This window comes from Lepidochelys kempii, chromosome 1, assembly GCF_965140285.1.
Source record: "Lepidochelys kempii isolate rLepKem1 chromosome 1, rLepKem1.hap1, whole genome shotgun sequence".
In the NCBI taxonomy this organism is placed as follows: domain Eukaryota; kingdom Metazoa; phylum Chordata; order Testudines; family Cheloniidae; genus Lepidochelys; species Lepidochelys kempii.
Window position 1 is genome coordinate 11,147,320 of NC_136380.1, and position 144,179 is coordinate 11,291,498.

At 44.7% G+C, this 144,179-nt stretch overlaps 1 protein-coding gene across 3 annotated transcripts; it reads left to right on the top strand.

Annotated features, from left to right (window-relative positions):
- Window positions 1-9,181: 9,181 nt before the first annotated feature.
- On the top strand, window positions 9,182-119,171 carry SLCO2B1 (solute carrier organic anion transporter family member 2B1). 3 transcript variants are annotated; one of them, XM_073333933.2, is made up of 16 exons: window positions 9,182-9,267; window positions 9,725-9,931; window positions 32,574-32,677; window positions 50,804-50,941; window positions 51,074-51,236; window positions 53,519-53,740; window positions 54,850-54,948; window positions 66,335-66,465; window positions 74,078-74,186; window positions 85,663-85,827; window positions 88,951-89,143; window positions 89,967-90,126; window positions 110,323-110,492; window positions 112,979-113,043; window positions 116,661-116,781; window positions 118,572-119,171. In XM_073333933.2, the coding sequence occupies exons 3-16, from the start codon at window positions 32,597-32,599 to the stop codon at window positions 118,744-118,746; spliced, it is 1,992 nt and encodes a 663-aa protein (XP_073190034.2). In that variant the 5' UTR covers window positions 9,182-9,267; window positions 9,725-9,931; window positions 32,574-32,596; the 3' UTR covers window positions 118,747-119,171. The 3 variants fall into 3 exon arrangements, with proteins under 3 accessions (XP_073190034.2, XP_073190024.2, XP_073190044.2); XM_073333923.2 differs by lacking the exon at window positions 9,725-9,931; XM_073333943.2 differs by lacking the exons at window positions 9,725-9,931; window positions 116,661-116,781.
- Window positions 119,172-144,179: the final 25,008 nt, after the last annotated feature.

Here is a 144,179-nt window from a genome sequence, read left to right on the forward strand (position 1 = left end):
TAAATGCTGTAAAATTAAGATCCCAATCCTGGTGTCCCATCTCTGACTGCAAATGGAAGCTGTTTACACTATTCGCTAATTGAAAGACTTGAGCATATATGAGTTTTATACACAGATCTGGGAATGAGTTCTTTTGATAACTGAAAATAAAGTTAGTCTCATTCAAATAGACCATATGGTCCACTGTTAAATATACAGTCATATAATGTAACTCACACACTTCCTGGGTGTGGTGTTCTGTCCCATCTAGTGGCACCAAGACCCCTTAGAGATATAAAATGAGTCTGCTCTCCAGCCTTAGCTAACAGGCACTTGGCTTTTAGCTCATGCAGTAGAGGCTCATGCACTAAGCTCCAGAGGCCCCAGGTTCAATCCTGCCCACTGACAACTAGAGTCTGTCAGCGTTACTGTCAGCGTTACAATAACACATTTTGTGGATATGCTGACATACTGTCCTTGTGAAACAAGTGGAAATTTTCAAACCTCATTAAGTCCCTGGTCAATGTAGCCCATATGCATTGTCTGCTTCTGTGATATTAGTATGGGCTTAAGTTTTCAAGGCGTACCCTTATGTTCATTGTGTCTTTTCGGATTGGGAGAGGATAATCCTCTCCTCACATATGTTTGCAAAAGATATACTCCGAGCTCTTGCATTTTTTACTGAAGAGTACATTTACTGAAGCACTGGAAAGTGAAAGAATCTGACAGGAAAGTTACTGGTAGAAAATAAATGGGATCCCACAGCATGGTATTACATCTGCAGTCTCTCTTCAAACCCTATATAATTCTTGGAAAGAGATCATAGCAAAAGAGACATTTGAGTTGAGAGAGACACCCCCAACTCTCCACCCTAAGCAATGGTGGATCGTTCTCTGCCAGATAGTGTTTTCTAGACTGTGAGCATCACAATTCAGGACAATTGCAGCTGTATTCCCCCTCTATGGTCCCTTGAAGACACCTAATCTAGGCTCCCGGGTCCTTAGTAGTCATCTCTCTTGGGCTGAGCCCCACATCTCTCTCACTCCTGACCACAGTTTTTTCAGGCTGCACAGTTCCCTGCCTATAGTGTGGTATCCCCAGCAAGCCAGACTGCCTAAACAAACAAGCATCTATGCTTTGCTTTCTTTCAAAAGGTTATGAACAGCTATAATTGCCAACCGTCACAAGTTACCACAAACAACTCTTTATAAGCAAGCATATTTATTCTTAAGGTGAAAGCATTACAGAGAAAAACTATAAAATGAATACAAGAATCTATAAAAAGAAAAGGAGTACTTGTGGCACCTTAGAGACTAACCAATTTATTTGAGCATGAGCTTTCATGAGCTACAGCTCACTTCATCGGATGCATACTGTGGAAACTGCAGAAGACATTATATACACACAGAGACCATGAAACAATACCTCCTCCCATCCCACTCTCCTGCTGGTAATAGCTTATCTAAAGTGATCATCAAGTTGGGCCATTTCCAGCACAAATCCAGGTTTTCTCACCCCCCCACCCCCATACACACACAAACTCACTCTCCTGCTGGTAATAGCTTATCTAAAGTGATCATCAAGTTGGGCCATTTCCAGCACAAATCCAGGTTTTCTCACCCTCCACCCCCCCCCCCCCACACACAAACTCACTCTCCTGCTGGTAACAGCCCATCCAAAGTGATCACTCTCCTCACAATGTGTATGATAATCAAGGTGGGCCATTTCCTGCACAAATCCAGGTTTTCTCACCCCCTCACCCCCCTCCAAAAACCACATACACAAACTCACTCTCCTGCTGGTAATAGCTTATCCAAAGTGACCACTCTCCCTACAAAGCTTATGCTCAAATAAATTGGTTAGTCTCTAAGGTGCCACAAGTACTCCTTTTCTTTTTGCGAATACAGACTAACACGGCTGCTACTCTGAAACAAGAATCTATGTGTACGCTAAAAAACTTACCAGGGTCACCCCAGCTCTAACCTTGGGCTCTGATAGGTGATCAGTCCTTCAAGCTCATTACTGTCTCATATTTAGAACCAGAGCCACCGTGAATAGCTAAGTCTTTCCTTTACACAGACTGGGCCTTTGATTTTGGCCTCATGTAACAGGTGATCAGCAGACAATGGCCCCCTCCTCAGGACATAACTTCAAAAGTTTTTGGATAAATAGAAGCGGGGAATTTGCATTTACTTTCCCATAGATATTCTCTAGGAAAAACACTGACCATGTTTTGTTCAAAGAGTACACTCTTGTCTGGCACACTGTTCAGTATAATCCTTTGAACCCTCAGGCTCTCACATCTGTCATATCTCCCACCTCAAGAGGTTACATACAATCCCAGCCCACAATAATACATAAACCATTAATTTATTACTATGGATCCCAAAGGTATTTAAACTTAATTCAATAAGGTCTCCTAAAGATATTGCAGGAAATTTCCAAATCTGTCACAGTGAGACCCTTGGGGCAGGACCCATTTCTTCTATATTTTGTACAGACTCTGGCAGACTGGTGCCACTCAGCACATAATAAATACTAGTAGTCTTTTGTCCCGTCTAGTTTTAAAGGTTCGAATGGATGCCTTCAAGAGCTCCTTGAGTCTATCTGTTTAGCTTAACAAGGAGACGGTTGAGGGGTGACAGTCTATAAATACCTATATGAAGAACAAAAACTTGATAATAGTGGGCTCTTCAATCTAGCAGACAAAGCTATAGCAAGATACAATGGCTGAAAGTTGAAATTAAGCAAATTTGACTGGAAATAAGGTGCAAACAATGAGGGTAATTAACCATTGGAACAGCTCACCAGGAGTTGTGGTAGATTCTCCACCACTGGAAATTTTTACATCAAATTGGATATTTTTTCCAAAAGATCTCATAGATTTTAAGGCCAGAAGGGACCATCATGATCATCTAGTCTGGTATCCTGCACTTTGCAGGCCACAGAACCTCACCCACCCACTCCTGTAATAGACCCATAACCTCTAGATGAGTTCCTGAAATCCTCAAATCATGATTTAAATACTTCAGGTTACAGAGAATCCATCATTTACTCTAATTTAGTTAGTACTCTAATTTAGTTAGTTAGTGCTCAGTTAGACCCTGAGCACATGGGCAAGTTTCACAAACCAGACATGTTGGAAAGAATTCCATGCAGTAACTCAGAGCCCTCCCCATTTGTCTTATCTCCTGCCATTGGGAATATCTGCTACTAGTGTTCTCAGATGGGCCACATCCCATTGTAGGCAATCTCATCATACCATCCTCTCCATAAATGTATCAAGATCAGTCTCGAAACTCCTCTGATGGTTAGAAACCTTTGTCTAATTCAAGCCTAAACATGTTGATGGACAGTTTATATCTATATATTCTTGTGCCAACAATGATGTTTAACTTAAATAACTCCTCTCCCTTGCTGACATATTTACAGAAAACAATCAGAGCTCCCCCAGCCTTCATTTTGTTAGGCTAAACAAGCCAAGCTCCTTGAGTCTCCTCTTGTAAGGTAGGTTTTCCATTCCTCAGATCATCCTAGCAGCCCTTCTCTGCACCAATTCCTGTTTGGATTCATCTTTCTTAAACATGGGAAACGAGAACTGCACACAGCATTCCAGATGAGGTCTCACCAGTGCCTTGTATCATGGTAATGACCCTTCCCCATCTCTTGGAAATATCGCTCCTGATGCATCCTAGGATTGCATTAGCCTTTTTTCATGGTTGCATCACATTGGCAGCTAATAGTCATCCTGTGATCAACCAATACACCTAGGTCTTTCTCCTTCTCTGTTGCTTCCAACTGATAAGTCCCCAGGTTATAGCAAAAATTCTTGCTGTTAGTCCCTAAATTCATGACCTTGTACTTTGCACTATTAAATTTCATCCCATTTCTATAACTCCAGTTTTCAAGGTCATTCAGCTCTTCTTATATGCTATTCTGATCCTCCTTTGTATTGTGAATACCTCCCAACTTTATGTCATCTGCAAATTTTATCTGCACACTCCCACTTTTTGTGCCAAGGTCAATAATGAAAATGTTAAATAAGATTGGTCCCAGGACCAGTCCCTGAGGAACTCCATTAGTAACCTCCCTCCAGCCTGACAGTTCACCTTTCAGTGTGACCAGTTGTCCCCCTTAAACAATTCCTTATCCACCTTTCAATTTTCAGATTAATCCCCATCTTCTCCAATTTAACTAATAATTTCCCATGTGGGACTATACCCAATACCATACTGAAATCCAGGTAGACTAGATCTACTGCATTTTATTTATCTAAAAAACCCCAGTTATCTTCTCAAAGAGATTAGGCTGGTGTGGCATGACCTACCTTTTCTAACACCATGTTGTATTTTATCCCAATTACCATTTACCTCTGTGGCCTTGACTACTTTCTCTTTTTCTTTCAAAATTTATTCCATAAACTTCCATAGAATTGAGGTCAAACTAATGGGCCTATAGTTTCCTGGATCACTTTTTTCTTTCCTTTCTTAAAAATGGGCACTATATTAGCAATTCTCCAGTCATAGGGTACAACCCCTGAGTTTACAGATTCATTAAAAATCCTTGCTAGTGGATTTACCAGTTTCTTTAATATTCTTGGATGGAAATTATCCAGGCTCCAGATTTGGTCCCATTATGCTGTTTGAGTCTGACTTCCACTTCGGATGTGGTCATTTCTACTTCCATATCCTAATTTTCATTGTCCACCCTGCCACTATTCTTAAAATCCTCATTACCCTCATTACAAATTTAGGCATAGTATTCTAGTAGGTGTTGGGCCGTGTCTAGATTATTTTTAATCTCCACCCCATCCTCAGTGTTTAGTGGTCCCACTTCTTCTTTCCTTGTTTTCTTTTTATTTATATGGCTAAAGAATCTGCTGTAATTCAAACAGGAATTAATTCAGGGAAGTCCAATGGGATGTATTACACAGGAGATCAGACAAGACGATCGCTTTGGCTTTATAATCTCTTCTGAAGCAATGGTGCTTCCACCTCTTCTTTTGGAAGACTCAACACTAGAAAACTCCCTATAAGGAACAATCGCACTGTTATGAAATAAATATGAATACTTTTTATTAAAAGCATTTCATGTCCATAAACATTAACTTAAAGCTCTCAAGACTCAGGTATTTCAGACTTCCCACATTCATCAGTCTTTATTAGCTCCCCTCGGCTATTTTTAAAAAATTAAGCATTTTTTAAAAGGAGTTATTTCTGTTTATGTCAATGAGACTAACTCATGGTATGTAAAGTCAATCACACACATATATTCTATGAACTAACAACACACACACATATGTCTTTGCAGGATCAAGGCCTGTTATATTGGTCAGAGAAGGTCACCAATATAAACAGCAAGTTGGGCCATTTCCAGCACAAATCCAGGTTTTCTCACCCTCCGCCCCCCTCCCCCCCCAAACTCACTCTCCTGCTGGTAATAGCCCATCCAAAGTGACCACTCTCCTTACAATGTGTATGAAAATCAAGGTGGGCCATTTCCAGCACAAATCCAGGTTTTCTCACCCCCCCCCCAAAAAACACACACACACAAACTCACTCTCCTGCTGGTAATAGCCCATCCAAAGTGACCACTCTCTTTACAATGTGTATGATAATCAAGGTGGGCCATTTCCAGCACAAATCCAGGTTTTCTCACCCCCCCCCCCTCCAAAAACCACACACACAAACTCACTCTCCTGCTGGTAATAGCTCATCCAAAGTGACCACTCTCCCTACAATGTGCATGATAATCAAGGTGGGCCATTTCCAGCATAAATCCAGGTTTTCTCACCCCCCCCCACACAAACTCACTCTCCTGCTTGTTTCATGGTCTCTGTGTATATAATGTCTTCTGCAGTTTCCACAGTATGCACCCGATGAAGTGAGCTGTAGCTCACGAAAGCTCATGCTCAAATAAATTGGTTAGTCTCTAAGGTGCCTCAAGTCCTCCTGTTCTTTGTCCCTAGGTGGCAGCATTGCTGAAGGAATAAAGCACCAGACTGTGGGCCTTCAGTATGCTTCCTTCCTTGAAGATTGTACTTACAGTCAAAGTAGAACAGTTCCACGTATTTGCACTTTTTACTGAGTCTGTTACCCTCTCTCTTCTCAAGTATCATTTCTAAATTATTAATACTATTTTTTATAAACCAACAGCATGCTGGGTACTGTACAAAACAATGGACTCTGCTCCAAGGAACTTACAGTCAGACAGCATGATCCTAAATAGGTCACGTTTTAGAGTAGTAGCCATGTTAGTCTGTATCCGCAAAAAGAAAAGGAGGACTTGTGGCACCTTAGAGACTAACCAATTTATTAGAGCATAAGCTTTCATGAGCTACAGCTCACTTCATCGGATGCATTCAGTGGAAAATACAGTGGGGAGATTTATATACGCAGAGAACATGAAACAATGGGTGTTACCATACACACTGTAATGAAAGTGATCGGGTAAGGTGAGCTATTACCAGCAGGAGAGTGGGGGGGTGGGGGGAAACCTTTTGTCGTGAAAATCAAGGTGGGCCATTTCCATCAGTTGACAAAAACGTCTGAGGAACAGTGGGCGGGGGGGGGGGGAATAGTTTTACTTTGTGTAATGACCCATCCACTTCCAGTCTTTATACAAGCCTAAGTTAATTGTAGTGTATCCTGTGGACTCCTTAAGAATATATGTGGAAGAAGCAGTGTGTCAATAGGTTTTGATGTCCTAGAATGAAAGTCAGGAAACTCAGGGGGTGTCTAGTGAACTGTATTGAGAAAATGTCTCTGAGATCATCCACTGAGATCCTCATTTTATGCTAAAAGGAGGCAGAGACAAATAAAAGAATCTTGAATACATTAATATGGAAAACGGGATGGTTTGGATTTCGTAGAATCAAAACTCGGGCTTGCTCAGCTGTGGGTCTTATTTTACCTGATCCACCAAATATGAGGATTTGATAACAAGGTTCTGACTTTGACCCATTTCAAAATGACAACCAATATTTTAATTCTGTAGCTTCCAAAACAACTGGGCCCCAGTTGTTCCAAACAGAAATAAAAATTACGCACCAGGAAAAGATAAGCAGAAAAAGCAGCATGTACTGTGTATCTGATCTCTTCCTCCCTCCCAAGGAACCTAATTAGCACGGTACATAGTAAATCAGGGGCAACTACTGCTCATATTGCCATTGTCTGTTGACATTTACACCCAGTTTAGCAGAAGGGACTAGGATAAGCATCCATATGTCTGGGTGCTTATCTGAACCAAATCTCCAAACCTGTCAAAGGCCACCTCAGCTATGTCTCAGGACCAAAATACATAGGGCCATGCCCAATCCTGGTGTAAGCAGGTGCAGCCACTTGGGGCTAAATTCACCACTGGCATAACCAAGTGTAATTATATTGAATGCAGTGGGTGAACTTGTCCCACTAACTTCAGTGGAGTTGTTCCCATTCATACTAGGTCTGCATTTGACATTTAAGGTCAATATTAATATGCTGCATTTCTGTAGTGCTTTTCATCTAAACTTTCCAAGCACTTTCCTGACATTAAAAAGTTAAACTTTACCTTACTCTGGGAAGTGTTACCTCCATTTTACAGATGAGGTTAAGTGACTTGGCCAAGGCCAAGCAACGAGTCAGTGGCAGAGTAGGGAGTAGAAACCAGAATTCCTGAATCCCAGGTTGTGTTTTAACTATCAGAATAGGTTTTCTTCTTGTCTAAAAGGTAAAACAAGGCATGGGAGTAGTGCACTCTCCCTATTTAAGAGGGTCCAGCCGTCCTTATTTTTAGGAAAATATTTTCCATTCTGCACATATTTTCCTTCCAAAAAAGGCCAGCTAGCCTCTGTACTTCAGTGGAGTTGGAAGGTGTGTCTTTTTCCTCCCCATTCCTAAATGTCCCTATTTATAGCTCTCAAAAGTTATTTCTTATTACCTCTATTATAGTAGCACCTAGAGGACCTGATTAGGGATCAGGACCCTGTGGTGCTATGATGTACACACCCTGTCCCAATTGAAAAGCATGATGAAATAAAAACAGATGGATAAAACAAATAGATGGAGGAGGAGGACAGAGTATATATGAAACAATCCTGATTAGCTTGATAAATACAGGTGTCAGCACAACCGCTGCCAGATATCTAATCTAATCTAATCTATTAGATCTAATCTATAATCTGCAGTGAACGATTGTGCTGGTAACTCAGTACTGATGAACATTTGACACCAAAGTTCAGATACAGGCCCCGCTAAAGTCAAGGAAAGTTTGGGTCAGCCTATTAAAGATATAGGTGCAGGCTACTAAATTTGGATTCCAATTTGAAATGACCTCCCCACCCCTTGTAAAGTTAGAGGCTGCTTAGATTGGGAGTCGTGGTTAGAGACCATCTCTACATGGAAAAATATAAAATACTGCATGAAGTGTGTGTGTCCTTGATATATAAGCAAATAAAAGTGAGAAGACCACTAATTCCAGTGGATCAGTGTGTACTCAATGAACACTGTAAACAATTTTTTAAAATGACAAGCTTGAAGAGAGAAATCCCTGTTCTCCCTTGACAGATTTAGCTGGTGGTGTCTGTACTTTATTTTCTCTTGTTCTTATCTGAAAATGTTATAGTGATTAGTTATAGAAACAAATGCTCTAAATCACAAATGCATAACCAACACTGCATCTTAGAAAGCCACAAGTAACAAATTAGAATAAGTCAAATATGATGAACTAAGCACATCAGATTAGGGTTGCCAATTTTGGTTAGACATATTCCTGGAGGTTTCATCACATGACATAATCTTTAATGAAAGATTAATTTTTAATTCCTGGAGACTCCAGGGCAATCCTGGAGTGTTGATAATCCAACATGAGGTGGATCCTAGCAATATATGAGGGGAAGGGGTGAGAAACAGGAATTTTGCAATATGGATAGAATAAGAGCAAAGATTGCTGTTTTTGTTGGGATTTCTTTTTTAAATCAAGAGCTATTACATTTTCAAAGTTATTGGCTAAAAATTCAAACAAACAAACAGCCTCTGAAATTTTTGGCTCCAAAAATGTGTAAATAAAAGGCTTAAAACCAACACAAATCACAGAAAATCCGAGTGCAGACAGACAGATTGCAAAATTGAAAGTTAGAAAAAAAACTTTTGGCAATTTCAAATCAGAAGCATACGCTAAGTCCCTCCCCTCCACACAAACACCCCGCCCCACGCTGAAAACTAAAGTAGTCTATGGCTAGAAAACACATGGGCTGAGGAATGTTGTTTGCTACAGCAGCACTGAGACTATGAAAAGGGGTGTCTAGAAATTGTGAGTATCCCGAGTGCTTTGTTATAAGAAAGAAGGTAATTGAGCTGCTTGTTGCTTAACTTGTTTTGGTTTTTCCTCCAGATTCAGACCTCAGCACAGCTCATATGTCTATAAATCCGTAGCTGCCTGAGCTGCTTTCCCCAGTGGGTTACTTTTATACAACTTCTTAGACTGTGCAGGACTTGGATTTCTTAGCAGCTCAAAAAGAGGGAGTGGGCACAAATGTTCTGTACTGTTTGTTCCATGAGGAGTTCTCTGTCCTTGTTTTATTTCTTTGAGTCTCTTGTTCTAACAAAACAACCATACTTTTACACTGCAGCCTTAGGCATAACCCACTTGGAGTGAAATAATCTAGTGAAATAGAACAAAAGTTCCAGTGTTGTTCAAGAAAGTCATTTCACTGTAGGAGATTTCACTAACCCAGACTCACTTTTCTGATGTCTTGCATTTATTTTAGGGCAGGGTGGATTTCTAGGGAGACATAAGCCGTTTCCTATGTCTGAGTATATTTAACCCCTGAAGTTGGTGACATGGAAATAGTGCTCTGTATTGCAAGGAGAGGGACTTGGACTGGATTCCTGACCAGAGACTCATCTCATCAATTAAGGAGCATGTTGCGGCTTCATCTCCTTGGCCAGATGACAAAGACTGTGACAAGGAGCTGGTAGGTGTTAGGGTGACAGAAAAATCAAGCATTAATCTAGCGGAGCTGCATCTCTACACAGACTGTATGGTGACAGGTTTCAGAGTAACAGCCGTGTTAGTCTGTATTCGCAAAAAGAAAAGGAGTACTTGTGGCACCTTAGAGACTAACCAATTTATTAGAGCATAAGCTTTCGTGAGCTACAGCTCACTTCCTCAGATGCATATCGTGGAAACTGCAGCAGGCTTTATATATACACAGAGAATATGAAACAATACCTCCTCCCACCCCACTGTCCTGCTGGTAATAGCTTATCTAAAGTGATCATCAGGTGGGCCATTTCCAGCACAAATCCAGGTTTTCTCACCCTCCACCCCGCCACACAAATTCACTTTCCTGCTGGTGATAGCCCATCCAAAGTGACAACTCTTTACACAATGTGCATGACAATCAAGTTGGGCTATTTCCTGCACAAATCCAGGTTTTCTCACATCCCCCCCACCCCCATACACACACAAACTCACTCTCCTGCTGGTAATAGCTCACCCAAACTGACCACTCTTCAAGTTTAAATCCAAGTTAAACCAGAACATCTGGGGGAGAGGGTAGGAAAAAACAAGAGGAAACAGGCTACCTTGCATAATGACTTAGCCACTCCCAGTCTCTATTTAAGCCTAAATTAATAGTATCCAATTTGCAAATGAATTCCAATTCAGCAGTTTCTCGCTGGAGTCTGGATTTGAAGTTTTTTTGTTTTAAGATAGCGACCTTCATGTCTGTGATTGCGTGACCAGAGAGATTGAAGTGTTCTCCGACTGGTTTACGAATGTTATAATTCTTGACATCTGATTTGTGTCCATTTATTCTTTTACGTAGAGACTGTCCAGTTTGACCAATGTATATGGCAGAGGAGCATTGCTGGCACATGATGGCATATATCACATTGGTGGATGTGCAGGTGAACGAGCCTCTGATAGTGTGGCTGATGTTATTAGGCCCTGTGATGGTGTCCCCTGAATAGATATGTGGGCACAATTGGCAACGGGCTTTGTTGCAAGGATAAGTTCTTGGGTTAGTGGTTCTGTTGTGTGGTATGTGGTTGTTGGTGAGTATTTGCTTCAGGTTGCGGGGCTATCTGTAGGCAAGGACTGGCCTGTCTCCCAAGATTTGTGAGAGTGTTGGGTCATCCTTTAGGATAGGTTGTAGATCCTTAATAATGCGTTGGAGGGGTTTTAGTTGGGGGCTGAAGGTGACGGCTAGTGGCGTTCTGTTATTTTCTTTGTTAGGCCTGTCCTGTAGTAGGTAACTTCTGGGAACTCTTCTGGCTCTATCAATCTGTTTCTTTACTTCTGCAGGTGGGTATTGTAGTTGTAAGAAAGCTTGACAGAGATCTTGTAGGTGTTTGTCTCTGTCTGAGGGGTTGGAGCAAATGCGGTTGTATCGCAGAGCTTGGCTGTAGACGATGGATCGTGTGGTGTGGTCAGGGTGAAAGCTGGAGGCATGCAGGTAGGAATAGCGGTCAGTAGGTTTCCGGTATAGGGTGGTGTTTATGTGACCATTGTTTATTAGCACTGTAGTGTCCAGGAAGTGGATCTCTTGTGTGGACTGGACCAGGCTGAGGTTGGTGGTGGGATGGAAATTGTTGAAATCATGGTGGAATTCCTCAAGGGCTTCTTTTCCATGGGTCCAGATGATGAAGATGTCATCAATATAGCGCAAGTAGAGTAGGGGCTTTAGGGGACGAGAGCTGAGGAAGCGTTGTTCTAAATCAGCCATAAAAATGTTGGCATACTGTGGGGCCATGTGGGTACCCATAGCAGTGCCGCTGATCTGAAGGTATACATTGTCCCCAAATGTGAAGTAGTTATGGGTAAGGACAAAGTCACAAAGTTCAGCTACCAGGTTAGCCGTGACATTATCGGGGATAGTGTTCTTGACGGCTTGTAGTCACCAGCAGGAGAGTGAATTTGTGTGGGGGGGTGGAGGGTGAGAAAACCTGGATTTGTGCTGGAAATGGCCCACCTGATGATCACTTTAGATAAGCTATTACCAGCAGGACAGTGGGGTGGGAGGAGGTATTGTTTCATATTCTCTGTGTATATATAAAGCCTGCTGCAGTTTCCACGATATGCATCTGAGGAAGTGAGCTGTAGCTCACGAAAGCTTATGCTCAAATAAATTGGTTAGTCTCTAAGGTGCCACAAGTACTCCTTTTCTCTTTGTATGGTGACAGTGATGCCAGCAGCTCTAGTGGCTGCATGACAGGTGTACAGAGTGAACATCATGCTATGTTGCAGCACGTTTATTTATTATGTGAACAGCCTGCCGGCGAATGGGGTGGAATTATTAGCTTTGGAGAGCCGAGTCTTCAAGTCACAGAACAAGCAGTTTAGCAGTATAGCAGTTTCAGTGCAGGTTCCCCTGCATTGTCCCAGCAATCTTTCTCAGCCTTGACTTAGTTGGCTCAACTCTAGGGTGGAGAGAGTGCTTTGCTCTCCACAACTCGTCCAGTCCTTGGTCACAGAAATATAGAATTGCCATGCTGGTTCAGACCAGAGCCCCAGCTATGTAGTCCAGTACCCTGTCTCTGACAGTTGCCAGCATGTGATGCCTCAAAGGGAAAATAAGAGCCTCACAATAGCCAGATGTGGGATAAACTGCTTCCCATGAAGGTTTTCCCCTGTCCTTAATAATTCGAGATAATTTAAACCCAGAAACATGACGTTGTATCTCCTGTGCTATTTTCCTTTGCTACCATTAACTGTTAGAACTTTAGATATTCTTCTTCTCCATATAAATGTTTCAGCTGAAATTTTCTTTCAGGGCCAGGGAGACAACGATACCAGTTGTGATGGTAGTTTTTATGAGGGGGATGTCTGTCCCCTAGGGACTGGACTAAGAGTCATCCAACTCTTTTCACAAAGGACACTGAATAGTCATCAGTTGGTAATGACTTTCAGTCACTGCTAAACTTGGCTGCCTTTGATCTGTTGAGCTTTAGGGGAAAGGCTCTGAACTACAGCACTACTGTAAAACATTTTACAGATGCCACTGTTCCATTTTCACCTAGCATTATCAAGGGAGACAAACGGTGACCCTCGTGTTTTGGAAATGGGAGATGAAGGTTTAATCCCCTGTCTTCCGCAGACTGCCTGTGTGACTTAGGCTTAAGATCCACAACGGTTCTTAGGCACCTGATTCCCAGTTTTAGGCATCACTGCAACCCACAAAATAGCCTTTTAGATGTCTCCCAATCCTGTAGGTGCCTCAACTGTGTATAAATGATTAAAGAGTCTTTGGAGGAGAGGGACTGGATCTCCCGCCTCTTAAGTGGATGCCCTAACTACCAGGCTACCTTGTCTCACTCTGGTCAATGACTCTAAGTATTTATCCACAGTGGAACAGCTTCACCAGGAGAGATTGAGGGACACTCCCCATCAGAACATCCCATAGTTAGAGCACTCCGAGAGGTGTGGGAGATCCTGTTCAAATTCTCTCCCCCTCAGGCAGAGTGAGGAATTGAAAGTGAGGGTCCTGCACTTAGGACGGAAGAACCCAATGCACAGCTACAGACTAGGGACCGAATGGCTAGGCAGCAGTTCTGCGGAAAAGGACCTAGGGGTGACAGTGGACGAGAAGCTGGATATGAGTCAGCAGTGTGCCCTTGTTGCCAAGAAGGCCAATGGCATTTTGGGATGTATAAGTAGGGGCATAGCGAGCAGATCGAGGGACGTGATCGTTCCCCTCTATTCGACATTGGTGAGGCCTCATCTGGAGTACTGTGTCCAGTTTTGGGCCCCACACTTCAAGAAGGATGTGGATAAATTGGAGAGAGTCCAGCGAAGGGCAACAAAAATGATTAGGGGACTGGAACACATGAGTTATGAGGAGAGGCTGAGGGAGCTGGGATTGTTTAGCCTGCAGAAGAGAAGAATGAGGGGGGATTTGATAGCTGCTTTCAACTACCTGAAAGGGGGTTCCAAAGAGGATGGCTCTAGACTGTTCTCAATGGTAGCAGATGACAGAACGAGGAGTAATGGTCTCAAGTTGCAGTGGGGGAGGTTTAGATTGGATATTAGGAAAAACTTTTTCACTAAGAGGGTGGTGAAACACTGGAATGCGTTACCTAGGGAGGTGGTAGAATCTCCTTCCTTAGAGGTTTTTAAGGTCAGGCTTGACAAAGCCCTGGCTGGGATGATTTAACTGGGAATTGGTCCTGCTTCGAGCAGGGGGTTGGACTAGATGACCTTCAGGGGTCCCTTCCAACCCTGATATTCTATGATTCTATGATTCTATGAATCTGACCTTTCACATCCTAGGTGAGCTCTCTAACCACTGAGTTAAATGTTATATGGTGGGTGATGGCATCACCTCCTCATCTGACAAGTTTGCAGGGATTTAGGTGCCTGCCTCACTACTTCTCACAAGAAATAACTTAGGCACCTAAGCCGTGTCACTTCAGTGCAGGGGTTCCTGGCTGTGGATTGCAAGCAGCGATAGGTGCCTCCCTATAGCCTTGATTTAAGTGCCTATCTCTATGAGATGGGTGTGGCTTAGGACAGCCTCCTCTCCTTGGCATCTCCTATTGGATGGCTCAGGCAGCTCCATGCTTAGCATGCTGGCTTTTGTGGATTGTATAGTTAAGCACTTAACTCTCCCCATCCATTGTATAGGGGGCTTAAGCACCTAACTCAGTGGCTGGTGCTGTTAGTCCTGTGATTTTCTAGGCACCTAAAACTTAGGTGTTGTGATGCTGAGCATTGTAATGCACAAATCTCTTTTTGGATCTGAGCTGTCACTTTTCTGTGCCTCAGATTCCTGCATCTGTAAAATTGCCTACTGTACACGGGAGCTGTGAGACTCAATGAGCAAATGTTTGAGCCCCTCAGACAGAAGATGCCATAGCCATAAAAAGTATTAACAGAGAACCCTCTTCCGGCAGTTCCTAGCTCTTCAGGATTGTTGTTGATATACAACTACCGTACAGTGAGCAGAAAATCATAACCAGTCCCTTCTATTTGTAACCTCTCCCAAACATGATAATACCCATTCAGTGTCAGTCTACAAGGGAGAGAATCTGAGTGACAGCCTGGACTTTCCTTTAGACTGTGAATGAAGGAAAGTACTTCTTAAAATCTTTATAAAACTAGGTTTTGCTTCTCTCACTCTCCCAATATGTGGGCAGGTAGGCATATGCACAACTGCCCTCAGCTGGATGGCATCAGAATTGCTAAAAGGTTTTGTATCTCTGTGGCTATCTATTTTTTGTATCTATATTTTGTATCTAGTGGCAGCAAACTAGAGAGGCTAGAAAGCCTAATATTACTGCAACTAAAGAAGATTCTCCTTTAGCCAAAGCGGGAGTAGAGTTTGGTTTGGGGAACTAAAAATCCTTGGTTCTGCCCACAATGCATGTGCATCCAAAAATCCAAACTGACCCAGGCGGTGGGTGTGAAACAAGTGCACAAACTGTTCATTGACTTACACCTTGTGCAACCCCATTGACTTCCTTCAGCCCAGGAACACAAACAGGTCAGATATTAATTAAAACCTGATTCTTGCCTCCTTCTTTAGCAGAGCACTGGAGCAGGGCTATAGTGAGGCACAGCAGGGCATCTTTGGAGCAGGATGGTAAATATAGTAAGGCAGGCTGAGGACCCTCGCAGAGACCTAACATAAGAAATAGTCAGAATTAAAGCCATGAGGGAGTGATACAAAGAGTTACTGCAGTAATTGCTCATATCTGGGGACCTGGGTCGAAATGCTGTCTTAAGGTTGCTGAAATAATTTGGTAGCTGTCATTGGGTATGGCTGCCCTATAACACAGTATGATGGAGCTCGCACTCCCTTCCTCAGTTTCCATCCTTGATGTTGGTCTCCTCAGCTTTCCAGACACTGGTCTGTGTTGGAGATATGGTTCAGCCCTTACAACCAAGTGATAAACTTAACCCTTTCCAAGGTAGCGAAAGTCCAACAAAAAAGTCCCAAACAAAAATAGTCCTTTGTTCTTCAGAACTTTTCTTCAGCCTGCCCTCTGGGCCCTTTTCCTAGTCCCTTCTGTACTACCTTTCAGAGTATTTCCCCTGATCTGGTATAGAGCACTTGTTCCCCAAGTGGGATCCCTTGGAGTACCCAGCCTCCTGCAGACCCTGGCTTGGGGCCTTCTACATGAGCCCTCCCACTCCTTGTGGATCCTCCCAGGCTGATCTCTCTCAGTCTTTTTTATAAGACACAGGGGACCATTAGACTATCATATGATCTTCTGTAGTCCTGTCTTCTCAGGCTGGGAAGCAGCTAATTAAATATAGCACAGTGTAGGTGACCCCTTCTCCCCTTAAAGGGGCCAATCACCCTATGACAGTAGCCTTAGCCTAGAATACAGTCTGTCATCTGTCAGCACTGCAAATGCTAATACACCACAGAATTTGGACTTGAGGGAAAGACTATACTTGAGAGAAACCTAGGACTGAAATAGGCAGTTTGTCTGGTTTCTGCCTGTCCTGGGGCTGACTTCAGCTAGTACTAGTTATGCAATATGACCCTCACAAAAACAAAACAAAAACCAGACAACCACTAACTCATCAACACTCATCAAAGTGGATTGAACTTCAGAACAAACATCAGCTAGCAAAAACCACTAGTCCTGGTTACGTCCTGAGGCTGTAATGGGAATGCTGTGTGTCAGCACAAGGCATCCTGCTTCTGGAGGTTGTCAAAATACTGACTCTACATATCCCTTTGTTAGAGCCAACCTTTAGACACGCTCCTTTGAAAATTTTGTAAAGTAAACATGGTCATGAAGACAGGACTATCAGCGGGATAGCCGTGTTAGTCTGTATCCACAAAAACAATGAGGAGTCCGGTGGCACCTTAAAGACTAACAGATTTATTTGGGCATAAGCTTTTGTGGGTAAAAACCCCACTTTTTCAGATGCATGAAGACAGGAGTGTAAAATCTGCTACAGAATAATCAACACAATGGGGAAGCTTTGTCTTGAGAAATTATTCAAACAGGTTGATATTGCATAATACCCATCTTCTCCATTTATGTAACATGCTGAGATTTCAAGTGTCAGCAAAAGGATTTCTCTTCTGCCTTGTGTGTAACCTCCTCATTTCCTTCTCTCTGCTATTTTTAATTGTTTATCTTTGGACATGACTGGTGGATTCAACTCCATGAGCTTTGGGGGATTGAGGTTGTATGAAAGACACAAAACAAAACTGTAGTGTGTTGAGCTGCCCATGTATGTATGTGTACCACTGCCCTCTGCTAGATGAAATCAAAAGTGCTCAGCTGTGAGTCGGAGTCCTATACTACTGTAAACAACAGGTGATTCTCCCTGAGCCCACATAACAGGAGCGTTAGCAGCAGGAGTTTTATTCCCTGGAGTCTCCATGAAGTTGTGAGTGGCTTCCGTGTAGAGTGACAACCACAAATTACCTTGAATGTGAACTGTCTGTGCAATTTACTGTGGCTATGTTGCTCAGATCAGCACTGCCTGAGGTGCCCAGTGCTTAGGACTATTCTCTATACTAATTACCAGTTACAAAACCAGCCCCTCCTTCTTTCCTTAATCTGTTTCCTCCAAGGTGAGCTTTAGGCGTTGAGTAAGTGGCCACATGGGATACCATGTTGCAAGGAGAGTTCCATGGCTCCTGTATGAATTCTATTGCAGAACCACGCAATGGGCCGGAAGAACGTCATGGGTCAGAAGCCTATCTCCAGAATGCTGTTTGGGGCAGAGGCTGTCTCTCTGAGTTTGTCTACATGGTGCTTTAGTCTGCAGTAGCCTATTGTGTTCTATAACGGGCCAGTGTGGCCCCTCCTGGTGCACACTCAAAGTTCCCAAGTGCCTCTCAATGTAATAGTGTTTGAAAGCAGAGTTCACATGGGCATATTAGTGTGCAACACATTAGTGCATATTAGAATTTACATTCCTCTAGTGCAGATTAAACCACCATGTAGAGAGTTAGATCGATATTATATGTTTGCAAAATACATGCATAAAGATCATCTGTGCAGGAGACAGAGCTTTCTTGGAGGCTGGTGCCAGACTGTGAAATGAACAGCTCATGTTACTAAGGACCATTACAAATCTCACCACCTTCCGCTCCAAGTGCGAGGCAGTTTTTGACCTGCCTTCACTTGTACAAGCATATAGCAACGTGTACATAGAATCATAGCAGATCAGGGTTGGAAGAGACCTCAGGAGGTCACCTCAAAGCAGGACCAACACCAACTAAATCATCCCAGCCAGGGCATTATCAAGCCAGGCCTTAAAAACCTCTAAGGATGGAGATTACACCACCTCTCTAGGTAACCCATTCCAGTGCTTCACCACCCGCCTAGTGAAATAGTGTTTACTAATATCCAACCTAGACCTCCCCAACTGCAACTTGAGACCATTGCTCCTTGTCCTGTCATTTGCCACCACTGAGAACAGCCTAGTTCCATTCTCTTTGGAACCCCCCCTTCAGATAGTTGAAGGCTGCTATCAAATCCCCCCTCACTCTTCTCTTCTTCAGACTAACTAAGCCCAGTTCCCTCAGCCTGTCCTTGTAAGTCATGTACCCCAGCCCCCTGATCATTTTCATTGCCCTCCGCTGGACTCTCTCCAACTTGTCCACATCCCTTCTGTAGTGGGGGGACCAAAACTGGACACAATACTCCAGGTGTGGCCTAACCAGTGCCAAATAGAGGGGAATAATCACTTGCCTCAATCTGCTGGCAATGCTCCTACTAACACAGCCCAATATGCTGTTGACCTTCTTGGCAACAAAGACACACTTCTGACTCGTATCTGGCTTCTTGTCCACTGTAATCCCCAGGTCCTTTTCTGCAGAACTGCTGCCGAGCCAGTCGGTCCCCAGCCTGTAGTGTTGCAAAGGTTTCTTCCATCCAAAGTGCAGGACTCTGCACTTGTCCTTGTTGAACTTCATCAGATTTCTTTTGGCCCAATCCTCCAATTTGTCTAGGTCGCTCTGGACCCTATCCCTACCCTCCAGCATATCTACTTCTCCCCACAGCTCAGTGTCATCTGCGAACTTGCTGAGGGTGCAATTAATCCCATCATCCAGATCATTAATAAAGATGTTGAACAAAACTGGCCCCAGGACTGACCCCTGGGGCACTCCGCTTGATACCGGCTGCCAACTAGACATTGAGCCGTTGATCACTACCTGTTGAGCCCGACAATCTAGCCAGCTTTCTATCCACCTTATAGTCCATTCATCCAATCCATACTTCTTTAACTTGCTGGCAAGAATACTGTGGGAGACCGAATCAAAAGCTTTGCTAAAGTCAAGATATATCAAATCCACCGATTTCCCCATATCCACAGAGCCAGTTATCTCATCATAGAAGGCAATTTTGTTAGTCAGGCATGACATGCCCTTGGTGAATCCATGTTGACTGTCACCTTCCTTTCCTCCAAGTGCTTCAAAATGGATTCCTGGAGGACCTGTTCCATGATTTTGCCAAGGACGGAAGTGAGGCTGACCGGTCTGCAGTTCCTCGGGTTCTCTTTCTTCCCTTTTTTCAATATGGGCACTATATTTTCTTTTTTCCAATCGTCTAGGACCTCCCCTGATCACCATGAATTTTCAAAGAAATTTCCTCCTTAGTCACCTGTACAAATTTCCATGTCTTGTAAGCTTCCTTTCTGAGTTTAAGCTCACCGAAGATTTCACTGTTAAGCCAAGCTGGTCTCCTGCCACATTTGCTGTTTTTTCTGCACATCGGGATGGTTTGTTCCTGCACCCTCAATAAGGCTTCTTTAAAATATAGCCAACTCTCCTGGACTCCTTTTCCCCTCATATTAGCCTCCCAGGGGATCCTGCCCATCAGTTCCCTAAGGGAGTCTAAGGCTGCTTTTCTGAAGTGATGACAGATGACAGAACGAGGAGTAATGGTCTCAAGTTGCAGTGGGGGAGGTTTAGATTGGATATTAGGAAAAACTTTTTCACTAAGAGGGTGGTGAAACACTGGAATGCGTTACCTAGGGAGGTGGTAGAATCTCCTTCCTTAGAGGTTTTTAAGGTCAGGCTTGACAAAGCCCTGGCTGGGATGATTTAACTGGGAATTGGTCCTGCTTCGAGCAGGGGGTTGGACTAGATGACCTTCAGGGGTCCCTTCCAACCCTGATATTCTATGATTCTAAGTCCAGGATCCGTATATTGCTACACTTCTTTCTTCCTTTTGTCAGGATCCTGACCTCAACCATCTCATGGTTGCTGTTACCTAGGTTGCCATCCACTTCTACTTCCCCTACCAATTCTTCCCGTTTGTAAGAAGCAGGTCAAGAGGAGCACGGCCCCTACTTGGTTCCTCCAGCACTTGTACCAGGAAGTTGTCCCCAACACTCTCCAAAAACTTCCTGGATTGTCTGTGCATTGCATAACAACAACCACCCCTACTAAAACTAAACACTTCATTGAACACACAGTTCTTCACATGGGAAGAGGATGAAAGAACAAGCCACATGTCACATCACTTAACACACTACTGGAAAATGCTCACATACTACAACAATGAGCATGATATAAGAACCTATATACAATACAATAGAACAGGTACAGTCCCTAGCACAATGGGGTCCTGGCCTCTAGGCACAACCAGAGTACACATAATGAATAATAATCACAGGAGGAGACCAGATGGCCAGAAGATAAGTACCCTGCCCTAAAGAGTGGTATTTAAGGATAGATAGAGATGCTGAGGGGAGGGGATGGAAAACTGGATCAAGAACAACCCAGGAAACATCAAGAAAACAGGAACTGCCTTTGTTATTGTTGTTTATTCATTGTATCCATCTTACAAACACAGACTCACTCCCTGTCCTGAAGAGCGCACATTCTAATGCCTGGCATGGCACCGTCTGCCACAGTTACAGACCAACAGGTAGGAAAGCAGGAAGGTGAGCAGATGAGGATCCTGAACATAAATTCACTTCAGCTCCTTTCATTTTGTGCACACGTCTTTTCCAAATACATTCCATGTGATGTACAAAAGTCCCTCACTATCCAGTACCCCCTACACCAGCCACTACACTCCCTCAGGAACCAACCTGGAACTCAGGCCTGCAATCACTCCACACCTGCTCCTGACAATCAGCCTCCCAGTACAGAGGCATTACCTAAAGCACCAATGAACTTAGAGCTGGTCCTAATTTCCTCAATCTTCTTTCCTCTGACTAGTATGCAATCCACTCTCTCTCCTGTTCACTTCTCATTCCCAGTACTCACCTGGCTCAGACACCTCTAGCTGAAATGTGGCTTATTAAGCCCTGGTCTACACTACAGAGTTAGATCAACGCAAGGCAGCTTATGTCCATCAAACTATGGAAGTGTCTACTCTAAAATTTAGCTCCCACTGACATAACTTACCTGCTGCACCTACTTAATAACTCCACCTCCACAAGACACGTAGAGTCAATGTCGATGCAGTTAGGTCGACGCAGTGTCAGCGGAGACACTGCATTGCTTACATCGACTGTTGCTGGCTTTCAGAAGCCATCCCATAATGCCCCACACAGACAGTTCAATTGGTGCAAGCGCTTCTGGTGGGGACCAAGCACAAGCGATGTAACTACGGCAGCAGCTGTATGCCAACATAAGTTAGGTTGACTTCATTTTGCAGTGCAGACATGCCCTAAGTTAATATTGTGTCTGTAAACTAGTGATTTACATTGATTTGTACATAAATCTATAACTAACTAATACAGTGATACTCAGCCAATGGCTTTTTCCACATACTCTTCCTACATACCTTTATCTTCTTGGGGTTAAGAACCCCATTGTGTGGTGCCTTAACATGCACACAATGTAGAGGAATAATTGCACAGCTATTCTTCTGCTAGGATTAGATGTAAGGAAAAGTTTGGCAGGGCAGGCAGAACTGATAGGCAGAGTGGGCAGCAGGTGAGAGGGTACCATGGGAAGATTTGTGTATATTTTCAGTTTATAATTGTCTTAACCGCAACCAAATTATTTTAAATTGGTGTTTCTGGTGCATTCATATCACTTCAGGCTGTGACCTAGTTAAATCTCATTAGCTAACCTACTGTAGGTCCAGGAGTATTTGGATAGGAGACTGCCAAAGAAAATCAAAAGGTGCTGCAGGATATGATGGCTCATTATAACAATAGAGCTCAATTGTTAAATGTGGCTTTGTTAAATCTCCTGAACCAAGAGTATTATTTTCGGTCCATATTTATTAACAACACAAGTTTACAGCAGAGGATGCTTTCCTCTTTCTTTTAAATAACTTCTTATGTCTCATGATGGCTTAAAAAAATCCAAAAATAGTTTCTTTCATTTTTATTTTCATTTCTATGGGATTTCTCCAATAGCCTTGTAATAATTTCCATTATAAAGAGTTATAAAGTTAGTCTTAGCTAGCGTTCACTCCCTTGCTGTCTGTTGGGTACTGTTTGGGTACCAGTCTTTGGATACATGTTTAAATCCATTTTCTTTCTTATTCCAAGGAGAAGATGTCGTGTATAGTATGTCATCTATATTTATTGGTAAGGTAGCTTGTCCTCTTCACTGAAAATTTTCACTTAATACACACAAATTTAAGTATTTCAGTTTTATAGCTAGTAAATTGTAAATGATCCACAAATTTAGTAAAAGGAAGCTAGCTAACTCGATATTTCTAAGCTGTGTGTGTGTCCCTTGCTGAGCTTTAATTTGCTGCGTTTATTTCTCCATTTACGCAAGCTCCACTAAGCTCAAGTACTAACAGGAGTGTTTCCTTTTTCAAGTCCCCAGCTAATAAGACCTGTGCTGCTATTAATAAAAGTGTTATTAATAAATGAGAATGGTGCACTTGGATCAAGACTAGTATATTAGAAGTTATAGATGGAAAAGATGTATTAGACTAGGTAATCTATCTCACTACCACTAAAGAATTGTTCCCTACAGTACCTTTGCTGGGTGTTTCTTCAGGGTTCGCTGCACCCATTCCCCCCAAGTGCAGCAATCCAGAGTACAATGATAAGAGCTTTAGGCAAGGAAAACATCAGAATCCCTGGTAGTCATACTTTACATTAGTAAGATTTTGTAATTTAAAAATAACTATAGCAGGCTGGCCTTGTTCGAGATCTTAGTTCAAATTCTAGGCTCAGTACCTTGCCCCCGCCCCCACCTCAAAAGGTTTGGAGTACTGCTCCCAAGCAACGCATGCATGATAGATTCAAGGATCTGCATTGATGGACTTAGGACGGAACCACATCCTCCCAGGCCAGAGGAGGGGGTTATTGAGGCTCAGGGCCTCTGAGAACACAGAAATAAAAGGAGAAAATGGCATCTAAGAGAAGTTCTCATCCCCAAAGTTAATGGGGCAGATTCTCTGCTGGCATCCATTGGAGCTGTTACAATTTACAGTAGCTGAAGGTCTGCCCCAGTACCTCTAAAATCCTAAAATGGCTAAGAGAGGCCCATGTGCATAATATGCTGACTCCCCCTCAATATTGTTGGTACAGGAAAGTGAGCCAACCTTCAGCACCTTGACTAGCGGCTGGTGGACCATTTCCACAGCTCTCTATGGTTTGGCTGAGTTAGATGAAGCATACAAAATGGGTGCTTATCTCAGTGCTTTATATCTGTTCGTCTTAGACACCAAACAAGAGGGACCTTTGTCCGAGTCCCCTGCAATGTAAATATCAGTTCATGAAACTTTGACCTAGATTGCGTGAACTGAAATCTGGTTGCCCTTGCATCTGGCTGTGCTCTGTTAACGCCTGTCAGAAACGTGGAAAGTCCCTGCAAGTTTTATGGGAGCAGCACTTTCTCCTTGAGAGCTTAAGAATTTACTTTCAAGCATATAATAAGTAAACAGTTTTCTGCTCCCCTAGGAGAAATGCTGCTTTGTAAAGAGCTTTGTGCTAGGGTCAATGACACTATTTAAAATGATCGATCTGCCACCTTTGCCTGCTGCCCTTGAAATACTGCCCGGTGCAGCCGTTTTTCACTGATTCTGATTTTCGGAGCAAATGAATAGGGAAATGAATTCGTGGTGGCTCTTATTTGGGGCGGAGGGGGGAGGGGCAGAGAGTAGGAGGAAGAGACCGCATATTTGAAAGCTACAAGATTACAGTAGGGGGTAATAAACAAAATGCTGGAAATAGCTGCTAGAATAAGATAACAGCTCTCTGGACAAGTGATGCGTATAAAGATTAAATCTGAAACCCACCAATATAAGCCAAGAAAGCTCATGCAATTGTTAATCCTTTAGGGAATTTCCATTGATATAGCACCTGTCAGTCCCAAGTGCTTTGCAGTCTTAATGTGATATGTCAGCTGTGCACATAGGGCTCATTTAACCCATTGCAGGGATGCAGCCACCTTGGGTAGACCTTAGGAGCTGGATAACAGCAAAAGTTTCCACTATACAACAATTTAGGACAGGAAGAGAAGGCTAAGGCTATGTCTACACTACAGAGCTTACAGCAGCGCAGCTGTCCTGCTGTACAATCTCTTGTATAGCCACTTTATGCCAATGTCTCCCGTCGACATAATTAATCCACCCCCAACGAACGGCGGTAGCGATGTCCGCAATAGAAGCTCTCCCACCGACACAGTGCTGTGTACACCAGTGCTTATGCCGGCAAAACTTATGTTGCCTGGGGAGGTGGAATATTCACACCCCTGAGAGACATAAGTTTCTCCCACATAAGTAATAGTGTAGACATAGCCTAATTCTGTTGTATATTCAAGTTAAATTGAAGGGAGGAATTTAGTGAAGCAGAACATTATAGTTTGGTCGCAACTCCAGCACTAATGCACTCTTGGCTTTTGAAATCAATAATGTTAGGGTGTAATAGGGAGCAGAATTGAGCCCCTCCCTACAAACTCCCCACACACACTCCACCAACCATCCCCATCCCTTGTAAAAAGTGCCATGGTATCTTTAATAACGATGAGTGGTCAGGACCTCAGAGTTAGGGCTTGTCTACACTACCGCGCGGGGTCGATCTAAGATACGCAACTTCAGCTACGTGAATAGTGTAGCTGAAGTCGACGTACTTAGACCTACTCACCGCGATGTCTTCACTGCGGTAAGTCGACAGCTGATGCTCTCCCGTCGACTCTGCTTGCGCTTCTCGTTCTGGTGGAGTACCGGAGTCAAAGGGAGAGCGCTTAGCAGTTGATTTATCACGTCTATACTAGACACGATAAATCGACCCCCCCCTGGATCGATCGCTGCCCGCCGACCTGGCGGATAGTGTAGACAAGCCCTTACTTCTCATATGAAAGACAGAATCTCTGATAACACAGTGCCCATTAAAAGCACAGGAAGACAGTTGTTCAGAAGTAAGAATGCCACCTACTGAATCGGGAAAACCACATGCTACAGCACCTGGGGATTCCTCAGAAGTCTCCCATCACTGTCCTGACCTAGCTCAACCCCTAGCTTGTGCACTGAGATGGGATCTTAGCCCAAAGTGGGATGGCTACCAATAATCCAGTTTATAAAATCAGGGCTTGAAAACTGCTGCAATATTATAGTCAACATCTCAGCAGGAGCAAAGGAAAGTACCCAACTCAGACTGAGCTTTTTCCTGTCTTCCCCAGCTATTGCAGTACTAGTGGGCACCTGAAAAATAGCACTCACTGCATAGAAACAAGCCCATCTGCACCATGAAGAGTCTCAGGTATAGACTAAAGTGCAGAAAAGGGAAGAAAACATTTGATCAGCGATAATCTGGAGAAGGCTGTTGGGGTCTCTTGTGAGCCCATTGTTAAAATACTACCATCAAACTCTTGGGAGGGCTGGGGAAGTTTCCCTGTCTCTAACAGAGCTCATCTACCCCATTTGGAAAATACTGCTCGATCATCCCTACCAGAGACTATAAAGAGTTTGCCTTTCTATTGTGCCAGGTGTCAGGTATGTCCTAAGGAAGGATTCTACATTAACTAGTTAAGCTAATTAAACAGAGTACAAACATGTACAGTTCTACAAACATTATCTAAATTACTCCTGTTCAGCTAATTAAAGCTGGTGGACGTTTCCTCAGGAGTTGCAATGCTTATTTGCTTTGTGTTTGTAAATCACACTGAGAGCCTCACAAGGAGGCTGCTGTGTGTCACTGGAACTGCAAAGCATTCTTATTTGGAAAGTGATCTTTGAGATCTCCCACAGAACCCTGAATGCAAACCTGAATTGTATTTACACAGTGTGAGTAAGAACCTCTTCTTAAACAGCTAGGGCTATGTCCAGTGAGCTAATGGATCCTGTAAACACAGTATTATTGCCTGGGAAAAGATCTTGCAAAATTCCATTGTAGTGGGAATACACGGCAGCTTGTGTAACTCTGGGTGGTATTTAAACAATTGCTGGTCCTATTTGGCATTCTTGGAGATGGCACAAAATAGTTTCCAGCTCCCCTGCCCTGGTTAGAACTGTACTTGTCTACAACATCTCCTGGTCCAATATATGAAGCAGAATTCATGGCTGTGCTCTTTCAAATGAAGTTTTACAGTAGAGTCAAATTTCCATGAAGTGGAGGCCTGCTTGGTGAATTGTGAGTATTCCGTTGTAATGTTATCAGAGAGGAGATGGGACAGGTCAGGCTGTATATTGCAGCAGCTCTTATTTTGGTCTTCCTAGCGTATGCGCAATGTGCTTCAGGTGGCATGTGACCAGGATTCATCACCGAACTTGGTCCGCTGGGTGGATCATTAACTTCCCTGGCTTGGGCCGGGTACTGCCGGGGAGTGCGACGTGAACACTGATCCATGTCCCCCTGTATTTTGGTTATTGCTTATGACAAAGTACCTCTATAGTTCAGAGCTGACTCTAGAATGCAGGCATTTAGTGAAACAATAAACAACTCCCTTTGTTTTAAGTGTTCCAGTGTTTCTTACAATGAAAGAATATGGAATAATGGGCCCAATCCATCCCTGTGCAATAACACCTAGCTCTTATATAATGCTTTTCATCTGTAGATCCCAAAGCATTTTACAAAGTAAGTACCATTACTTTCAATTTACAGTGGGGAAACTGAGGCATGGAGCAGTGCCATGACTTGCCCAAGATGACCCAGCAGGCCAATGGTAGAACCAGAAAGAGAACCTAGACCTCCTAGTCTAGTGCTATATCCACTGGGCCACAGTCGAAATGAATTAGGCCCTACTTCTGTTGGCTTTCAAATTAAGTTAAAGAAAACCACTCCAGTATTTTACATCTCCCCCTTAGTGGCAGGTGGGTGCATGAATAGGTTAAAGTACAGCCTTGTGGCATGGGAACACATTGCTGGGCATAAGGAGGTCAGGAACATAGTCCTGGGAATGCAGGCCTCTTCTGGGATAGTGGGACCTGCAATTTGTTTAGCTCCAGCCTTGACCCAGCTAAGCAGGCGTGTAGTCCCATCCAAAGCAGGGGGAAAGGATTTTTCCCCCCTCTGGTTTTCTTTCCCTCCCTTCTTCTCCATTATTTTAATTAGGGAGAAGGCAGGTTGGACACACTGTTCCAGTATTTGCCATCTCTTTCCTCTACTGGCATGAACTGCAAACTCAAAATCAGCCTCCATTTCAGGAAAGAATAAATTTCCTCTTCTTCTCGTTCCTTAGAGGTGCAGATTCACTGAGGAATCCTCACCTGGAAAACCCATTATTTTAAATGGATGCTTTTGTACTTCGGGATCTATTTGTAAAGAGAAAGGGTTCAAAATGGAGGACAGTGCTTTTGTACAGCAAGCCCAGCCCCCGGGAGGGGTTTTGATAAACTGGGGGAGCATTGACTGCGGGTTATATATACAGCTCTGGTGTGAATAACTGGTAGCCTGGTTTGATTTTTGAAGAAGTGAAAAATTAATGAGACTCTGTTGTTTTCATTGCCTGGTTACAACTTGTTTTCCCTTTTAAATGTCTATGTGTTTCTATCTAACCTCGTCTATCCAATTATTTCTTTAAGTTGAAAGAAAAGGAGTACTTGTGGCACCTTAGAGACTAACCAATTTATTTGAGCATGAGCTTTCGAAAGCTCATGCTCAAATAAATTGGTTAGTCTCTAAGGTGCCACAAGTCCTCCTTTTCTTTTTGCGAATACAGACTAACACGGCTGTTACTCTGAAACCATTCTTTAAGTTGGTTATTTGTCTTGCCTGGTTTATAAAAATATTTTTTCTATTCTTTCATCTGATATTCCCCTCATTCTTGCAAGCACATCTTTGTTAAAATTATTATCATCCACCCACTAAACTTCTTTACTTTTTATGAATTGTGCCTTACATTATTTAAACTGACAGAATTCTGAAAATCTACTTTATGTTTCACTATTTATGTGGTTTGTCTACTTTCGTATTTTGATTCTCATGCATTAGCTCATTGATACAATATTGATTTGCAAGCACTGCAAGGAAATTTATAATCCAAATTAAAAAACAAAACAAGATTATTGTAATGAACACACCAGAGTGTACATGAACCAGTGCCCTTGACTGGATGGACTCAAAACTGCTCGATTGAGTGTTATATGCCCTATACTGCTAACAGCGAATGTAGATTCTCCTTTAACTCAAGTGGTAATGGACTCTGTTGGAGGAGGAGGATCTGAGCTCTATCCTTGGTGATGCTATGAAATTCAATGTGGCTATGGTGAACAACAAAAGGACAACCCTGGAGTCCAAGACTCCCATGGATTTCTTACAACATTTTATACCTGTTTTTCATACTGTAATGAAAATATGTCTAGTAGTGATTGGTTTTGTAAAACTTTTTAAAAAAAGAGGTTAGACTAACTCAGAGTCTGACTGCTTTCACAAAACATACTAGAAGATCAACAAGAAATAATTACTAAGGAAGAACTCCCTGTAACATGTAGATGGTGAAGAGCAGTACAGTCCTCAAAGTCTCCTATAGACATTACTATGCAGGTTTAATTTAGCAGTACGGCACTTACATGCTATGGTATTGAGAGCTATTGAAAATTCTAAACCACACAGAGGACATGGGAGAATTTTTACACTGAGACCCTAAAGTACTTAACAGTCACTTTACCCATAAACATGCATAGCACTGCATTTTGCACCATAAAAATATTTGTGCTGGACACTTATTACTCCCCACTCCCATACATTTTGACACCCATCCTGCCCCTAAGCTAAGGGACCATCTCTAAATCCTTATCACACTAAAGAAGTGTGTAGTTGTAATTCATCACCAGTCCAGCTCCACAGGGCTAGCAACACGGGATGCTGTAGTGCACACAAGATCAGGTGTTTATACCACTGTATCATTTAACCTTCCAGAGGTCCAAATAGGCTTTTCTTGGATGCTTTAATTTATTACTGTAGTTACTTTTTAATCCCATACCGTGTTTTAGTATGGCATAACCTGTTCTCTTGGAACAGGACTGAGAGCAGCAACCAAGGCCAGTATGAAACTTGTAGATACCTGTTGTGTAGTTCATGTTTTTAGATTTATGTCTGCTGTGAAATACCTTTAAGAGCTGTATAAACATCACAGTTAAACCAATATTTGAGTTCACTTGAGATTTTGTCAAGCTTTACAGCAAACAATAAAATTGTTCGTTGATGCAGATTGCATCAGCTGATCAATTTTCTGTCCTGGGGGGAAATAGAATTATATGAAAATGAAAAAAGAAAAGGAGTACTTGCGGCACCTTAGAGACTAACCAATTTATTTGAGCATAAGCTTTCGTGAGCTACAGCTCACTTCATCGGATGCATACCGTGGAAACTGCAGCAGACTTTATATATACACAGAGAATATGAAACAATACCTCCTCCCACCCCACTGTCCTGCTGGTAATAATAGAGCCGTGTTGGTCTGTGTTCGCAAAGAGAGGAGGAGTGCTTGTGGCACCTTGGAGACTGGCCAATTTGTTGGAGCGTGAGCTTTCGTGGGCTGCAGCTCACTTCGTCGGATGCGTGCCGTGGAGACTGCAGCGGACTTTGTGTATACACGGAGAATATGAAACAATACCTCCTCACTTTAGATAAGCTATTACCAGCAGGACAGTGGGGTGGGAGGAGGTATTGGTTCATATTCTCTCTGTATATATAAAGTCTGCTGCAGTTTCCACGATATGCATCCGATGAAGTGAGCTGTAGCTCACGAAAGCTCATGCTCAAATAAATTGGTTAGTCTCTAAGGTGCCACAAGTACTCCTTTTCTTTTTGCGAATACAGACTAACACGGCTGTTACTATGAAAATGAAACTATTTAAAGCATCCCCTTCCCTATTTACACTAGAGTTTATGGCAGCTAATCCTCCGAAATATAAATGTTGCCCAGGAATTATGCATAAAAGGAATGGTTTATCAGAAGGAAATGGAGAGAAGAAATGTGTAAGATTCAGAGATTCTAAGGCCAGAAGGGACCACTGTGATCATCTAGTCTGACCTCCTGCTTCCCCAAATTAGTTCTTAGAGCAGATCTTTTAGAAAAACATTCAATCTTGATTTAAAAATTGTCAGTGATGGAGAATCCACAATCCCTTCTTGGTAAACTGTTCTGAGGGTTAATTACTCTCACTGTTAAAAATATACATCTTATTTCCGGTCGGAATTTGCCTAGCTTCAACTTCCAGACATTGGATTGTGTTGTACCTTTCTCTGCTAGATTTCAGAGACCATTATTAAATATTTGTTCCCCATGTAGTTACCTATAGACTGTAATTAAGTAATTAAGACTGTAATCTTCTCTTTGTTCAGCTAAATAGATTGAGCTCCTGGAGTCTGTCACTATAGAGCAGGTTTTCTAATCCTGTAATCATTCTTGTGGCTCTTCTCTGAACCCCTCCAATTTAACAACATCCTTCTTGAATTATGCGTCCCAGGATTGCATTAACTCTTTTGGCCACAGTGTCACACTATGAGCTCATGCTCAGCTAATTATCCACCACGACCCCCCAAATCTTTTTCAGAGTCACTGCTTCCCAGGATAGAGTCCCCGATCCTGTAAATGTGGCCTACTGTCTTTGTTCCTGAATGTATACATTTACATTTAGCTGTATTAAAACACAATGTTTGCTTGCACCAAATTTACAAGTGATCTAGGTTGCTCTGAATTAGTGACGTGTCCTCCTCCTTATTTACCACTCTCCCAATTTCTGTGTCATCTGCAAACTTTATCAGTGATGATATTTTCTCCTTCCAGGTCTTGATAAAGATGTATATAGTGTAGGGCCAAGAACTGATCCCTCTGCAGGACCCCACAGTTTGACATAGAAGAGGTTAATATGTCTCTGAACGCTACAACTTTTGAATCAGGAAGTCTGGGTACTGAAAGCAGAACAAAGACAGCAGTCTTTCTGCACATCATGCAATTTACAGATTTAGCCAAAAGGAAAAATGGAACACAGCACATCAGAGGAGGGCTGTTGTACAATGGGAATCCCTCCAAGGGTTCACTTCAGATAAGTTGTTTACATTAGTATACAACTCCATTTTGCAAAGCATCTTTCATACACCCTGTCCACACTGAGCTTTACAGATTTAAATTCACTTTCACCTTTAAAATAAAAAAAACAAACACAGATGGAGAGAGAAGTGAAGTATGAAAAGATGCTTTCAGGTGAGATTTGAAAATGCTACAAACGGAAATGAGGTGGAGAGGGAACGAGGCTCTTGCACCAGAATTGATAAAACTGTGTGAAGAAAAGAAGAGCTTGCCTCCCTTTACCCCACAGTTAATTCAGGAGCAGGCATCACTTCCTCTGCATCTGCAGCCATCTCCGTGGCTGGAGGGGAGCCATCTCCTTCTCCACATTCAGCCCATCAACTGAAAGGAAAGTAGCTCTGTATCCATTCCCAATTAGTTTAGGGGACGACGTCTCCATGCTCAAGGGAAGGAATCCACTCGGAAGCATCCACCCCAATCTGCTCAGGAGAAATACTTGATCCATGGGAAGGGATCTCCGCACGCACCACTACCTGCCCCAGGGGAACACATTTCCACGTACACCTTTTTCTGGCTTGTCTTAGCTCAGATTTTTGGATCCTGTCCTCTCTGATAAGAAACTGCAAATAGACGAGTACCCTCCAACAAAACTTAGCAGCAGATATGTACGGGGTCACAGATTTCCCCAGGTATCATAAAAAAGCACAGAACAAATACTTGTAGCTGGAATACTTTGTGGGATGGGTGAGGTCTTGGGGAGTGTTTGGCCTGCACTGGGAAGCTGTTCCGGACAGGTGGGTGGTAGTCTATGGAAGAAAGCAGAAAGCCCGAGTGGTTGAAAAAAGGGAGCAATCACGAGTGAAACTTGGGTAGACTTGTGAGAGCAGTAGAGCCTGTAATGAGTGCAGAGTTATGAAATTATTTTTTTATTCATATAGTTGGGAGCTGGGAACTCCAGAATATTGATTCTAGCTCTGCCACTGAGTCACTGTGTGGCCTGGAGCAAGTTACTTAACCTCTTTGAGATTCAGTTTCCCCAACTCTAAAAGAGGGCTAATAGTTCTTAACCTCTCTCTCACCCTGTTGATTAGTGTATTAATGTTTCGTATCATGCTTTGCAGATGTAACATGTTATTTAGTTAATAAATATTGTTAATAATAATTAGTATTGACTTACTATGGCCAGGTACCAGCTGTGTCATTATTTACAAAGCTCTACTGGGTTTTGCAGTGTTGTGCAGAGTTTACCCATCTGCACATTAAGCAATGTGTTGAATAATTTCTTTTCCGGCAGGCATATAAAGTGTAACTCACAGAATGGCAGCCACCGTTACAGAGAGCAGCTCTGAGGATCAATCCAGACGAATATTCTGCAGGAACCCATTTCTCAATATCAAGGTAGATACCTCAAGCATGCTACGATCCCCGCAAGGTCACCGGGCAAGGAAAGAAAAGGAAGTGTTTGGTTTCTGCAGCAGTCATCTGTCCTTATTTCTTTTTATTACATGATTCTTAAAGCTCAGATATGGATTTCCCTACTTGCAGAAATTCAACGAGGCAAAACGTGCTTTTAATCTAAAACGAAATCCTGCAAAAAGGATGTTACAACACAAGTTTTACTTACCATGTTTGTAGTATTTAACCTTTCACTGTTAAACTCTCTGCACCCATTATTGGAGCCAGATTTTCAAAATAATTTCACTCCCCTTTAGGCATCTACCGATGGGCCAGATTTTCAAAAGTGCCCAGCTCCCAAAATCTGGTCATTTTTCTTATCATGTCACAACAAGTGTACAAAAAGTATTATAAGGCATTTGAATTGGAAAAGGATAGCCTAGTGCTGAGAAAAGAGGGGAGGGACTCTGGGTTCAGTGCTCTCTCTCCTGCCATCTGAGGAATCGCTGGGCAAGCTTGGGCAAGTCATTTAGACCCTAATCCTGCAGAGATTTATGTGAGTGCTTAACTGTAAAGCAATGAAGTACACTGCTGAACCCAGTGAAACTACTCATGCACTTACAGTTAAGCATTGGCATAACTCTGCAGGATCAGGATCTTCCTTCTCAGTGTCTTGGAGCTTTTGAGGCTCTTCATCCATCTATCATATGTATCAAGTTCTGGGGTGCAATCCAGCCCAGTGAGGGGTTGTGTCACCCCTGCCCTGCAACCTTGTGTACCTCACAAAGACTTGCTAATGTAACTCCCAAGATGGGCTGCTCACAAACAGCCAAACAGCATGCAGGTCGCACCCTGAGTGTCTGTGTGTAACTATCAAGTATCAGGGGGTAGCTGTGTTAGTCTGTATCCACAAAAACAACAAGGAGTCCAGTGGCACCTTAAAGACTAATAGATTTATTTGAGCATAAGCTTTCGTGGGTAAAAACCTCACTTCTTCACATGCATACACAAATATACTTGTAACCCTTCTGCCTGTCAGAGTTGGCAGCAACAAGGGCCTGGTTCAGTATCTAGGGGATCCATTCCAATAACACAATGCAAAACTGGCTCGAGCCCCCACCCAGTGACCTGGGACAAATATATACCACCCCTCTCCCCTCCCCGGGCGCCTCCAAGAGGCAATACTTCCCCTCTCGCAAGCACATAGTCTGAGTGTAGCAAAAAGCCTTTTAATAACAGAGAGAAACAATGTGGCATTATGTTGTGGAAACACCACCACCAGGATTCATAACACAACCCATGAGCAAAAAACCCACCCCAAGCAAATTGGGACGTGTCCTTTCCCTTTGGTTCTTGAGTCCAGCAACCCCAAATCACCCAAAGTCCCAAAAGCCCAACGACTCAAAAGTCTCTGTCCCTGGTCAGGGCAGCCCCAGAGTTCGAAAGTTTATCTGTGGAGCTTTACCTCCCAACCTGGGTGGAGATGGGGGGGGAGTAAGGGGCACCTTACATGGTCCAAAGCTGATGGCTCCACCTCTCCATGGGGCTCCACTCTGCCAGCCGCCCCATGAACTGCTCTGCTCCACCAGCCGAGGGCTCACCGTCCCACAAACTGCTCCACCATATATCTTCAGGCTCCCCCACTCCTTAACACAGCACTCAGTGATTTCAGCTCTTAGTCAGTTCAGCTCTTTTGTGATTTCAGCTTGTAGTAAGGGAGCCTCAGTCCTGGTGCACCATTGGCCCAAAGTGAATTCAGCTCAGCAGCCTGTAACTAGACTCCCAATGGAACCAAAATTAGCTCTGATATTCCACAGTGGAGAGAGGAGGACGTGCAATTAGCATGTAAAGCCCTCACCAGGGGGCCCATGCCACCAACTATTAATACCTATCCCCAACCTCTCTCAAGTCACAGAGTTTTGGAACCCATGTCCCTTGCCTAGCGAGTGCTACTTAGTTGATGGCGAGTGCCTCCATCATAACAAAAGGCCAAGTACAGTTCCACTGTCCTTGATTCCCGTAATCAGGGTAATAACAATTTATTCTTCCTGCCCCAATAACAGAGACACTGGGGATCCCACAGCAGCCAAAGTGACCATTTGGGCAGCTATGGCCTTATTCTAGGCGGGGTGGGTGTGCCTATGCAAATGAGATCAGCTCCTGAAGTTCTTTTCCACAACTTGTCACACCTCACCGCCAGATGTCAGGGTGGAGCTCATCCTGACTCTGCTTACATCTTGACACATGAAGAGAAGGGAGTGACCTCACAAGTGGAGAACCAGTGTTGACAGGGACAATTCAATCAGGGTGGATGCAGTCCACTCCCAACAATAGATGAGGAGGTGTCAATTCCAGGAGAGGCAAAGCTGCTTCTGTGATGAGCCAGCCACTCCCAGTCCCTATTCAAGCCCAAATTAATGGTGTTAAATTTGCAAATGAATTTTAGTTCTGCTGTTTCTCTTTGAAGTCTGTTTCTGAAGTTTTTTTGTTCAAGTATAGCTACTTTCAAATCTGTTATTGAATGTCCAGGAAGATTGAAGTGTTCCCCCTCTGGCCTTTGTGTGTTACCATTCCTGATGTCCAACCTGCATGTCTACTAATGGGATATATGCCATTATGTGCCAGCAATGCCCCTCTGCCATGTACATTGGCCAAACCGGACAGTCCCTATGTAAAAGAATAAATGGACACAAATCGGACATAAATATACAGGGAACTTCATATTTTATACAAAGTTTATTACAATAGTGTGTAGGGTGTGAATATAGGGGTGCATTCAGTCACAACGTAGTTGTAGTAATACTTATTACCTGATAGGATCAGAGCTGTGAGGTTTGATTCATTAATGTTTGCAAAGTGCTTTGAGATTCTTGGACAAACCATGCTGTATATTTATGGTGTGAAGTTGATCACCTGATACTTTCTTATTAGATAATTTTACTAAGTTATAAAGTTACACGACCAATGCTTTGTTTTAAAGCGCTGGAGTAAAACAGGTATAGCCCTGCCTAATAATAAGACTTTTCAAAGTGTTTTACAAATATTAATGAATTTTGCCTTACAACCCCCTCTGAGGTAGGAGAGCATGATTGTCCCTGTTTTGCAGATGAAGAAGCTGAGGCTCGTAACATACCCACAGTCACACACGGAGTTTGTGGGAGAGTCAAGAATGTAACTCAGATTACCTATTGAGTTAGCCACAAAACCTTTGTTCCCATCAACTTTATTTTGTTCTCACGGGTGTCCAAGTGCAAGTAAAACAAAGCTAATATTTTTTTGTGATGATGCCTACGAAGTGAAACTCAAAGAAACAAGCTGCAATAAGAGTGCTAACGATGTGTGGCACAAGGAAGCTCTGAAATCGGCCATTATTCTGGCCCAATCAGCAGTTATACTCCTGAGTTCTTTCCTGAGATGAGAGAGACACATAAGTCTTCCTCACAAATGTTGCGGGTCAAAGTGCCTGATAATGGACTGTGTTGTTGTGTGGGACTGGAAGGCTTAAGGATTTGATTACTGGTTTCTGAGCCTTTCTTTGCTGGGACGCTGGTCTGAAGCCAGTCCTTGCTGGTGATAGAAAATAGTTATTTTTTTGGTTATGTTCCAGGTCAGAATTGAAGCACATTGGCATGGCAATGTGGGGAATGTTTGCACTGACCGCTATCCATGTTCTGTAGTTGCTAACCCAGCACTTTACCAGCACTAAGCTCACTTCCAAAAGTCTGAGAGAAAATATGAGTGAGAGGCGTTCTGTTTCACATCTCCATCTACAGTATTAACTACCTGCACAACAGTCTGGACCCTTAGACAACTCTCTTGCAAAGAAATCTAGAGTTTGCTTCTAGGAACTTGGCAAGGCTTTAAAGGCATTTGCCACCTGACCTACTTCTTAGAGATTTATCTTTGTTGAAGAGAAAGCTATGAATGTGTCAGGAATCCCACCCAAAATTTAAAGCCCAGGAAAAGGCATCATGGGCTTTGTGTGTGGAAGTGTATTTGGCTGCAGCTCACTGTGAGTTTGAATACTATAAAAATAGATGATCTGAGCTGTCATGTGGATTTGTGCATGTGCTAGGAGAACCGAGACACAAGAATTCACTCCTCATGGACTCATAGACTCATAGATATTAAGGTCAGAAGGGACCATTATGATCATCTCCTAATCCATGTTGAATGCTGTGCAGAGAAGCTTTTCCCCATGCTTTATGTTGCTTTCCTGAAGTTAGGTCACTCAGGTTTCAGAATCAATGTCTGACTTCCTCACATTCTGGGAGACAATTTTAGAAGCAGGATCTGAATGATCCTTACAGGAAAACCAAAAAATTGCTTAACACACTTTGCACGCTTACAACAAGCTCGGTTGATTGCAAATGGAATCATGTCACTGTAGGTTTTCAAACAACTAAGGCACAAAAATGCATCTTAAGAACTTCATGCAAACAGTCCTCCCAGGGAATGCTGTACAGACCAGAAGGACCTTAAAACATTTAGTGACATGTTGCACTAATTCCTTCAATACTACAAAATGGACAAAATAAGGATTTGATGCAGTTTCCAGTGAAGTGCATGTCAAGACTCCATTGAGCTCTGTGGCAGCAAGATCTAGCCTTGACTTAATATAGTGAACATTAGGGGGCAAATTCTTTTCTACGCTACACAAAAGGAACTCCACTGAAGTTGATGGGGTTGCACCAGTATTCATGAGAGGAGAATTTGGCCATTAGACTTTGTAATAGAAGAGCACATCAAGCAAAATACATAAAGACCACTGACAAAGCTTTTTTCATGAATATTGTAATGAACATAAGGAGACAAATCCAGGAAGGAAATATGGGAAGATGGTGCTGGGGCTAAAGCCTAGGACTGAGCACAATGGGCCAATATTTTCAAAAGTGACTTCATATTTTAGGTGCCTGACCTGAGTCACTTTATATGGTCCTGATTTTCAGAGAGCAGGAGCTCAGCACTTTCTGAAAATTAGGTTCCATTAAGGTGTCTCAAGTTGGGCAGCCAAAAATGTAGGCACCCAAAATCACTAGTCACTTTTTAAAATCTTGGCAAAGAAATTGGGGTTCTATACTTGGCTCTGCCACAGGGTACCTCCCTGGGCCTGACTTTCCCCACCTGCAAAATCCAGGCTGTTGTGAGGGTGAATTAATTAATGTGTGTGAAGGGCTTTGAGATCCTCAGAAGAAAGGTGCTGTGGACAGGTGAAGTGTTATTAGCAGTTACCGTGTGCGTCATGGCAGCAATTCACCTGAGTAAAAACAAAGTTATGAGTGTAATATAGTCTGCTTGACAGCAAAGACATATAATTATATGGTATGGGCACTGGCCAGCTACTATATAAAAAGAACTTGAGGTGTGTGTGTGTGTTTTCAGTCACTTCCTAGCTGGAATCAGTCCAGAGGCTGCACATCCATTTGAATTACTCATAACGTTAACCTGCACATTACTGTGGTTAAAGGGTCAGGTCTTGGCCTTCTTGTAAATAGCTTGCTCTGTCCTGCCTTGAATCCCCTTGCCGACTGCAGACATATGTGCATGTTGCCCATTTGGCTGGCAGCCTGAAATATGTTATGTGCAGGCCTGGCCTGAGGTCACACGGGGTGCTTGTGACCATCAAGAGACGAGCCATTGCATGCCCCACAACTAAAGCCTGTGAAAACAGCACTAACCCAGCCCGGATTCTGCTGAGGAGAGCTGTAAGGCCCAACAGTGGAGGGTCAGCCCTGCCTGTGTTCTGCGGGCAAGTGTTGTGAGACCCAGACTGGTATGGGGATGGGCAGGAGAGGGCGCTAGGGGTCTGTTAGTAGCCGCTTGCTAAATATTCTGCCATTCTCAGGAAGAGTTGGTTGGGGTGATTTCCCTGCCTCTGACAGAGCCAGGCCAGCTCTGAATATCACTGAACCCCCCTCCCAGAGATGAGTGATGCCTAAGGCTCAGAAAACAATACTTCTGAAAAGTAACAGTTTTCCCTCTGTTATGCACCAGATTGCACCATGTGTCATGTATTTTCAAAAAAAAAAAAATATCTTGGGGAAGGAGACTCTCTTCTACAAGCACTGTTCCCCTCCCCCATGACAGTTCAGATTACACAAGCTGCCCCCAGGCTATGCTAGCAGCATGCTGTGCATATTTGTTTAGGAACAAGCTCCAGATACTCCTTGCACAATGCCCTTAGTACAAGTTTGTTTGTGCAGTGGTTTGGCTTTGGTTATGGTTATGAACAAGCAGTTTTGATTCAGTGGGGAAACAAATGATTCCTCAGACTCTCAGCCCCTCCTTTCTGCAAATGCCTAAAAGTACAGGCTTTTATCACCGGCTAGGGGAGAAAATATCTGTGGGAGCCTGTTGTTAAAATAGCAGCAGCATATTCCTGAACAGACAGGAAGCAGTGTGAGATCGACTTTGCTACGGCACAAAGTGTAATGGCTGGTATGTGTCTTTTCTGAGCATCCATTAAAATGGACGCTAGGATAGTGTAACTAGTAAGAAGTTTTTCAACTCCCTGATAGTAAGGAGTTCTTTTCCAAGCTCTACAACTTACTGGCTGCCTGGCTTTGGGCAAGTTGCTCCATCTTATTCTGTGTCTCCATTTCCCCCATGCGTAAAATGGGGATAGTAATACCTACCTTCCTGAGGCGACATCAGGCTTACTGGATCTCTTGTTTATAAAGGGCTTTGAGGTCATTGGATGTAAGGCTCTGTATAAATACACATAATTACATTATTATAACATTCCCAGTCTCATGTAGGTGCCATGCAGAATTTTGACAGCCATTCAGATGGTTAATGTTGTGAAGAATCATGTGGATAAAATGCATCTGCACCAGTGATTCTCCCGCACATGCGCTTGGTTACATAGATCATAGAATCATAGAATATCAGGGTTGGAAGGGACCTCAGGAGGTCATCTAGTCCCACCCCCTGCTCAAAGCAGGACCAATCCCCAACTAAATCATCCCAGCCAGGGCTTTGTCAAGTCTGACCTTAAAAATATCTTAAGGAAGGAGATTCCACCACCTCCCTAGGTAACGCATTCCAGTGTTTCACCACCCTCCTAGTGAAAAAGTTTTTCCTAATATCCAACCTAAACCTCCCCACTGCAACTTGGAGATCACAAATGTGATCTCAAAAAAAGGTATTGCTTACAGATGTGGTCTCCTCATCTCAAAAAAGGTATACTGGCATTAGAAAAGGTTCAGAAAAGGGCAACTAAAATGATTAGGGGTTTGGAACAGGTCCCATATGAGGAGAGATTCAAGAGGCTAGGACTTTTCAGCTTGGAAAAGAGGAGACTAAGGGGGGATATGATAGAGGTATATAAAATCATGAGTGGTGTGGAGAAAGTGAATAAGGAAAAGTTATTTACTTGTTCCCATAATATAAGAACTAGGGGCCACCAAATGAAATTAATGGGCAGCAGATTTAAAACAAATAAAAGGAAGTTCTTCTTCACACAGTGCACAGTCAACCTGTGGAACTCCTTGCCTGAGGAGGTTGTGAAGGCTAGGACTATAACAGGGTTTAAAAGAGAACTGGAGAAATTCATGGTGGTTAAGTCCATTAATGGCTATTAGCCAGGATGGGTAAGGAATGGTGTCCCTAGCCTCTGTTTGTCAGAGGGTGGAGATGGATGGCAGGAGAGAGATCACTAGATCATTACCTGTTAGATTCACTCCCTCTGGGGCACCTGGCATTGGCCACTGTCAGTAGACAGGATACTGGGCTGGATGGACCTTTGGTCTGACCCAGTATGGCCATTCTTATGTTCTTAAATGTGGGTCTGGAATATCATTTATTTTGGTCAATGGTATATCGACAGAGACCTGGTGGAGAGATTCTCCTTCCTTCACTGAGCAGGGATCATCAGTTAGGATCAAATGGGTGTAACATACACGAGCTAATTGTAGCTATTGCAGAGAAGCAGGCACTGGTGAGCCTTGGTCCTTTCAGTCTTCTGTGAAAAACTACACTTACAAAAACAACAAGGAGTCCAGTGGCATCTTAAAGACTCACAGATTTATTTATTTTACACTGATAGAGTCATGCACTATCCGGTCAAATAGGGACCTGGTTTTCTAACCATGTTGGCAATGCTGGTAAGAGTCCCACATATCCTCTTCCCCAGGGAAATGGAAGAAAGTATAATATACTACAACCTAGATCAGGCGTGGGAAACCTTTTGGCTTGAGGGCCACATCTGGGAGTAGAAATTATATGCGGGCCATGAATGCTCACAGAATTGGGGTTGGGGTGCAAGAGAGGGTGAGGGCTCTGGTTGGGGGTACGGGCTCTGGGGTGGGGCCAAAAATGAGGACTTCAGGGTGTGGGAGGGGGCTCTGGGCTGGGGAAGTGGGTTGCGGGGCAGGGGGGTGTGGGCTGTGGGATGGGGCTAGAGATGAGGAGTTTGGGATTAGGAAGGTGCTCTGGGCTGGGTTCTCTGGGCTGGGTTCAGAGGGCGGGAGGGGGATCAGGGCTGTGACAGGGAGTTGGGGTGCAGGCTGTGGGGTGGGGCTGGAGATGAGGGGTTTGGGGTTCAGGAGGGTGCTCCAGGCTGGGATCGAGGGATTTGGAGGGTTGGAGGGAGATCAGGGCTGGGGCAGGGGGTTGAGGCATGGAGAGAGACTCAGGGGTGCAGACTCCGGGTGGTGCTTACCTCAAGCGGCTCTTGGAAGAAGCAGCATATCCCTTCTCTGGCTCCTACACAGAGGCGCAGCCAGGCGGCTCTGCACGCTGTCCTGTCTGCAGGCACCGCCCCTGCAGCTCCACTGGAGTGCCGGAATTGGCCACTGGAGCGGGGCAATTGGAGTGAGTAAGAGCCAGATGGGGGCCATGCCGCAGCTTCCAGTAGCCATGTGGAGCAGGCCCCGATCCTGCTCCCTGGCTGGAGCGCCGGAGCGAGCCAAGCTCCAGACCCTGTTCCCTAGCGGGAGATCGAGGGCCGGCGTAAAACAGCTGGTGGCCGGATCCAGCCCACGGGCTGTAGTTTGCCCATCCCTGACCTAGATGGAGCTACTATTAGGTGGGTACATAACTGGGGCTGGAAAACCGTTCCCAGAGAGTAGTTATCAGTGGTCACAGTCAAGCGGGAACATGACCTAGGAGGGAAGATTGAAGAAATTGGGTTTGTTTAGTCTGGAGAAGAGAAGACTGAGAGAAGAATCTCCTTCCTTAGAGGTTTTTAAGGTCAGGCTTGACAAAGCCCTGGCTGGGATGATTTAACTGGGAATTGGTCCTGCTTCGAGCAGGGGGTTGGACTACATGACCTTCAGGGGTCCCTTCCAACCCTGATATTCTATGATTCTATGATAAGACATGATAAAAGTTTTCAAGTAAATTAAAGGTTGTTACAAGCAGGAGGGAAAAACATTTTTCTTCTTAACCTCTGAGGCTAGGACAAGAAGCAATGGGCTTAAATTGCAGCACAGGTGGTATAGGCTGGACATTAGGAAAAACTTCCTATCTGTCAGCGTGGTTAAGCACTGGAATAAATTGCCTAGGGGGGTTGTGGAATCTCCATCATTGGAGATTTTTAAGAGCAGGTTACACAAACACATGTCAGGGATGGTCTAGGTAATACTTAGCCCTGCCATGAGTGCAGGGGACTGGACTAGATGACCTCTCGAGGTCCCTTCCAGTCCTACAATTCTATGATTCTATGTTTATTGCAGTGGCAAGGAATCCTTAGCTCACAAAAGGCTGGAAATTTTTTCTACCGATTTCTTTCAATCTTCTGGAGACAAGACGCTATTCTTGACAAAACTTTTAATTTTTTAGAGGCATTTGAGTATTGATCTTGGGCAATTGAGAAAACTTGACAGGAGAGTCAAGTGAAAGATTTGATTTGGCTTCACCAGCCAAAGCACAGGCAAAGCCACTGATACTTCATATACATATGTGGCACATCACATGTCTGAGAGCAAAAATTTATGTAAGACAGAGCCTATGGTCACTTTTAGCATCAGGAAGGGGATTATGGAAGCAAGTGGCTGGACTTGTCTCTCTGGCTTGTTCTCCATACTGAAGGTGAACACATCTTGATCCAAATTGAAGCTTTCCTTGCCTTGTCCTCTATATTAGATATAAAAGAAGTGGCACTCTGCAGAATAATATACTGAGATGGTCATTGAGAGAAGCTGCAATTAAGCATGCTCACTGGAAGCCTTAGTTTCCGCTGGAAACAATCATAACCCAGAATATCATAACACAGCAATACATTGACAATCCAGGAACACAACTTCCTGGTACAAGTGCTGGAGGAACCAACTGGGGGCCGTGCCCCTCTTGACCTGCTGCTTACAAACAGGGAAGAATTGGTAGGGGAAGTAGAAGTGGGTGGCAACCGAGGCAGCAGTGACCATGAGATGGTTGAGTTCAGGATCCTGACAAGAAGAAGAAAGGAGAGTAGCAAAATATGGACCCTGGATTTCAGAAAAGCAGCCTTAGACTCCCTTAGGGAACTGATGGGCAGGATCCCCTGGGAGGCTAATATGAGGGGGGAAGGAGTCCAGGAGACCTGGCTATATTTTAAAGAAGCCTTATTGAGGGCTCAAGAACAATCCACCCTGATGTGCAGAAAGAATAGAAAATATGGCAGGTGACCAGCTTGGCTTAACAGTGAAATCTTCGGTGAGCTTAAACTCAAAAAAGAAGCTTCCAAGAAGTGGAAATTGGGACAGATGACTCCCTGGGAGGAGTATAAAAATATTGCTAGAGCATGCAGGCATGTAATCAGGAAGGCCAAGGCACATTTGGAGTTGCAGCTAGCAAGGGATGTGAAGGGTAGCAAGAAGGGTTTCTACAGCTATGTTAGCAACAAGAAGTCGATCAGGGAAAGTGTGGGACCCTTACTGAATGGGGGAGGCAACATAATGACAGATGATGTGGAAAAAGCTGAAGTACTCAATGCTTTTTTTGCCTCGGCCTTCAAAGACAAGGTCAGCTCCCAGACTGCTGCACTGGGGAACGCAGTATGGGGAGGAGGTGAGCAGCCCTCAGTGGTGAAAGAACCGGTTAAGGACTATTTAGAAAAGCTGGACTTGCACAAGTCCATGGGTCCAGATCTAATGCATCCAAGGGTGCTGAGGGAGTTTGCTGATGTGATTGCAGAGCCATTGGCCATTATCTTTGAAAATTCATGGTGATCGGGGGAGGTCCCAGATGATTGGAAAAAGGCATATATAGTGCCCATATTTTTAAAAGGTTAGAAAGAGAAGCTGGGGAACTACAGACGGATCAGCCTCACTTCAGTCCCCAGCAAAATCATGGAGCAGGTCCTCAACTAATCCATTTTGAAGCACTTGGAGGAGAGGAAGGTGATCAGGAACAGTCAACATGGATTCACCAAGGGCAAGTCATGCCTGACTAATCTAATTGCCTTCTATGATGAGATAACTGGCTCTGTGGATATGGGGAAAGTGGTGTATTTGATATATCTTGACTTTAGCAAAACTTTTGATACTGTTTCCCACAGTATTCTTGCCAGCAAGTTAAAGAAGTATGGATTGGATGAATGGACTATAAGGTGGATAGAAAGCTGGTTAGATTGTCGGGCTCAACAGGTAGTGATCAACAGCACGATGTCTAGTTGGCAGTCGGTATCAAGCGGAGTTCCCCAGGGGTCGGTCCTGGGGCCAATTTTGTTCAACATCTTTATTAATGATCTGGATGATGGGATTAATTGCACCCTCAGCAAGTTCGCAGATGACACTGAGCTGTGGGGAGAGGTAGATATGCTGGAGGGTAGGGATAGGGTCCAGAGTGACCCAGACGAACTGGAGGATTGGGCCAAAAGAAATCTGATGAAGTTCAACACGGACAAGTGCAGAGTCCTGCACTTAGGATGGAAGAATCCCATGCACCACTAGAGGCTGGGGACCGACTGGCTAAGCAGCAGTTCTGCAGAAAAGGACCTGGGGGTGACAGTGGACGAGAAGCTGGATATGCGTCAGCAGTGTGCCCTTGTTGCCAAGAAGGCCAACGACATATTGGCCAGCAGATCAAGGGAAGTGATCATTCCCCTCTATTCGGCACTGGTGAGGCCACACCTGGAGTATTGCGTCCAGTTTTGGTCCCCCCACTACAGAAGGGATGTGGCTAAATTGGAGAGAGTCCAGCGGAGGGCAATGAAAATGATTAGGAGGTTGAGGCACATGACTTACGAGGAGAGGCTGAGGGAATCTGCAGAAGAGAAGAGTAAGGGGGGATTTGATAGCAGCCTTCAACTACCTGAAGCGGGGTTCCAGAGAGGATGGAGCTCGGCTGTTCTCAGCGGTGGCAGATGACAGAACAAGAAACAATGGTCTCAAGTTGCAGTGGGGGAGGTCTAGGTTGGATATTAGGAAACACTATTTCACTAGAAGGGTGGCGAAGCACTGGAATGGGTTCCCTAGGGAGGTGGTGGGATTTCCATCCTTAGAGATTTTTAAGGCCTGGCTTGATAAAGCCCTGGCTGGGATGATTTAGTTGGTGTTGGTCCTGCTTTGAGGAGGGGATTGGCCTCCTGAGGTCTCTTCCAACCCTAATATTCTGTGATTCTAATATCATCTAATTTTGTCACATTGGGTAAATCAGGAGATGTAGGTTCTATTCCCAGCTCCAACACTGACTTTCTGTTTGGCCTTGGGCAAGTCACATATCTCTCTGGGTCTCCTTGACTTCCAAAAGAGGATAATAATGCTTCCCTATCTCATAGGGGCGATATGAAGCTAAATTTCTTAATGTTTGTACGGGGCTTGGAGATCCTTTGATGCAAAGTGCAGTAATAGGGCATGCCATCCATTTTGCTCAGGCAAGCAACTCTAGACCCGGATACGTCTCCATGGTGCTATAATGACTGAAAAATGTTTGCCAGCTGTTTATTCCCAGGGAATGAGCAGGTAGAAAGAATTTTCCCATTTGAGCTGGATCGTGAGCACTCTCCGCCTGTGGCTGCAACAATAAACTACCAGACTGGAATACCACTCAGTTCACCGTAGTACTTGAGAATCTTCCACCAGTGTGCACTAAGTGATGTGACTGACTAACATCTGTCATGGGTGGTTAATTCTCTCTCTCTCTCTCAACCAGTCCCTAGGTGAGAATCATATGTACAGTGTTCTGCTTTGTTAGGGTTTTTTAAAATATCTACACATGAGATGGAAAAGCCCTAAGGCCATCTTGTCTGTTTCCTTGTCCCAGGGCCCCTATCACAGAATCTAAGAATTTAAAAATGTCTTTTTCTTCCTTCTCAGAAAGAGATCCTGGTCCAGCTCCCTACTGGCACATTGCACCTCCCTGTGCCAGCCTGATCTAGTGTGTTCCAGGGAATGGCGGAATCCATCATGTAATGGAGGGCAGGCAGCTATTTCCACTGGGGGTGGGCAGCTTTAATTTCCATAGGGTGTCATAGGAGCATTAAATCATCATATCCCCTGACTGTGCCCCTCCCTCATAAACACTGCCATACTGGGAGCTGCACTGGCCTGCTTGGGGTCCCTAATTTAAGGAAGATTGTGGCTTTCTTGTGTTGCTGTAATCCTCCAATGAACCTTCTGCTGCCAGGATTCCTGCCCGCAAAGGCCATTGCAATGGACTGGGGCCCAATGCCTTTGGATCTTGGAATTGTTCTTCCAGTAAATCCCTTCAGATCGTTGTTCATTTTTGTTGTTTTTTTTCTCTGATTTCCTTTTCTTTGTTGACCTATTTCTGGTTTTAAGTTGGCTGTGACTCAATGTGTTGCTCGCAGAGAGGAACTGTCGTCTTCCTGCTCAGCGCTGTTATGTCTTACTAGAAGAAACACACACCACATTATACAAATAATACAATACATAATTTCCTGCTGGAGAGAGGAAAAGAGAACAAAGAACCATAAATGACAGCTGCTAGTCACATTGCTTAATGCGCTTCAGGAAGGCACTCAGCTAACATGGTGATGAGAGCTGTATAAGAACCTGAATAGAAAGTATATAAACAGATGTTGAGCTCTGAGACACATAGAAACAATGAGATCCATGTTCTGATTCGGGTGTTTCGTCTGGATTAATGCAAATTAGTAAATCACAATTTACTGAACTAAAAGAAAACATACTTTTTGATGCCTTCAAGTGCCGTAAGCCCCACATTTCTAACATTTCCTGAAAACTGTTGTAATCCCATAGGAAACGTCATCAAAAAACCTAGTAGCACCTTCAAAATCTATTGCTGTGTCACTTAGAAATTTTAAAACAAACAAACAAACAAAAAAGCTTTTGCTTTGGTAGAACCTACAATGTATGCTGATAGGTTACCCAGTGATAAGAGAAGAAACCCAAGAGGTGGCAAGTGGAAATGCTTTGTTAATTTCAAACTCCAAGGATACCAGAGCACTGTGATCCATGTCTGACAAATAGGTAGGGATGAGATTGACAATACAATTTCTCTCGCTGTCAATCTTCTATGAAGGTATTACAAATGAAAGAGAACAGGAAGATATTTCAATGCAATAATTTCTGGCTTGACACTGAGAGAGAGAGATAGAGAGAGAGATAGAGAGAGTGTGTGTGTGTGAAAGAGAGAGAGAGAGAGATTTGGAGGTATAGTGGCCAAATGTGCTAACCTTTTCTCTCTACAAATGGAAGGGGAGTTACTTCATGGTTAGAACAATGGGATCTGGGTAGTTGGACTTCTAGAGTCTCTTCTCACCACTGACTCATTGCCCAGCCAGTAAAACTGGTACAATATACTTACATTCTGGTGCTGTGAAGCTTATCAGTGTTTCAGAAGTGCTTTGAGACTGTTGGAGGAGACGTGCTATGGAAGGGAAAGTTTAGTTTTTCAAATTCTGGCTTAGATCACAGGTCAGTCAAGTTTGGTGTTATTATTTTTAGCCTTAGTTGGCATCACCATATGGTACATCCTCATTTGATCGTCCCTGCCCTATGAGGGACGGATGTAGCATGGGACATTTCAACACATTGGTTCAGAAATTGTAGAGGCACTACAAGCCATGTGTATAGGAGATCTCTATATTGCCAGCTGGCGTTATGCCTGGCTCCAGCTATGGCTATCTGCCCTTCCTTGTATCTCCGTATGTGCAGCGTCTTCTCTATCGCAAACTCTCGTGCAGGAAAATGACCTCTGAATCAGACAGAGTGTTGTCTGAAACTTCAGCTTGTCCAGCGTGACCTAACACGGAAGCTGCTGAAGTGAGCAGTCTATGCTGCAGTACAAAGAGCAGGCCTGATGCATGGAGATTTGAGAGCTCTTCTGCTGTACAGCAGCTCATTAAAGTAACCTCAATGGTAGAAACCAGGTTTTGTTTCATGTGTTTCACTTTCAGATCCATCCACAGCATTGGCCTGCTAAACCCAGGGTTGTGAGTTCAATCCTTGAGGGGGCTATTTAGGGATCCTGGGAAAAAATTGGGGATTGGTCCTGCTTGGAGCAGGGGGTTGGACTAGATGACCTCCTGAGGTCCCTTCCAACCCTGTCTATGTTTTTACAAAATTCAAGACTATCATAGATATGCGCTGACGTAAAGAGCAGGCGGCAGACTGTCCCCTCCATTCCATTGGAAAGGAGGATCAGTCTGATGGAACTGGATGAGGAGATACAGAAGGGAGGATGCCACATCTAAAGCCTCGTTCTTCCCTTCCCCTGACCTCATGGAAACAACTTTCTGGGGGCACCATGAGGAACAGTCTCTGCAGGCTGGTAGAGGGAACACCACTATCCATGTTATTGTTCTTGAGGGAACCTCTAGGGAATCAGTGAGTATGATCTGGCGGGCCAATTCATGAAGGAAGAGAGAGAGAGTGTGTGTACATAATCTTTGCCATTTTGGAGACACCTTAGATATCTGCAATAGGTAGCTGGAGAATCAATCAGTTTTCCAAGCACACATGACCCTACGCATTTCAAATGTAAAGATGTTTCCTCTCTCTCCACCCCCCCCCTTATTACTGGGTTAATATTGTTGTAAATAGTTATTTGTCTTTCCAAAGGTGAAGAGCTTCTTTCTAGAACACACAAGCCAAAGAACCTGATGTCATGATCCAACAATTAATATAAATTAATATAAAACCTCTATCACACTGCATGGTGAAATGCAGTAGAAAATGGTGCAACAAAAGACAAATAGGGGCCTATGATCTCCTAAACTGTCCTAAAGTCAACATCTCTTTTTCCTCTTTCACTGGTATGGTCTGAGGGCTAGAGGACGGGACTCAAAGGAGCTGGGTTCTATTCCCAACTATATCATTGAATATCTCTGTACATGAATTCCCTGATCTGTAAAATAGGGAGAATAATATGCGCCAGTATTTGATAACCTGGGATGAAAAGGTTTATGGAAATACCAAGTATCACTGGGAAGTTGCTCAAAAGGGAGTAAAGGTAAACACACACATGGAAATAGAAATAGCAGTAGTGTGGTCTGTTACAGACAGTTGAGGATGTGACAAATCCTGGATTTGGACTGGATGGATACACAAATCCACACTGATAGTGGAGGTTTTTCAAATTGCTCCCATAATGTTCTGAAATGAATACAGGTAACAGATAGCCAGAAGTGGCTCTGTCCATTCTGCTGAGCCCTGGGGCTTAGTCAGTCAGTCATCAAAAGTACTCAGATTCCACCTGAATGATATTCCTGTGGCCAGAAATCATGCCCCTGTAGCAACTTAAGATATGGAGAGGCTGGTTGTGTGGTGAGGGGAGTAGCTATGAAGCTACTAGTCTTTAACAAGAACTTTGAGAGCTGGGAAAGATCCATAGCTTCTTCCTAAGATATTTGACTAAATGCATCCTTTGCCACCCAGTGCCTGTATCAACAGAAATCAGGGGGAGGGAAGAAATAGAATTATATAAGGTTTTTCCCCGCTGAGCCTAGAAACAAGGTATTCGTTAATTTTAGATGCATGTTTGTTGCTGCAGTGCTATAACAGCATGTCAGGTTTTTATTAATATCTCAGGCAACTGGATGGTTCTGAGTCATGGAAAGTAGAAATGGCTATGGAGCTGTCCATTTCTTGACCACCACTTGAAAGCCAGTGCAGGCTGGTAGTGCCCCATATGAAATGAGTTTGATTATCTAAGCCCAGTTTCTAGTGGACAGACGTCCCTAGCGCAGCTGGCAGCAACTGGCACTCTTGTTGGCAGTTTCAGCAGAGAAGGATTTAAGGGAGCTGGTGTTTGAACTACTCTCTAGCCCCAGGGATAGTGCCGCCCGGTTAGGATCAAGGTCCAGTATCTGGAGGGCGTGAGAGAAGTGTGTACCTGCTCTGGGGATAAATAACTCCAGTCTCTGGAGTCTCTCACCAGAAATGTCCATACTCAGTAACAGCAGTAACAACGAGGAGTCCTTGTGGCACCTTATAGACTAACAAATTTATTTGGGCATAAGCTTTCGTGGGCTAAAACCCACTTCATCAGATGCATGGAGTGGAAAATACAGTAGCAGGTATATATACACAGTACCTGAAAAGATGGGAGTTGCCTTCCCAAGTGGGGGGGTCAGTGCTAATGAGACAATTCAATTAACAGTAGAATACCAAAGGAGGAAAAATCACTTTTGTAGTGGTAATGAGGGTGGCCCATTTCAAACAGCTGACAAGAAGGTGTGAGTAACAGTAAGGGGCAATTAGTATGGGGAAATTAGATTTTGTAATAACCCATCCACTCCCAGTCTTTATTCCGGCCTAATTTGATAGTATCCAGTTTGCAAATTAATTCCAGTTCTGCAGTTTCTCATTGGAGTCTGTTTTTGAAGGTTTTTGTTGTTGAAGAATTGCCACTTTTAAGTCTTGAGTCTTTAAGTTATTGAGTGTCCAGGGAGGTTGAAGTGTTCTCCTACTGGTTTTTGAGTGTTATAATTCCTGATGTCAGGTTTGTGTCCATTTATTCTTTTGCGTAGAGACTGTCCGGTTTGGCCAATGTACATGGCAGAGGGGCATTGCTGGCACATGATGGCATATATCACATTGGTAGATGTGCAGGTAGCGATACTTTAAAGTTTCTCCCACATGTTCAATGGCCACCACACTTCTTATTTTTAAGGGATTGTTTTATTTAAATATAAGAAAGTTTGGGAAAAGAGTTTGTTTTTAGGTTACAACTTTCAATAGCAATAACTGTACTGAGTGGATTATTTTTTTGTCTCTGCAGTTTTTTGTGTTCTGCCATGGGTTTCTCCAGCTCTCCCAGCTCTTGCTATCTGGCTATCTGAAAAGCTCAATTTCAACAATTGAGAAGCGGTTTGGCTTGTCCAGTCAGACATCTGGATTGCTCGCTTCCTTCAATGAGGTAATCTCTGCTGTATTCAAAATTCTCTCTTTTAATCTCCCACCCACACAACTCTCCTGTACTCTTCTCTGTCCTAAGGAGGTCATTTGCAAAGTGTTTCAGAAGCTTTTTAATCTCTGTCTCCTACTGCAGGTTGGGAACACATTGCTGATCGTCTTCGTAAGTTACTTTGGAAGCCGAGTGAACAGGCCCCGGTTCATTGGCTGCGGCGCTATTCTTGTATCCATAGCTGGGTTTCTCATGTCTCTTCCTCACTTTATAATGGGGCTCTATGAATATGACCAGTCCATTGCCAGTAGGTACTCTAAATGTATATACTTTTTGGGAACAGGTAAAGGGGGAGACCTTTTCTTGAGGTTTCATTAACTGCAAAGCATAAAAATGTGGAATATGACACCAAAGAAGCAGATGTTGAACTTTTGTTTTCAGAAATTAAAATGTACTGGCCCCAAGAGGTAAATATTGACTGAGGTGGAGCCAAGAGAGGAATAACAAGAAAACAGCTCCTAGGCTGGAGTTAAAGAAAAGGAAAATGAGATCTAAAGCATTTACATTCTTAGATATACTGCTGCTTCCAGTTCCTGCTTCCCCTTTCATTACGATTATTTAGGGCACCAAATGTACCCTGGGTCCCTACCCCAAAGAGATTACAATCAAGGATCTATTCCTGCAAATCATTACTCACACAAGTTGTCCTTACACAACTAGTCCCACTGAGTTCAGTCCAAATCAAGGAGAATACTTATGTGAGCAAGGGTTTGTAGGATGGGGCTTTAAACTGTAGGTGAAGGAAGAGGATTGGATGCAGTCAACAGCAGTGGTAGAGCAGTGACCATAGGCACAAGTGCCTGGATTTTAAATCTTTCTTTCTTTATTTGTGATTTCATTGATGCTTCCTTGTGGGCAAGGAGTAGTGTTCGTGGGCCTCATTGAAGAAGTCACTTTTAGGAAGGGACGTGAAGGAGAAGATGGTAGGATATGGAGGACCAGGTCAGGGAGGGGATTTACAGGCATCGGGGGCTTCATGGAAGAAGTTAGGAGATGAGAATGGAAGGAGAATATGCTGGTGGAGGTTAGTCATCCTACTCCTTGACCTCAAGGTTATAATCCCCAATCACAGTAATAATAGAAATCCTACTATCAGACTCCACAAAATCCTTTAGAAACTTCTCTAAGAGGCCTTTTCCCTGTTTCCTTGGATCACTGCAAAGGTACAGACCAGCCAGAACACAGCTGGGGTCACAGACTCGGTCTGCATTGTACTTTCCCATTAATATTTCCTCAGTTACAGCCACCAAAGGAAGATTTACGAAGTGCCTAATTCACAGCTATATCCAGGGAACAAGGGCTAACGAAAGTATGGAAACAAGTCCAACCTACACTTCATGACAGGCCCTTGGCTAGTGCAGATGTCTCCTGGGTCAGATGACTGATCTGTCAAACACAGAGGAAAAATCCAGAATTCTGTGTTGTTTGGGGGACTAAACAAAAATTCCAGAACTTTCAAAAGCAGCTGTTATGCTACACTTTTCAATATTCATTAATTATTTAGATAATTACTTTCAAGATAAATCTGTTATCTATTATTTCACAATTATTTATGATACCCAATTTTTTTTATCTCATGTCTCCATCTCCATTACACTGGTATCAATCCAGAGTAACTCCACCAGAGTCAGAGTAGATGAGATCAGACTGCTTCTTTAATTGGACTTGATTTTTATCCTTTTTGTATCCATCTATATTTTTAAATGTGACGGTTTCTGTACTTAGCTATGGAGTAACTTTTGGTTATTGCCATTGTTCTTTTATCATAATCATCTTTCACAGCTCAACAAATACATTTTATTTGTTTCTGATTGTCTTGCACAGTGTCGCAAATGTGGATGTTAAATTAAGGCCTCCTGTTTATTTGATGTATATCTAGATGTATTTGCCATTGTTGTTAGGTAGGTTATTATTAACTAGATAAAGAGATTTTTAAAAAGAAACAAATATTGTACCAAATTCTGCTCTGTGTAACACTTGTGCAATTTCATTAGTCCATTGAGGCAGAAGGGGGTAACTGAAAGTAGAATTTAGCCCATCATTTGTTTAATTTGTAAACCATACATGGCTATAGAAATCACTCAGAGCCGGATTTCCCCTGGCCTCAGCAGCTGGCACGGGGTTGAGGAAAAGCCAGAGGTCAAGGACTATTTCAGCTCCTGCTTTGGAGAAATGTAGGGACTGCATGCTCTGTGTTGTATGCCAGGCGGCAGGATGAAAGCACTGTGCGGTGGAGCTGGGCTGGGGCACCAAGAAAGCAAGTTGTGTGCCAGACTGCAATCACTGCTTGTGTTCTGGAGAGCATGGGGAGGAATTAGTCCTCTGGAGGCACACTCAGTGACTGAGATCCCCATGGGGCTGTGTGACTGCACAGTCGGGACTGTAGCTAAGGGCCGCAACCTAACCCTCAGAGAGACAAACAGCAGCTCTGTATCTGATGCTATTTTACAGAGGATGTTTCACGTCTAAGGTTAGGTGCTCACCAACTTCGGCTTTGAGCACTTAGGGGTGTTGCATTTGCCTCCGCAGGTGTGTTCAGCAATTCTACTGATCTCTGCCAACCTGCTATATCCATCAGAAACCTCAGTGACACAGACTGCACCCCACATGCAGTGAAAGAAAACCGCGAGGTCCTGCTGATCCTGTTTATTGGCCAGGCTTTGCTAGGGATTGGAGGGGTCCCCATCCAGCCCTTTGGGATCTCTTACATTGATGATTTTGCCAGTGAGAGAAACTCACCTCTCTATTTAGGTAAGACTAGAACTGAGTCCCACCACGGTAAGAAAGAAAAGCAGCACTTATGCTGGGCTGGAGGGATCAGTTCCATGACAGGGTCTGACTGCTCAGCTCTCAAGAACAGACCCTTAGACTACAAGAAACTTCAAGTGTTTTTAATTTTGGCTGCTCCAGGGTATAAATAAACTCCTGAAACATATTTCACAAGGATTCAGGGTAACGAAGAATTGAGTCTTATGTATGTTCATGCTTTTCATCAGTAGTTGTCGTAAGAGGGCTTCCATGTAAAAGCTGAAGTAGATAAATTGAGGTAGCAAAAAAACATTTCAAAGAGCATGGCACAGTTTTTAATCTGAACAGTGCCAGCATATATCTTGAGTACCTTTCTGAATGTAATGGAGGTTTTACACGAGGAGTAACTGAAGTCAGAGTTTGGCCCCTGATGTACTGCGGAAGTCACAAGGGGTTCAGAGAAGAGTGACAAGAATGATTGAGGGCATAGAAAAACTCTCCTAAGGAGAGAGATTGAAAAGATTGGGATCGTTTACCTAGAAAGGAGAATTGGTAAAAGAATATACAATAATTACGGTATAGAAGAGGTAGATAAAGGATTTTGATTCTCTTTTTCACTTAAAACAACAACAAGGGGATATTAAATTAAATCAAAAGGTGGGAAATTCAAAACTGCTAAAAGGAAATACTTTTGCATACAACATGTAATTAGACTGTGGAACTCATTGCCACATCAAGTCCACGAGGCCAAGAATTTAAGCAAGATTGAAAGACAGATTGAACATTTATATGGATAACAAGAATATAGAGGTATAATTAATGGTAACAACATTTTTGGAAGGAATATTAGAACTCATGCTTCAGGGTTTATTAGATATCAGGATGAGACCTAATGTGGGGGTAGATTAACTCACATCTGCTCCTGCAAGTTTCTTACACCTTCCTCTGGTGCTGGCCCCAGTCAGAGACAGGATACTGGGCTGGATGGACTTTGGGTCTGACCTCATTTTGTAGTTCCTATTTTCCTGTGGTTTTGCATCTCATGTCCCCTGCATGCACTCCTCTCAAAGACAGAACCTTCCTGCTGAGTGGAAAATGCTTTCTTTTTGCAGGAATCCTGTTTGCTCTAACTATCATCGGACCTGGCGTGGCATTCATGTTAGGATCTGCCATTTTGCGCTTTTATGTGGACATTGACAAAGTTCCCCCAGGTGAGTTCATGTAGGTTCTGAGGGCCATTATCCATTCTTAATGCAGTGTGTGGGAGTGTGTGTGTGTGGGGGGAAACTTTCCTGTTATCATAGGCAATGTTATTTTAGATCTGAGAGCTAGCATCATGATGCCAAAAAAGTTAAAAAGATCTGAAGTGTGCAGCGACGCTGCTGTTCATCTGCCATCAAGTGAAGCAAAGCCTGGCTTCCTTTAACTCTGCTGACACATTTGTATATGCCTGAGTGCATTAACTGAGCTTCCTGTAATCATTCTGCTAGCGGCTTGCATGGTTCCGGGGGTGGTAAACCAAATACAGAAAGTGCTGCGATGGAACTCTCCGAATAATCAGATATGGCAAGTGGGTGCTTCCCTTCTAACTCAGGGTCACACACAAATGTTAGAGGGTTAGATCAAGCATGGCTGCTGCAGAAACTTCATGTTTTCCTCATGCTTTCTCCTTCCTCAATCATGGGGATCACTCAGACCTGTGCTGCAGCTCATTTCCAACATTGCCAGCACGAGTAGAATGAAGCCGACTTATCTGTCGTTACCATGCTCACCACTGTATTAGCTGGGTGCCCACAAGGATTACACCTTATTCAATATGCTTCTCTCGATTGCTTCTGAGTAGCCAGTGGTGCATGGGAACTGAACAGCTATGCACGTTCCACCCACTACCAGCGATCAGGGTGGGTGTGTAGGAGGAGGAGAGCAAAAATGAAAGGGGAGGAAAGAAAGGAGTGGAGGAGAGAAAGAAAAGAGACATGGAATGTGCAAAAAGAGAGGGTAACTGAGGAGGGGAGAGAGGCAGGGGGAAAGGAGACCAAAAACAAGGAGAAGAGACAAAGATCAGGGAGAGAAAAGGACAGTAATTGCCCTTAAAGTCATAGAATCATAGAATATCAGGGTTGGAAGGGACCCCAGAAGGTCATCTAGTCCAACCCCCTGCTCGAAGCAGGACCAATTCCCAGTTAAATCATCCCAGCCAGGGCTTTGTCAAGCCTGGCCTTAAAAACCTCTAAGGAAGGAGATTCTACCACCTCCCTAGGGAACGCATTCTAGTATTTCACCACCCTCCTAGTGAAAAAGTTTTTCCTAATATCCAATCTAAACCTCCCCCACTGCAACTTCAGACCATTACTCCTCGTTCTGTCATCTGCTACCACTGAGAACAGTCTAGAGCCATCCTCTTTGGAACCCCCTTTCAGGTAGTTGAAAGCAGCTATCAAATCCCCCCTCATTCTTCTCTTCTGCAGGCTAAACAATCCCAGCTCCCTCAGCCTCTCCTCATAACTCATGTGTTCCAGACCCCTAATCATTTTTGTTGCCCTTTGCTGGACTCTCTCCAATTTATCCACATCCTTCTTGAAGTGTGGGGCCCAAAACTGGACACAGTACTCCAGATGAGGCCTCACCAATGTCGAATAGAGGGGGACGATCACGTCTCTCGATCTGCTCGCTATGCCCCTACTTATACATCCCAAAATGCCATTGGCCTTCTTGGCAACAAGGGCACACTGCTGACTCATATCCAGCTTCTCGTCCACTGTCACCCCTAGGTCCTTTTCCGCAGAACTGCTGCCTAGCCATTCGGTCCCTAGTCTGTAGCTGTGCATTGGGTTCTTCCGTCCTAAGTGCAGGACCCTGCACTTATCCTTATTGAACCTCATCAGATTTCTTTTGGCCCAATCCTCCAATTTGTCTAGGTCCTTCTGTATCCTATCCCTCCCCTCCAGCGTATCTACCACTCCTCCCAGTTTAGTATCAACCGCAAATTTGCTGAGAGTGCAATCCACACCATCCTCCAGATCATTTATGAAGATATTGAACAAAACCGGCCCCAGGACCGACCCTTGGGGCACTCCACTTGATACCGGCTGCCAACTAGACATGGAGCCATTGATCACTACCCGTTGAGCCCGACAATCTAGCCAGCTTTCTACCCACCTTATAGTGCATTCATCCAGCCCATACTTCCTTAACTTGCTGACAAGAATACTGTGGGAGACCATGTCAAAAGCTTTGCTAAAGTCAAGAAACAATACATCCACTGCTTTCCCTTCATCCACAGAACCAGTAATCTCATCATAAAAGGCGATTAGATTAGTCAGGCATGAATTGCCCTTGGTGAATCCATGCTGGCTGTTCCTGATCACTTTCCTCTCATGCAAGTGCTTCAGGATTGATTCTTTGAGGACCTGCTCCATGATTTTTCCAGGGACTGAGGTGAGGCTGACTGGCCTGTAGTTCCCAGGATCCTCCTTCTTCCCTTTTTTAAAGATTGGCACTACATTAGCCTTTTTCCAGTCATCCGGGACTTCCCCAGTTCGCCACGAGTTTTCAAAGATAATGGCCAATGGCTCTGCAATCACAGCCGCCAATTCCTTCAGCACTCTCGGATGCAACTCGTCCGGCCCCATGGACTTGTGCACGTCCAGCTTTTCTAAATAGTCCCTAACCACCTCTATCTCCACAGAGGGCTGGCCATCTCTTCCCCATTTTGTGATGCCCAGCGCAGCAGTCTGGGAGCTGACCTCGTTAGTGAAAACAGAGGCAAAAAAAGCATTGAGTACATTAGCTTTTTCCACATCCTCTGTCACTAGGTTGCCTCCCTCATTCAGTAAGGGGCCCACACTTTCCTTGGCTTTCTTCTTGTTTCCAACATACCTGAAGAAACCCTTCTTGTTACTCTTGACATCTCTGGCTAGCTGCAGCTCCAGGTGCGATTTGGCCCTCCTGATATCATTCCTACATGCCCGAGCAATATTTTTATACTCTTCCCTGGTCCAACCTTCCACTTCTTGTAAGCTTCTTTTTTATGTTTAAGATCTGCTAGGATTTCACCATTAAGCCAAGCTGGTCGCCTGCCATATTTACTATTCTTTCGACTCATTGGGATGGTTTGTCCCTGTAACCTCAACAGGGATTCCTTGAAATACAGCCAGCTCTCCTGGACTCCTTTCCCCTTGAAGTTAGTCCCCCAGGGGATCCTGGCCATCCGTTCCCTGAGGGAGTCGAAGTCTGCTTTCCTGAAGTCCAGGGTCCGTATCCTGCTGCTTACCTTTCTTCCCTGCATCAGGATCCTGAACTCAACCAACTCATGGTCACTGCCTCCCAGATTCCCATCCACTTTTGCTTCCCCCACTAATTCTACCCGGTTTGTGAGCAGCAGGTCAAGAAAAGCACCCCCCCTAGTTGGCTCCTCTAGCACTTGCGCCAGGAAATTGTCTCCTACGCTTTCCAAAAACTTCCTGGATTGTCTATGCACCGCTGTATTGCTCTCCCAGCAGATATCAGGAAAATTAAAGTCACCCATGAGAATCAGGGCATGCGATCTAGTAGCTTCCGTGAGCTGCCGGAAGAAAGCCTCATCTACCTCATCCTCCTGGTCCGGTGGTCTATAGCAGACTCCCACCACTACATCACTCTTGTTGCACACACTTCTAAACTTAATCCAGAGACACTCAGGTTTTTCTGCAGTTTCGTACCGGAGCTCTGAGCAGTCATACTGCTCCCTTACATACAGTGCTACTCCCCCACCTTTTCTGCCCTGCCTGTCCTTCCTGAACAGTTTATAACCATCCATGACAGTACTCCAGTCATGCGAGTTATCCCACCAAGTCTCTGTTATTCCGATCACGTCATAGTTCCTTGACATCACCAGGACCTCCAGTTCTCCCTGCTTGTTTCCAAGGCTTTGTGCATTTGTATATAAGCACTTGAGATAACCTGTTGATTGCCCCTCATTCCCAGTATGAGGCAGGAGCCCTCCCCTCACAGACATTCCTGCCTGTGCTTCCTCCCGGTATCCCGCTTTCCCACTTACCTCAGGGCTTTGGTCTCCTTCCCCCGGTGAACCTAGTTTAAAGCCCTCCTCACTAGGTTAGCCAGCCTGCTGGCAAAGATGCTCTTCCCTCTCTTCGTAAGATGGAGCCCGTCTCTGCCCAGCACTCCTCCTTCATGGAACACCATCCCATGGTCAAAGAATGCAAAGCCTTCTCTCCGACACCACCTGCATAGCCATTCGTTGACTTCCACGATTCGACGATCCCTACCCCGGCCTTTTCCTTCCACGGGGAGGATGGACGAGAACACCACTTGCGCCTCCAACTCCTTTCCTTGAAGCCTTTCCAGTTTCATTTGTACTGCACAATGTTAGGAGAGCATTTGTGGGATTTGCTGGGCATGGGAAAGATCTCTAACACTCTCGTAACATCAGCCTGTCAGCAAAGGCAAAACTAGAAACTACCACAGAAGGTAGGGAGGGGCAAAGAAGATCCACCCAGTCAGCACAGAGTTGTAACAGGGATGTGTACTGTGGAAAAGCCTAAGAACAAAACTGATGCTGCTGTCTCAAGAAGAGCTGGCTCAGGCACCAGGGAGGGCAGCGGCCCTGAGGAGGGGCTAAATAGCTGGTTGTCATTCTAAAAAGGATGGCAGGATGGGCAGGGATGGTGTCTCTAGCCTCTGTTTGCCAGAAAAAAATTAATCGCAATTAATCACACTGTTAAACAATAATAGAATACCATTTATTTAAATATTTTGGATGTTTTCTACATTTCAAATATATTGATTTCAATTACAACACAGAATACAAAGTGTACAGTGTTCACTTTATATTTATTTTTGATAAGTATTTGCACTGTAAAAAAAAAAGAAATTGTATTTTTCAGTTCAACTAACACAAGTACTGTAGTGCAATCTCTTTATCATGAAAGTTGAACTTACAAATGTAGAATTATGTACATAAGAATGGCCATACTGGCTCAGACCAAAGGTCCATATAGCCCAGTATCCTGTCTTCTGACAGCGGCCAATGCCAGGTGCCCCAGAGAGAATGAATAGAACAGGTCATCATCAAGTGATCCATTCCCTGTCTCCCATTCCCAGCTTCTGGCAAACAGAGGCTAGGGACACCATCCCTGCCCATCCTGGCTAATAGCCATTGATGGACTTATCCTCCATGAATTTATCTAGTTCTTCTTTGAACCCTGTTATAGTCTTGGCCTTCACAACATCCTCTGGCAAAGAGTTCCACAGGTTGACTGTGCCTTGTGTGAAGAAATACTTCCTTCTGTTTGTTTTAATCCTGCTTTCTATTAATTTCATTTGGTGACCCCTAGTTCTTGTGTTATGAGAAGGAGTAAATTAAACTTCCTTATTTACTTTCTCAACACCAGTTATGATTTTATAGACCTCTGTCATATCCCCCCTTAGTCATCTCTTTTTCAAGCTGAAAAGTCCCAGTCTTATTAATCTCTTCTCATATGGAAGCTGTTCCATACCCCTAATCATTTTTGTAAAATTTTAGAGCCTGCAAGTCCACTCGGTCTTACTTCTCAGCCAATCACTCAGACAAACAAGTTTGTTTACATTTGCAGGAGATAATGCTTGCCCGCTTCTTGTTTGCAATGTCACCTGAAATCGAGAACAAGCGTTCTCATGGCACTGTTGTAGCTGGCATGCCAGATGCGCTAAAGATTCATATGTGCCTTCATGCTTCAACCACCACTGCGTCCATGCTGATGACGGGTTCTGCTCGATAATAATCCAAAGCAGTGCAGACTGATGCATGTTCATTTTCATTATCTAGTCAGATGCCACCAGCAGAAGGTTGATTTTCTTTTTTGGTGGTTTGGGTTCTGTAGTTTCTGTATCGGAGTGTTGCTCTTTTAAGACTTCTGAAAGCATGCTCCACACCTCGTCCCTCTCAGATTTTGGAAGGCTCTTCAGATTCTTAAATCTTGGATATAGTGCTGTAGCTATCTTTAGAAATCTCACATTGGTATCTTCTTTGCGTTTTGTGAAATCTGAAAAGAAAGTTTTCTTAAAACGAACAACATGTTCTGGGTCATCGTCTGAGACTGCTATAACATGAAATACATGGCAGAATGCGGGTAAAACAGAGCTGGGGACATAGAATTCTCCCCCAAGGAGTTCAGTCACAAATGTAATTAACACTTTTTTTTTTTAATGAGCATTATCAGCATGGAAGCATGTCCTCTGGAATGGTGGCCGAAGCATGAAGGGGCATATGAATGTTTAACATATCTGGCATGTAAATACCTTGCAATGCCAGCTACGAAAATGCCATACAAATGCCTGTTCTTCCTTTCTAGTGACATTGTAAATAAGAAGAGGGCAGCATTATCTCCTGTAAATGTAAACAAGCTTGTTTGTCCTAGCGATTGGCTGAACAAGAAGTAGGACTGAGTGGATTTGTAGGCTCTGAAGTTTTACATTAATTTTGGTTTTGAGTGCAGTTATGTAACAAAAACAAATCTACATTTGTAAGTTGCACTTTCACGACAAAGAGATTGCACTACAGTATGAGGTGAATTGAAAAATACTATTTCTTTTGTTTATCATTTTTACAGTGCAAGTATTTGTAATAAAAATAATATACTCTTTAATTTCAGTTACAACACAGAATACAATATATATGAAAATGTAGAAATATCCAAAATTTTTAATAAATTTAAATTGGTATTCTATTGTTTAACAGTGTGATTAATCATGATTAATTTTTTGAGTTAATTGCGTGAGTTACCTGCAATTAATCAGCAGCCCTAGTTGGAAATAAATATACTTAGTCCATTCACAAACATAAATATGTCTCACAGTTCCTCTATAAGGTATTATAAGCATAGGCATGACATGATTTGCCCAAGGTCACTGTACCAGAGCAACATTGTCTGCTTACTCAATCCATGCTTAAACCGCTAGAGCACAGCTCTTCCTAGCCCATAATCCAGGTGGTGTTATGTGGGGATGGAGCTGTAAATTCCAGAACTTTGGAGTTTTGCATATTGTAGGCTTGCTTTGTTCTAGAAGCAGTAAGTGGCTGCACATAATGTAACCCTGTGACCCTTCCTCTGCCCTTGTCAGCTTTGGCTGGATCCTGCCTCCTAGTGTCCCTTAGAAAGACTTCAAAAAGTAAATTCTGAAGGAACAGAATCAATAGTTCTTTTCAAGCAAAGTCCCTTTTTCTTAGTTCCATTTTCTTGACTCAAAAACCAGAGGGAAACTATTCTCTCTGAAAGACTGGCCCTATATTAAAATGCTTTTGATTTATAATTATGCAGCATTGCTGTAGCCTTGTTGGTCCCAGGATATTGGAGAGGCAAGATAGGTGAGATAATCTCTTGTATTGGACCAACTTTTGTTGGTGAGAGAGGCAAGCTCTTCTTCAAGTCTGGGAAATGTACTCAGAGTGTCATAGCTAAATACAAGGTGGAACAGTTTTTTAGTGTAAGTATTTAACATATATTTCAAGGGACCATTCAAGATGAAGTGGCCCAGTAGCACCTGATTGTCGATAAAAGATTTCTTGGTGTGCTTGGGGTGGCTACTGGATCTGTGAAGGGAAGTGTGGTGATCCATGGGTTTCTTATGTGTTAACTGCTTATGCTAAACAATCGGTTCCACCTTGTATTTAGCGGTGACACTCAGAGTACATTTCCCAGACCTGAAGAAGAGCTCTGTGTAGCTTGAAAGCTTGTCCCTCTCACCAACAGAAGTTGGTCCAATAAAAGAGATTACATCACCCAGATCGTCTCTTCAATTTATATAACAGCTTTTACTCTGATGGACCCTCAAACTCTGCACAATCCACAGATACCTAATATCACAGAAACAACTATCTCTGGCAGGAGGGTAGCAGCCAACTGACATGCAGCAGGCTATACACATGGGGCAAAGGGAAATCTGGATCAAGGACACTGGACAAACTCTTATGAAAACTGCCATGGGATTGTTCATATCTGTGCAGAACAAACAAAGCCCCAGTTTTAAAGTCTGCAGCAAAAGACCCTGAAGTGGTAAGTGGCTTGGCACTCAACTTACCTGCCTCACACTGTTGAAGGGATGGATTGACCATGGTGGGGTTTGTGGTCCCAGGGGCTCTGCAAACCTGATGCTTAGATCTTCTAAGACATCCCCTCAGACTAAAGCTAAGTGAGGAATATGTCTGAGTAACTGGAGAGCTCCCTCTACCTGTGCTGTCTTCAGATAGGAAAGTAATTGGCTATTGAGTGAGAGGGAAAGGAGGAAGCGCAGAAAGTGGTGGCAGTGGTAGCTAATCATGCAAAAATAAGGCTAACCCAGTCTCATGATTCTTGGCTAAACCTTGTCCCTGTGCAATTCCAGAAGGAATTTTAACCCCCACATACAGCACTACACAACTGGCTATGTGCATTGTGGAGGTAGGAGGTTATTACCTTCCTCCGAATCATGTTACCAACCCCTTCCAGAGACAAGTGGACCAGATGGTCCATCTGGCTTATCTGATACGGCAAATCCTAAATTTCTAATCAGACCCCATATGGCAATAACCAGCTGGCATGTTACATCCTAACAGTTGTGTAAGAGATGCTGTTCACTTATCCTTTAGGACTAGTTTCCTAGAACTAGGCTTAAAATTGATATCTAACCGCAGGAATTCCATGATCTGTAGAAATACTCCTTGGTTAAAACTGATTATATTGAGAAATTGCATCCTGACTTCTGAAGGTCATGTTTTATTTAGGCCCAGTACCTCCCCACAGTGTGTGTCATCTTTAGCAGGAAGCTGCTCTTATTTTGTGAGAAAGGGAAAAAACATTCCAGATGTTCTGTCTGCTCATGCAACCGGGGGGCGTGGGGGGTGGGGGCAACGGTCATTCAAACTGGAGGAAAAAGCAGAAGGGGGAGGAAGAGATGGAAGTTACCAAAAGATTTTGTATAATTGGTCAATTTGGGCTGTATATTGGAGATGCCTTAAAAGGGAGTGTTGTCTAACCATGAGACTAGCAGAGTGGGAGTCTGGTTCCCTGGGTCCTACTCCTGGCTTGGCTGCTGAGAGTAGGCAAGTTATTAAAGCCAAAATATTCAAACTTGGGTGCCTAAATTTAGATGCTTAAATTAACATTTAGTATTTAGTGGATTTCTTTAATGCTATTTAGAGCATTTCTTTAATGCTATTTAGAGCTATTTAATGCTATTTAATATTTAGAGCTATTTAATGCTATTTAATGCTATTTCTTTAATGCTATTTAGAGCTGGCTGTATTGTAAAGAATCCTTATTGAGGTTACAGGGACAAACCATCCCGATGTGTCGAAAGAATAGTAAATATGGCAGGCAACCAGCTTGGCTTAACAGTGAAATCCTTGCTGATCTTGAACACAAAAAAGAAGCTTACAAGAAGTGGAAGATTGGACAAATGACCAGGGAAGAGTATAAAAATATTGCTCGGGGATGCAGGAGTGAAATCAGGAAAGCCAAATCACACCTGGAGTTGCAGCTAGCAAGAGATGTTAAAAGTAACAAGAAGGGTTTCTTCAGGTATGTTAGCAACAAGAAGAAGGTCAAGGAAAGTGTGGGTCCCTTACTGAATGAGGGAGGCAACGTAGAGACAGAGGATGTGGAAAAAGCTAATGTACTCAATGCTTTTTTTGCCTCTGTCTTCACGAACAAGGTCAGCTCCCAGACTACTGCACTGGGCAGCACAGCATGGGGAGGAGGTGACCAGCCCTCTGTGGAGATAGAGGTGGTTAGGGACTATTTAGAAAAGCTGGATGTGCACAAGTCCATGGGGCCGGACGAGTTGCATCCGAGAGTGCTGAAGGAATTGGCGGCTGTGATTGCAGAGCCATTGGCCATTATCTTTGAAAACTCATGGTGATCGGGGGCGGTCCCGGACGACTGGAAAAAGGCTAATATAGTGCCCATCTTTAAAAAAGGGAAGAAGGAGGATCCTGGGAACTACAGGCCAGTCAGCCTCACCTCAGTCCCTGGAAAAGTCATGGAGCAGGTCCTCAAGGAATCAATTCTGAAGCACTTAGAGGAGAGGAAAGTGATCAGGAACAGTCAGCTTGGATTCACCAAGGGCAACTCATGCCTGACTAATCTAATTGCCTTCTATGACGAGATAACTGGCTCTGTGGATGAGGGGAAAGCAGTGGACATGTTGTTCCTTGACTTTAGCAAAGCTTTTGACACGGTCTCCCACAGTATTCTTGCCAGCAAGTTAAAGAAGTATGGGCTGGATGAATGGCCTATAAGGTGGATAGAAAGCTGGCTAGATTGTCGGGTCCAACAGGTAGTGATCAATGGCTCCATGTCTAGTTGGCAGCCGGTATCGAGTGGAGTGCCCCAAGGGTCGGTCCTGGGGCCGGTTTTGTTCAATATCTTCATAAATGATCAGGAGGATGGTGTGGACTGCACCCTCAGCAAGTTTGCAGATGACACTAAACTAGGAGGAGAGATAGATGCGCTGGAGGGTAGTGATAGGGTACAGAGGGACCTAGACAAATTAGAGGATTGGGCCAAAAGAAATCTGATGAGGTTCAACAAGGACAAATGCAGAGTCCTGCACTTAGCACGGAAGAATCCCATGCAACGCTACAGACTAGGGACCGAATGGCTAGGCAGCAGTTCTGCAGAAAAGGACCTAGGGGTTACAGTGGATGAGAAGCTGGATATGAGTCAACAGTATGCCCTTGTTGCCAAGAAGGCCAATGGCATTTTGGGATGTATACATAGGGGCATTGCCAGCAGATCGAGAGACGTGATCGTTCCCCTCTATTTGATATTGGTGAGGCCTCATCTGGAGTACTGTGTCCAGTTTTGGGCCCCACACTACAAGAAGGATGTGGAAAAATTGGAAAGAGTCCAGCGGAGGGCAACAAAAATGATTAGGGGACTGGAACACATGACTTCTGAGGAGAGGCTGAGGGAACTGGGATTGTTTAGCCTGCGGAAGAGAAGAATGAGGGGGGATTTGATAGCTGCTTTCAACTACCTGAAAGGGGGTTACAAAGAGGATGGATCTAGACTGTTCTCAGTGGTAGCTGATGACAGAACAAGGAGTAATGGTCTCAAGTTGCAGTGGGGGAGGTTTAGGTTGGATATTAGGAAAAACTTTTTCACTAGGAGGGTGGTGAAACACTGGAATGCATTACCTAGGTAGGTGGTGGAATCTCCTTCCTTAGATATTTTTAAGGTCAGGCTTGACAAAGCCCTGGCTGGGATGATTTAGTGGGGGATTGGTCCTGCTTTGAGCAGGGGGTTGGACTAGATGACCTCCTGAGGTCCCTTCCAACCCTGATAGTCTATGATTCTATGATTTAGCAGGTGGAAGTAAGGAAGAGATTCAGCATTATGTGATAAGTCAGCTCTCCATGGTCCACCAGCAAATGTTCTGCGGACCTCCAGGGATCCACAGCCCCCAGCATGGGAGCCATTGCTCTGGAGCACTGAGCAAAATTAATTTGTTAGGGACAGATGGACACATCCAATATAGCCCATTTCCTGCAGTCAGAGGGGTAGGGGTGAAGACAGTGGTGGCCCTCACTTCTTCCCATCATCTGTGTTTCTAATTTGTGTTTATTTGCTTGTATTTCAGAGGAAATTCAGCTCACTAACAAAGATCCTCGATGGGTTGGAGCCTGGTGGCTCGGCTTCCTGGTCGCAGCCACTCTCGTGGCCTTATCTGCCATCCCTTATTTCTTCTTCCCAAAAGAAATGCCTAAAGAGGTAAGAACTGGAATGGAGACAGGCAAGGTCAATTGCACAAATCATTCAGCTGATTTAAACAATTAAGTTCTCTTAGCTCCCATGGCGGGTGAGTTTACTCTAGGTTGGGATGTGAGGGGATGATGATCTCAGTGAGACTTTCCTGAAGCTGGTTGGGCAGTGCTGTGATGCTGAAGTCAGACAAGGTGTAGAATATCAATATGCTGTGAGGAATATGTTATAAATGTGCTGTTGTACACATGCCACCTCTCTCTCTCTGCTTCCCTTGTGGGCCATGTGCCTTCTAGAGATGGCCGTGTGCTGTGAAGTTTGTATCCAGATTCAAACTTCTCAAAAGTACAAAGGGCTTCTGACGGATGTTCTGATTTGAACTCTTCTCTAGTGTCTGTAGCCCTTACTAGCTCAGATCGGATAAACTAAGCAGAGTCCAGCCTGGCCAGGACTTCGGTAAGAGGCTACCAAGAAAAACCCAGAGTGCTGCTGATAGTTTAGTAGGTGGCATTCTTCCCTCTCCAGAGGTGCAAAAAACAATGGTATGGAATCCCTATTCTATTCTATTCTATTCTATTCTATTCTATTCTGCATAGGTTCTTATACCATGCTCATCCCTGTAGTATCTGAGTGCCTTCCAGTAGTGTATTAAGCAAAATGACTACACATCTGTCCCTGACCATGTGACCCATGATACTTTTCACAAATACTTCCCCAAATTCTACTGTGGATTAGTATATTTTGCTACATAACACTACGCATTTTATTTCAACTGGTGAAGTGATTTTTCATTTCCTGTTGAAGGGGAGAATCTTGCAACCTTTACTCATTTAAGTAGCTCTTTTGAAGTCCACAGGGATACTTCCATGAGCAACCATTCCTCTATCTCACAGGTGACTGCACATCAGTGGTGGGAATATTATACTTATGTTCATAATATGTAGTCTGAATGGCACGGTGGGACCCTTCTAACTAAAGGGATGTGGTCTAAATCTAAGATATTATCCTCATGGTGTTTGAAAATGCCTTTCAAGGGTACTTCTGCTGATGAGTCAGCTTCTCAGCTGTACTGTTCTTTCCCCAAGATCTCTCTTCTCAACCTTTTTCAACCAGACTGAGACTGGTATAGTAATGACAGGTTTCAGAGTAGCAGCCGTGTTAGTCTGTATCCGTAAAAAGACAAGGAGGCCTTTTGGCACCTTAGACAATAACAAATTTATTAGAGCATAAGCTTTCGTGAGCTACAGCTCACTCGCTCACGAAAGCTTATGCTCTAATAAATTTGTTAGTCTCTAAGGTGCCACAAGTCCTCCTTTTGGTATAGTAGTGTCCCTCTTGTTCCCTTTAAACCTTTGACTTTCCTTTGGGTTCAGGGACAAATCAGCAGCTGCATCAGAGGCCAGTCTCATCTATCACCATTTATAAGTGAATTGCCTGCTAGCCCAAAGGAGTGAGAGATTTCAGATTACTCCCTTTTCCTGTTCCTCCCCTTTTTAATGCTCCCAAACCAAAATACATATAATCACTTGCGTGCTGTGCAGCATAATAGCTTCATGGAACAATAGGCACCTTCCATTCTGCCCAGTGTTTCAGTAACACTGTCAGGGGCGGTATGAGCCAGTGAATGGGGAGCAATGGATTGAGAGACAGGCAACTCTGGATCTGTTCCAGTTCTGCCAAGTAGAATCGCCAGAGATGTCAATCCTGAAACTTTCTTCAGCACTAAATTCACACAGAAAATGCCCCTTCCACACACACACACTTTTTGTCACCAAAACCGAGCACACGTAAAGAACGTCACCCTTTGAGGAGGTATCTTTGTCTCTCTTGGCTCAGGGTTGTGACATTTCCTCTCTTGCCATGCAGCATTCCATCAGCAGTGCCCAGCGACATCCCTTCGTATTGCTGGCATTTCACAGCCCCCTGGCTCTGCATGCAGCATTCCATCAGCAGTGCCCAGCGACATCCCTTCGTATTGCTGGCATTTCACAGCCCCCTGGCTCTGCATGCAGCGTTCCATCAGCCTCACACTTCCGGTGTGAGGTGCCCTGACTCCTCGTGGGGCATTTAATCTCTGTTACAACGTACAAGCCTGCATTAGAAACGTCACAGTGAGGCTCCCTGTCAGTGCCACAGGGGGGATAACACCAATAGAAGTACTAAAAGTGACTGGACACTAAATTGGTAGATTAGATGGAATATGGAGCAAAGCTCTGTAGTATGGATTAAAGGAGAGAAACTTGCCCTAATGCTTTAAAGCCTGATTTCTAGCAGCGCTCCCAGCTTCAGATGAGGTCAGTGGGAGCTACTATTAATTATTATGATTATTCCCACATATGGGTGTCTGATAAGGCCTTTTCCTGACTGCCAAGATTAGCCCCGGGCAATGTCTGGGATGGTTATTTCATTTACTTTTTTACTTGAAGAAATCTGGATTTTCAACAATGACCCTGTGGTATACAACTGATGGGTGAGCTGCTGAGCCCATACGGTGCCCCACTGAAGTCTGTGGGCTCTGCACAGGTGCAGCAGTCTGCTCTCACGGTGCCAGGCTGGGGGCCTAGCTCCTTGAACCCACAATGTGCGGAGAGCCTCCTAGCACATGCTGAGCCCCCACAGCTCCTACCAGCATCAGTTAGTAGAGTTCAGAAGCACTGTGGATGCCGAAAGGAGTCAGGATATTCAGCAGATCAGAGTCTGAGTAAATCACAACTTCACCCGGATGTTGCCCCTCCCTTTACTGGGTGCCGAATGGGGAGCACTCTGGAAGAAACATGTGGCCCCTGTTCTGCACCAGCACCATTATATGCAGGAGTGTTCAGGAAGTGAAGTGAAGATAACATCTCTAATGTTTAGCTTGAGCCAGACTGGCATATGGAACAAAGCCCCTTTAAGGCTCTTTAACAGTTATGCAGCTACTTATATTACCTATTTTTGGTACTTCCAATAAACATGAACAGCTTAAAGGAAAACACTGAGGCAGAATTCTTGAGAGGCTATTCTAAAACCACATCTAAATTGAGCTTGCCAGCATGGGGGAAGGGTTGTCTTGTGGTTAAAGTACATGACCAGCAATCAGAAAAGCTGGGTTTTGTTTCCAGCGTTGTCACAGGCTTCCTATCAGACTTTGGGCAACTCAGTCAACCCTTGTGCCTCAGTTTCCCCATATACAAAATGTGGGTAACCACACTGGCCTACCTCCTGGGATTGGGATGTTGTGAGGATTCTTTCATTAATGCTTGTAAGACACTTGCAGAAAGTCTTAGAAATACACTGTATTATTTGAGGAACACCAGGGAGGCAAATTAACAGGTTGTGTTTGTGGCACTAATGTGTGAGTGGCCACAGCACAAGAAGGCAACAGGGATGGATTTGTCTCCATGTTCAGATTTTTGGCACAAAGTTTTAAAAACAGAAGCAACCAATTGCTTAAAATAATCATCCAGTCTAATATAATTGAGTCCCCTGATGTTTGGTTGTTATAATAAGGCACATACAAAAATAAAAAAAACTAAAGGGAACCAGCATTTGCTGGAGGAGGTATAATGAGTGTTTGTTGGGAGCTTGACCTGCTCATTAACTGAGGAAATTCATTCTGAACTGATTTTTTGAGGCCTGCTGGATTTTTATCTCTTATTTATTTAATATTAAAATAGTATCTGTCACCATGTTTTCACTAAGTTTCAAGGGCTACCTTCTGCACAGTAGGTGAGAGCTCAGCAGGAGCTCCAGGTTAAGCAGAGAAAATCCCTCTTTTGCATTTTGGAGGTATTTATATGTTTTTTTTTCTGATAAATCCAAAATAAAAGCAGATTGGCAAAGCCTGTGGGTGCTCTACCTACAGGTGAAATACCACACAGATAGGGACACTATTTTTCTCACCAGAGCCTGCTAGCAGACAACTTCCATCTGTTTCCTCAGTGGAAAGGAGACCTGCCTCTTTCTGAACCTAGCTGGACTCAGCTACACTTCATTAACTCAAGTGTACATAGGAAGCCTGAGGCTTCCTCTCAACTGTTGTCAGCTCAGGTAGTCCCCCCACAAAAGACAATCAGAAAACCTGGTCCCAACACCTGCTGGGATTTGACCTCAACTCCTCACATCACTGTTTGGCTCAGTGGGGTCTCTCCCTAGGGGCGTAACTCCAAGCTGAGTGGACCATGTCTGCAGGGTCCCAAGGAAGGTACCAAAGGGTTAGTATACCTACAATATCCCATTTGCGTAGTATCACAAAGTGGCATAGCATGAGCCTCTCAGTTAGCTTAAGCTAAAGGAAGTCCAGCCTGGTCGGGCCTCCCTAAGGCTTCCTGGTGGAACAGCCTGATACTCAGAAAGTGGTGCTGGGGGTTCAGTAGATGGTGATCTTCCTTCTGAGTAACTCATAGAATCATAGAACCATAGAATCGTAAAACCATGGGTTTTGAAGGAAACGCAAGTGTCATCTAATCTGACATGGGACAGATTCAGGAATAAGTGTCCCTACAGAAAGCGGGGAAGGAGATGGGATTTGCCCCTGAAGCTGTCTGAGGAGCTGAACTCACAGCCCGGCTCATCAGATACCATCACCAGCTGACATACCACCTATAGGTTTCTGGCTGGGAGGTGGCAGTGTGACCGACTGGCAATGCTGTTTGTGAAAGGAAACACATCCCTCTGAGCAAGAGGACTTTGGGGCGGGGAAAGAAATCATAGTGGATGGGGCTATAACCAAGAACCATTGATGGGAAGAACCAAGATGGACCCAACTGTGGTTTCTGTACAGGTCAATCTACAATCTATGTTATATATACTCTGCAGAATGTTATTGAAAAATGCCTAGGGCAACAAAAGGAAGTTAACATTACATTTATAGACTTTGCAGTTGCTTTTGCCTCAGAGCATTGATCAGCACCGTGGATACTGCTATGCCAGTATGGGGTGCCTGAGGCCTTCATTAATGTGCCTAGTGGAGGAACTGTACCATGGTACATTTAGTTGTATGAGGATCAACGGTTGTATTACAGACTGGTTTTTGGTAGAATCAGGATTGTGCTAGGAATACATTATTTAACATTCTAATAGACTACCTGATGACAAAGCTGATTGAGACCAAAGTAAGAAGTGTGAAATTTAAAGTTACGTCTTTAGAAGAACTCGAGTATGCGGATGATATTGTCTTACTTGGAGAGACTACTGACCAACTACAACGAATGCTAGAAGAGCTGTGAAAAACTGCAGAATCTATTGGACTTAAGATCAATGGTGATAAAACTGAAGCTATGCATGCCTCCTATGAAATTGAAATGAACAACCTGCCAATGCTGCATGTAGATGACAATGACACTGAATGAGTGAATGGCTTTATTATATATTGGGAGTCAGCTGACAACAGGAGGTTCTATAACCAAAGAAGTCACACAACAGATTGGTCTTGTGTCAATGGCATTTCACTGTCTTCAAAGGCCTCTGGGCAGCAGGATGTCTGTGTGAGAACTAAGATACAAGTGTTCAACTTAGTAATGATGACAGTCCTGTAATATGGAGAAGAAAAATGGCCACTAAAAACAGCAGAGAAGAGGAAACAAAACAGTTTTCAGCTTCAGAAGTTGTGGTGTATTCTTAACATCTATTGGTTTGATTTTGTCACAAATAGGGAGATACTTAGACGAGCCCAGTAGCTTGCAGTCTTGCAGTGGTTGGGAACAAGATGAGTGCAATAGCGGGGTCATGTCCAACCTGCAGAAGAAGGTATGCTTCTACAGGTTTATAGAGCTGAAGTTGAAGGAAGTTGAGCAAAAGTCAAAACACATAAGGTTGGAAGATGCAGTACTGAGGGATTTAAGAAGCTTAAATCCTCATATTGACTCTTGTTGAAGGAAGATTTGCAATGGACTGTTCAAGAAGGAAGTCCATTCAACACACCACCACGGTTATCTCATAGCCATGAGAATCTGCTGCTGCTGCTACTGGTTTGCAGGGTTAGCCTGCACAGATCCAGCTGCAGGATCAGGCCCTAAGTATGGCTTTAGGAACCTAACTTTAGGCACCCAAGTTTTAGACGGATAGACTTTAAGATCAGAAGGGACCATTGTCATCATCTAGTTTGACCTCCTGCACACTACAGGCCTCAGAACCTCACCCACCCACTCCTGTAACAGACCCCTAACCTCGGTTGAGTTACTAACATCCTCAAATCATGATTTAAAGACTTCAACTTACAGAGAATTAACCATTTACACTTTTTTTAAACCTGCAAGTGACCTGTGACCCATGCTGCAGAGGGTGGCAAAAAAAAAATAAAAAAATCCCAGGAGTCTCTGCCAGTCTGACGTGGGGGAAAAGTCCTTCCCAACCCCAAATATGGTGATCAGTTAGACCATGAGCATGTGGGCTAAACTGGGAAATCAGGTAGATACCTGGGAAAGAATTCTCTTTAGTAACTCAGAGCCTTCCTCATTCGGTTTTGAAAAGTTTGGTCTTGGCTATGAAAATCTCTCCTTTCATGGACTGCCTCCCTGTAATGCTTTTAATCATTGTCATTGCCCTTCTCTGGCCCTTGTCTTTTACCGCAGTGAATACATTAACATGACAGTACATTACTGTACACACAGAGAAATATTAGACATCCGTTGTACTTCCAGCCTTGGGAGGAATTTGTCAAAGGGATGATGAGAGATACTGTTAGTTTGCTTGGGGGTTGAATTCTGCCCTGGGTTTAGGTACGCAGCTCCCCTTGACTTCAGCCCCACTCCCAGCCTCACCGGCATCCATAGGTGCAATACAGCCCCTGGTGAATAAGCCCCATTTCCTGTTGGTCACCTCTAAAACTAATTTTCCTGGATTTCTATATTAATAGAAGCCTGGCACATACTTTACTGTACATAGATAATGGCCCAATTTGTTATTTATGAGGTGCTATTCATTACAGTTTGACAAATGAAAGTGGGGAAGGAAAATCCGGTTATTATCCCTTTGCTGAAAACCTCTGATTAACCCCTCTGAGCACATGGTGGCCTGCAGCTATGGCATCTGAGCCTGTGATCTTCTGAGCAATTCTCACCTAAGCAGGAAGGGTGTTAGTGATTTGGTATTTGGCACTCTTCCTGCTAAGCCAGGAATGAACCAGGGCTCCCGCAAGCACAGTGTTATGGTTGTTGAGGAGTTGTGAGGTGTAAAACCAAGGTGTCCTGAGCCTTTGTGGTCATTTAGTACCTCCTGATATTTTTCACTTGGGTAGGGGCTTTTTCTTGGTATCCTGGTCAAGTTCAAACAGAGAGAATTGCATTTTGCCTTCCTAAATTCCTCTTGCAGTTTTGAATATAGTATTCTTCACTTCTTGCCCATAAGTACTGTATATATTGCTGTTAAACAGCTGCCACATCCCATCCCGTAAGTGGCTGCCTCACCATGGTGGGTAAAAAGATTCTTATTTAACTTGTAAACTGTTTGAGAGCCTTCTCGAGTGCAACATAGGGCATTCTCTTTATCCCTCTGTGGATGGAATGCTGGGCCATAAATCAGCATGACTGTGTTTTCGTTTCTTTAAATAACACAGCTGTGATGCAGCTGTGAAGGAGCAAGCGAGCTCAGTAGAACAGCTGTCAGCGTGTCCGAAACTGACAGTCTCTTTGTCTTTTCTCAGGTGGTGAAAGGGAGCAAGAGTGAAGTTAAGAGAAGCAAAGACCTACTGAACCAGCTTAAATCCAAATCAGAAATCATGCAAAGCCTATCCTTAACCCAGTTCATAAAAAGTAAGTTGGTGTTTTCCCCTCCTTGGAAAGTCTCTGAAGTAACTCCTCTGCTCACCCAAGCATATATCGCCCTCCTGGCAATGAGGAGCTTGCTGCTTATATGCACCACCAGTGATAAAAATCTGAGAATAACCCTGGGAACAGTCGGCCTCTCCCAGTGCAATAAGTAAAATGGGCTCTGCTTGGAAATAGAATTTCTAGTGGTAAAAATTCTGCTGTATAAAATGTCTGTGCCAGATTATCTTCATCTATCACAGCTAGCTTGTCTAGAAGTCAGACTTTCTAATGTACTATGGTGCTCTTATAAGTACAGCTAAGGTCTGTGCTGGGGTAGGTCAGTGGGTTTCATTCTTGGAGTGTATTCCAAGGGAAGGTTTGGAGGAAATAATCCCAACTGTGGCTCTCTCTTATGAAAAGTGACTTTCTGATATTGGCATCATGTCTGCTTCTTCTGGGCTTCCTAACTCTGATCACTATAATCTTCTGGAAACCCTGATTTTTATTACCCCCAGTACGGAGCTGACCCAGCCATGGGAGAGCGAGCTGGAGTCTCTTTGGCTAGTTACACCATTCACTTGCTAGTTCTATTCTAAATTAAACAAGCAAACTGGTTTTTTTTTATCACCCGTTGCCCTTGTTCCTTTATCATTTAGAAATATCTTGTTGCAGCTGGTACACTAAGAAAATTTGCTATGGAACCATTGCCAGGGAATGAATTCACAGCGCACAGGCTCACTTTTCTGTTTGGCTGCAAACAGACTTTAAATGTAAAAATAATTTCCTCTGCTTGCTAAAGGTGGGAACAGATTTACCTTTTCTTCACCTGGAGTTGTGAGAGCAGCAGACACAGGACATGGGAGTCAGGGTTATTTACTATCATTGCTGCAGCCGTGACCACTGGCATCAATCAAGCTCAGGGCCCCAGGGTGCTGGATCCCGTACAAATACATAGGAAGCCACATTCCCTGCCTCAAAAGAATTTACAATCTAAAGACCCAATCCTGCAAATTTTTATGCACATGACTAAGTGAAGATTGTGGAACTATTCAGCATTAATTTATCAGCATTGTTATTTATTTTTAATAGTATCCAAAATCCTCACTCAGGATTGGGGCCCCATTGTGCAAGGGGGCACTGAACAAATATACTGACATTGTCTCTGCCCCAAAGATCTTACAATCAAAAGTTACACACACTGTGTTACCGTTTGCATTGCGGTAGCACCAACGGGCTCCAATCAGAGATCTGGGGCCCACCATGCTGGGCACTGTATATATACTTAACAACAAGATGGTCTCTGCACCAAAGAGTTTACCATCTAAGTATAATGAGAGCTAAAAGGTGGGGATCACAAACAGCCAGGGGAAGTGCAAGGTAACAATGAGGTGAGACTTTGCAGAATTAGGCCCTAATATACGACCAGCTATAATCCATGAATGTAATGAACAACAGGAGGGAAGGGAAAGGAGGATGAGGGAAATTGTAATAAGACTGCCTACATGCACAACTAGACAGTAGACAATTTTCAGTTCTTTTTCAAAGATACTTGCCTTTTCTGCAATGTTTTTCATCCCCTGGGTATTTCTACTGAAATTTCACATCTTCCAGTTTCTGATTGTTTCCAGTTCTCTGTTAACCCTCCACATTCTCTATGGCATGAGCTGAGACTCTTAAGATATACTTAGTATATCTTATATTATATACTTAGTCCTGCCATGAGTGCAGGGGACTGGACTAGATGACCGCTCAAGGTCCCTACGATTCTATATTCTAAGATTCTATATTCTAAGATCTTCCAGGTAGAGACCTGACTGTAAAGTGGCTAGTGCTACATAACTAAGAAGTAATAACACTTACTAAAGACTGCACTGAAAGTGGCATTACAGAGCTGTGATGCTGACAATCAGTACTGGATTGCATTATTGGTACAGTACTCTAGAGACACAAATAGACTGCTCATTGTTAGCATTTAACACTGATTTCTAAAAGCAACAATCGCAGCAGCATTCAGTTGCAAAACTTCTGCCCCAGTATGTTAAACTATCTGATATTCCTAGATCATGGCTAAATAAGAGCCTTATGTCCTTTTGTCTGGGTTCAGTGGATATCTGCATTGTTTGCCTGCTGCTCTTCAGACAGTATTGTTCTTTTGTTCCAGTACAGAATAACTAGCAGCAATGGATATCTCTCTGGGCTCGATGTCCAATAGGATACTATGTAGGCAGACTATAAGTAGGCAGACCTGGGTGTTAAGGGGTGTGTGTGTACAGTAGAAAGAGAGATAAAATGTTGATATCCAGTACCACTTTACATTGGTCAGACACATTATATGAGTGACCAATTAACTTCAACGGAACCAGAATTTGGATTAAATCTGGAGTAACTCCAGCGAAGTCATGGCTCATCCCCAGTTTAACTGAGATTAGAATTTTGCCCCCAGTTTCTATGATTTGTCTTATTTATTTTGTTCATTCTTTCTGATGCTAAACTTTATTGTTTTGTTTGCTTTAATAGTCTTGTGTGCACAGCAGCTTCTAAAAACACAATAGCTGCAGAGTCTCCAGTCTGAATAATCAATACATTTTTATACTTCCTGTTGCTGAAACAGAGGCAGAGTGAAATTTATTTGATGGAGAAATAAAGGGGGGAAAATCCAATTTTTACTCCACATTGCCGTTTTGACATTTTAATGCAGTAATGTAGAAGTTTGGCATGGTAATCAGTATCAAGGAAACAGTTGTCATGGCACAAGGTACCGACATTTCACTAAAATCTATGTCAATAATGAAGCTCTGGACACTGTGGATCATTTCTGCTCTCTCGGCTTAATTCTTACCAGCTCACTTAACCTTGATAGGGAACTTGAGGCTAGAATCGGCAAAGCTTCTGTTACCTTTGGCAAACTTACCTGATGTGTTTGGAACAACAAGTTGCTAACCCTGAATGCAAAGGTGTCTATTTATCAGACTTGTGTCCTTAGTACCCTCCTTTACAGTTGTGAAACCTGGGTTATGTACCCCAAGCAGGAGCAGAGATTGAGTAGTTTCCACCTCCACTGTCTTAGAAAAATCTTTGGAGTTACTTGGGACCAACAGATCACCAATACGAGATCCTTGAGAGAACCAACCTACAGACTATGCAGACTACGCTGGATGTTCGCAGACTTTGCCGGCTGGGACACATGGAGTGTATGCCTTAAGATCGTCTTCTGAAGGCTGCGCTCTATGGCCAATTTAAGAACTGCCCACAATGCAGTGGAAGGCCGAAGCTCTCGTACAGCGACAAAGTCAAGCAAGGCCTCAAGAAATTCAGCTTTCCCACTGACAACTGGGAAAATCCTGCCCACAATTGCTCAGTTTGGAGAACCCGGTTTCAGACTGGTGCAGTCACTGCAGAGAGACTGCAGAGAGCCCAGAGGTGAACCAGGAAGCAGAGTGTGCTTCAGCTTCCATTTGGCAAGTGGACCTGTAGCCACTGTAGGAAGGTTTCAGAGTAGCAGCCGTGTTAGTCTGTATTCGCAAAAAGAAAAGGAGGACTTGTGGCACCTTAGAGACTAACACATTTATTTGATTATAAGCTTTCGTGAGTATAGCTCACGAAAGCTTATGATCAAATAAATTTGTTAGTCTCTAAGGTACCACAAGTCCTCCTTTTCTTTTTGTAGGAAGGTTGCCACTCATGCATCAGGCTCTTTTCCCATACCATTGCTATGCACCACTGATGGATCAGTTTTGTCACATCTCCTTTCATCTGTCAAGATGTTGGACAGCCATATATAGAAGGATCAGTAGTTTCTTAAAAGAAAGTTGCCCTATTTTGCTCATCTTAACTGTCTAAAAGTTCATAGGGTGAGGAGTGCTTACTGCCCTGTCGAAACTCTGAAGTGTAGCTCTTTAGTGTGTAAGCAGTGTCAGGAGGAGCTCCACCCTGACATCTGGTGGTGAGGTGTGGCAAGTTGTGGAAAAGAACTTCAGGGGCCGATCTCATTTGCATAGGCACACCCACCACGCCTAGCATGAGACCATAGCTGCCCAAATGGTCACTTTGGCTGCTGTGGGATCCCCAGTGTCTCTGTTATTGGGGCAGGAAGAATAAATTGTTATTACCCTGAATATGGGAACTGTGCTTGGAACTGTACGTGGCCTTTTGTTATGATGGAGGGATTCACCATCAACTAAGTAGCACTCGCTAGGCAAGGGTCATGGGTTCCAAAACTGTGTGAATGGAGAGAGGCTGGGGACAAGTAGTAATACTTGGTAGCATGGGCCCCTTGGTGAGGGCCTTACATGCTAATTGCACTTCCTCCTCTCTCCACTGTGGAATATCAGAGCTAATTTTGATTTCATTAGAAGTCTGGTTATAGGCTGCTGAGCTCACTTTGGGCTGACAGTGCACCAGCACTGGGGCTCCCCTACTACAAGCTGAATTCACCTAAGAGCTGAAATCACTGAGTGTTGTGTTAAGTAGTGGGGGAGCCTGAAGATATATTGTGGAGCAGTTTGCGGGACGGCTGGTGAAGCAGTTTGACGTGGAGCAGTCTGTGGATGGCAGGAGCTGCTTGTGGGCCGTGGAGCTGAGCGAAGGAGTTCGTGGGGCGGCTGGCGGAGCGGAGCGAAGGAGTTCATGGGGCGGCTGGCGGAGCGGAGTGCAGCTGAGCGAAGGAGTTCGTGGGGCGGCTGGCGGAGCGGAGTGCAGCTGAGCGAAGGAGTTTGTGGGGCGGCTGGCGGAGCGGAGCGCCACTATGGAGCTATGGGGCAGTCAGCTTCAGATCATGTAAGGTGCCTCTTACCCCCGTCCCATTTCCACCCAGGTTGGGAGGTAAAAGCTTCGCAGATAAACTTTCGAACTCTGGGGCTGCCCTGACCAGGGACAGAGACTTTTGGGGCATTGGACTTTTGGGACTTTGGGTGATTTGGGGTTGCTGGACTCAAGAACCAAAGGGAAAAGGGCATGCCCTAATTTGCCTGGGGTGGGTTTTTTTTGCTCATGGGTTGTGTTATGAATCCTGTTGGTGGTGTTTCCCCAAGATAATGCCACATTGTTTCTCTCTGTTATTAAAAGGCTTTTGCTACACTCAGACTAGGTGCTTGCAAGAGGGGAAGTATTGCTTCTTGGAGGCGCCCAGCGGGGGTGGTATATATTTGTCCCAGGTCACTGGGTGGGGGCTCGAGCCGGTTTGCATTGTGTTATTGGAATGGATCCCCTAGATATTGAACCCGGCCCTTGTTGCTGCCAACTCTGACGGGCAGAAGGGTTACAAGTGTTTTTAATTACAACCCGCATTCCTGAGCATTAATGCTGCAGGTGGCCATCTTGCAGAAGTGGGGCATCATGCTTGACACCGGGAGTGTGACATCCTTGTGGAAGAGAAGACATTAAATCAGTTCCCCATGGTTTAACTATCATTAAAAAATGAGACTCTTTAAATAAAGTGTTTGCTCATTCAATATTGAATACCACATTATGCCTTCTCTCTTTAAAACCAATATGAATGGGGGGCGTGGGGTGTGGACAAATAATCTGAATACAGGGCTAGGAACCTGGAACTTGGAGAATCATAGGAATTAGAGATGGAAAAGACCTATTATCCCTTCTAGTCCATCTTCCTGGAGCCGCTACAAGATTGTTCCCTGTATTGAATTAGCTAGTGCATTGTTGTTGTTTTCACACAGCACAAAAAGGCCCCAATGCCTGACTAGCATTTACACAGGAAGGTCACCAATCTAAGTGTTGGTGCTGCTCAGTGTGGGTAGGGGTAGCAACATCAGTACCTGAATGGGGATTTAACCCAAGAAGATTTTCCTGATAGTCATCCCAAATTTCCCCTTTTTAATTTAATCATATCACTTGTAGTTAGATCCCCAGGTTCCCACACTAAATAATTCCTTTCCCTCCTTAGTGTTAACACTCTGTAAATATAAATATTAATAAATCTACACTATAAACATTTGAAGATCCAATGTTCTAGGTGTAAGTGCTATGTATTATTTATGGGCCAGATCTCAAGGCCGTCCTGACCCAGTGTTTACTGAGCCTTTACTCAGGCAAACACGCATTGGCTTCAGTGAGTTCGCTCTGGATTTGGTTCATTATTAATATTAAAGCACTTTCAAAATAGGCTTACAGGCTTTTGCACTGGGCTTCCACAGTGACAGGGCTGAGAGATGGCCATTTACCGGACTGAGCTCGCAGATGCCAATTATAATTAGAAATGTTTCTTTTGGAACGGAAGATATATTTCACAGTGTATTCCCAGTGGAAAGTGTTCTGCTGTCTGTTAGCTTTCACACTGCTGGCCTGAAGAGAACGGGAAGAGCTTTCTTTTAAAACTGATGGCTTAAAAAAACCCTACTTGGAGCTGAGCCAAGCTTTGGGACAATTCCATGTTGCCTACAAGTTTATGTTGCAATTCAGCAAAGAATTTGAGTATATGTTTAAGGCCATTTGCTAATCAGCAAAACAATTAAGTGCTTAAATTGCTTCTTCCATGCTTTGCTGAGTTGGGCCTTAAATTGCTCAGTTCAGCTGGAGCAGAAGGAAATACCCAGATGAGCTGTTCCATTGATTTAAAAGCTACAAAATGAAAATGACCATTAAAGAACAAATTGTGCTATCACCTACACCCATTCAGCCCTGTTGACTTCGGTGAGGTTACGTGGGTGTATGTGAGAGCAGAATTTGGCCCTACATGTCTGATCTTGTACCACTGAAGTCAATGGGATTTTTTTCATTGACTTCAGTGAGACCAGAATTGGGCTCTTACTCCCCCAGTCTGGACTCCTTCTCCAGAACCCAATCCTGCACAGTGCTGAGCTATCTCAACTCCTCTGGAAGTCACTGGGAGTTGTAGGTGCTGTGACTCTTCCAGCTCAGGCCCAATGGGAGAAGATAACCATTTACAAATATCTGAGGAGTGAATTTCAAGGGTGGGAAGAACTGTGTCTAAAACAGTTACATGAATCATAACTAACAATAAGAGGATGAAATGGTGTATGGGGAAAAATTCAGGCAAGGCACTGGGGATGTTTTCAAACAATGAGGTCAGTTATCCAAGGGAAGTTAGCAAAGCTCCAGCACCATAATTACTCCAGATTAGAAAAACCAGAATACTACAGGGAGCAGCCTTGGCTGCTGCGCAGATGGTCTGGATGGCATTGGGCTACATCCTTTCACCTTCGTACTCCCATTACAGTGACTGGAATTACATGTATGACTCAGATTTAGCTTCCAATAGGTCATTTCCATCTCCACTGTCTATGGTTCTACTGAGGGATGTTCAGCATCTGTCCCTGGGACAGTTCGGTGGGCAGTATTGTGCCCAGGAGATGAAGGGTAGTATGGGGTACAGAGATGAGCAGATATGGGAGGTATTAGCTGCCACATAGAAAATGACAGAGCGGCCAGCCGGAGAGTCCCAGCCAGGAGGAAGCAGTTCTCTGACAGGAGAGGCTCATTAAACTCCTGTGGGGCAGCACTAGCTATATCTGTGCCTGGCACTGTGCACTTAGTGCATGCACCAGGCAGACAGTGCTGAGACAGGGGGAAGGGAGCTGAGAACAGACACACTCAGTGCATAGCAAAGGCACCTGGGCACTGAGACCAAAGGAGGGGAGGTGAGACCATCCATTATGATGAATAAAGCATTTCACACCTCTCAGACATATAATTCAGGCTTCATTCCTCACCAGGGGGAGTTCTCATTCAGTTGGGACCACCCCACTGAGATGAATGGGTCACTTCATATCCACCTCGCCTGCTGCCAATGGGTGTGCAGAATCCTTGTCCCATGCACTAGGCTCAGTTGTTAGGTAGGGGCTCTGGAGCTCAACTCTCATCTCTTTCTTTGCCTACAGCTGGTACATGCACTCCTCACAGCTCTATCATCCTTCCAAAGGCCCCTCCAAATCTACCAGGGTTTTAGAGTGGCCAGGAGAAGGTAGGAGCTGGTAGCTGAGCGAAGAGGTGTGCCCAGAAAGTACCTTTGTAGCCACCCATGAGTGCTCCTTAATGATGCCCACCTCACCACTTTCTCGATAGGGCAGAGATAAGCCCACAAGCCCCTAACGTGTGCCCTTCCAGAATGTAGAGTTCCCTCACACTGAAACCTCTGAAAACCAGGAAATAGGGGGAAAGTACACAACACCCCCACCCCACAACCTTAACTCTGACCTCTTTGAGTGACGCCCCAGCCTGCCCCTGACAAATACTGCAGCACTCTAACCTCCCATATAATACTGAACAAGGCAGGGACAGCGTACATGAGTGCGATAGGAAAAACTATTACACCTTGTCTTCATTAAGGCGAACATTTCATTTCGTCAGGCTTAGGATATGTCTACGCTGCAATAAAAAAACCCATGGCTGGCCTGCGCCAGCTGACTCAGACTCACGGAGTTTGGGCTAAGGGGCTGTTTAACTGCAGTGTAGATGTTCGGGCTTGGGCTGAAGCCCAGATTCTAGGACCCTGAGAGGTGGGAGGGTCCCAGAGCTCAGGCTGAACATCTACACTGCAATTAAACAGGCCTGTAGCCTGACCCCCCAAGAGCGCTAGTCAGCCATCACGTGTCTAACTGCGGTGTAGACATACCCATAGTGACCAGGAGTTAGCTACCCCTGGCCTACAATTGACCACTGTGCCTTCTCTGCATCCCAGAGTTGTGAGATGTTACTAGTACAAATCCTCACGGCAAGGATAAACCACTGTGGTCCTCTGCTTGGATGACTTACATAACTCAGTGCAGAAATGAGGGATCCCTGATCCCTAGAGGGCAGATGCACCTCACCACATCTGACAGGGTCAGCGCTGGCAATCGGTTGCGATTTAGTCCCAGTACCATTTAACACCTAACTCCTAACACCGCGAAGGGCAGCTTTAGTGCTTGCAGAGTCATCCCTTTTTTAAGGCCAGGAGGGACCACTGTGGTCATCTAGTCTGATTTCCTGTATAACACAGGCCGCAAAACTTCCCTGAATTAACTCCTATCTGAACTAGAGCATAGCTTTTAGGAGAAAAATTCCAATCTTGATTTAAAAGAATTGCCAGCGGTGAAGAAAAATGCTGGCAAATGATGGGTCACAACACAGAATGTGGCATAGTCATTGTCTCTGCTTATTGAGGGGCCGCCCACACTGACCCACATTTAAAGTTTATTTCGAGTGGCTCCAGGGATCAGAGTTAAGATTATAGCGTGAGGTAAAAAGTCTGTTATGCATAACATTTTGGATTCTGTGATATTATGGTGATAGAATGTGTCTAGCCAAATGGCTTTAGATCCCAGACACACGCCGACTCAGGATGTTCGACCACCGCTTGCCCTCATTTTGGAAAAGGTGCTAGGCATTTTCCCATCATTTGTGAGTTGCTCAGACTTCCTGAATTCATGGCACACATTTGTTGCGACCCTTGGCATTATTCTCACACACTAAATTCCACATCTGGGAAAACAATTTAGTGTTGGTCTGGAAAGGATCTTCAGCTATGTTTTATTTAGTTGACACAAAGATATACAGAGCGTTGCAAGGAACTTTACTATTTATAGGATGGTAGAGGCATGACTGGGACAAGAGGTTCCTACTGAGTAGGAAAGACGACTTTCACACTGCTGGACTGAACAGAATGGGAACAGAACTGGAAATTGCAGTGCTCCCGATGGTGGGTGTTATCCATTTTTTCCGATTCCTCGTTCGAGGGGATTGTTTGTTCTGGTGCCTGGGCTATGCAGGTGAAACTGGTTTCTCCTCTGCATTGCAGAGCAAGGAAGGAGTGCAGCCCCTAGGGCGTTCTTCTTAGTTTTTCTTGTCTGTAATCAAAAATGTATTTTTTTATGATCAAAAGAAAAGGATGCCGGAATTGCAGCAGCAGTGAACGAGGAAATAAACCTTTTACAACTTCACAGCTGCTTTCTGAGTTCCTTATAACAGAGGCCTTGCAGGAAGCACAAGGAAAGGAAATGCACAGGCAAATGACAAAACAACACTGGGCTGTGTGAGATACATACTATACAAGGAACCATATCCTGAGGCATTTTCTCTCTTTCTACTCATTTCTTCTCTATGAGAACTCCCATTCACTGCAGAGTGAGCTCACCCAAGTAAGAACTCAATACAAATGAAATAAGAACCTCAGACTTTGGCCCCTAGATTTTAAGGGAAAGAGACTCCGGTTCCCATTCTGATCTCACTCACAGCAAGTTCACAGTAAATCCACTGAAGCCATTGGAGCTCTGCATTTGCAGTGGTTCAGCTGAGATCATGAACTGGCCTTTGGTCATTCCTTTGATTCATTAGGCACCAGGAAAATCTAATGTGCTATATAAGTAACAAATAACAATCCATACATATGAGCTAGTGGTGAGAACAGGGCCCTGGGAGCCCAGACTCCTAGGTGCTTCTCCTGACTCTCTCACTGTCTTACCAGGTGACCCTGGGCAAACCACAGACAAGATTGTGACTGGCAGCTGCATGGGTTCCCTTCCCTGTACCCAGCACAAGATCCTGATGTATTCACAGTCCCTGCACTCCATACTACTCCCCACATCTGCCTTCCTAAGGGCACAATACACTCAAAAAGGGGGAAGATCAGGCTTGTGCCTTCCCACTCCATGGAGCAGGCCATGCACATCATGGCAAGGTGGAGGCTACATCACCCTAGAAGATGGTTCCACCTCCAAATATACACACCCACCTGTAAAGCAGGAAGCTCAGGGAGGGGGCTGCACCACAATGCAGTGTTGCATGGAAATGGCACAGTCTTGCCCTTAACCTCGCTGTGCCAGTTTCTCCAGCCACACAGAGAGGAAAATGATACTTAACCACCTTTTGTAATGCACTTGGAGATCCTGGGGTGAACACGGCTACAAAAGTGCATTACATCCAGTGTGTTCACATAATGAAAGACCCTATTGCAATCCACGCATATAAGGGGACACAGTAGGGGTGCTTTAAGAACCTTAACTCTGAATGTCCTGACTCACACATTTAAAAACTTGATGTTGCATTAACTCAGGTCTTTTATAGTTGATATGTGTGTGCATGTTTAGAACTGTAGTAAATACCATTTGAAGGTCTTAATGTGTGTGTGTTTCAGCAGCTGATAAATATGAAAAGGTGTTATCATCAGTTAATCAAGTCTATTCAATAGATATGGAGATGCTCCTTGCTGCCCCCCTTTTCCAATTTCCGCCATAGCTGTTAAAGATTTATTAGCACGGTAGTTGGCTCAATAGTTTTGTGTATGTGTGCTGGCTGACCTGGAACCAATGCTGTGTCACTTAACTAATTTCCAGTATCTGTTTCACACACCTCCTCGCTAGTTGTCTCTCTTATATTATTACTACTTTTATCACTGTATTATATAATTCTGAGTATTATAATGGTAGCGGGATGCATGCTAACCTGCCAGGAGATGGAACTTCCCTTTTGCAGCCAGCTCTGTATATAAATATGTTTTTGTTACTAATTCTCCTTTTCATTTCAGTCTTTCCTCTGATTTTGTTGAGAAATCTCCGGCATCCAGTCTATCTGCTGGTGGTTTTGGCCCAAGTCAATCTGTCTGCCATGGTTGCCGGTTTAGCAACATTCATGGGCAAATTCCTGGAGAGGCAGTTCTCCCTCACTGCATCATTTGCCAATATGATCATAGGTAAGTACTACCTGTTACTACTGTAGACATTCCAGCTCTTAGTGAACATGCTAGGGAACACTGAAGCCCTTGTTTCCTGATAGGCTACCCCAAACTCAATGGAATTTTACATAGGAGACAGCAAAACTCAAACAAAACCCAGTTTACATGACAGCAACCAGATACATACGGTCTGATCTGCTCAGAAGCGAGGTAAGGCTGGAGATGGGTGAGGCTCATTTACAAAGTAGCTCAGGAACAGGTCTACAAAAGTATATTCAGCATTCCCTGAAACTGACTGAAGAGCATACAGTTTTGCAGAGGGAGTTTTTCTAGTAGTTATCTCACAGGAATTGGACTCTTGAATTCTGCTCCTTTCTCTTCCATTGAGCTAGTTACGTGACTCTGGGCAAGCCACATAAGGTGTTTGTGCCTCAGTGTTCCCTTTGATAAATAGATATATGGTTCACCTATCTATTTAAATGCTATAACTCTCTTTCTGTTTACTGCACCTTTAACTCTCTCATGTGGACTCAGGCCAATGCAATCTCCCTCTCTCAGATATATTCTCAGATGCAAACATTGGCTGCGGGGAGGGATGGATATTCTGTGTCCTCTTAAACTAAAATAAAAATCATTAGGAATAAAAGTTATTATTATATTATTTATTTGTATGATGATAGTGGCTAGGAGCACCAGTCAAGGACCAGCACCCCATTGTGTTACGTGCTGTCCAAACACAGAACAAAAAGGTGGTCCCATCTGTTTGCTCTTCATGTGTGGAGAAATCAAAGTAAGATGATATCAGAGTTCAGGGCAACTGCAACTGTATTCCCACTCCATGGTTTAGCAAGGGCACCCGCTCTCAGGCTTTCAGCTCCCCAGCCATGGCCTCTTTTGTGCAGAGACACACATCTCACTCCCTCCTAACTAGCGTATTTCCAGGCTGTACAGTTCTTTGCTTACACTGTGAATTCCCCAGCAAGTCAGACCGCCTGAGCAGGCCTCCTTTGCTTTTCTCCTCAGAAGCTATAAACAGCATAATTTCACATGGTTTTAAGTTACTACACAGCCCTTTCTAAGCAAGCACATTTATTCTTAAGGTGAAAGCATTAGAGAGAAAAACCTACACTCATTCTAATAAGCTTATCAGAGATCACCACCATCATCTCCACAAAGGCTCTGGTTGGTGTCAGTCCTTCCAACCCTTCCCTAAGGATTGGGGCCCTTCCTTTAGACAGAAGGTGCTGTCCATTTGCTGGATCAGAAGGAAGGCCCTGACTCATTTTAGACTCAGGCTCTTTATCCAAAAGTCCTTTCTTTGTCAATTGGTTCTCTAGAAAATCCAGTTTGAACCAGTATATGCGAGCCTCTCCAGGGGATGGTACCTCTTGGGAGGTATTACAACCTGAGTGAATTTGCTTAATCACTCTCCACTGTTTTTAATTCCTGGAGGGTAGTGAAAGAAATCAGAAGTGTATTCCACACCCTATGGTCCACCCAGCAAAGGCCTGATTATCTTTGACTTAAGATGTGATAAAAGGAACTCAACTGTGGATGGTGTTTGAGCACAGATGTCAGGGAAGAGTGTTAAATATTAAGGGCCTAGTTCCCCAGGAAGGAAGTGTGACTGAGAAGTAACTAAAATATTTTAAGAGCTCTGAGATGTCTTCATGTCACCAGGGCCTGATGAAATGCATCCTAGAATACTCAAGGAGCTGACAGAGAAGATATCTCAGTCATTAGCAATTATCTTTGAAAAGTCATGGAAGACAGGAGAGATTCCAGAGGACTGGAAAAGGGCAAATATAGTGCCCATCTATGAAAAGGGAAATAAGAACAACCCGGGGAATTACAGACCAGTCAGCTTAATTTCTGTACCTGGAAAGATAATGGAGCAAGTAATTAAGTAATCAATTTGCAAATATCTATAAGATAATAGGGTGATAAGTAACAGTCAGCATGGATTTGCCAAGAACAAGTCATGTCACACCATCCTGATATCTTTCTTTGACAGGGTAACAAGCCTTGTGGATGGGGGGAAGCGGTAGACATGGTATATCTTGACTTTAGTAAAGCTTTTGATACTGTCTTGCATGACCTTCTCAAAAACAAAACTAGGGAAATGCAACCTAGATGGAGCTACTATAAGGCGGATACATAACTGGTTGGAAAACTGTTCCCAGTCATGCTGAGCTTGAGCTGATGGCTAGTCACCCACGGGGAGATGTCAGAGAGACAAGGGAAATTTTAGTTTGGACAGAAGGAGATGGGTCTGGAGTAGAGAGTTAGATATTTTAGAGAGTAAACACCAGAACTGAAATGGTAATCTGGTAAGGATCTCAATCATGCTATATACAGAGGTCAGACCAGATCCCTACTTTTATGCAATTATCCCCTGCTGATACATCTAAGGATCATGTTTGCTCTCTTAGCCACTGCTTCACTCTGGGAACTCATATTCAATTGGTTATCCACCATGACTGCTAAGTCCTTTTCTCAGCCACTGCTTTCTAAAGTACAGTCTCCCACTTTGATGTATGATCTTAATTTAGTTGTACTAAAATGGATGTTGTTCAGGTGAGCCCAAATTATCATGTGATCCAAATGGCTTTGTAAAACTGACATGTCCTTTTCATTATTTATCACTCCACCAATTTGGGTGTCATCTGCAAACTTTCCCAGCTATGATTGTATGGTCTCTTCCATTGATAAACATATCAAATAGCACAGAACCAAGAACAGAGCTTGCTGGTAGAAATTCCCCCCACTGGATGATGATTTCCCATTCCCTCCTACAGGAGACAGTGAGCCTCATGGGGAGAGCCCTGGGTTGGGCCACAGGAGACATGGGTTCTATTCTTGGCTCTGCCATTGGTCTGTGGGGTAACCTTGGGCAAGTGACTTCACTTAGATTCTCCCTCTGTAAAATGGAGACATGATGCTTACTTCCTTTGTAAAGTGCTTTGAGATCTACTGATGCTCTAACATGAAAAAACAGGGAATTATTTTTTGCAATTACATTTTGAGATCTAACAGTTACCATTTAATCCATTTACGATGTTCTGCATTGACTGGAAGGTGTTGAAATATTGTCGCGGATATTTGGATCTCAACTCTCTTGCTCTTGTTTCTGTTCCCAAGGTTCTGTGAACATCCCTGGGGCAATGGTTGGAATAGTGGCAGGTGGAGCCATCATGAAAAAGTTCCAAATGACCCTGAAACAGTGTGGCATCATGTGTGTCATCGGCATGCTCCTCTGTGTGACCTTTGCCTTTCCCCTCCTCTTCCTGGGCTGCCCTACACAGAAAGTTGCTGGCCTTAACTACAGACAGAGGTACCACTCGTAAATATAGACCATAAGGTTGGCCCTCGGACACATTTTCATTGGCTGACTGATTGATTTATCAACTGTCCCTTTCCACGTGCACTGCACAAAGTTTACACAGGCATTAAACCAAAAAAAATCCATGAAAAGGTCACAAACCCCACAAGTTTAATTAACTTTATCACAAATAATTCAAAATCAAAAATTCGTACTGGAAAATGCTTGACTCATCATTCACTGGTTGATAATTTACGAAGATGTTAACATGGAGAGAATATTTTTGAAATAATGGCCACCTCTCTACATGCTGAAATGCAGGCAGACCCTTACCCTCTATTAAGAAAAAGAGACCCCTGGTAGGAGGCGAGTTTTGACTACTCAGTGTGTGGACTGTAGTTTAGAGCAGAAGGAACCTGCTCACACACAGTGATACTAAAGAAGAAACTATTAATTCTGAATTGGGAATTTTTTACTTTTACATATTCCTGATGTGGTACCATTAGTTCTCATGAGCTGCTAAGTTCCACTTGCATGGGGTGGTAGTAGCAGGAGAAATATATGGCACGAATATAAGTGGCTGCATGCTTTGTTCATGGCCAGACTTTCAAACTTTTGAGAGGTTTTTTTTTTAGAGGTACAGGAATTAATCTATGGAAATTATATTTTCTGTGGGTTTGGCAGAGTCCACAAATTCACACTTTCAGTGTTAAGCAAGCAAGCTCTTGTTCTCTAATATCTACATATATATGGTATACTACATAAACCCACAATGTATATATTAATATACTCTGAAACCTATATTAATATAGTCATATCTTTCCTTCTACTGTAGCTCTGGTGTTGGACAACACTCTTTTGAATGTAACAGTAAATGCAACTGCCTCGATAAGGCCTATAACCCTATATGTGGGGCTGATGGGATTGAATACATCTCTCCATGTTTTGCTGGCTGTGAAGTTGTAAACTCTGATGTGGTTGAAAATAAAGTTCTGGTGAGTAAAGTTTTTTTTCTTCGCTCAGCACTAAAGCCCTGACTTCGCATTGGTAATGAGTCAGAGTCCAAGGCAAAGATCAATGCTGATAATTCAGTGATACTGTTTAGATCCTCTGTGTAGCAAGAAAATCTTTGGCCAGATCTACACTAAGAGGTTAGGTCAACCCAGCTCTCCCTGAGCAGCATAGTTAAGTGCCCTGGTGTAGACAGTGCTAAGTGGATGGAAAAAATCTTTTATTATCCAGCTACCATCTCTCAGAGAGCTACCACCCCTTTCCCGTCACTGTAGTGAGTGTCTGCAGAGGTGCAGCAGCAGCGGTGCGGTTGTGTTGTTGTAGTGGTTTAAGTGTAGACATAGCCTCCATCTTTACTGTGAATTGGACTCTCCCATGCCTCTTAGATGCCTTCTCTTTGCATCACTGCTGAAAGTCGTGCTGACAGAGGACAAATGGAAAGTCCCAGGAAACTCTTGGCAGAGCTGTATCCTCTTAAGCACTCTCCAGTGTTTTGCTGAAATTTGTAGGCCAATGCCTTGTTCGGGGCAATACTTCTGCAAGTATAGCATTCAAAATGACAGCGAACAATGAGTTTTCAGAAAGATCAGGCAAGCAAAGTATGTTTCCCACTTCTACTGCTTTTAATCAGCTCAGGTTTTGCTATTGGGGCCTTTATTTAATCTTTAATATAGTCTATGCTTTTCAAAGGTACCCGCTGGTTTTTGGCAGTCACAGTGCCAGGGTTTGCTGTGCTCACCTCACAAGTCGTCCCTTCAAAGGGCCCTTTTCATAATTGTGTTTTCTTGTAGTGTAACTACACTATGGGATGGCCATAAATAGAGATAGAGGGCTTTGGTAATGCAGTGGGGACCACGGTGTACAAGCTAGGGATGCGCTCATATCATAATGGGGTTAGTGCCCAGAGGTGGATAGGTTTGGTAATGGTGTCAGCAGTGGCTGAAAGTTGTTACCATCTGATGGCTGAGCAGTGGCTCATGAGAAGTGAGTTGTTGTTATTATTATTATGTATTTGTATAATTGTAGCACGTAGGAGTTCCAGTCAACTAACAAAATCATCCAAAGCACAGGACTTGGTGGTGATGGGGGACTTCAACTACCCAGACATCTGTTGGGGAAATAACACAGCAGGGCACAGATTATCCAACAAGTTCTTGGAATGTATTGGAGACAAGTTTTTATTTCAGAAGCTGGAGAAAGCTACTAGCGGAGAGGCTGTTCTAGGTTTGATTTTGTTCTAGATTCGATTTTGACAAAGAGGGAGGAGCTGGTTGAGAATTTGAAAGTGGAAGGCAGCTTGGGTGAAAGTGATCATGAAATGGTAGATTTCATGATTCTAAGGAATGTAGGAGGGAGAACAGCAAATAAAGACAATGGATTTCAAGAAGGCAAACTTTAGCAAACTCAGGGAGATAGTAGGTAAGACCCCATGGGAAGCAAGTCAAAAACAATTGAAGACAGTTGGCAGTTTTTCAAAGAGACATTATTAAGGTCACAAGAGCAAACTATCCCACTGCATTGGAAAGATAGGAATTATGGCAAGAGACCACCCTGGCTTAACCAGGAGATCTTCAATGATCTAAAAATCAAAAAAGAGTCCTACAAAAAGTGAAAACTAAGTCAAAATAAAAAAGATGAATGTAAACAAATAACGCAAGTATGTAGGGACAAAATTAGAAGGGCCAAGGCACAAAATGAGATCAAGCAAGCTAGAGACATAAAGAAAACAAGAAAACATTTTACAAATACATTAGAAGCAAGAGGAAGTCCAAAGACAGGATAGGACTGTTACTCAATGGAGGATGGGGGGGAAACAATAACAGAAAATGTGGAAATGGCAGAGGTGCTTAATGACTTCTTTTTTTCGGTTTTCACCAAGAAGGTTGGTGGTGATTGGACATCTAACATAGTGAATGACAGTGAAAATGAGGTAGGATCAGAGGCTAAAATAGGGAAAGAACAAGTTAAAAATTACTTAGACAAGTTAGATGTCTTCATGTCACCAGGGCCTGATGAAATGCATCCTAGAATACTCAAGGAGATGACTGAGGAGATATCTGAGTCATTAGCGATTATCTTTGAAAAGTCATGGAAGATGGGAGAGATTCCAGAGGACTGGAAAAGGGCAAATACAGTGCCAATCTATAAAAAGGGAAATAAGAACAACCCAGGGAATTACAGACCAGTCAGCTTAATTTCTGTACCTGGAAAGATAATGGAGCAAGTAATTAAGTAATCAATTTGCAAATATCTATAAGATAATAGGGTGATAAGTAACAGTCAGCATGGACTTGCCAAGAACAAATCATGTCAAACCAACCTGTTATCTTTCTTTGACAGGGTAACAAGCCTTGTAGATAGGGGGGAAGCGGTAGACATGGTATATCTTGACTTTAGTAAAGCTTTTGATACTGTCTTGCATGTCCTTCTCAAAAACAAAACTAGGGAAATGCAACCTAGATGGAGCTACTATAAGGTGGATGCATAACTGGTTGGAAAACCGTTCCCAGGCAGTAGTTATCAGTGGTTCACAATCATGCTGGAAGGGCATAATGAGTGGGGTCCCACAGGGATCAGTTCTGGGTCCGGTTCTACTCAATATCTTCATCAATTATTTAGATAATGGCATAGAGAGTACACTTATAAAGTTTGTGGATGATACCAAGCTGGGAGGGATTGCAAGTGCTTTGGAGGATAGGATTATAATTCAAAATGATCTGGACAAACTGGAGAAATGGTCTGAAGTAAATAGGATGAAATTCAATAAGGACAAATGCAAAGTACTCCACTTAGGAAGGAACAATCAGTTGCACACATACAAAATGGGAAATTACTGCCTAGGAAGGAGTACTGTGGAAAGAGATCTAGGGGTCAGAGTGGACCACAAGATAAATATGAGTCAACAGTGTAACACTGTTGCAAAAAAAAAGCAAACATCATTCTGGGATGTATTAGTAGGAATGTTGTAAGCAAGACACGAGAAGTAATTCTTCCACTCTACTCCAGTTCTGAGTGCCACATTTCAGGAAAGAAGTGGGGAAATTGGAGAAAGTCCAAAGAAGAGCAAGAAAAATTATTAAAGGTCTAGAAATAATGACATATGAGGGAAGATTGAAAAAGTTGGGTTTGGTTAGTATGGAAAAAAGAAGAGGGGACATGATAACAGTTTTCAAGTAAATAAAAGGCTGTTACAAGGAGGAGGGAGAATTGTTCTTCCTAACCTCTGAGAACAGGACAAGAAGCAATGGGCTTAATTTGCAGCAAGGGCAGTTTATATTGGACATTAGGAAAAACTTCCTAACGGTCAGAGTGGTTAAGCACTGGCATAAATTGCTTCGGGAGATTGTGGAATCTTAATCACTGGAGATTTTTGAGAGCATGTTAGACAAACACCTGTCAGGGATGGTCTAGATAATACTTAGTCTTGCCATGAGTGCAGGGCACTGGACTAGATGACCTCTAGGTCCCTTCCAGTCCTACGATTCTAGCTATTTATTTGTATAATGGTAGCACCTAGGAGTTCCAGTCGTGGATTGGGACCCCATTGTGTTGGTGGTAACAATCCAGTTCTTAAGTGGAGAAATTGGACATTATTACATAATGGTTGGCGCGTCTCGTGGCTGTCTCAGCAAAGAAGCCAGAGATTCAATGGGATGGCAACTGAGCTCGCCAGGCCAAGACAAAGGCAGTCTGGCTGAGGAGGCCTGCGTTGCTGCCGCCTGTACCATACCCCTCTATGGATAACTAGAGGAATTCAGTCTAGCAATTTTCTCCAGCACTAACGGCTTGATCCAATTCTCAGAGGGCTCACTGGGAGCTGGTTAAGATCCTAGATTCACTTCATTCTTAATTCGCACCACGTTTTTTTACTGGCATGTTTTTGGAGCAGCAGTGGAAAGTGTTGCTTAGTACTACAATGATATGACCATTGGTAAAAATCTAGAAACATACAAAACATCCATGGGATAGCAAGGTGGTGAGTGGTTTGGTTTTTTTAGAGTGATGACGAACTGAGCCAACAAGCCAAAATAATAGTTAAACAGGCTTTCTCTCAGTGACCTTTGGCAGCTGCAGAACCTGATTCTCACCCATTAGTTCTTTGATAGTCAGGATTACCCTATTCACTGTTCAAAGCCTGAAATCAGTGACTTATTGACTGGAGTGGACTGCACTGACCAGAAAATTACAGGTTTCAGATTATAAAAATTACAAAATATAAAATTTTCTCACATAATCTGCTCACAGATTAAACTTCCTCCTTTCTCTAGCCCAAGATGACCAAGATAACTGTAATCCATGGCATTTAACACCCAGTGTTACCTACCAACAATACCGTCACCCTTCTGCAGAGCTATAGTAGATGTTGGGGTCTTACCAGTCAGTTTCCCATTAGAGGAGAAATCAGTGTCATGGAGTCTGGGTATTTCCTTAGTGTAACTTGTTTTATTTACACTGTGTATACCAGTTTTTGAACAAATAATAATACAAATAAACTATCGTAATCATTGTAAACCAAACCAAATACATACATAATGTAAGACATTACGAGTCCATTTTAAAGAAGTAGCATTCCCCCTCCTCCTACCACAGTGTACACACGCAGAGGATAGGGACTGAATTTACACCCTTTTTGAAGGTGTTCCTCTCAACAAATAAATGTCCTGCCAGAGCATACTCCTGAATATGGTTGGTTTTAGGTTTGTGCTTTGCAGGAACACTGTGTCCTGCCCCAAGCTTCCTCCGCCCCTGAAAGCCTTCAAATACTTTTACGTTCTGGGTTGGTGCTCATAAGATGCACCCATGTATTATTTGTATTACAGTAGAATCCAGATGCCCCAAACACCATGAGGGCCCCATTTTACTGGTGCTGTACAAACACATGAGCAAACACGAGCTATTAAAACCAGCAATAGCACTTCCTGCAGCACTTGGTGGTGGGGAGGGGGAGGGAGAGTTAAGGCTCCGTCCAACCGTGGACATATCTTGACCCAGTGTAGCTTGGGAGATCTTAAGTACTTCAGGGCATGGATTGTCTCTTACTGTGTGTTTGTCTAGTCCCCAGCACTATACCAACACATAGTAAAATGGGCATTATAAGTAACCATGACAATGAGATGAGTGCAGACAATGCCATGGCTACTAAAACTGAACTATGCTCCTTACGTGCCTATTAAAGAGTTACTCACCCAGCTTTCCACAGAACAACTTCAGTCTCTTTTTGGTTTGGATTCACCATAGTCCCTGCCAGAATCTCCTGTTTCCTGAAGATTAAAACTAACTCCCATCTGTCACACCGCACGTGGTCTTGCTGCTCGTTAACCTAGATAACAGAGTTTGTTGCACGGCAGCCACCCAAGACACAAAGTCATCTAGATAAAAGCTCAGATAAAGCCGAACTTTACTCTTCCCACATCCCAGCAGTATAGCGTAGTTATTGGGGACTCTCTTCTGGGGACTGTATTCCTTCATTCTGCTTTTTTTCCTACTGTAAGATAAAAGCTTTCGCAGGCTGAAAGCATATGTTTTGCCACTTGTGTATGAAAGCAAACTCAACTTGCATCAGGGCTTCTCAAACTTTGCCCAAAGTGAAGGCTGCACTGACCTATTGCCAACAGCCTGAGGACCACCACCCATTCTCCTCACATGGAGCAGATTACATTCTTATTTTTCACACAGGGGTGCGGGCTGCAGGAAATACCGGCCCGACCTTCCCAGCATCACCTATGGATTGTGAATTGTTGGCTATTTATAACATAAGTATATAACCATGCCCAGTAACAGTAGGGTAAACTATTAAGAGAGTTACAGAGACCAGAGTTAGTCTGAAGAAACCAGTGTGGTGTGTGCCTGGGAACGGGTGATGATAATGGTAGCACTGATACTCCTTGGTATCTAAAGGACTCCCTGTGCTGGAGCTGGTGTGAGGTGTATGGAAACACTTCCATTCAGGACTCTGAGGCACAGCATAGAATTCACTGCCCAGGAGGCTGGGGGCGTTCGAGTGGCGTTAAGCCATCTTTGCACTCTCCCAATCATGAGCTGCCCCAGGGCCTGTGGAGGCCCGCAGCAGAACTTTGGCAGCCCTGGGGGCCAGCTGAAGTTAGAGTAGCCTCCTGGAGCTGCCCTATAGGGTGCAGCACTGCCTGGAGTTTCCCTGTTCAAACATACATCTCCTGCCCCCAGACCTGCTCTGAGCATGCCTTCTACATCAAAGCTTGTGAGGGGGTCCTCAGAAGGTAGCCTTATGGCTGTCTTCTGCAGTCAGTCCTGCACTGAAGGAATTCTCCTCCAGCTCAATGTGGGACTTTTAGGACATCTTATGTCATTCTGGCCCTTCTGTGTGATGTATGAGGATGGGAGGGAAGATGGGGCTCTAACCCCTTGAGTAGTGGTTTGGTGGTGTGTACTAATAAGGACCTGTATGAGAGACCTCCCAATACTGTCCACATGTAACTTAATCATGTCCCCAGAGCTGAGATATTAGTGTGCCAACTTCCACTGTACCCCCACATTCACATACTAGATAAACAATCTGAACCTGACAGGGGCAAGAAAGATGTGTTTCCTCCTCTGAGAGAAAAAGCAACAAAACGTTGAATACCAACAAGTCCCAGCTAGCAAAAGGAGGAACACACAACATGCACAGGTTGATGTGACCTATTTTCTCATTTGAGAACTCAATTGCCAGATATTACCACTGAGTAATATTATTTGACATCCAGAGATGAAAGGATTTGCGGTTGGCTGCCCGCCAGAGCAGGAGCCTGGCTGCTACTCACTCCCACAACCCGCAGAGCAGGTTTCAGAGGTTTGGTGAAATTCTTTTTCGAGTCATGACTGTGAAACACACGCTATGGTAGCAGGATTTTCTAAACCAGGGTTTATGTAATCTGAAAAGGCTCCCAAAGGCAGCTCTGTGCTGTGTTAAAACACCTATGTGTACAAATTGGGTAGCATACGTATTTCACAGCTACTCTCTGTTGGAAGGATTCAGACCTGCTCAGATATCTGTGGCTGTATTGCCTTTTAGTAGTTAGAGGCTTTGAAATGAATCTGTGGTCACCCACTGCCGTGAAGTCACAACCGAATGAAAGGAAAGGAGCATGGTCTTGTGTCAAGGTTCCTCCCCCACTCTGAACTCTAGGGTACAGATGTGGGGACCTGCATGAAAAACCTCCTAAGCTTATCTTTACCAGCTTAGGTCAAAACTTCCCCAAGGTACAAAATATTCCCCCCGTTATCCTTGGACTGGCCGCTACCACCACCAAACTAATACTGGTTACTGGAGAAGAGCTGTTTGGACGCGTCCTTCCCCCCAAAATACTTCCCAAAACCTTGCACCCCACTTCCTGGACAAGGTTTGGTAAAAAGCCTCACCAATTTGCCTAGGTGACTACAGACCCAGACCCTTGGATCTTAAGAACAATGAACAATTCTCCCAACACTTGCACCCCCCCTTTCCTGGGAAATGTTGGATAAAAAGCCTCACCAATTTGCATAGGTGACCACAGACCCAAACCCTTGGATCTGAGAACAATGAAAAAGCATTCAGTTTTTTACAAGAAGACTTTTAATAAAAAATAGAAGTAAATAGAAATAAAGAAATCCCCCCTGTAAAATCAGGATGGTAGATATCTTACAGGGTAATTAGATTCAAAAACATAGAGAACCCCTCTAGGCAAAACCTTAAGTTACAAAAAAGATACACAGACAGAAATAGTTATTCTATTCCGCACAATTCTTTTCTCAGCCATTTAAAGAAATCATAATCTAACACATACCTAGCTAGATTACTTACTAAAAGTTCTAAGGCTCCATTCCCGGTCTATCCCTGGCAGAAACCAGCATACAGACAGACCCAGACCCTTTGTTTCTCTCCCTCCTCCCAGCTTTTGAAAGTATCTTGTCTCCTCATTGGTCATTTTGGTCAGGTGCCAGCGAGGTTACCTTTAGCTTCTTAACCCTTTACAGGTGAGAGGAGCTTTCCCCTGGCCAGGAGGGATTTCAAAGGGGTTTACCCTTCCCTTTATATTTATGACACGCCCCCCAAATCTCAGCTAGGGTGAAACACTGGCTGGGATTTCTTCCTGGAGCTCTAGGAAAAACAGAGTTAAGACACATGCATCTCTAAATATACTACCAAGTACATAAAGACTAACAATATTTTCCACATCTCAAGGACGATTTTAACCAGTTGATTCTGGGAAACTTTCACGGGAGAGTGCATCAGCCACTTTGTTAGAAGCTCCTGAGATGTGTTGGATGTCGAAATCAAAATCTTGGAGAGCTAAACTCCACCGAAGAAGTTTTTTGTTAGTTTCCTTGACGGTGTGAAGCCACTTCAGTGCAGCATGGTCGGTTTGCAGGTGGAAACGCCGTCCCCAAACATATGGGCGTAGCTTTTCCAGAGCGTAGACAATGGCATAACATTCTTTTTCAGTGACTGACCAGTTGCTTTCCCTCTCAGACAGTTTTTTGCTGAGAAACACTACAGGGTGGAATTCTTGATCAGGTCCTTTCTGCATTAAAACTGCTCCCACACCACGCTCGGATGCATCTGTGGTTACTAGGAACGGTTTGTCAAAGTCTGGGGCCCTTAGTACAGGGTCAGACATGAGTGTCGCTTTAAGCTTGTTAAAGGCCTTCTGACACTTTCCGGTCCACTGAACAGCATTTGGCTGTTTCTTTTTGGTTAGGTCTGTCAGTGGGGCAGCGATTTGGCTGTAGTGCGGTACAAATCGTCTGTAATAACCGGCCAAGCCTAAGAAGGATTGAACCTGTTTCTTTGACTTTGGGACAGGCCACTTTTGGATAGCATCCACTTTGGCCTGTAGGGGGCTGATAGTTCCTTGACCCACCTGGTGTCCAAGGTAAGTCACTCTGTTTAGGCCTATTTGACACTTCTTAGCCTTAACAGTTAGTCCTGCCTCCCTTATGCGCTCAAGGACTTTTTGTAGATGTTCCAGGTGGTCTGCCCAGGAATCCGAAAATATGGCCACGTCGTCAAGGTAGGCGACTGCATATTCTCCTAATCCCGCTAGGAGACCATCTACAAGTCTTTGGAAAGTGGCGGGTGCATTTCGCAGCCCGAAAGGGAGTACATTAAATTCATACAGCCCAAGATGTGTGATGAAGGCTGACCTTTCCTTGGCAGATTCATCTAGCGGTACCTGCCAGTACCCCTTGGTTAAGTCCAAGGTAGAGATGAACTGGGCCCGTCCCAGTTTCTCTAATAGTTCATCTGTGCGTGGCATTGGATAGTTGTCTGGGCGAGTTACAGCATTTAGCTTACGGTAGTCCACGCAAATCGTATTTCCCCATCTGGTTTGGGAACTAGAACCACTGGAGATGCCCATGCACTTTCAGAGGGGCGGATTACACCCATCTGTAACATATCCTGGATCTCCCGTTCTATAGCAGTTTTAGCTTGAGGAGACACCCGGTAAGGTTGGACCCTAATTGGGTGAGCATTACCTGTGTCAATGGAGTGGTATGCCCGTTCAGTCAGTCCTGGGGTGGCTGAGAACGTTGGCGCGTAGCTAGTGCACAGCTCCTGGATCTGCTGTCGCTGCATACGCCCAAGGGTCATGGAGAGGTTCACCTCTTCCACACCACCAGCACATTTCCCTTCGTAGTAAACACCTTCAGGCCACTCAGCGTCGTCTCCTCCCTGGGCTGTAAACTGACAAACCTTTAATTCTCTGGAATAAAAGGGCTTTAGAGAATTAATATGGTACACCTTAGCTTTCGGTTGGAGGTGGGGAATGCTATGAGATAATTAACAGCTCCCAGGCGCTCCTGGACCGTGAATGGCCCTTCCCACGATGCTTCCATTTTATGGGCCTGGAGCGCCCTTAAGACCATGACCTGGTCTCCTACTTTGAAGGAACGCTCTCTGGCATGTTTATCATACCAGGCTTTTTGCTCTTTTTGAGCATCCTGTAAGTTTTCTCTAGCAAGGGCTAAAGAGGTTCGGAGGGTGTTTTGTAGGTTGGTTACGGTTCTGGGACTGGTTCCGTCTGGGTCTCTGGGACTGGATCCACTACTGCTGTTGCAGACATTGGCCTGGGGTCCGGGTCCATCACCTCTGACTGGGTCCTGATAGAAGTTTCCGGAACAGAGCTAGGCCTCACGGCTTGTTTAGCCTGGCTGCGGGTGACCATTCCCACCCTCTTGGCCTGCTTCACATGATTGGCCAAGTCTTCCCCCAACAGCATGGGGATGGGATAATCATCATAGACTGCAAAAGTCCACATTCCTGACCAGCCCTTGTACTGGACAGGCAACTTGGCTGTAGGCAAATTGAAAGAGTTGGACTTGAAGGGTTGAATCGTCACTTGGATCTCTGGGTTGATTAAATTGGGGTCCACTAAGGAAGCATGGATAGCTGACACTTGTGCTCCGGTGTCCCTCCACGCGGTGACCTTCTTCCCGCCCACACTCACAGTTTCCCTCCGCTCCAAGGGTATCTGGGAGGTATCTGGGCCTGTGGACCTCTGGTGTGATTCCGGTGCAATGAACTGTAATCTGTTGGGGTTCTTGGGGCAGTTGGCCTTTACATGCCCCAGCTCGTTACATTTAAAACATCGTCCAGCTGACGGGTCACTGGGGCGAGGAGGGTTGCTGGAGAACGGGGTGGTGGGACGATAAGGGGTCTGGAGGGTTCTTTGGGAGGTAGATGGGGCTTTGGGCGGCCCCCGGTAATAGGGTGTGGTCTGGGGTGGTCCCTTCTGGTCTCCGCTCCAACTGCGACCAGTTTTCTTCTTCTCTGCCACCTCCACCCATCTGGCTCCAATCTCTCCTGCCTCAATTACAGTTTTGGGTTTCCCATCTAGGATGTATCTTTCTATTTCCTCAGGAACACCCTCTAAGAATTGTTCCATTTGCATTAGGAAGGGCAAATTTACTGGAGATTCAACACTTGCTCCTGATATCCAGGCATCCCAATGTTTCACAATGTGGTAGGCATGTCGGGTAAATGACATGTCTGGTTTCCACCTTAGGGCTTGGAACCTCCGACGAGACTGCTCGGGTGTTATCCCCATTCTGACTCTCGCCTTGGATTTAAACAGTTCATACTTGTTCATGTGTTCTTTAGGCATTTCAGCTGCCACCTCAGCTAAGGGTCCACTGAGCTGCGGCCTCAGCTCTACCATGTATTGGTCAGTAGAGATGTTGTACCCAAGGCAGGCCCTTTCGAAGTTTTCTAAGAAGGCCTCAGTATCATCACCTGCCTTGTAGGTGGGGAACTTCCTGGGATGGGAAGTGGTACCTGGAGAAGGATTGCTAGGGTTTGTTGGTATATTCTGCCGGGCCTTTATCCTCTCCACCTCCTCCACATGCTTCCTCTCTTTTTCCTTCTCCTCCTCCACATGCTTCCTTGCCTCCATTTCCCTCTTGTGTGCAGCCTCCTGTACCTCCTTCTCCAGCCGCATGAGTTCTATCTGTCTTTCATGTTCCCTTTGTTTTTCCTCAGCCTGAAATTTGGCTAATTCCAGCTGTAGTCGAGCTGAGGATTTGGTCATTCTAACCGCTCTGTTTTTAACTAACTTTACACCCGAGGTTTAGAAATAAACAAACAAAACGTGGCTGTAAAATTTTGCTGTGCTGGAATAGAATACCTATTCTCTGATAGTGACTGTCAGCCTACAGAAAAAGACAATTCCCTTGTCTCTGCTCTGGGCCCAGATTAAAGCAAAAAACCTCCAATTACTTGGAAACCTGCTTACCCAGCCCAAAGAAAAAGCAAATGGGTAGAACACACACCCCCTATTTACTTTTAGGAAGAAAAGAAAAAAAACCCTCTGGGTTGGAAGACTGTGAATTTCCCTGCAGGAGTCAAGTACCCTGCCTCCAGGCAAAGAAAACCTGCAATTCACAAGATAATCCCCTTTTGTCTCTGCTTGGCCACAAAGCAGAGAGAAACCAAGCTGCTTTCAGTTTCAAAGCTGCTTTCTGGACTTCCTAAAAATTCCTTTTTAAAATCTCTATTTCTAGTTCAAAAAATCTCAACTGGATCTCAAAATGATTTCAGGTTAATCCCACCACTGTGCCACCATGTCAAGGTTCCTCCCCCACTCTGAACTCTAGGGTACAGATGTGGGGACCTGCATGAAAAACCTCCTAAGCTTATCTTTACCAGCTTAGGTCAAAACTTCCCCAAGGTACAAAATATTCCCCCCGTTATCCTTGGACTGGCCGCTACCACCACCAAACTAATACTGGTTACTGGGGAAGAGCTGTTTGGACGCGTCCTTCCCCCCAAAATACTTCCCAAAACCTTGCACCCCACTTCCTGGACAAGGTTTGGTAAAAAGCCTCACCAATTTGCCTAGGTGACTACAGACCCAGACCCTTGGATCTTAAGAACAATGAACAATCCTCCCAACACTTGCACCCCCCCTTTCCTGGGAAATGTTGGATAAAAAGCCTCACCAATTTGCATAGGTGACCACAGACCCAAACCCTTGGATCTGAGAACAATGAAAAAGCATTCAGTTTTTTACAAGAAGACTTTTAATAAAAAATAGAAGTAAATAGAAATAAAGAAATCCCCCCTGTAAAATCAGGATGGTAGATATCTTACAGGGTAATTAGATTCAAAAACATAGAGAACCCCTCTAGGCAAAACCTTAAGTTACAAAAAAGATACACAGACAGAAATAGTTATTCTATTCCGCACAATTCTTTTCTCAGCCATTTAAAGAAATCATAATCTAACACATACCTAGCTAGATTACTTACTAAAAGTTCTAAGGCTCCATTCCCGGTCTATCCCTGGCAGAAACCAGCATACAGACAGACCCAGACCCTTTGTTTCTCTCCCTCCTCCCAGCTTTTGAAAGTATCTTGTCTCCTCATTGGTCATTTTGGTCAGGTGCCAGCGAGGTTACCTTTAGCTTCTTAACCCTTTACAGGTGAGAGGAGCTTTCCCCTGGCCAGGAGGGATTTCAAAGGGGTTTACCCTTCCCTTTATATTTATGACATCTTGTTTGGAGCATGTGCATGGGAGACAGGTGTCTTAGGGTTGTATTCCTGACTCTGCCGTGACTTTTGGCAAGTCATCTAAACTCTTTATGACCCAGCTTCCTTATAAAACAGACACAATAATACCTCACTCAAGGTGGCTTTAATTAACCTTAACTAATTACTGTTTGTAGAAGTGCAGAGTGTTATCTTCTAAAAGAAAATCACACACTCAACTGTCTGTTGAACTCAAACTGAAAAGACTGCAGGGCTCAGATTAATACATATGGCCCCAGGAAGCCAAGACATTTCAAACCTGGTGCTGACATCACACATTCATGTGCTACAGACCACAAATATATTTACCCAATAAATCACACACACACTTGGGGAGGCCACTTCCACTTGAGTTAAAGGAGCACTTCCTTAGCTGGCTATTGACATAGTGAGATTTCCTGTTGTGCTAAGTTAGCACAGGTGGAAAGACTGGTGTCCCAAAGAGTTTACAATCTAACTAGACAAGATAAACAGCACACAACCAAAATGCCAGAGGTGCAAGTCTTTCTTGTTAAGGCTTGTCTTCATTACCCGCTGGATCCACGGGCAGTGATCAAGCCAGCGGGGGTCAATTTATCGCGTCTAGTCTAGATGCGATAAATCGACCGCCAAGTGCTCTCCCGTTGACTCTGGTACTCCACCAGGGCGAGAGGCGCAGGTGGAGTTGACAGGAGAGCGTCAGCTGTTGACTTACCACAATGAAGATACCGTGGTAAGTAGATCTAAGTACGTCAACTTCAGCTACATTAGTCATGTAGCTGAAGTTGTGTAACTTGGATCGATTCCCCCCCTTAGTGTGGACCAGGCCTTAGTGACAATCTACAATCGATAAATGTAATCTAAAGCATTTTAACACTGATCTACACCGTGCCTCAGAACATCTGCTTTTTTTTCTAAACAAAAGCAGTTGGCCCAGATGGAAATGCCTCTTGTTCTCGTGGAGAACGTCGGGTAAGTGCAGAGGGTGATGTGCACACGTTGTTTGTTGCCCTTTTGCCAGTATGGGTGTGACACTTTGGGCATTCACCCAGACCAATAGCGGTTGTGTCACCACCCGCCCTTTGACCCTGGATGCTTCTGTGCTGTATAGCTTTGGTTCAGAGCCCTGGCAGCCTGCTCCCAGCACGCTGAACTCAGCCTGGCTTCCACCAGCCTGGTTACTCCTTGCAGGGTGACATCAACAGCCCCTCCAGACCCGAGTCTCCCCAGAACCGTCTCCTTTGAAGTGCTCAGCCCCTCTCACTGTAGCACTCACAAAACCTTATGAAGTTTGTTGCTTCTTTTAAGAGAGTTCACAGCATGAGCTTATTAGTTTGGCCAAGGGTTTTACTCCTCAGTTTGAAACACAGCCCTGAGTTGGTTTTGTCACAAAACAGGATTACGCTTATGAACGCAGAACAGACATCTAGGTGATACCAAAACGGACGGAATTGGGATAGAAATGGTTACAAACAAAGCATAAAAAATAGACTGCCGAGACTAAAACCTCACTGAACAACCTCGAGTCATTTGGTCAAAGTCATTTTCTCTCCACAGTTGTTCTTCCAGCAGGGCTGGCCAGTTCTTAGCCAGGATCGAACACAGAGCTCAAAGCACTTAGTTTCTTTGTCTCTTCAAGTGACGGATGCCAAATGGCTTTCTCTCTCTGCTCCTATCCTCAAAGTTTATCTTTGTTTTCAAGGGCTCAGCTTGCTGTGTCCATCAGGGAGCTGACGCCGTGTTAACTTTTGCAGTCTCCTCTCCCCCACTGTGAGAGTTAAGTGGCTATCTCCCCCACGCGCTAGGTTGTGAGCTTTGTTTACCTTTTATGTAAATGTACTTCCCCTGTCTCTCTGCTCAGTTTACGCTGGAGACACATTCAAGCAGGCAGGACCACATCCCTTTGTCTAGGGCAGGATGACTTAAGCCCTACCTGCCACACAAATTTTAAGGACATATTTCCAGTCCATAGATATAGTTTTCTGTATAGCATCTGTACATATGCCACTCAGTAGTGTTAATCAGCAGTGTGTTACCAGTTTGTATATCATACCTTGCATGACACCTTTTAGATGCAGATTATAACAATGGTGAGTTGGGGTATACTGAGCTGGTCAGGCCAGCTGGAGACTCACTGCTAAATACCAGGGAGCCCTTTGTCTTCTGGCATTGGGGTGCTCTAGGGATCACAGTAGGTTTGTCACATTTCTTTCTGGCGCATGTGAAATGTCTTTAACAAGCTCCAGCGAGTGCCAACAGCTTTCTTAAACATGCTTCTATAGCAGTGGATGCAGTGAACATGTCACCTCTTGTTCAACATCCTCCCCTTGTGGGCAGAGAGAGGAGTGAATGTACAGTACACCTTGGCTCTGACTTATGGGTGCCACGTACATTTGGTTTCACGGCTATGCTGTCGACATCAGGAAGCAGCAGATAAAAATCTCACTAGCCCCATTTTTAGTTGAATGCTCTCTTAAAACCTGGAGTATCAATCATTATGACCCCTGCTCTGTACGATAACAAGAATGATCCTGCATTTATATAGGGCCTTCCTTCTACATGGGACCCAAATCACTTCACAAACATCATTAATTCTACAGACTATGAGGCAGATCAGGGCGAGAGTTCTGGGAGCTCGCTCTGTAACTGCCCTTTGTGCCAGTATCACCGTGATTGGTCAAACCCTGGTTTAGTGCACGTGAGCGAAACTCCCTTTACCGGTAACCCTTTGCAACTAACAGCCTGGCACTCGCTCGTGACTGGGACTCGATCTCCTGTGGACCTAAGGTCTCAGGACAAACTTGACTTACAGATGACATGTGGGATGGGGCATCCAGGCCTCACAACGGCGAGGCTCCAGGAGGTTAATGAGGGCTTATGGATCCAGCTGGCCCACCCTGCTACACATGTAGCAGATGTCAGGAGTGGAGAGGAGAGGTAAAAGGAGGAGAGCAGCTAAGTTTGGGGCTGACCAGGAAGGGGAGCAGAGCTCTGCTTCTCCCTTCGTGAGAGAAGCCTGCTTTCAGCCGAGTGTCTGTGACAGCTTACTGCCAAGATGAGCCTCCTAATGGATGGGAGGACTGGGCCCAGGAAGACAGGCTAAACAGACTGGCTGCACGAAGACAAGCCCTGAGTAGAAAGGTGGGGTCCTGCTGAAGACGTCTCAGACAACCCTGGTTTTGAGTCCATAGAATTCCTTTATTTTTGGACTTCAGTACCCCAGAAGGATGGGACTCAAGTGTGCCTGAGCTGGAAGGCTAAAGCATCACTGCCCTGGACCCTTGAGAAGTGACAGCCGACTATCGGAGACCCTGTTGTGGGGGCCCACAAGGGGCACCACAGAGGTAGGCCCTGTCACACAGTGATTTACAGTCCCCAGTCAAGACTCCTTCTAGAGGCTGTCCCCAGTCAAGATCACAGCTTGCTACATACTAACAACTGACGGAGTTGTTCCTTTAGCTGAAGTAATTGATATATGGATGGTTCTGTGAGGGGAGCCTGCAGAGCAGCTGTCTGTGCTGTACCTGTTTTGTGAATACACATCTCAGCCACAGGCTGTAAATCCAGTCCCTTTCACAAGCTCTCCCTTCACTCTCTGTTTGTTTAAAGGTCTATTTTAAAGAATGAGCTCCTTGTAACATCAAAGTCAGTAGAGACTAAAAATAGAGAAACTGGAAAAATCTATATCCCATGCCCACAATCTGTTCTCTTCACTAACAATATGTTGGTTATTTTTGTCCCTCTCTCGAAGGTGAGGCTTTGCATTCTCCCCCATCCCCCATCCCAAGCAGCGCTTTCTAATTTAATATTTCATTCAGTTTGGGTTTAGTGAAAGCAAGCGATTAATGGCCATGGCTAGAACCAGGCACAGTGGGAACATGCAGACAAGCCTCTCAAAGTTACCCACTCCAACCCTGACAGCGGCCTTCAGCCCTGACCTGCGGGAGTCTTGTTCACACCCCAGGCCTAAGCACTGACTGACAGCTATGCTGCATCTGGTGCTTTTGTGATGTATTTATCTTGTATTCTTTTGGTTTAGACATAAGATGACACTCTAACCAAGAGCTGCCCGCGTCCATGGTCCTGGAACAGAGATGGAAATTAATAGGATCAAATTCATGCCATTATGCTGTATAACAAAAGATTTTGCATTCCATCCAAAGTAAATAAATAGCCAACCCCCATGCTCTATTAGTAGAAATTCCCTCCGGCTCTGGGATAAGAGATCCCTCCATTCTGATTGACAGTCACTCATCGCAGCCTGCCGGGCCCTCTCTGAAAAAAAGGAACAAAAGCATTCCAAGCCAGGGATTGCAGATGTGTTAGGAACACCTCATGGTCAATGGTGTCTAAGGCAGTTGACAGATCTAATAAAATCAGAATGGATATCTTATTCTTGTGTGTGAAGAAGTTCATTTGCAAACTGTGCTGGGATCTACCAACTTAAGGAATCAGGTCACAAATGAATTTAAGGTTCTGAGGGCCATCAACTTCACAGCTTCATTGGCCCATGGATGGGTCTTTGTATAGACCTTTCAGACAGATTGATATAGTTTTGTAAAGCACAGAACTAAAGTGAGGCCATAAAATAGATCAGAGACATAGGTTAACCAGATTAGGTAGAAGTTAAAGGTTACACAGGCAACACAGGGGTATCATTAACACCAAGCCATCCGTATAACTTTAGAGCTTCCTCAAAAAAAAAAGGAGTACTTGTGGCACCTTACAGACTAACAAATTTATTTGAGCATAAGCTTTCGTGAGCTACAGCTCACTTCATCGGATGCATTCAGTGGAAAATACAGTGGGGAGATTTATATACATAGAGAACATGAAACAATGCGTGTTACCATACACACTGTAACGAGAGTGATCACTTAAGGTGAGCTATTACCAGCAGGAGAGAAAAAAAGCCTTTTGTAGTGATAATCAAGGTGGGCCATTTCCAGCAGTTGACAAGAACGTCTGAGGAACAGTGGGGTGGGGGTGAGGGGAATAAACATGGGGAAATAGTTTTACTTTGTGTAATGACCCATCCACTCCCAGTCTTTATTCAAGCCTAAGTTAATTGTATCCAGTTTGCAAATTAATTCCAATTCAGCAGTCTCTTCTTGGAGTCTGTTTTTGACTTCCTGACTCAGTTACAGCATGCTGCTAAAGACACTGGTTCTTTTCTCAAGCTCTGAGAGCAAATTCTTCAGGATACAGAATCCTATTGGCCAGTCCTATTACCATTGCAGTCCACAGCAAAACTCTCATTTCTCTTCAGTTTCTATTCCACTCAGAACGAGAGAAAACCTCCTTTCTGGACAGAGAAATGTTCTCATTCAAGAATGCGTTGGTATATTGAAAGTAGCCTCCAGTATTGATTTCCACCTCTTCACCAATAAGGTTCCAACTTTTATAGGGCATAATTAACTATTCCGTTCTACATAGGTTTTTATAACTAAACTCGTAACTACCTGGAGTTCCATCTGTGGTGTAATGAAAGCACGTTGAACTTGAAATGTTGTCCATAACACTGCATGCTGGAGACAGTAACTGTCATTAGCAATGAGATAGGATCTTGCACATGCTGTTGAAAGTGAAAGATAGGACGCAATTACCTCACTTACAATGATTAAATATTCAAGCACAGCCTTTTCGTCTGAGCCACTCTCTGTTTCGTATGTTTCATGTAGCAGATTGGACAGATAATTTTATTGACTATTTGTAGGTATTTTACTAACTATGTAATTCAAAAGAACCGGTAAGATGGGCACACATCTGTTCTTTAATTGGTCCATGTTTCCAGAGTTTTGCATCAGTAAGGACTGCAGGATTTGGCCCAGATTGTAAATAATAGAACATTTCTTATGGAGCTGTGATATCAGAGAATGGGAGGGGAAGTGGGAAACCAGTGTCTATCACTGGGGAGAGACTGGTCTCCTGTAGATACCAAGAATTCAGTTGGTTCTGGGAGCTTAATCATTGATCATCCCATTGAGGTGGGGGAAGCAAAACTTGCCCCTTCCTTGATGGAGCAATCTAAGGGAAATTCTCCATGCAATCCTCCCTCAGTGTTCTGCCCCAGATCTGCTCCAACAACTGTTTCTGCAGGAAGGTTTAATGCAGGCAAATGGATAAGTTTGATTTAATTTTTTAACAAGCTATTGATGAGATCTTTCATAACAGATGAAACTATCCCAAGAATCAGAGTTTGTTTCCGGTGCCAAGGTATTCAGCTGCAGGGAAAATGATGTCATTACAATAAATTAGTGCATAAACATCTCAAACACACAATAGACGTGAAACATTGGACTGAAAGCACAAACCCTGAGGAATCACTACAAGAACGGGTGGGGAGGAGCCCTACACAGGGGCTGGCATGACTGATAATAGAAATGTCTCTGGAAAAGGAATATTACTAGATGGTTTCTAAAAGTGAGGAGCCCAGAGTCACCCCCATGGAGCCCTGATGTCTACAGAGGGCCCCCCTGTGGGTGAAAGGATCTGTGCAGGCCAGACTCCTTTGTGGACTTGGGGCCTAACAAAAAAAAAGGAAGCAAATTTCATGCTTCAGGACAGAAGCAGGGGTCAAGAAGGTGTGTTCCATAGGCGCCAACTCCATAGGTGCTCCAGGGCTGGAGCACCCACGGGGAAAAATAGTGGGTTCTCAGCACCCACTGGTGGTCCCACCGATCAGCTTCTCCCCCTCCCTCCCAGCGCCTCCCGCCCTCCATTATCAGCTGTTCAGGAGGTGCTGGGGGAGCAGGGGGTGGAGTGAGGGCGGGGCCCGCTCAGGGAAGGGAGCAGAACAAGGCGGGAAGGGGCAGGGTGGGAAGAGGTGGGATGGGGGTGGGGTTGGGGAAAGGAGTGGAGTGGGGGCAGGGCCTGGGGCAGAGTGGGAGTCAAGCACCCCCTGGGAAATGACAAAGTTGGTGCCGGGGGCATGTTCCCTTCCTTACTGCAGTCTGCCACTGGCCCGCTATAATAGTATTGAATTCTTTGCCTTCATCAGAAGCCTCAGATGCTAGTTACTGCTGGAGGCTGAATATGTGACTAAATAGACCCATGGTGTGATTTAGCAGGCCAAATCCTAGGTTATCTATATCTGTGCCTCCAATTACAGCTGGCTGCAGTGCCTTGTATTTCCGATGGCTTCCCCCATCTCAGCATCTTCTTTGCTCTCTTTTCAGAACTATACAAACTGCAGGTGCATCTCTGCAAATGGGGCTGAAGGATCCGCCTCTCCTGGGACCTGTGGCACAAATTGCTTCCACCTCCTCTTACCCTTTGTTGTACTTTCCTGCCTGGCTGGAATCCTGGCAAGCACTTCACACACACCATCCTTCATGCTCATCCTGAGGTAATGTAGGCGGGATCGTCACCACTCTCGCACCACGGGCTCTATCCGGCATCTCCCCTTCTCTGTAGAACACTCTGGAGCTGGGATGAGGAGGCTGAGTTTTAAAAACCCAAAACCATTGGGGGCTCAGATCTGGGAGCTATTTTATCCAAACCACAAACATTCAGGGAGTGGCAGGCATAAGGGTTAAATTCAGAGCGTCCATCTTGGCACATCTCTATTGTATTTATCCACATTTAACCATAGATATTGTTATTTATAGTGTGGCCATGCCTAGAGATCCCAGTCAGGGGTCATGGCCCCAGCATGCTAGGCCCTGTACAAGGGAGGAAATGGAGCCCTAGAGGGCTCACAGTCTAGGGTTATGACAAGACACTGCAGGTGGATAAGTAGATAGACAGGGACCGGGGAGGGTGGTGATAAGGTAACAGTGAAGATGGGTTCATTTGCGTATCGGCCTGATTCTGATCCCCAATTGATTTTACAGCAGTGTAACTGCACTGGGGCTCACTCCCCACTGCCTTGCACCTGATTTACCCCAGTGCAAAGTAAGGGTAAAAGTGGGTGTAAAGTGCTACCAGATCAGCATGACAGCATTTCCTACATGCACTGTGCCCAGGTGTTAGTGAAGGCAGTGGAGGATAAGGCCCAGTGACTTCACTGGAGTTATAGCTGATGCCATCCCGGTCTATGTCTCGCCATCCATCATCTGTAGCTATCCTCATCTAAATCTGCTTCTGTCTTTCTCCTTGTTTCTCTCTGTCTTTCTTAAAGTGTCTCCATCTTTACACTATAGCAAATCACCAAGACAGAAGGGCAGGTAAGCACACCATGTTCTTCCCCCTTCGGCTCTTGACCTAGTAGCTCAGTTTGCTAGCAGGTATGGGAAGCTCTGTCATGTGTCTGAATGTCAAATAGTGCTAGAAACAAAGAACTGCTTTACACTGAAGTGTCAGAGCAGGAGAAATCATTGGGACTGATGTTTGCCTCACACAGACCCTTACAACAGGCTGTGCCTTGTATTAGGAGATCTGGCGGAGCACCTCTCACAGCAGGTTTCAGGTGCGCTTTGACTATACAGGCTCTTTCCATCTCTTTAACCAGAGCAGCTAAATCCTTTGCAGAGTTAAAGAACAAGTCATCAACACTAGCCAATGTGATGTGTATTGTGGTGGCACCTTACAGTGCTGAGCAGCTGTCAACATTTCAACATCATTAACCTCCCAGGGACTGGGACATTCTTGGCTGGTTCAGTGAAATGGTTACTCTGTCGGTCATAGCCCATGGAAGTTGCGCTGCTCAGAATTTGTGACACCAGGGGCTACACGGGCAGCTTGGGAGCCAGAGGCCTGTACCTTACTCTCCTATAGATTTTACAATAAAAAACAAATGGACACATCCATCATTTCAGTTTATACAGTCTCATTCCTCAAAGGAATTCCTAAAACCCTCCAATGACGGAGATTCCACAACCTCCACAGGCAATCTATTCCAGTGCCTAACCACCCTGACAGTTAGGAAGCTTTTCCTTATGTCCAAGCTAAACCTCCCTTGCTGCAAATTAAGCCCATTGCTTCTTGTCCTATCCTCAGAGGTTAAGGAGAACAGTTTTTCACCTTCCTTCTTGTAACAATCTTTTATGTACTTGAAAACTGTTATCATGTCCCTTCTCTTCTCCAGACTAAACAAATCCTGTTATTTCAATCTTTCCTCACAGGTCTGTTTTTGCAACAGTGTTACACTGTTAACTCATATTTAGCTTGTGATTCACTATAACTCCCAGATCCCTTTCCACAGTACTACTTTCTAGGCAGTTATTTCCCATTTTGTATGTGTGCAACTGATCGTTCCTTCCTAAGTGGAGTACTTTGCATTTGTCCATATTAAATTTCATCCTGTTTACTTCAGACCATTTCTCCAGTTTGTCCAGATTATTTTAACCTTATCCTCCAAAACACTTGCAACCCCTCCCAGCTTGGTATCATCCGCAAACTCTAGGCCACCATCTAAATCATTGATGAAGTTATTGAACAGAATCAGACCCAGAACTGATCCATGTGGTACCCCACTTATGCCCTTCCAGCTTGACTGTAAACCAACTCTCTGGGAATGGATTTTTTTATTGTCATTACATTTGAGCACCAAATACATGCTAGGTGCCAAAATGAACATCTAAATATTTGGCCAACTGATACGTCAGGAGATGCCCAAAATCCTAGCCTTGTCCTCTGCTATTACAGAATATGTTAAACAAATGAATACAAGGAAATAACATTAACCTTTGAAAACATGTTACAGTAAATAATATAAAAGAATGGAGAGATTATAAGAACTAACCAAAACATCATGGCTGTGATATATCTGATGGCGCAGTCTGCCCTTAGTTACGCACATACAAGATTTGCATGGATGTAACAAAGGGCCATATTTGTTCCTATTTCTGTGTAGAGGGATGTACTAATTCCTCTTTTGTTTTTGCTTTTCAGGAGTGTTCAGCCTGAAGATAAGTCATTTGCTATTGGGATACAGTTCCTGCTGCTGAGAGTTTTTGGTAAATTAAAATTTGTTGTTATGTAGCATTGAAAAGTCATAAGATATTTTGTATTCACATGTATCAGATGGGACATCAATAGAAATACTCAGGTGCTACAAAAGAAGGGTATTGTTGATTCAGTTGGGGTCACATTTTTCTCAGGTAAGGCAACCTAAACCTCCCCCACTGCAACTTGAGTCCATTGCTCCTTGTTCTCTCATCTGCTACCACTGAGAACAGCCGAGCTCCAGCCTCTCTGGAACTCCCCTTCAAGTAGTTGAAGACTGCTATCAAAACTCCCCTCACTCTTCTCTTCTGCAGACTAAATAAACTGAGTTACCTCAGCCTCTCCTCATAAGACCTATGCCCCAGCCCCGTAATCATTTTAGTTGTCCTCTGCTGGACTCTCTCCAATTTGTCCACATCCTTTCTGTAGTGGGGGGCCCAAAACTGAACGCAGTACTCCAGATTTGGCCTCACCAGTGCCGAATAGAGGGGAATAATCACTTGCCTCAATCTGCTGGCAATGCTCCTACTAATGCAGTCCAATATGCAGTTAGCCTTCTTGGCAACAAGGACACACTGCTGACTCATATCCAGCTTCTCATCCACTGTAATCCCCAGGTCCTTTTTTGCAGAACTGCTGCCTAGCCATTCGGTCCCCAGACTGTAGCGGTGCATGGGATTCTTCCATCCTAAGTGCAGGACTCTGCACTTGTCCTTGTTGAACCTCATCAAATTTCTTTTGGCCCAATCCTCCAATTTGTCTGGGTCACTCTGGACCCTATACCTACCCTCCAGCATATCTACCTCTCCCCCCATCTTACTGTCATCTGAAAACTTGCTGAACATCCATCCCATCATCCAAATCGTTTACGAAGATGTTGAACAAAACCGGCCCTGGGACTGACCCCTGGGGCACTCCGCTTGATACTGGCTGCCAACTAGATATCGAGCTGTTGATCACTACCTGTTGAGTCCAACAATCTAGCCAGCTTTCTATCCACCTTATAGGCCATTTTTCCAATCCATACTTCTTTAACTTGCTGGCAAGAATACTGTGGGAGATCGTATTAAAAGCTTTGCTAAAGTCACATCCACTTTCCCCATATCCACAGAGCCAGTTATCTCATCATAGAAGGCAATCAGGTTGGTCAGGCATGACTTGCCCTTGGTGAATCCATGTTGACTGTTCATGATCACCTTCCTCTCCTCCAAGTGCTTCAAAATGGATTCCTTGAGGACCTGCTCCATGATTTTGCCAAGGACGGAAGTGAGGCTGACCGGTCTGTAGTTCCCCGGGTTATCTTTCTTCCCTTTTTTAAAGATGGGCACTATATTTGCCTATTTCCAATCGTCCGGGACCTCCCCCAGTCGCCACAAGTTTTCAAAGATAATGGCCAATGGCTCTGCAATCACATCAGCCAACTCCCTCAGCACCCTTGGATGCATTAGATCTGGACCCATGGACTTGTGCATGTCCAGCTTTTCTAAATAGTCCTTAGCCTGTTCTTTCACCACTGAGGGCTGCTCACCTTCTCCCCATACTGTTTGCCCAGTGCAGCAGTCTGGGAGCTGACCTTGTCTGTGAAGACCAAGGCAAAAAAAGCATTGAGTACTTCAACTTTTTCCACATCATCTGTCTCTAGGTTGCCTCCCCCATTCAGTAAGGGTCTCACACTTTCCCTGATCATCTTATTGTTGCTAACATATCTGTATCTTCTTGTTACCCTTTACAACCCTTGCTAGCTGCAACTCCAGTTGTGCCTGATTACACCCCTGCATGATCGAGCAATATTGTTATACTCCTCCCTAGTCATCTGTCCAAATTTCCACTTCTTGTAAGCTTCCTTTTTGAGTTTAAGCTCACCGAAGATTTCACTGTTAAGCCAAGCTGGTCTCCTGCAATATTTGCTGTTCTTTCTGCACAGCGGGATGGTTTGTTCCTGCACCTCAATAAGGCGTATTTAAAATATAGCTAGCTATCCTGGACTTCTTGCCCCCTCATATTAGCTTCCCAGGGCATTCAATTCAAATAATTGTTTTTCTTATTGCAGTCATGAATTTTTACCTGGAGAACACTGGTATATGTCCCAGAAGTCCTAACAATGCACATTTTCACACAATACAGTATGGACAGGAAGAAGTGAGCCTACAATTGCAATAATACCTGGATTGTGTGAATGTCCCTTATATAAAAATGACATAAAAAGCCCATCACATCTGGCTTAACCCCAGCCAATGCAGGATTGTTCCTTAAAGCAGTATTTAACAAGCCTGTAGCTGCCTATAATATTGTGGTTGTAGCTATGTTGCAAAGCGTGGCCATTCTGCAATGACAGACCAGACGGAATTAAGTCTAGCCTGGTAGAAATGCAGGTTTGGGACCTTGATGTCTCATTCCATTCTCAACTATAGTAACTTTTAGACAGAAAGTATGTGAACAGCCACTCCAAGGTGCTGGAGGATGTTTCTTCTAACTGGTTAAGGCCTTTTCTAGTGTCTGGCCCACAGACAACTTGTGGCTCGTGATACTGGGAGGGCACAATGTAAAGGGGGGTGGACACTTGACCGTCCCACATGTTGCCTCTGGGAGGAACTTCCAGCACCACCTCCCTGGGCCAAGGCAGCCAATCCCAACAGCTCCTGGGTGGCTAGGGCCACAGGAGTGGGTACCACATGCCTCTGGGCCTGGCTGGAGGCCCAGGGAGATCACAGCACCAGTGTCTCCCTGGAGCTTGTGAACACCTCAGCAGGGGAGGCATAGGCAATGACCCTACCTCTGGCTGAACAGAGGCCAGGGAACCTGTTCCCGGCACCTTCTCCAGTGATCACCTGCCTTGTGCCCAGCCCAGGACAGCCGCGCTCTCCCCACTTCACCAGAGTTACCTGCCAGGAGTGACGGGGGCAGGGCTCTGTCCTTCTCACATTGTGCCTTCCCGCAGCACATTTCCAGCTCGCTCACCCACTCTCCCTGGCAGCCAGGCCTGGGCAGGAAATGGAGGGGGTGGGACAGAGCCACTTCTCATGCCACTTCTCATGCCAGCTCATGGCGGCTGCTCCACGTCGCTGCCTCTGTGCAGCACGGCAGCTGCCTGAGGGAGATCCCAGCTACTCCCCGCCCAGGCCCAATTGCCGGGGTCAGGGGGCAAGCGAGCCAGAAACTTGCCGTGGTGGGGGAGGGGGAGCTCCAGTTCACTCGGCCCCTGTCCCCAGCAGTGGACCCTGGGCAGGGAGCAGAGGGGGCTGGACACCCCCTGCCCCCCAGCAGGGTTCTCACAGGCAGCCGCTGTGCTGCACAGAGCAGCGACCTGGAGTGGCCACCCTCAGCCGGCATGAGAAGCAGCTCCATTCACCCCTTCCACTCCCCACCCGGGCCCAGCTGCCAGGGACAGGGGCTTAACATGCCAGGGGGCAACATCCCAGGCAAGCCAAGCAGAAATCAGGGGCGGGGGGGGGACACTTGACCCGCATGCCCCCCTATGTTTCGCCTATGCCAAGAAGACACCAGCCGGGCCACCAGCCATTCTGAAATCAGTTTAATGTGGTTTTGAAAAATGGTAGGATGGGGTCTGCCCTAACAGAAAGCAATGCGTCTCATTTGACAAACCAAGTGCCCTGTGCTTGTTTTCCAGCCTGGATGCCAGGACCGGTGCTTTATGGCAGTGCCATTGACACAACCTGCATCCTGTGGGAAAAGAAGTGCAAGAAGAACGCAGCTTGCAGATATTATGACAATGATCTCTTCAGACAAAGGTATGGCCCCTGTGAGGCTCCATCAGACACTGCCTGTCCTGAGGGGTTGTCTACATTACAGGGGCTACAGGGGCATAGCTACAGCACCACAGCTATGCCATAATCCTGAAGCGTAGGTACACACTACAGCAACGGAAGGGTTTTTCCCATCACAGTAGTAACTCCACCTCCCCAAGCGGTGGTAACTAGGCAACAGACGCATTCTTCCATTGATCTACCCATATCTACACTGGGGGTTTAGGTCGGTGTATAGAATCATAGAATATCAGGGTTGGAAGGGACCTCAGGAGGTCATCTAGTCCAACCCCCTGCTCAAAGCAGGACCAATCCCCAATTAAATCATCCCAGGCAGGGCTTTGTCAAGCCTGACCTTAAAAACTTCTAAGGAAGGAGATTCCACCACCTCCCTAGGTAGCTATGGCGCTTAGGCGTATGCATTTTTCACACACCCCTGAACACCGTTGCTATGTCAACCTGACACCTCCTCATCAATTATTGGGAGTGGACCACATCCACCCTGATCAAATTGGCCTTCTACATTGGTTCTCCACTTGTAAGGTAACTCCCTTCTCTTCATGTGCCAATATATATTTATGCCTGTATCTGTAATTTTCAGTCCATGCATCGGAAGAAGTGGGGTTTTTTTACCCACATATGCCCAAATAAATCTGTTAGTCTTTAAGGTGCCACTGGACTCCTCATTGTTTTTGAAGCTTTTAAGTGTAGACCAGGCCACACTTTTTATCGTACACTGGTGGCATCTTTAAAAGAAAATGGAGGAATCTGCTTGGAAAACAAGGTGATGAACACGGGATGGATGCATGGATAGACTGGAAAGTGGCATCATGAGATTTGCTAGGCAGACTTCCTACTCTGTTACAGTGATGTGCAGTTAATAGCTTATTAAAGAGCTCTCATAGAAACATCCCCACTTTTCCTGCCATAACCCCATGTTCAGTGAGGTACATGTACCGGCAGAGATATGGGGTAAAGGGCTAGGACATCGGTAATTTGTTTCCCCATTTAAATAAAGACACTTTCTCCAAATGCCAGGAGGTAGCACTGTCCAGCAGACAGATTTCTAGTCAGCTGTGCTTGCTGCAAAGCTTTGTACTTACTACCTGAAAAACACTGTAAGTGTGGAGCACCATGCTCAGCTTGAAGTGGAGCAAAGGGTTCTCATGGGGTTCAAGGGTATTCTCCAGAGGACAGTTTGTTGAAATGACCTCACACATGGTGCAATCCTCTGGTAAAAAACAAGTTCCTCAGTAGAATGTGTATGAGCCCCTGGAGATCCCCCCTCTCTGTCAGGGATAATATAACAGCATCCAGAGATGGAATGGCTCCACCAGATGCAGGGAAATCATCCCGGACCTCTCGACCAGTGACTGAAGTGGCACTGCTCGGCTGAGGAGAATCATGAGGAGGCTGGAAGGCACTTCTACCTGGTTGCTTACATTGAGTGGGATTTGCTGCTGGCATGAGCAAGTGTTATTCAGCCTGGGTGCGGCGGCATGTTCCATTTTATTTTCTAAAGCTTTCCACCAGTAAAGCTATTACTGAGGTCAATATTCAGCCAACATTTTCTTTTGGCCCTGACACATGGAGATTTCCTTCCCATTGATGGGTGATACCCACTTTCCCTGTTAATTGACTGACTGAAAAAGCTCTTGACATAAACTCCACGCTCATTTGATGCATGTCCTGAGGCTTGGTGGTTGATAGATGCTGTTCCCTGAAACTTTGCACCTTACCTTATTACCTTGTCCTTTTGTGTTTCTGTACCTTAGGTTCCTTGGGCTCCAGTTTTTCTTTGAAGTGGGAGCTTTTCTGTGCTTCGTGGCTGTGTTCATCATTCTCAGACGACAAGAGAGGGAAACCACGAATGCCACAGAGCCAAAGACAATCCCAGAGAAGGAGAAGCTGGCAGAAAAGTCAAGCAAAAACCTAGGCTCCAAAGTCTGACTCAGAGAACGTGAATCACATTCCATATCTGCTACCCAGGGAAGCACACAGATTGCCTTTTACTGTTACTGTGAAGAATGGATGCTTGGGATTAGACTGAACAGGAGATAAGCTTATTTATTTCCTGTCTTTATCTTTGGCAGCTACAGCTTCTGTTCTTTCTTCTTTTTTTATCTGCTAGTTTACATCTACCCATGCTTGAGTGGTGCCTCATGCACTTCTTTGATTGGGTTAATCCCTTTGGACATTGCAGCCTTATAGAGTTATATCTTCCTGAGCATTCATTCGGCTGGCAGCCTGGATGATGCCAGCACTCTAAGCACTAATACGTACCGCTGAATTGTTTTTATAAAGGTTTTTATACAGTACACAAATGTCTCTATGTATCCTTGTACAGTATTCTGTACTTGCCCATAAACACCAATTATCACAGCACTAGGGTACCTTCTCTTCTTGTTACATTATTAGATGGCCTCAGGACCTCTGAAAGCCTGGTCCTATTCGCACTGAGGAGTTAGGAGTTATGCTGTGCTAGATGTATGGTTGTAAGGCTGGCTGACATACTGAAGCTCTTGTGTTGGTTGAAAGAGAGGCTACCTGTGCATGGGGTAACACCAGCCGGTTGGGAGGGAGAAGAAGTGGTACTGGGAGTGAGAGGATAGCAAGGTTGGACTGTAATGGGATGTACTGGCCCTTTAAGTCTAAGGGGTCCAGAAGGCTGCATTCTGGGGAGGTGGTTGTGAGCACAGGCTCAGAAACATGCTGAAGCCAGACAAGAGGAAGTAGTCCCGGGGAGTTAGCGGTGGGGTGGGAAGATCCCAGAATGCTGTCGTTAAGGGCACAGGATCAAGAGCCCTGTAGTACAGGCAAGGGCAGACTAGTATATAAGCGTCCTTCCCTCTCAGAATAGGGTGCGCATGGACAGAGCAAGGGAGACTGAGCCAGAAGGCTGGGCTTCTGTTGAGCAGAATAAGGTCTCTGTCGAGGAGAGGAGCATGAACTATGGGGTTACTATGATGAATCTTGCGTTTGGGACACTGAGGCAAATGGCTACATGGACCCTCAAAGGAACTGCAGAACTGTCCCAGGCAAACAGACTCTGAGTAGATGGGCTGCAGCATGCTGGGAGTGTTGCATCCGTCTGCAGTAATGATTTGCACTGTTACATCATTAGCCATCAAAGCACTTAACAGAGGCACATGAGTATTACTGTCCCCATTTTACAGCTGAGGCAGAATGGAGTCGAGGAATATGCCCAAGCTCACAAAGCCAGCCAGTGCCCTAAACAGGAGTAGAACCCAGCTCTATCAAGTTCTAGATGTAGCCTGAAGCTAACCCACTAGGCCACAGTGCCAAGCTGTCCCTGTTGTGCCTCTTCAGTGGGGTAGAGAGATTAAAGGGTCAGATTTAGCTGTAATTTTGGGTAAGGGTCAAATCTGTTTTATTTTAATTCACATCTCCACAGCAGTCTGCATTCTTTCCACCTCAGCAGACCCTCTGCCCATCATTGGCACATGGGTATTTCTGGAGCAACTACTGGGAAACAGTCAATTGTGCCTTCCATCTCTGTCCCCTCCACACCCTCCAGGTGGGCCCCTAGACCATAGTGCAGCATGCCATTCAGTACTTCCCTGGAATGTACAGCTAAGGCCCACAGTGCTGGGGTATGGTGCTGCAGACTTGGACGGGCCTCCAAATTGTCTGCTTAGCCATTATGAGAAGTCTGGAAAACATCTTATGGTGAGAGACTAAAAAAGCTCAATCTATTTGGTTTACTGAAGAGAAGGTTAAGACCTGACTTGATCATGGTCTGCAAGTACCTACATGGAGAAGAGATTTCTGACAGTTCTTTAATGTATCATAAAGAGGCATAACAAAAAACAATGGCAGGAAGCAAAAGCTAGACAAATTCATTCTACAGTTAAGGCATGGATTTTATTAAACTGTGAGGGTAATTAACCTTTGGAACAACTTGTCAAGAGTTGTAGTGGATTCTCCATTATTTGCAGTCTTCCTGTCAAGAGGTGCTATAGCTCAAACAAAAGTTATGGGCTTGATGCAGAAATTATTGATTGAGATTCTCCAACCTGTGTTATGCAGGAGGTCAGACTAGATGAACATAGTGGGCCTGTCTGGTCTTAAAATCTACGACTTAATTAAGTTTGGTTGCACCCTCACCACCTCCTTTTGAGAAGAAGAAGGCCATGCTCCTTGTTGAGTGCTATGAAGGGTTCTCAGCTCTACAAGCAATTCCTTGCCTTCCAATCAGCACAGTTTTGCCTGAAAACATTCAGCAGCACGATAGAAATCTTAACAGACTAATAAGAACTCAAATTGTTCTTACTGGCAGGAAACACTTTATAATCATGGACTGTAGAGAGATGAACTGCCTGGAATATCACTATGCTTGGAATCCCGAATGAGATTAGTGAGGTACTGGTTCAGAGGTTAAAGATGGAAGGCCTGCTCCTGCAAACTCTTCCATACCTCAGTAGTCTGAATGGCTTCAAATGCAGGAAGGAATGAGTTAGGACTGCTCATGTGAGCCAAGGTTTGCAATATCAAGCTTCTTATTAATAAATAATAATAATAAATGATATCTATTAATAATATTTATTAATACTGATATTTCCACTCCTATGAGACCCTTTACAAGAGGATCTCAAAGCACTTTTTGGAAGTTAATTAAATATGGCTTGCAACACCTCTCCCAGGAAGTATTTCTGCCTTATTTAAACATGGAATAATTGAAGCGCTGGGAGATTAACAGACAGTTCCAAGTAACACAAATGAGTCAGTATCAGAGTCAAGAACTAACCTCAAGGGTCTTGGTGCCCCAGCTGCTCTTCTAACTGCTGGCCTGCCTCCACTTAAGAGGTTACCAAAAATGTTGCTTAAAAATACATTCTCACAGTTACTTTATGATGATGAATTTGGATGTCACACTAGGGCTCTGGGCAGAGACCTTGTTGACTCTATATTCTGCACCTGGCCAGTGCTCAAAAAATAATAAATCACCACAGCGATAATGATTTTGCCATCACTGAAGAAATCCTACAGGTTGAGAAAAATAAGGAAACCAAGTAGAAATAAGAAACATTGTGTTTTTAAACAAATAGCTGGATATAAGTCAATAGTGTGCCCTTGTTGCCAAGAAGGCTAACGGCATACTGGGCTGCATTAGTAGAAGAATTGCAAGCATCTCAAGGGAAGTGATTAATTCCCCTCCATTCGTTACTGGTCAGGCCACCTCTGGAGTATTGCGTCCAGTTTTGGGGCCCCCACTACAGAAAGGATGTGGACAAATTGGAGAGAGTCCAGCGGAGGGCAACAAAAATGATTAGGAGGCTGGGGCACATGATTTATGAGGAATGCATCCGATGAAGTGAGCTGTAGCTCACAAAAGCTTATGCTCAAATAAATTGGTTAGTCTCTAAGGTGCCACAAGTCCTCCTTTTCTTTTTGAGGGAACTTACTTAGTCAGCAGAAGAGAAGACTGAGGGGAGATTTAACAGCAGCCTTCAACTCCCTGAAATGGGGTTCCAAAGAGGATGGAGCTCAGCTGTTCTCAATGGTGGCAGATGACAGAACGAGGAGCAATGGTCTCAAGTTGCAGTGGGGGGGTGGGTCTGGGTTGAATATTAGGAAAAGCTATTTCACTAGGAGGGTGGTGAAGCACTGGAAATTTTTACCTAGGGAGGTGGTAGAATCTCCATCCTTAGAGGTTTTTTAGGTCAGGCTTGACAGAGCCCTGGCTGGGATGATTTAGTTGTGGATTGGTCCTGCTTTGAGCAGTGGGTTGGACTAGATGACCTCCTGAGGTCTCTTCCAACCCTAATCTTCTCTGATTCTATGAAATAACTGGATACACAGCAGGGACAGTGCAAGGCACTCCAGAAACATACATGACAGTTCCATGAGGGATGGATGACAGTGAGGTAGAGCAGGAGTCAGAAGATCTGCTCCCAATTCTGACACTGACTTCCTCAGGGCCCTTTAGCAAATCACTTGACATCTCTGTGCTTCAGTTTCTCCTTTTTGAAAATGGGGCTTAGGACAATATAAAAAAAACAACCAGAGCCACATATAGCTGCATCATTACACTGAGCACAATAGACATGCAAACCTTCACAATGACAGCCGGGCTAGAACTCAGAGGCAGTAGGGCACTTCCAAACGTCTCCTCCATTATAAAACACTGTGAGGTCCTTGGCGGCTTAAATGCAAAGTATTTATTTCTGAAAGTTCTCCTGATTGAGGCAGCTGTTCTTTAATCCTTCTGATTACCAAACAGTTGCTGAAAATGAGCCCGTTGTGCTGTTTGTGGGGTGGTGGGGGGGAACCACAACGCACACAGCCATTTATCTTGTGATGTTCATTACAAATTGCACATGCACTAATAAAGAGTGAGCCCATTTGCACTCCCTAGAATCTGCTGTTCTATTTCTGACAACGAATGGATTGAACAACCCCCCAGCCGTTCAGCGGGAACAATGGCAAATCTTGCTGGGCTTGTGAATGCGCTGAATGCAAACCACAAGCATGGTCTGACTCTTTTATAACATTCAAGCCTTGGCTTCTTCCCACTGCTGGCTCAAGGGATGTGTAGCTATTTTCCCACTTTGAAAGCTCTTATTGGATCATACAGAGATTTTTTCCCCAGCCATGGCACAAACTGGTACAGCATGAGCTATTCCCTCCCTCATTACCTCCGCATTAGATGAAAGCTTCCTGCTGGTAAGGAGTCAGCGACAATTGCCAACAGCTGGGCTCAGCTCTGTGGTCAATGTAAACAGCCATTATCATATTTTTGCTGTGGTAATATCCAAGGTCTGGAACTGCAGTTGCTATAAACATAAATAAAACCATCGTCTCCCCCCAGACTCCAAAAGAAAACTACAGGGGGATTGACTTGTGAGGAGAGATTAAGAAAATTAAGTACGGAACGGGTAGCACCACCAACTAGCTAACAGGGAGGAGACAGATAACAAGATGCAGATATGTGAAGGGTGTAGACACCAAGGGACAGAGACATTCCTTGGGTAGGGCGAATCGGGGCAACCACTCCCGGTCCCACGTTTTGGGGGGTTCTGCGGGCTGGTGCGATTGGCTGGCATGGTCAGTCCTGGAGACCTGGTGCAACGAGTCCCCTGCCCTGGCCAGAGCCCTGAGCTGCCATGGCGCTATGGCCAACAATAACCCTGAGGTAGGCGCCGGCAACTGCCAGCAGCAGCAGGCTGCCCAGCACCAGGCCAGATCTGTCCTGCCGGCCCAGCTGCCGATGCAGAGTGGGGCCCCCAAGCCAGCAGCAGCTGATTTACAGTGGTGCTGGAACGTTTTTAATAGTGAAAGCCAGCCCCATTTTCCCTGTCCACACCCCCCCCCCCAGCTGAGGCCAGCAGCAAAGCCCTGGGTGTGCAGGGCCGGCAGCCGGGACCCTGGGGGTGCCGCAGTACCCCCCGCACCCCTAGTTCTTATGCCTATGCTGATTTGTCCTGGGCCCCGCACCCCCCCAAGGATGGCCCTGTCAAGGGAAGAGAGGGTTTGTTTAATGTGGTACAGGGGGAGGAATGGGATGAAAGGAAACAAAGGAAAATATAACAGCAAGGAAAACTTCCTAGTGCTGAAGGCTATGGCTACAGAAGCTCCATCCCCAGAGTTATTTAAAAATAGCTTTTAGAAACCATTTGAGATCACTGTGTAGGCAACAATTGTGAATTGCAAAGGGAGAGATGATATGAACCAAGCCCATCGCTGGGGTAACTCCATTGACTTCCATAAGCCTGGCCCTCTTTGTATTCTAGGCAGGCTAAAGGAGAACAATGAGAGTAGGGATAATGTAGCAAAAATGTGCTTGGCAAAGCACTTCCTGCAGATTGTGTTTTCTTTGCAGCACTCTGCAGGAGCACGGCTGGCTGCTTGCAAAGACAGCCTGTGGTGATGGGGCCTGTGAGGATGTGCCAGCTCCTCAGAGATGAGAAAGGAGAAACACAACAGGAAGGGAAACTACTTCCTGGTTAAAAGGGAAGGAAATGGAAGTACTGGAGGAACCAACTAGGGAACATGCTCCTCTTGACCCGCTGCTCACAAACAGGGAAGAATTGGTAGGGGAAGCAGAAGTGGGTGGCAACCTAGGCAACAGTGACCATGAGATGGTTGAGGTCAGGATCCTGACAAAAGGAAGAAAGTAGAGTAGCAAAATACGGACCCTGGACTTCAGAAAAGCAGACTTAGACTCCCTTAGGGAACTGATGGGCAGGAGCCCTTGGGAGGCTAATATGAGGGGGAAAGGAGTCCAGGAGAGCTGGCTGTATTTTAAAGAAGCCGTATTGAGGGCGCAGGAATAAATCATCCCGATGTGCAAAAAGAACAGCAAATATGGCAGGCAACCTGCTTGGTTTAACAATGAAATCCTTGCTGATCTTAAACACAAAAAAGAAGCTTACAAGAAGTGGAAGCTTAGACAAATGACCAGGGAGGAGTATAAAAATGTTGGTCAGGGATGCAGGAGTGAAATCAGGAAGGCCAAATCACACCTGGAGTTGCAGCTAGCAAGAGATGTTAGGAGTAACAAGAAGGGTTTCTACAGGTATATTAGCAAGAAGAAGAAGGTCAGGGAAAGTGTGGGCCTCTTACTGAATGGGGGAGGCAACCTAGTGACAGAGGATGTAGAAAAAGCTAATGTACTCAATGCTTTTTTTGCCTCTGTCTTCACGAACAAGGTCAGCTCCCAGACTACTGCACTGGGCAGCACAGCATGGGGAGGAGGTGACCAGCCCTCTGTGGAGAAAGAAGTGGTTCAGGACTATTTAGAAAAGCTGGACAGGCATAATTCCATGGGGCCGGATGCGCTGCATCTGAGGATGCTAAAGAAGTTGGCGGATGTGATTGCAGAGCCATTGGCCGTTATCTTTGAAAACTCATGGCAATCGGGGGAGGTCCCAGACGACCGGAAAAAGGCTAATGTAGTGCCCATTTTTTAAAAAGGGAAGAAGGAGGATCCAGGGGACTACAGGCTAGTAAGCCTCACCTCAGTCCCTGGAAAAATTATGGAACAGGTCCTCAAGGAATCCATTCTGAAGCACTTAGAGGATAGGAAAGTGATCAGGAACAGTCTGCATGGATTCATCAAGGACAAGTCATGCCTGACTAACCTAATTGCCTTCTACGATGAGATAACTGGCTCTGTGGATGAAGGGAAAGCAGTGGATGTGTTATTCCTTGACTTTAGCAAAGCTTTTGACACGGTCTCCCACAGTATTCTTGCCAGCAAGTTAAAGAAGTATGGGCTGGATGAATGGACTATAAGGTGGATAGAAAGCTGGCTAGATTGTTGGGCTCAACAGGTAGTGATCAGTGGCTCCATGTCTAGTTGGCAGCAGGTATCAAGTAGATACCAAGGTATCCAAGGGTCGGTTCTGGGGCCAGTTTTGTTCAATATCTTCATTAATGATCTGGAGAATGGTGTGGATTGCATCCTCAGCAAGTTTACAGATAACACTAAACTGGGAGGAGCAGTGATTACATTGGCGGGTAGGGATAGGATACGGAGGAACCTAGACAAATTACAAGATTGGGCCAAAAGAAATCTGATGAGGTTCAACAAGGACAAGTGCAGAGTCCTTCACTTACAAAGGAAGTCCCATACTACGGATTGGGGACTGAGTGGCTAGGCAGCAGTTCTGCAGAAAAGGACCTAGTGGTTACAGTGGACAAGAAGCTGGATATGAGTCAACAGTGTGCCCTTGTTGCCAAGAAGGCTAAGAGCATTTTGGGCTATATAAGTAGGAGCATTGCCAGCAGATCAAGGGATGTGATCATTCCCCTCTATTAGATATTGGTGAGGCCTCATCTGGAGTACTGTGTTCAGTTTTGGGCCCCACACTTCAAGAAAGATGTAGAAAAATTGGAAAGAGTCCAGCAGAGGGCAACAAAAATGATTAGGGATCTGGAGCACATAATTTATGAGGAGAGGCTGAGGGAACTGGGATTATTTAGTCTGCGGAAGAGAAAAATGAGGGGGGATTTGATAGCTGCTTTCTACTACCTGAAAGGGGGTTCCAAAGAGGATGGATCTAGACTGTTCTCAGTGGTAGCTGATGACAGAACAAGGAGTAATGGTCTCAAGTTGCAGTGGGGGTGGTTTAGGTTGGATATTAGGGAAAACTTTTTTTACTAGGAGGGTGGTGAAGCACTGGAATGGGTTACCTAGGGAGGTGGTGGAATCTCCTTCCTTAGAGGTTTTTAAGGTCAGGCTTGACATAGCCCTGGCTGGGATAATTTAGTTGGGGATTGGTCCTGCTTTGAACAGGGGGTTGGACTAGATGACCTCCTGAGGTCCCTTCCAACCCTGATATTCTATGATTCTATGATGTGGCAAAAGCTGAAGTACTCAATGCTTTTTTTGCCTCAGTCTTCACAGACATGGTCAGCTCCCAGACTGCTGGACTGGGCAACACGGTATGGGGAGGAGGTGAGTAGCCCTCAGTGGTGAAATAACAGGTTAAGGACTATTTAGAAAAGCTGGACATGCACAAGTCCATGGGTCCAGATCTAATGCATCCAAGGGTGGTGAGGGAGTTGGCTGATGTGATTGCAGAGCCATTGGCCATTATCTTTGCAAATTCATGGTGATCTGGGGAGGTATTGGACTTTCGGAAAAAGGCAAATATAGTGCCCATATTTTAAAGAGGGAAGAAAGAGAACCAGGGGAACTACAGACTAGTGAGCTTAACTTAAGTCCCGGGAAAAATTATGGAGCAGGTCCTCAAGGAATCCATTTTGAAGCACTTGGAGGAAAGGAAGGTGATCATGAACAGTCAACATGGATTCACCAAGGGAAAGTCATTCCTGACCAACCTGCTTGCCTTCTATGATGAGATAACTGGCTCTGTGATATATCTTGTGATATATCTTGACTTCAGCAAAACTTTTGATACGGTCTCCCACAGTATTCTTGCCAGCAAGTTAAAGAAGTATTGATTGGGAACTCCTCAGGGCCACCCTAACACTAGGGGAAGATCAGTCCATTCATCCAGTGTGGAAAAGGTTGAGTGGCAGATGTGGTACATTACACCAGCCAATCAAAAAGCTATAATGTGTCAAGGCCTTTATAATGGAGATTCTCCCAAAACATTTACCTTCTATGTAGTCGCTTAGGTGTAAAGCCCTCTCAAACAATGTTAAACTTCATACTTTAGTACAAATGGCCTGCAGCCACTGCGTTGTAGTCTGTGATCTTGTGGGAGCTCACAAGCTAAGCACGGTTAGGCCAGTAATAATACATGGAACCAACCAAGAAGTGCCCACAGGCACTGGTGGTTGTGGTTTAGTAGTTGGCATTCATTCTTCTGTCTCAGCAGTGCTCTGCCATGATGCTGGGGTGAGGGGGTATACACACGCTCACTCTGCTTTTATGTGGCTGTTTTTCAGATAACATGAAAGGAAAACAAAGTCCTAAACATTCTGCATCACTTAAAATCTCATCACACTTGTTACAAGGGACATGGTGTTAATCTTAGTGTCCTGGACAAATTTCATTTCCTGTAATTATATTCCAAATCACTCTGCAGTTTCTACCATGTAATATTTCAGGTGCCATGTATAACCTGCAGAAAGTAACTTTGCCCATAAGAAATGACTCTTCTCTGATAGATCAGGACAGAGAGAACCAACTTTCTGCTGATATTTTCAGCGTCAAAGAAGACTGCGCCACAAGCAACAACAAGCATTTTCCCCAGCTCTAACTGCCTATTCGTTCAGTTAAACAGAACTTGTAAGGCTATCTGTAATATCACCAGCCCGTGACTCCCAATAATATTCTTCATTTCCTTCACTGAAGTACTGTGTGGTGTTTCACTGCCCTTTTAAAGAAGTACTTGTATTTCTGTGGAATATACTTGGGTTAACAGTCCCCTGCCATGCAATGATCCCAAACAGAGCTGATAATCTTACATGAACATACTGTCTTTCATCAAAACACACATGAAAAAAACCATATGGTGCATATAAGAATGACTGCCCCCAGCAATGAAATGCAGCCACCTCTGGAGTGAAACACAGAAGATGTTTAACACCACACACAGAAACTCTAAGCATCAGTTTATGACAGGAAGTGAAAAATATAGTCTACTGAAATACAAAGGAGAAATTAGGTAGACAGAATGTACTGTATTTCGCAGACTGGAATTTGGCCAAGCTGCTGGGTCTTTATAATATCAGTTTTATGTTCTCCGCATCCCTTTAAATTAAACTAACATTTAACAAAATTCACTTGATATTTTAGCTGAAGAACACAAGACCATGTGCACACAAATCCCTCATGTTTGGGAATATATCTTTGTCTACTGATGAATTATACAATTCACCTATTAATTTCTTTTTTTCCAATCCGTGCCTTCTTGAAGGACCAAGACAAGCAGAGCGGCATAAATCAGGCTCACTTTCTTGTGTTTAGAGAGAAGTTGAGTAATGATCACTCATCAAATATGAAATTCATCTCGCAGGCTTAATGTACTTATAATGAGTTTGGGAGAGGAGCTTGTTTTGAAGGTCCTGCAATTACAGTGGTGAAGGAACAGGATCCTTTATCTTCAGGATCTGAAAAGAGGTGATTGTATCTTAGTTAGCATTCCCTGTTTCATCCTAATCTGTTGCATTCTGGGCACTGAAGGACAGAAAGTGTTTTCTAACACTGCTGATAAAGACTGTTGTAACATATTAATCCCTATTTCCTGGCTTTTCTAGTTTAAATGACTTTTGCTAAGGAGTCTGGTCCCTTAGATGGTTCCAAGTTGTGCACAGTTATTATAACCCTTAAAGTGGGAACATACAATTCAGAGTCAGCTTCAGAGAACAGCACATAGAATCATAGAATATCAGGGTTGGAAGGGACCTCAGGAGGTCATCTAGTCCAACCCCCTGCTCAAAGCAGGACCAATCCCCAATCAAATCATCCCAGCCAGGGCGTTGTCAAGCCTGACCTTAAAAACTTCTAAGGAAGGAGATTCCACCACCTCCCTAGGTAACGCATTCCAGTGTTTCACCACCCTCCTAGTGAAAAAGTTTTTCCTAATATCCAACCTAAACCTCCCCCACTGCAACTTGAGACCATTACTCCTTGTCCTGTCCTCTTCCACCACTGAGAATAGTCTAGAACCATCCTCTCTGGAACTATCTCTCAGGTAGTTGAAAGCAGCTATCAAATTCCCCCTCATTCTTCTCTTCCGCAGACTAAACAATCCCAGTTCCCTCAGCCTCTCCTCATAAGTCATGTATTCCAGACCCCTTATCATTTTTGTTGCCCTTCGCTGGACTCTCTCCAATTTATCCACATCCTTCTTGTAGTGTGGGGCCCAAAACTGGACACAGTACTCCAGATGAGGCCTCACCAATGTCGAATAGAGGGGGACGATCACATCCCTCGATCTGCTCGCTATGCCCCTACTTATACATCCCAAAATGCCATTGGCCTTCTTGGCAACAAGGGCACACTGTTGACTCATATCCAGCTTCTCGTCCACTGTCACCCCTAGGTCCTTTTCCGCAGAACTGCTGCCTAGCCATTCAGTCCCTAGTCTGCAGCTGTGCATGGGGTTCTTCCGTCCTAAGTGCAGGACCCTGCACTTATCCTTATTGAACCTCATCAGATTTCTTTTGGCCCAATCCTCCAATTTGTCTAGGTCTCTCTGTATCCTATCCCTGCCCTCCAGCGTATCTACCACTCCTCCCAGTTTAGTATCATCCGCAAATTTGCTGAGAGTGCAATCCACACAATCCTCCATATCATTTATGAAGATATTGAACAAAACCGGCCCCAGGACCGACCCTTGGGGCACTCCACTTGATACCGGCTGCCAACTAGACATGGAGCCATTGATCACTACCCGTTGAGCCCGACAATCTAGCCAACTTTCTACCCACCTTATAGTGCATTCATCCAGCCCATACTTCTTTAACTTGCTGACAAGAATACTGTGGGAGACCATGTCAAAAGCTTTGCTAAAGTCAAGAAACAATACATCCACTGCTTTCCCTTCATCCACAGAACCAGTAATCTCATCATAGAAGGCGATCAGATTAGTCAGGCATGACCTTCCCTTGGTGAATCCATGCTGACTGTTTCTGATCACTTTCCTCTCATATAAGTGCTTCAGGATTGATTCTTTGAGGACCTGCTCCATGATTTTTCCGGGGACTGAGGTGAGACTGACTGGCCTGTAGTTCCCAGGATCCTCCTTCTTCCCTTTTTTAAAGATTGGCACTACATTAGTCTTTTTCCAGTCATCCGGGACTTCCCTCGTTCGCCACGAGTTTTCAAAGATAATGGCCAATGGCTCTGCAATCACAGACGCCAATTCCTTTAGCACTCTCGGATGCAACTCGTCCGACCCCATGGACTTGTGCACGTCCAGCTTTTCTAAATAGTCCCTAACCACCTCTATCTCCACAGAGGGCTGGCCATCTCTTCCCCATTTTGTGATGCCCAGCGCAGCAGTCTGGGAGCTGACCTCGTTAGTGAAAACAGAGGCAAAAAAAGCATTGAGTACATTAGCTTTTTCCACATCCTCTGTCACTAGGTTGCCTCCCTCATTCAGTAAGGGGCCCACACTTTCCTTGGCTTTCTTCTTGTTTCCAACATACCTGAAGAAACCCTTCTTGTTACTCTTGACATCTCTGGCTAGCTGCAGCTCCAGGTGCGATTTGGCCCTCCTGATTTTATTCCTACATGCCCGAGCAATATTTTTATACTCTTCCCTGGTCATATGTCCAACCTTCCACTTCTTGTAAGCTTCTTTTTTATGTTTAAGATCTGCTAGGATTTCACCGTTAAGCCAAGCTGGTCGCCTGCCATATTTACTATTCTTTTGACACATCAGGATGGTTTGCCCCTGTAACTTCAACAGGGATTCCTTGAAATACAGCCAGCTTTCCTGGACTCCTTTCCCCTTCATGTTAGTCCCCCAGGGGATCTTACCCATCTGTTCCCTGAGGGAGTCAAAGTCTGCTTTCCTGAAGTCCAGGGTCCGTATCCTATGGCAGGCAATTTCCCTGGCTGGCCTCTTTTTGCAGAAATCCTTTTATTGTCTCTGCTTTTCTCAGCCCAGATTTCTGTTCTGCTGCTTCTTGTGCTGAAGTTATGATTCCGTTTGGGTGACCTAATTACACATCAGAAATAGGTTAACAGTCCCCTGCAATGCAATGATCCCAAACACTGAATGCATCCAATGAAGTGAGCTGTAGCTCACGAAAGCTTATGCTCAAATAAATCTGTTAGTCTCTATGGTGCCACAAGTCCTCCTTTTCTTTTTGCAGATACAGACTAACATGGCTGCTACTCTGAAATCTATCAGAAATAGGATGTATCCAGACACCTTCATGCTTGGAATTCAGAGGCACAACCAAACTTCTGGGCTCAGCTGTTTCTAGTATAATAACCCTCCCAGACTATTAAAGCATTTTGCATCCCTTTACTGGCTCCCTCTTCTCTACAGTAGCAGATAAGCTATTTTTCTTCACATTCAAAGTCCTTCACAGCTTATCCGCACCATGCCGATTATCTCTCATTCAGTAACGAAAGGTCAGCTCCCTCTGCCAACTGATCCATGACGCCAGTCTCCATCGCCCATTGGTTATATTTTCAAACAAGCACCTTTGGGCTTTCTCCCATCCTGCCCCCCCATGCTTGGCAGCAGCTCCCAGGGAACATCCACAAAACGAACTCACTGACCTCCTTCAAAACCATCCTTAAAACTCTTCCCTACTGTGATGCCTACATACAACTTGACAATGTTTAGGCTGCTGCTGTGTGGAGCCCACAATCTAGCACACTGACCAAGATCGTTTCATGGGACACTCCCAATGGTGGCCCAAAAGTGTAAGTACCACCCTCAGGGCAGACTGTTCCTAGACTGGTCGTGAGTTCTAAATTTAGATTTCACCAACCAGCTGCACCAAAGGCAAACTCCGCAGACACGTGAACACAGTCACAGACATTTCCCTTGGGTTTTTTTGTCTGACCACCTAGTTGTGCCGACCTTTCTGATAGATGGTACCTTACACAAAGAATCACAGCAATATACAGGTTACTCCCAGTCCCAAAGGCCCAGTCACTTATCCCAGGTCAATTGGGTTTTAGATCTCACCCCAAGGACAATGCTTGTAGCCAGTCCTATAATAAACTACATGAAGATTTATTAAATAGGAAAAGGAAACTAGAGAATTATTTACAACGTTAAAGCAAGTGAAGATAGACACACGATTGAGTTACCATCTTAGGTGTTAAAAGGTAGTTTAGACTGCCATAATTAGCAAGCTCTATTTATCCTTTAGGGCTAACCCACTCTAAGCTTATGTCTAGAAAACTCCCCCACCCACTCCCCAGAGTCCCAGCCACATAGAAATCCTTAGTTCCCTTTGGTTTGGGATTTTTAATCCCCCTCCTTCCATGTGCGCTCAGCCGCTAACACAGCAGATGGGAAGAGTCCACTTTCATGACTCATCTCCACAGGGAGGAGAGCAGAACAACTATAAGAGTCTTTAGTTCTTTTGTTGATGATTCCTCAATCCAGATGTCTGGAGTTTCCAGTTGTGAGCTCCAGCCATAGCCTGTGTGGTATCAGTGGGTTTCCTTTTTGGGGAAGAGCATCACGATTTCTGTAGAAGAGCAGCTCTTTGCACCAATTAATGTCCCTCTCCTGCAGGGTGATTGGTACAGTGAGAGGATCACACTCAAATATTACCTTACAGTATGGAACAGAGATATTACAAGTAAGACACATGCAGGCAGCAACTCACAAGCATTCAATAGAGTCCAACCACTAAACGTTTTCTTATCATTCTAATACCTCTGTTCTAACAATATTAACCCCCAAGTGAGCCAGACAGATTCCAGCTATATATCTGTCAGGGTTCAGCTGAAACATGGGGACCTTGGCATCAGCTGGCACCTGGTTTGCCAGTATCACAGTTTCCTTGCACTTACCCATCTGTTTGTATCCATCTGTTGTCTTTTGTCTTATGCTTAGGTTATAAGGTCTTTGGGGCATGGACTGTCTTTTTGTTCTGAGTCTGTACAGCACTGTGATGGGGCATACCTGCCCTGCGCTGGACAAGAAGGAGTTAACCCCATGCTATGGGCTGAGGAAGCTACACGCCCTCGCCACTGCTGGGCATGCCGCAACTGGACCCTCAGTATAAAAGGGAGCAGCCCAGTTTCGTCTGGGCTGATCGCTAAGGAGAGAGGACACATATTGCAGGCTCCCTCCCAGGAGCTGATGGAGCCCCAGATCACGGAGGCCAGGCATGCCAAGACCCAGGGAATTACCCAGAAGCCCACAAGGGGACGAAGTAACTGGGAGCTTTGCCAGCTGATGACACCAGAGACCCAGAGGACCAGTGGAGGACACCATGGGAAAACAGGGTAGGAAGTAGCCAAGGGGAACTAGCCATTGTTCCAGTTGTGGAATTGGGGTGAAGTCAGCATGTTTCAGACGGATCCCCGCCGAGCTAGTGTTGAATACAGTTGTCGTTGACAGGGTCCTGGGCTGAGACCTGGTGGAGTAGGGAGGGCCTGGGTCACCCACCCCTGGGTGCAGGAGTACTTCCCCCCTGTCCACTAGGTCCCACAGCCCTGCATAGGAGCGTAGCCCTATTGATTCTGGCCATGGGGCCTTGCAGCCCTGAATAGGAGGGCAGCCATATAGACTCTGGTCACTAAGTCATGAAGCCCTGAATAGGAGGGCAACCATATTGATTCCAGCCATTAGGCCATGCATCCCTGAATAGGGGGGCAGCAATATTGACTCTGGCCACTAGGCCACACCACCCTGAATAGAAGAGCCATCTTATTGACTCTGGCCATTAGGCCACACTGCCTTGAGGTGGTTATTTGGATTCAGCCACAGAGCTATAATGCCCTTTCTCTCTCCCCAAAGGGGGATGGGGTATACCTACCCAACAACAAGCACCTAACACAATGGGGTTCTGGTCCATGGCTGCGGCTCCTAGAAGCTATAATAATACAGATAATACAAATAATAATTGTGAAGGCCTTAAATGTGAAGACAAGCAGCTTACGTTTGATGCAATAGAGAAAGAGGTAGCCGGGGGCACAACCCCGGCACAGCTCAAGTCATGCCCACCCACCCCCAATGACCAGAAAGCAGTGGCCCTTCCCTGCACATTTCAGCTGTTCCTGCTGTCTCTATATCTCCCTGACTCGTGCAGTTCTCTGGCTCAGCTGCCCCACAAGACAGCAAAGTCCTGATCAGGAGCCAAATGTTCCCCCAGTTTGGAACTGGATTTTTGATTCAGGCTCATCCATATAAAGTCACCGACAAACAGAAGAACTTCAATACTGACATTTTTGTGACATGTATTGTTACCCCTCTGCTTCCTCACTTTTCACAATACAATAATCATTTTCTCAGAAAACAAAATTCTTTCTTTCCTGTTTGGGAGTTCTAGAGAACTTGGGCTTTCCAGACCAGATTCCAGCTAATGAAGCTGGCAAGCGGGTTTACTAATCATAAATCCTCCCCAGTCAGCTGTTTCCACAAAACAATGTAACAACAATAAGATTCAATTTTGGGTTTGCTTGTTAATTCCAGTAAAGATATTGCTCACAAGCAAACTGCCTTCAGCGGCTGTAGCAATCTTGGGTGTGTTAAATAGCACAGTTTAATCATAGAACCATAGAACATCAGGGTTGGAAGGAACCTCAGGAAGTCATCTAGTCCAACCCCCTGCTCAAAGCAGGACCAATCTGCAACTAAATCATCCCAGCTAGGGCTTTATCAAGGCTGACCTTAAAAACTTCTAAGGAAGGAGATTCCACCACCTCCTTGGGTAACGATATCCAGTATTTCACCACCCTCCTAGTGAAAAAGTTTTTCCTAATATCCAACCTAAACCTCCCCCACTGCAACTTGAGACCATTACTCCTTGTTCTGTCATCTGCTACCACTGAGAACAGTCTAGATCCATCCTCTTTGGAACCCCCTTTCAGGTAGTTGAAAGCAGCTATCAAATCCCCCCTCATTCTTCTCTTCCGCAGACTAAACAATCCCAGTTTTCTCAGCCGCTCCTCAGAAGTCATGTGTTCCAGCTCCCTAATCATTTTTGTTGCCCTCTGCTGGACGTTTTCCAATTTTTCCACATCCTTGTAGTGTGGGGCCCAAAACTGGACACAGTACTCCAGATGAGGCCTCACCAATGTCGAATAGAGGGGGACGATCATGTCCCTCGATCTGCTGGCAATGCCCCTACGTATACATCCCAAAATGCCATTGGCCTTCTTGGCAACAAGGGCACACTGCTGGCTCATATCCAGCTTCTCATCCACTGTAACCCCTAGGTCCTTTTCTGCAGAACTGCTGCCGAGCCATTCGGTCCCTAGTCTGTAGCTGTGCATTGGATTCTTCCGTCCTAAGTGCAGGACCCTGCACTTATACTTGTTGAACCTCATCAGATTTCTTTTGGCCCAATCCTCCAATTTGTCTAGGTCCCTGTGTATCCTATCCCTGCCCTCCAGCATATCTACCGCTCCTCCCAGTTTAGTGTCATCTGCAAACTTGCTAATGGTGCAATCCACGCCATCCTCCAGATCATTGATGAAGATATTGAACAAAACCAGCCCCAGAACCGACCCTTGGGGCACTCCACTTGATACCGGCTGCCAACTAGACATGGAGCCATTGATGACTACCCATTGAGCCCGACAATCTAGCCAGCTTTCTATCCACCTTATAGTCCATTCATCCAGCCCATACTTCTTTAACTTGCTGACAAGAATACTGTGGGAGACCATGTCAAAAGCTTTGCTAAAGTCAAGGAATAACACATCCACTGCTTTCCCTTCATCCACAGAGCCAGTTATCTCATCGTAGAAGGCAATTAGGTTAGTCAGGTATGACTTTCCCTTGATGAATTCATGCTGACTGTTCCTGATCACTTTCCTCTCCTCTAAGTGCTTCAAAATGGATTCCTTGAGGACCTGCTCCATGATTTTTCCAGGGACTGAGGTGAGGCTGACTGGCCTGTAGTTCCCAGGATCCTTCTTCTTCCCTTTTTTAAAGATGGGCACTACATTAGCCTTTTTCCAGTCATCCAGGACCTCCCCGGATTGCCATGAGTTTTCAAAGATAATGGCCAATGGCTCTGCAATCACATCTGCCAACTCCTTTTGCACTCTCGGATGCAGCGTACCTGGCCCCCTGGACTATGTCCAGCTTTTCTAAATATTCCCGAACCACTTCTTTCTCCGCAGAGGGCTGGTCACCTCCTCCCCATGCTGTGCTGCCCAGTGCAGTAATCTGGGAGCTGACCTTGTTCGTGAAAACAGAGGCAAAAAAAGCATTGAGTACATTAGTTTTTTCCACATCCTCTGTATCTAGGTTGCCTCCCGCATTCAGGAAGGGGCCCACACTTTCCCTGACCTTCTTCTTATTGCTAATATACCTGTAGAAACCCTTCTTGTTAATCTTAACATCTCTTGCTAGCTGCAACTCCAGGTGTGATTTGGCCTTCCTGATTTCACTCCTGCATGCCCGAGCAGGAGTGAAACCGTGTTTGTGACATTGAAGCTAAGATAATATGAGTATAAACTGTACACAGTAGAATGTGAAAGCCGGTCTAAAATGGATAATTTAAGCAAAGCAATAACCACCCCCATAAATGGCTAACTACTTCTCTAGTTCCCACCTCTATGGTAACTGAGCATTTCACACACACTAATGAATGTATCCTCACAGTCCCCCATGAGGTAGGGACGTTATTACCCCCATTGTTCAGATGGGAAACTGAAGCACAGAGAGATTGTGCCCTGAGGGGCTGCAGGCACATGTGAGAGGGCTTTGTGTGTGGACAGGGTGGGATTCAAACGCCTCAGAGCCCAGGTACATGATGCAACATCGATACACCCTGAGGGACTCACTCCCAGTCTCCTGGGGCAGAACTAAGAATGAACCCCGCAACTCCTGAGTCCCCGAGCAGTGTTTGTCGCCCAGCCTTTGGGATCTGGGAAGTGGAAGTGACTATCAACGGAAGTGAAATGCAACTCCTCTGACTTTCATTGGCCAAGCAGTAAAAACTGTAAAGCCGTGGTTCCCTGTTCCTGACTGAACCGATTGTTCCCGGCACTCAGCATTCCCCTGCCTGCCTACCACTCCGTTCTGTTCTCCTCCCGGCTATGAAATCTCCCCCTCAGGGCACACATCACCAACACCTCCCCGGCTAGCACTGATGCCTCTGAGTTGCTATTGTGTTATGGGGCTGGCATTTGGCATTAGCTGCCTGGGTTGCCCATTGCATAGGGGTTCCTCTGGCACAGTCGCCCCGCTCCCCCTGTACCGCCTGGAAGCTGCATCAGCCCTGTGGCAGCTGCAGCCTATTTGAGAGTGCTCTCCTTACATTATGGAACAGCAGCCATAGCCAGGAGCTGCCTCACCAGTGCATCTCCAGCCTGGGCCTGGGCCTCCCTTCAACACAGCTGGAGAAGGGCAGGGCAGTGTGGGTTCCTTTAAAAGCAACACACACGTTACCAGCAGCAGCCAGGCAGGGCCTCGAGCTGCTGCATCACTGCTGCTCCAACTCAGCTGCCTACCGGCCCAGAAGCGAACTCCCCACGCCGGCAGCTCCAGCCCAAAAGCAAGGGCCAGGGGGGATGTGTAGTTCAGGCCCTGATATTTTAAGTCAGGAAAGAAAAGGGTTAAACTTGTGTTGAAGTTCTGGGGAAGAGACCTTCAGCCATTTAAAGAGAAATCGCTCCACATCCTCGGGTGGTTGCTGGTTTTGTCTGGAAGGAAAAGTGGAAATGCTGAGTCAGAGGCTGCTTCCTGATACCTTTCTGATCCCGCAGATAGGAGGGCGGGATGGGGAACCAGGAAACTTACCCTTAAAGGTCTGAGTATGTCTCATGCCTCTATTCAATCAGAAGCCAGCCAGCATGACAGCTGTACAATCCCTCCCCCCAGCACGGGAGCCTTACATCAGATGGTATTTTCTTATAGCAAACAGCGTTCTGGCGAGCAAGGTTGGAAATGTGCACCTGAGCTGGCCTGCACTGTAGCATGGATTGAGGGACTTTCTGTAGATTTGGGAAAAAGAAAAGGAGTACTTGTGGCACCTTAGAGACTAACCAATTTATTTGAGTATAAGCTTTTGTGAGCTACAGCTCACTTCACTGGATCGGAGCTCACAAAAGCTTATGCTCAAATAAATTGGCTAGTCTCTAAGGTGCCACAAGTACTCCTTTTCTTTTTGCAAATACAGACTAACACGACTGTTACTCTGAAACCTGTAGATTTGGGGTATTTCCACTGCTTTAAGCTTCCATTTAAAAAAGAATCCCAGCCCTCCAGCTTGTGCAAAAACCTTCCAAATGGAACAGCAATACTTGGCACAGGGGCCAGATATTCAGAAATATGCAGCAGCCAGCAACTCCCACTGGGAAGCCCCTGGGTAGATTTTCAACAAAACTCCGCTCCCAGCATGCTGAGAACATTTGAAAAATCTGGCTGCAGATAACTGCACCAAGGGCCTGATCCAAAGCCCTGGAAGGCAAGGACAGTCCTTAGATCCGGTCCTAATCTCGTGTATATCCTGCGCAAAGGGGAACCAAATGCAACTTTCCTTTTCCAGCATCTTTCCTCCAGATGATCCCCAGGTGGCTTCCATCACTAGATAAACACAGCTTGAGTGAAATAAAAACTAGGAAGAGAGACATTAAACAGCAAACATACATCACCTATGTTCAAGAAGAATGAATTCAAACTGGAACAGGTGCAGAGAAGAGCTCCCAGGTTGATCAGGGATAGCTCAGTGGTTTGAGCATTGGCTTCTAGACCCAGGGTTGTGAGTTTGATTCTTGAGAGGGCCATTTAGGGATCTGGGGCAAAAATAAGGGATGGTACTTGGCCCTGCTATGAAGGCAGGGAACTGGACTTGATGATCTCTTAAGGTCACTTCCAGCTCTATGAGATAGGTATAGCTCCATATTAAATCTCTCCTCATATGGGACCCGTTCCAAACCTCTAATCATTTTGGGGGGAGGGATAGCTCAGTGGTTTGAGCATTGGCCTACTAAACCCAGGGTTGTGAGTTCAATCCTTGAGGGGGCCATTTAGGGTTCTGGGGCAAAAAAAAAAAAAATTGGGGATTGGTCCTGCTTTGAGCAGGGGGTTGGACTAGATGACCTCCTGAGGTCCCTTCCAACCCTGATATTCTATGATTCTATGATCAGAGGAATGGAGGGCCTAGTTTATGAGAGCAGTCTGGAAGAGTGTGGCTTCTTTAGCCTAGCAAAATGAAGGCTGAGAGGGGATCTGTTTGCTCTCTATAAATACATCAGAGGGCAAATACCAGGGAGGGAGAGAGCTCTTTAAGGTAACAGACAGTGCTGGTGTAACGCTGACAGACCCTGGTCGTCAGTGGGCGGGATCGAACCTGGCGTTGCTGGAGCTTCGTGCATGAGCCTCTATTGCATGAGCTAAAAGCCAACCGGCTCTTAGATAAGGCTGTAGAGCAGACTCATTTTATCTCTCTCTAGGGGGTCTCGGTGCCACTAGATGGGACAGAACACCACACCCAGGAGGCGTGTGGGTTACACTGGCACAAGAATAAATGGCCGTGAACTGGCCATGAACAAGTTCAGGCTGGAAATTAAAAGACAGCTTCTACCATCAGAGGAGTGATCAGCCTCCCAAAAGGATTTGTGGGGGCAAAAGAGAGCTGGCCACGTTTACAAGTGGGATTATATGATGGGGTTACTTGTGATGGTGGGGAGCAGGGCTCTGCAGCCCTGGGAAGTTCCTTCTGGTTTATGTCTTATGTTCCTAAAGCTCATGCTTCTGGGCTTCTGCTGGTCATTTGTGGGGGTCAGGAAGGGATCCAACCCCTCCCCCCAGTGTATTCTGTATTTTATTTGTTTCTTTTTATCTCCTTCCTCCCAAGCATCAAAGATGGCCAAGGCTGGAGATGGGATACTGGATGGGGCAGGCCAGAGCTCACTTGACACTGAACCCTTTTTCCCTCAGCTGCTTAGCTGACAGGTTCTTGTCACATGTTCAGGATCTAACTGCTCACCATATGAGGGGTCAGGAAGGAATTTTCCCCCAGGTCAGATTGGCAATGAACCTGGTTTTTTTCACCTTCCTGTGCAGCGTGGAGTGTTGGTCACTTGCCAGGATTATCTTAATCAATTCCCCGCCATTGCAGGGGCCTCGGGCACTGGTGCCTACATTGGTCCCTCCTATTCTTGGTCTGTGGCACAGAATAGTCTGGTCTCCTGTGGGCTGGAATATTTTGGTCTCATTCTGGTTGCTGGGCTTAGTGTGCAGGTGCTGGGTGGGGTTGCTGGCCTGTGATACACAGGAGGTCAGACTAGATGCTCTGGTATTCCCTTCTGGCCTTAAATGCTACGTCTCTACATGTTAATAATAGATAGGGAGGAAGAGAAAAATTAACAAGCAGCAAGAGCTGGAGAGATAAAAACAGATGGGATCAGAAATTAGACAGAAAGTCAGTGAAGGGGAGGAACCCAGGACGGCAGCTCCAGAGGAAAAGGGTTTGGACACATTCTTCTTTATTTCAAATGGTGGCTCATGACCACTGCTTTGGCTCAGACACAAATGCCACAGTCCTGATTTGGGGTCTGTCAGGGTTCTCTCCCCACTCTGAATTCTAGGGTACAGATGTGGGTACCTGCATGAAAGACCCCCTATGCTTATTTTTACCAGCTTAGGTTAAAAACTTTCCCAAGGCACAAATTTCGCCTTGTCCTTGAACAGTATGCTGCCACCACCCAAGTGATTTAGACAAAGAACAGGGAAAGGATCACTTGGAGTTCCCATTTCCCCAAAATATCCCCCCAAGCCCTTACACCCCCTTTCCTGGGGAGGCTTGAGAATAAACAAGATGAGCACAAACCAGCCCTGGATTTTTAAGACCCAAAAAACCCAATCAGATTCTTTAAAAAACAGATCTTTATTGGAAGAACAAAAAAAGATAAGAGAACAACTCTGTAAGATCAGAATGGAAGATAATCTTACAGGCAGTCACATTCAAAACATAGAGAATCTCTCTAGGCGAAACCTTAAGTTACAAAAAAGACACAAAAACAGGAATATACATTTCCTCCAGCACAGTGAATTTCACAAGCCAAAACAAAGAAAACCTAATGCATTTTCTAGCTAGATTACTTACTAACTTTACAGGAGTTGGAGGGCTTGCATTCTTGATCTCTTCCCGGCAAAGGTATCACACAGACAGACAAAAGCTTTTTCCCCCACTCCAGATTTGAAAGTATCTTGTTCCCTCATTGGTCATTTTGGGTCAGGTGCCAGCCAGGTTACCTGAGCTTCTTAACCCTTTACAGGTAAAAGGCCAGGAGGGATTTTATAGTATTGTATATAGAAAGGTGGCTACCCTTCCCTTTATATTTATGAGAGGGTCAGATTCTGCAAACCCTCATGTGAGTCATTCCAGGGGGACTACTCCCCTGAGCCAGGGCAATGTGCGGGATGGGAGCAAGGGTTTGAAGGGTCCTGCCTTGTCTTCTGGCCCACTGTCCTAACACACCTGCAGGCTGCTTTTATCCTGGGATCAGAGCGCATGTCTGCTCTTTATGGAGAGTTTGAATCTTCATTATTGTTAGTAGTATTCTACTAAAGGCCTTGACTGGATGGGAGGGGACACAGAGGGAAATAACTTTCCCACAGTCATACTGCAGATTGGTGCAGGACTGGGATTAGAAATCAGGTGTCCTGCCACCAAGTCCAGTACCCTGAACTACTTTGCCGCTCCTAGAAAAAGGATATTTTTAATATGTAAGTTTAACATAATAAAACTTGAGGTCCATTCCAGTCCTATGATTCTATGCTTTCAAAATCCAACATTTATTGTGTAACTACAGAATGTTTTTGTAGCCTAACCTCAAAGTCACATTCAGTGGGGGAGGAGGGCCATGAAAATACATGACACTGCATTTGGGGTGAGTGAGGGTCAATTCTGTGTCAAGTTCTGTAATTTTGTAAATAAAATTTTGGTGAGGGCGGGGGAGGAATCTCTACACATGATGTCATAATTATTAAATAAATTATGTGCCAGGAAACAGTCGCCACTGATACACAGATGATAGATTCAAAGCGGGATAAACAAACTCTCATAGGCAAGTATGTCCCGCTCGCTTCCCGTGATTCCAAAACAGAACCTACTGCAGCCAAAACTCCAATCGATGAATACAGAGGGCGGTATTAAGGAATTGGGATCAAAGATCTGGATCTGGCTGGCTGATTAGCCCTGCCTGCTGCACCTGAGAAAGAGCTGGAACTTAGTTAGCTGGCCCTTATAACAGAGGGCAGCAGGAAATGGAAACCAGAAAGCTTAGGAGCTGGGGGCCCTGCTCCCAATGAACAGCTACTGACACTTCTGCAGAGTGTTTCTGCTCTAGAAAAACCAAACAGATGGGAGGGGAGGCTGTTTGCAGCCCTTTATTGCTGAGGCTCTGGGGTAAGAGCCAGGACATCTTGTTATCAGTGCGAGAGACAGACTTGGGGAAGGGACTACCCTGCTTGCCCAGGCTTTGAGAGAAGACTCTACAAGACTTAAATAAAGCAGCTGCCCCCTGCTGACACAGATTTTCTGGATTCCTTGAGAAAGCCCACATGGAATTAACGCCAGGGAGTGAGCTGACCCAGCAGGAGCAAAGCTGGGGCTGTAGGAGGAGGGTGCTATAAAATAGGCCTGATCCTTTTACAGTCCCTTAAGAAAGGTGTTTGTAGACTCATAGACATGTAGGGTTTGAAGCAGCTGTTGTGAGTATACCCTTGTCAAATATACCGGAGATAGATTTATTTACAAATCAACAGTGCAAGTTTGTTAATTACACTCATAGACCCACCCGCTTGGTCATTCAATGGTCACCTTAGAGATAAAATTGAAGTTCTCCCTGTTTGATTTTAACTTGAACACTCTCTGGCAAAGCCTGGCAAGGTCACTGGGGTGAAGAATGAATGCACTTGTACATACTATAGACCTGTCATAACAAGGATAGAGGGGACAGACACTGTTTATCTAATGCAGCCATACAAATCAAACCAAGGAGAAATAGGAGCCATCTGGGAAATCCCAGAAGTAAATAAGAAAAGATTAGATAAGGAAAACAATACAGATGCTATGTGCCAAAGAGCTACTTTTTTCAGGGCAGGGGAGATAAATGAAACGCAGAGGTGCCCGGAGGTTGCAAAAGCAAACAATTTATTGAGAACCAGAACACAGGGAAATGTAAACTCATATCCTCCCAAGACAGCATCAAAGGTTGCTATCCTCCCAAAGTAATTTAGACCGCAGAGAGGGGATGCAGTTTGAAGAGGGAGTCACAGATAGTGGGTGAGGAGGTAGCTGAGCTAAGGGAGGTGCACGCACTGACCCTTGCC

Coding starts and splice junctions, on each gene's coding strand:
- SLCO2B1 (XM_073333933.2), top strand. CDS start 32,597: ATGGCAGCCACCGTTACAGAGAGCAGCTCTGAGGATCAATCCAGACGA. Junction 85,828..88,950: donor ATTTGCCAATATGATCATAG/GTAAGTACTACC, acceptor TCTGTTCCCAAG/GTTCTGTGAACATCCCTGGG. Junction 116,782..118,571: donor AATGATCTCTTCAGACAAAG/GTATGGCCCCTG, acceptor TCTGTACCTTAG/GTTCCTTGGGCTCCAGTTTT.